The sequence below is a fragment of the Muscardinus avellanarius genome, assembly GCF_963383645.1.
Source record: "Muscardinus avellanarius genome assembly, chromosome: 9".
NCBI classification, from domain to species: domain Eukaryota; kingdom Metazoa; phylum Chordata; class Mammalia; order Rodentia; family Gliridae; genus Muscardinus; species Muscardinus avellanarius.
In genome coordinates, this window is record NC_137795.1 from 102,329,686 (window position 1) to 102,473,257 (window position 143,572).

Sequence of the window (143,572 nt, forward strand, 5' to 3'; positions counted from 1 at the left end):
GGCAAAGTTAATTATACCCCACCTACCACCTTGCATTTCTGCCTCCTACAGTAACCAATTTTAATGACCCAATAAATCTCTGTCATACCTTTTTCCAAGCTGATTTGACTTACTTTGTTTAATCTTTTTAGATCCACTTTGTGGATTGAGGTGCATAAACTCTGCTAGGTATGCTGGGATTGTTCATGAAAGGATCATATGTAGCATTTGATTTGAGCACAGTCGATTTTTAAAAAAGCTTTTGTAGGTTTACTAATTTAGCTTACTTTTTAAGTCTTTCATTTTCATAGAGAACAGACTTCATAAGCTCTGCGTTATAAGCTAAGATTCTATAGATCTCTAATTTTTGCCAGTTTCTGAAAACTTCATAAGACTCTGTCTTATTTTTGTAAGCCAAAGACATATGGATCTAATATTCGCATTGTATCAAAAAGAGAGAGTGATAATATACTAAAAAGGATCTGAGGAAAAATATGAAATGGTAGAATGCAATTTTTGTCATGGGAAACTGTCTAATCAGTCCCATTTTCTTAGTTTTCATTTAACATCCACATTTCTGCTGCTTCGAGAGTTTTATATTTTTAAAATCTTATGTGCATGTGAAATTTGAATGTTTTCCTGATTGAAATCAGTTTTTTTGGTACTTTCTTGTATGAGAGGATTTCTATGTGTGTGTGTGTGTGTGTGTGTGTGTGTGTGTGTGTGTGTGTGTGTTATTGAGGATTGAATCCAGGAGCATTCTACCTCCAAGTTATACCCCCCTCCCTATTTTAATTTTTTGTTTTGAAGCACAGTCTTGCCGGAGTGCTGAGTCTCACTACTTTGTTGAGGCTGTCCTCCAACCTTCTATCCTCCCTGTCTTAGCCTCCCAGGCACTGGGGTTACAGGTGTGTATCGCCACACCCCGCTTGTGTGAAAGAATTTTTAAACACAGGCCAGTTCTTTTCATGAGCTGGAGGAGAGGTCCCTCATGCAAGCTGGGCGGATTGGTAGCAAGGGACCAGGCTTGCAGAGACCCACTGTGGCAGCAGCGGGGCGCCTGGCTGGCCTGGGATGCTCTCCTGGACCAAATGTAGAAGATGTTCCCTGTTCTCAGCACGGAGGGCACCTTTGACAGTCAGGTTCCGAGCCCTGCTTGCTTAGTATTCCAAGCATGTGGAGCAGAGTCATGTTCTTGTCACTTGTTTTTCTACCTTTGAAACTTGCTTCAGAAGACTCTGCAGTGATATGAATTAGTTGACAGCAATTTATTCCCTATCCTAACATTTCCTCTTTCCTTCTTTTTATTCTTGCAATAGAGATACACCCAGATTCTTTTTATATATTACAAAGTAAAAGACTTGAATTTATCTCATTTGTTAGATAAGCAAGAACTGACATAACTTCCTCGTCTGACTCAGCAACATTTTTTTTCTTCCTAAAGAAACTTGGTTTTAGTATTTGGTATTCTAGGTTTAAATCTGAAAAGAGGTTCTTATCAACCATCAGTCTGTACTAATGGATAGTTTAGAATCTTCAACTGTTTCTTTTTAATAAATGTTCTTAGTGAAATTTCAAAAAATTATTCAAGTGGCAATCTACAATGTCCCATTTAACCCTCTTCTTTCTGATTCTTTTTATGGCAGAAGCCAGGTGGATTTCACATACTTTATAATTGCTTTTGCTCTGTCTTGCTCTGGAGAGGCCAGCTTTCTGTTGCCATTAAGATGTGTGCTAAGAATGTGCTACACAAGAATGCCCCATTGTGGCTATAAGCCACTGTGTGGAGATTCTTCTCTGGGACTTGGGAGGGAGAGACCTGAAATGAAGGCATGGACAATTGTCTCTTGGCAACTGACAACTTTATTCTCTAGAACTAAGTTTTTATACCTTTTTTCCCCTGCACCAAAACCACAACTTCAAAAGAAAGAAAAACATCAAAGTACAATCTCAAACACAATACAGAATGATTGATATAAAACATACGTCATGTGCTTGCAGAATACAATCATGGAGGGAAAATTAAAAAACAATAAGAAACAAAGAGGCCTGGTTAAAGATTATTAAGAGCATGATTGCAGCCAGTTCCCCCTCTCACCGGTGGGTTGGGGGTGAGAAATTCTGGAAAGACCAGAAGTCACCCAGAGTCTCAGAAAGCTTGACCTTTCGCCAAACTGCCTTAACTCTTTCAGAACCTTTCGTTCCTCAGGCTTCTTCTACGTCCTCCATCACCACTGCGTTGCTTATGTTGTGGGTCAACAAAGTAAAAATCATGCCATTTTTCATCTTCTAGAATGTTTCATGTGATACAGGAGACACTATCTGTAATGCATCTTTTCTTTCTTATTTTGCTGTCTTTCAAACAAAAAAAGTTCATTAAGATGTTACCAAAATATTTATTATTCTTTCTCCACGATTGTGGTTGGCAAGTTTAAGAAGGCACAGTGCTTATTGTTTCTTCTTTGTACAGATCACAGAACCCATTCATATTCTTCTTGAAAGAGACTATTTTAAAGAGTATCTTCTGGGCAAATAGTAAAATAAAATAGCCTTCATTGTTTGAAAGCTTGCCTCTGGCATTTTTCTCTTCTTGATAGCAGTGTTTCTAGAGACTGTGGCTCTGGATGGAATCTGGTTTGCTTTGCTTTGGTGTGTCAAACATGTCCTCAGATGGAGGCACCAAGTGCATAGGGGTTGCACCTACAGAATGAGTTGCTTGAGGAGGTTTATTAAACAGGTGTTGGTGATACGGTGTTAGAGAAGTTAGGAGAGCTTTGTATGCCCTCTGTTTCATGATCTGTCTGTTCTCTGGGACATTTAATCTGTGAATGGTCCTTGAAGCATCCAGGACAGTATTTTCAAAGAATCTGTTTCTTAGAAACATATTTGCCATAGGGAAATATGCCTCACAAGGTTGTATGTTGAGTGCTGTCTTACACACACACCCAGTGGTAGAGAGTGAGGGGTAGACTTCAGTGGCGAGAGGGAGGATGTCCATTACCCGTTAGCCCATCTGTATGCAGAAAAAGAACCTCTCCATGATAACTCATTGGAGATGACACTGAAGGCTTCATCATATGACATGGCCAGCATTACTAAAAACAAAATACATGAGTGGAAATCAAATTACGACTTTCTTCTTGACCACAGTTAAATATAGTTTCATGATTTCAGTTTCACTGAGAAGTGTGTTGGATCACAAGGACAAATGTCTCCAGGTTGCAACTTCCCTTCCAGTTGGCTTAATTTTTTCTCTCTGTCAATCCTCTCTGAGCTGTGGGCAGCATGCCTCTGTTTTTTCTCCTTAACAGAAATAAATGGATTCTGTCCGTGCAACACATGGAGTTTTGAGATTCAGTCAAGAGGAGAAAGGGTGCCATCAGCCTCTGGATCAGTCAGCAAAGGAGGTGCCCAGATAGATGGTCCTCACTGTGGCACTAGAGGTGACCGTGCCTCTGTTTGTAGGCTCTGGGCATAGTGCTCTGCCTTTGAAGGCTCCGGAAGGTTTCCTGTAAGAGGTATCCATTTCATGCTTTCAAGAAAGCATTCTTCATTTTACTAAACAGTTATCTACAATTTTAAAGGAACTTTACCAATTTAGTTGAGAAGATGCATATGCAAGATTTTTTAAATGTAAAAAACAATTAGAGTACAATGAAAGCGAGTCTCTTTGGCTCTGGCCCTTTTTCTTTCTTCATAAGTTTCATATACTCCTCCATAAAAGTCCTTCCATACATATGTATAAGTTTGTTCTTCTTAAGTTAACACATGGGAATTCACATTATCCTGTTCTACACATTCTACTTTCACTTGGAAATTATTTTCACATCTGAATATAAACAGTCACTCATATTCCTTGTTAAGATTATGCCTTAATTTCCTAACCATCTTCCTATTGATAAACAATTAATTTATGATCCTTCTCTTACAAACAGTTGGTAAGAACATTCTTGTTCAAACATCTTGCAAACTGATCCAAGCATACAAGGCCTGAAGGGATTCTTAGGAATGAAGCCACTAGACAGATGTTGCCAGTTGTGCTCCACACGATCTGAACGCTTCAGCATGGTGTGTTGAAGAGACCCTATGACTCACACTGTTCAACACAGTGCAGTGTGTCATCAATCTCATAGGTGGAAAACTATGTCTTAATTGATTCAGGCTAAAATAACAAAGTACCACACCTTAGCTGGCTTATAAGTAATAGGAATTCATTCCTCAGCATGATGGCGGCCGCCTTGAATTCAGAGTGCCAGCACGGTTGGGTTCTAGTGAGGGTCCTCTTCCAGGTTGCACACTGGCCTCTCTACTTCGTGTCCCCACAGATAGAAAGAGGACTGCTCTTTGGGGTATCTTTTATAAGCGCACTAGTCATTCACCTTCACAACCTAGTTACCTCCTCAAGGCCCAACTCTAAAAACCATTATACTAGAATGGATTTCAACTCCTGTGTTAGGGGCAGGGGCGCCAACTTTCAGCCTGTAACAAATGGTGTGTCACGGTTGTTTTAATATACTCCCTTTTAAGTGTGAGCAAACCAGGAGCATTTTTTTATATGTTAGAGCCATGCACTTGTTTTTCTGTTAACCACTGTAAAAATGTGCCCCTTGGGGGAGAAAACCTTTGTTCACAGAGCGTGTGCAAGGCCTCCACAGCCGTATCCTCATTTTATCTTTCAGAATCTTTACGCCTGCGTTCTTTTTACATCTGTTCTCCTACCTTCCCTCCCTCCATACCCCACAGTCATCTTTCTGTGTCCCTCTCGCTTCGCTGCCTCTATGAAATGTCGAGAGTATCCAGGGCAGAGCTGCTGGCGTGCGGGGAGAATTCATGCATCCCTAAGGACAGAGTGGCTTCTTTCCCACCTGTCTTTAATGGGAAAAAAATCTTCTAATTTCCAATACAGGGTGACCGTTGGAGGAAGGAAGGAGAGTAAATGAAGAGAAAGAACTGGAATAACTCCTTCCAGAAGAAAAGGGTAAGACCTAGTTAGAACTGTTCCATGCTTCTGCAAGAAGGAGGACCATGAGAAATGAGCGCACAGACACAAGGTCACGCAGCGGGTAGGAGTAAGCCATCTGGCCCATGGCCCTCCAAGGTGGTTGAATTTGCACAAGTGACTCTTGAGAGAGTCAACACCCTGATGGCACCCACGGTGTGATTGGTGCTGGGCAGTTTGAGGACTGCAGGAGGAGACACAAAGTCAGGTTTGGGCACTTGGGCTGTCTATGAAAATGCAATTCACCCAGTCCTGTGTTTCTCCCTAGGAAGCAGGCTTGGCCGTGGACCTCCAGTCTTGCCAAAGGCACAGCCCCACCTGGGAGCAGGGTGGTGGCTGGAGCGATGGTGGGAGCTCTGGAGATGCCCCATGGCTACTGAGGGGGCTGCCCGGTCAGGGAGCAGAGTGGCGGGCATGGTGTGCAGCCTGTGGGTCCTGGTCCTGGGACCCTCAGTTCTGGCTCTGGAAGGTAAGAAGAAGGGGAGACCAGTGTAGATGGGACACGGGAAGGACCCAAAAAAGGCAGAAACATCAAAAGAGGGAAAGACACAGGGAAGGAGACCAGAGCCTGTATCCAGTGTTTCAGGACAGGATTCTGACTGACAGCTGAGCTCCTGAGGGCAAATTCAACACACTGTATGTGTATGGGGGGGGGAGGTATTCTTTCTCTCCCCCTGAGAGCAGCGTGGGGATGGTAGTGCTTCCCAGAGGACTGGCACTGTGTGCCCTTTATCTCTGTGCAGAGGTGTTGCTGGACACCACAGGAGAGACGTCTGAGATTGGCTGGCTCACCTACCCGCCAGGGGGGGTGAGTACCACTCTTCATTCCTAACCCATTCTCTGTCCCTCCCTGTTCCCTAGAGAGGGGAGTTCAGGAAGGAACCCTGGGTAGAGGGGTGGGGTATGACTTCCTCCCTCTAGAGGAACAAGATTTCAGGGTACCCTTCTCCTTGCTTTGCTTGTCATTGATGTTTAAGGCTCAGCAGATGGGAACAGATAGGTCCCCTTCCTTGATCCTCCCCAAGCCCCAAGAGCTTAAGGCTTCTGCTGCCCCCGCAGTGGGATGAGGTGAGCGTCCTGGACGACCAGCGCCGCCTGACCCGGACCTTCGAAGCATGCCACGTGGCAGGGGTTCCTCCGGGCACCACACAGGACAATTGGCTACAGACACACTTTGTGGAGCGGCGAGGGGCCCAGAGGGCACACATCCGGCTTCACTTCTCTGTGCGGGCGTGCTCCAGCCTGGGCGTGAGCGGGGGTGCCTGCAGGGAGACCTTCACCCTCTACTACCGCCAGGCTGAGGAGCCCGACAGCCCGGACAGTGTTTCTGCCTGGCACCTCAAACGATGGACCAAGGTGGACACCATTGCAGCCGATGAGAGCTTCCCCGCCTCTTCCTCCTCCTCCTCTTCCGCCTCCTCCTGGGCACTGGGGCCTCAAGGGACTGGTCAGCGGTCCGGGCTGCAGCTGAACGTCAAAGAGCGCAGCTTCGGCCCGCTCACCCAGCGTGGCTTCTACGTGGCCTTCCAGGACACGGGGGCCTGCCTGGCCCTCGTAGCGATCAAGCTCTTCTCTTACACGTGCCCCAGTGTGCTCCGGGCCTTCGCCTCCTTTCCGGAGACGCAGGCCAGTGGGGCCGGGGGGGCCTCCCTGGTGGCAGCTGTGGGCACCTGCGTGGCTCACGCAGAGCCAGAGGAGGATGGAGTGGGGGGCCAGGCAGGGGGCAGCCCCCCCAGGCTGCACTGCAATGGGGAGGGCAAGTGGATGGTAGCTGTCGGGGGCTGCCGCTGCCAGTCTGGACACCAGCCCGCCCGTGGTGACAAGGCCTGCCAAGGTGAGAGTCCACACCTGGCACACCCAGCACCTCCACCTGCCCCATCTTAGTCTCCCAAGCATCCCAAATGTCAAGGTGTCCCCACAAGGTCAGGAGACAGGCCATCTTAGAACAGGTCCCATTTTCCCCAATTTGCTTCTGCCCCCTCATCTGAAATTGCTGGAACCTCAGGACCATCTGCAGCAATTGCTAAGTTTTGGGGGGCTACATTGGAATGGGGTCCTTCATCCCCTTCTGTCTTCTGGTTGGGGAAGGCTCATTGCAGGGCCCGTGTGGCTGGGAAGCCCTAGATACAGGGAAGGAGAGGAACAGAAACATTATATTGTTCGGGGGGCCAGGAACCCTGACCTCTGACCTTGCCTCACGTTTAATCAGGGGAAATGCAGTCTGTGCCAGTGAGGGGCAGGATACATCTGTGCCACAGGGAGGAGAGAGTGGGGCTTAGGTCTCAGGAGGAAAGGAGAGCCAGCTCCGGAACAGAGGGCCGTACTGGCGCCTGAGTCCAGGTGCATTGGAGCTGAGGGTGGGTGGATGGAGGGGGTGATGCCCCACTCAGCATCACTGATGCCTCCTCAGCCTGCCCTGTGGGCTCCTACAAGGCCTTGGCGGGGAACACGCACTGCTCACCTTGCCCTGCGCGCAGCCACACCCCAGACCCTGCAGCCTCCATCTGCCCCTGCCTCCAAGGCTTCTACCGGGCTAGCTCCGACCCACCAGAGGCCCCCTGTACAGGTGAGTCCACCTCCCGGCCCAGCATAGAAAACAGCCAGGAAGTGGGAGCTGCTGCAACCCAGGGGGTGGGGGCTTTGCGTTTGGAGTGACGTTTTTTCCCTTTCCTTGGTTTCCTGTCCTCCATACCCACACCTCCCTCGTTTGCTTTCTGGCTCCCTCTGGGCCATCCACGTTCCCCATCTCCTCCCTTCCCCTGCCACTCGCAGGCCCTCCGTCCGCTCCTCGGGAACTCTGGTTCGAGGTCCAAGGCTCGGTGCTGATGCTGCACTGGCGCCTGCCGCAGGAACTGGGGGGACGAGGAGACCTGCTCTTCAACGTCGTGTGCAAGGAGTGTGGAGGCCACCAGGAGCCCGGCAGCGGGGTCACATGTCGCCGCTGCAGGGACGAGGTGCATTTCGACCCCCGCCAGAGGGGCCTGACAGAGAGTCGCGTGTTAGTCGGGGGACTTCGAGCCCACGTGCCCTACATCCTGGAGGTGCAGGCTGTCAATGGGGTGTCTGAGCTCAGCCCTGACCCTCCCCATGCTGCAGCCATCAATGTCAGCACCAGCCATGAAGGTGAGCCCTCGCCATCCCCCTTAGTTCACCTCGCTACGGTTCCTTAGAGTTGCCTTCCCCGCACCCGCCCTCTGGCCAGCCTGCCTCGCTCCATGACCTCGGTACCCCGGGAATGCTCCCGCTCCGAGACCCTCCTATCCACCTAAAAGCCCCTGCAATTCAGTTCCCTCCGCAGTCCCGGTGGTGCACCAGGTGAGCCGGGCAGCCAACAGCATCACTGTATCCTGGCCACAGCCAGATCAAACCAACGGGAACATCCTCGACTATCAGCTTCGTTACTATGACCAGGTGGGCCGGCAGCGTGGGCGCCCCCTGCAGGGCGGGTGAGAGTATGCAGCGAGGGGTAAGGTAGGGGAAGGAGGAACCATTGAGGACAGACCTGGGAGAGCCCTGAGGCCTGAGGAGGGCTTGGGGGACTGGGGGTCAGAGCAGGGGCAACCGGGGCCAGGCCATGCAGGGAGTGAGTGGCTATTGCCCCCAGGCAGAAGACGAATCCCACTCCTTCACCCTGACCAGCGAGACCAACACTGCCACCGTGACGCGCCTGAGCCCCGGCCACATCTATGGCTTCCAGGTGCGGGCGCGGACCGCTGCTGGTCACGGCCCCTATGGGGGCAAGGTCTACTTCCAGACTCTGCCTCAAGGTGAGGGGTGTGTGTGTGTAGGCAGGGGAGGCCTGAGAAGACAGTGAGGAGAGGCCCAGTGTCCTCCATGTCAGAGGCTCTGAGACAGGAGGAGGCGGGGAGAGTCTGTGACCACTGACCACAGGGGCTATCTGGAGAGGGTATATGGGGGTTGGACATGTGCAGGGCTGTAGGTGTGGACATGTGTGTTGTGTGTGCACCGTGTAGGGCTCTGGGGTTGTAGGTGCGTGTGATGTGTTGGGGTGTATACATGCTTGTTAAGTTTGCACACAAGGTGTGCATGTGGGTGCCCCGGGGGAGCGTGATGCATGCACATAATCATGTATGTGCGCCCCCCCACCCGTGACCATGGCTCTGGTCCCCCAGGTGAACTGCCCTCCCAGCTCCCAGAGAAGCTGTCCTTGGTGATCGGCTCCATCCTGGGGGCCCTGGCCTTCCTACTGCTAGCAGCCATCACTGTGCTGGCGGTCATCTTCCAGCGGTGAGGCCCTGCCCCTGCCTAGCCTGTTCCATGCCAGTCAAAACACTGGAGCCCCTCCAGGATCCCCAACCTGCCCTTCTCCCACCACCCCAGCCCTGCCCTCTACACAGAAGTGGCAGCATACTCAACCCCATGACCAAGGGCAGCCTGCCCAGGGGGTAGCCGAGGGCAGGCAGGCAGCAAAGGGGAGGCAGTGGGGGCATTGTTCCAGGTCGCTGGTTTGCCCTCCAGGAAGCGGCGTGGGACAGGCTACACAGAGCAGCTGCAGCAGTACAGCAGCCCAGGTAAGGGCAGGAGGAGGGCACGGGCTGGGTTTGGGGACTTGGGCCTGGGTCATACCTGGAGGGCTTCCAGAAGCCAGAGCGCACATACAGGTGTTGTGTCAACTAACTTTGAGCCACGCCCTCACAGTACACCCCACCTGCAGGGCTGGGGGTCAAGTATTACATCGACCCCTCCACTTACGAGGACCCCTGCCATGCCATCCGAGAACTTGCTCGGGAGGTGGACCCTGCATATATCAAGATTGAGGAGGTCATCGGGGCAGGTACTGTGGGAAACGGAGGAGCTGGGGGTCCCTGGCAGCCACCCTTGGCCCCAGGTTTCCCTGTAAACACACAGGGTACTGCCGGCCCCTGGTCCTTCCTGATGCCCGTGCCCACCTGCCCCGTTCTCTCAGGCTCCTTCGGAGAAGTGCGCCGGGGCCGACTGCAGCCCCGGGGGCGCCGGGAGCAGGCTGTGGCCATCCAGGCCCTCTGGGCTGGGGGTGCTGAGAGCCTGCAGATGACCTTCCTGGGCCGTGCCGCGCTGTTGGGCCAGTTCCAGCACCCCAACATACTGCGGCTGGAGGGCGTGGTCACCAAGAGCAGGCCCCTCATGGTGCTCACAGAATTCATGGAGCTGGGGCCCCTGGACAGCTTCCTCAGGGTCAGTCCGGCTTGGATGGGGGAGGAGAGCCAGTGTGGGGTCATCACCTCTTTTGGGAGACACAACCCTGTACCTCCATTCACCCCTCTCTACCCCAGGGTGGGTCCTCATCTTCGGTTCCTTGGCCATTTGCCGATTCCAAATCCACCCCATTGCCCTCTCGTGCCAATGTCTGCCAGGGTGTGGGGTCCCCTGCCCTGTCGCTGACCTCTGCCCCCTGCCCCTCAGCAGCGGGAGGGTCAATTCAGCAGCCTGCAGCTGGTGGCCATGCAGAGGGGAGTGGCCGCCGCCATGCAGTACCTGTCCAGCTTTGCCTTCGTGCACCGTGCGCTCTCTGCCCGGAGTGTGCTGGTGAATAGCCACCTGGTGTGCAAGGTGGCCCGTCTTGGCCACGGTACTCAGGTGAGCCTAGAAGCTTGGAGACTTGGGAGCCCTCAGCAGGTGCTGGAGGGTCAGCTGGAATCTGGGGTGGGGGCCTCAGGTGGGGTACCGCAGCATCTGGGAGTCAGAGGCTCGTATGATGGGCAGAGAGGAGTCTCGGCAAGGGAGTGACTGGGAAACTTCAGGGACTGTGGCCAGGAGAGGACAGTGACCTGCAAAGCCCCAGAGGCAGTGTAGCTTGGCACAGTTCCCAAGCACCCACTCTCCGGCTGTGTGTGTATGCGTGTGTGTGTGTGTGTGTGTGTGTGTGTGTGTGTGTATCTGGATTGAACCCAGAGGCATTCTACCTCTGAGCTATACCCCCAGTCCTATTTTAGTTTTTCTTTGGAAACAGGGCCTCACTAAGTTGCCGAGGGCCTCGCCACGTTGCCGAGACTAGCCAGGAACCTGTGATCCTCCTGTCTCTCCCAAGTACTAGGATTACAGGCATGTGCCACCACGCCTGGCTCCCTCCAGCTGTCTGCCCTTGGGAAAAAAATTATATTTTTTAGCCCCCAGCTTCTATATCCCAAACCTCACACATCCTATAGGAGCTATTAAGGGGATTAAGGTAGATGTTTGCTATGAAGCCTACACAGCTGGCCACACGGTAGCTGCTCAATGATCCCGACTCTTGCTGTGGTTATGACTTGTCCTCCTTCTTACTCTGTGCCCAGGGCCCAGGTTGCCTGCTTCGCTGGGCAGCCCCAGAGGTTGTTGCGCACGGAAAGCATACGACAGCCAGTGACGTCTGGAGCTTCGGGATACTTATGTGGGAAGTGATGAGCTATGGGGAACGGCCCTATTGGGACATGAGCGAGCAGGAGGTGAGTCCTCCACCTGGAGGTGATCATCCCCACCCCAACGCGGCCCACACGCCTAGGACCTCCCTTCTCTGAACCATTGCCATTCTAAGGTCACGTGACCAGTATGTTCCACATTTTCCAGTTCCCTCTCCACTCCAGCCTCAGGCAGCACCTGATTCCAGCCAACCTGCCTTTCCTAATGTTTCCCTCCTGCTGGCGATAGCTTCCCGTCATCACCCTTTCCCCCTGACCTCCAGGTGCTAAATGCAATAGAGCAGGAATTCCGGCTGCCCCCGCCTCCAGGCTGCCCTCCTGGGCTACACCTACTGATGCTGGACACTTGGCAGAAGGACCGAGCCCGGCGGCCCCACTTTGACCAGCTGGTGGCTGCGTTTGACAAGATGATCCGCAAGCCGGACACCCTGCAGGCTGATGGGGCCGTGGGGGAGAGGTCTGGAGCTTGGGGCTGGAGCCCGGGAAAGCAAGGGAGGGTAGATGCAAATCAGAGATGAAGAGGAGACCTTGACCTGCTTGCCCCTCCTCACCTTAGACCTTCCCAGGCCCTCCTGAACCCTGTGGCCCTGGACTTCCCTTGTCTGGACTCGCCCCGGGCCTGGCTCTCAGCCATTGGTCTAGAGTGTTACCAGGACAACTTCGCTAAGTTTGGCCTCTGCACCTTCAGTGATGTGGCTCAGCTCAGCCTGGAGTAAGCTGGGACAGGTGGGCGGGGCACCTGGGTCCCCAGGCGGCAATGCTGCCTGGGATCTTGGAGAAGCAGGCCCAGATCTGATCCCCTCCCTCCCCACCAGAGACATGCCTGCACTAGGCGTCACCCTGGCTGGCCACCAGAAGAAACTTCTGCACAATATCCAGCTCCTGCAGCAGCATCTGAGGCAGCCAGGCTCGGTGGAGGTGTGAGCAAGGCGGGATGCTGGGAGCTGACGATGCCCAGGAGGGACACATGAGACGGGAGCCGGGCTCCATCTTGGCCTCTGCACCTGCCGCACTGCACCCAACCCTCCCTCCTCCAGGACTCAGCGTTTCCCCAGCCCACCGCCCCTCTGCCGCCCCTACCACCCCCCACCCATTAAAGGGAAAAAAGGGAATTTGCAAGTTCAGGCGTGTCCAGCCTCGGTGTGCAAGGCAGGGCCGGGGAGGCCTTGGAGGAGGGCCAGAGTTGTGATGGGGGGTGTGCGGGGATGCAGGTGAATGCAGGTGGCAGAGGGGAAGCAGAAGGGGGAGGGACAGAGAGCAGGAAATGACTTTATTGGAAGGTGGCCAGGCTCAGCCCAGCTCCCACAGCCCTTAGTGTTTCCTGCTTGCCTCCCTCCCTAGCACACCCTTCCACAAGCCCAGTGCTTCCATCAACTGGGACACCCCAGGATGGGCGCTTTCCCTTTCTGTGTATTACACAGGGGTGCAGGCGGGTGCCTGAGAAGGCACACCTGCCCATAAAGTGCTGTGATGTGCAATGGGCCTTCCACAAGAGGAGGAAGGTCGGAGGCCGAGGGAGGACCACAGCCTCCACCTCCCTTCGCCCAGCTGAAGCAGTCCTGGAGACATCTGGAGCCCATACTCCCAGCCTGCATTCCTTCGCGCTCATGCTGCGCCCCATTCCCGCATGGGACCTGGGAGATGAGATCTCTAGGTTGTCACTGGTCTTTGTTTGTCTCGCTGCCGACAGCACTCAGATCTGGTACTCCCAGCCCTCCCCATCTTCCAGGCCCCGGTTGACCACCCCGCACAGGTCCCTCCGTAAGGTCCCTTGCCGAAGCCTTTCCCAGTTACTGCTGCTTCGGGAGGTACTTCGAGACACAGAGGGCGTAGGAAAAGACAGATGGGCGCCCATGGAGTAGCCCAGCTCCAGTTTTTCCCCTGAGTCTTTGTCCAGGTCCTCAGAGAGGGCTTCCTGTTGTTGGAAGGCCTGTGCGTAGCGTAGCATCCGTTGCCGGTTGAGGTCCTGCCTGTCTTCCACCCTGAGAAGTGGGAGGAAGATTTGAGAGAGGGCAGGAATTGAAGAACAGATTCAAGACTAACACATGGTTCCTCTCCACCCAGCCTTGCCCCAGCTCTACCACTACTGGTCCTTTTCCTTCTCTGCCTGGTAGGGGTATAGGATACCTGCCTCTCAGCAGCCAAACCTCAGCAAGCTGCAGGCTCCAGTCTACCACTCGCAGGATGCTTTGAGGGGTCCCAGCTCCCAGTGGGACCACAGCCCAGTCAAAGGACCTGGGGCCTACAGAATGCACAGGCCTCTATGGGCACCCCGGGAGCATGAGGTGGTCTGAGCAAATGGATACCATACGAAAGTGTAAAAGTTCAGGGACGTAAAGGCACCATCACTTACCGCAGGAACCAGCGGTTCCCCAGCCCATACTCGCTCCCACAGATCCCAGATCGAGGCCACAGGCAGCGAGGCAGCTTCCGTTCCAGCATCACCGTGGTAGCTACCACCTGTGTATGGGGACAAGAGGGGGAGTGAGAGAGGAGTCTGGGTGTTGACTTAGGAGAGGGGTGAAGGAAGGAGAGGAGGCTGGGCAGACAGCTCGTTTTTGTAACAGCAAGGAATCTTGGGAACTCATGGCTTCCCAAAGTTGAGTCACACCCCTGACCTGGGATGGTGGTTTGAGTTTTATCCAGCTTCTCCCGTTGAAGAGTTGAGGGGACTTGAGCCCCACAATTCTTTATGCCATGACTTGACATCATGGCAAAGCCAGGTGGGATACAGAGGAGGAAGAGTGCTGTCTTGGGATGAGAGAGCTTATTCCAGAAAAGACAGGAAAAACAGCAATGCAAGTAAAGAGGGGTCTTAAGAGCCTCTGAATGTTTTGTCCTTACATAAAAGCCACTTAGAAATGTAAATACTTGGAAATATAATGTCAACATATTTTTCACGGAGAACATAGTTCCCAAAGCAAACCCCATTTAGCCAGTGTAGGTTCTACTCTGTTCTTTCCAAACCATAGTTCAATGCCTTCCGGTGTTTGGAATTTCCATTTTTATGTTGCTGGAATTATTTTTGTTGCGATCTATCCTTTACTAAGTATATTTTAAAAGGAGGATTTGATTCATCTAATTGTCTCTTAGGCCCATCGTGATGATCTGACTGAAGATAGCTTCTGCTAATACAGGAAATTTTTTATGGCATTATTTTTAACACTCCCAATTTTTCTGGGTCAAATTTTGCAGACTTCAATATTGTCAAGGAGACTCGGTACTTCCATGCTCTCTTGGGAGCAAAATTTACTGAGTGCAATTTTGGCCACCGTTGGCTTTATTTCCTGTTCATTACGCTAGAAAAGACTGTTTTAATTGCCAAGGAAACTATGAGGGATTCTTTGCAGAGGTTCCAGCGTGGCTCAGTTGTATTGCTAATCCAATTCTTCTGTGCACTTGACATTATTTGGCAGACTTTGCGGCAACTAGCCGAGCATCTGTAGGTTCAAAATACCTGCTTCTATCTGGTCATGGCCAAGTCCTGGGCAAGAAGGGGATGGCTGTCACTCCCCCTCCCAGCCACCAGGAGCTTACCTGGGCCCTCCAGAGCTCATCCCGCTCGTGAGCCACTCGCCAGTGAGTGTCACCCATCATGGCGATGAGGAGGTTGAGCATGAGCAGGGTGGCGATGATGGCGAAGGCAGCGTAGGTGATGCTGTACATGAAGGGCAGATCCACATCGTAGTTGGCAGGGCCATCGATGATGGTGAGGAACAGCTCAAAGGTGCTGAACAGTGCCATAGGGTAATCGTAGAAATGGCCCAGCTCATCAGGATCCTCTGTCTGGAAGATGATATAGAAGGCTGCTCCACCCAAGGGGGTGAGAGTTGCCATGGAGCTCACATCATGGCTAGCCCACAACCAGCTCTTTGCTGCCCATTTTCTCCCTATCCTCCCAGCTCCAGGATCACCTCATCCCTGCAACACTCCATGTTTTAAGTCTTTATGTTTTCAAATTTTCTATAAGACTCATCCTAATCCCAAGAGCCACCTCTGAAATTTCTGGTTTCAGGAATGTCTGGAACTTGGACAGGAGTTAGGAAGACTTCTGAGGGACATCCACATCCTCAGACATCATACAGCCTCCTCTGACCTCTGCCTTTCCTCTTCATTTCCTGCTCCCTCAAGTTTAGCCTGAAGCATTCTGTATCCCATAGGTTCCCGCAACCCCTCCCTCCCATGGCTGCCAGCCTAGAAAGGAGATTTACCTGAAGCAAAGCCCAGGATGACCACAGCCATTAGCCAGCAGAATCGCATCAGGTCACCAAAAATCATCTAAAGGGAAGAGGAGGCACGGAGAACACACCTTCTCTGAGAAATTGCTCCATCCAGAGCTCACAGGTCTCACCCGGGGAAGTCTAACAGCTCCACCCCCGCAAGAAAAGGGTTTAGCAAAAGGATGGCTTGCAGGCCAAATAGACCTGGCCTGTTTTGGGTGTGGAACTTGAACTAAGAATGTTTTTTAACATTTTTTATAGTATTGTTTGAAAAAAGAAAAGGGCAATATGCAAAACGGACTATGTATGGCTCACAAAACCTGAAATATTTACTCTTTGGCCCGCTACAGAGGTGTTTGCTGACCCTTGTCTGGGACCTTAATCTGGGAAGCAGAGGGGAGGCACTAACCTTCTGGATCATGATAGTGAAGGGGCCCAGCATCTGGAATCCTCGAGCAAAATACATGACATTGCACCAGCCCAGCACCAGGGCAAAGGACATGGGTACCACCTCTCCATCCGTGTTGGTGAGCCGCATCACCATGGTTACCAGCACCATTAAGGCATGGGTGATACTGATGGGAGAGCAGGAAGGGGGCCATGAGAAGAGGTCTGGGACTATGCTGGGGACCCGACAGCAAGAGTGTAACCAGGATAGTTCCCACACATTCAGATCCGGCCTTCCCACACTCAGTGCACAGGGAGACACACAGGGCTGGGGAAGGATCTCTGGAGGTCAGGTTCTTTGGAAGTCAGGAATTCAGGGAGGGAAACTGGAACCCTGGTGAATGAAGGGAGGGGGAGGGGACTCACATGATGACATGAAATGGTCCCCCAAGGATGGTACGTCCAAAAAATCGAGTGACCCCCAGCCTGAAGATGTCTGGAACCTAGATAGAAGTTAGGAAGACACAAGGATGCTTGTAGATTGAAACTCAGGCTGGGTCCCCAGGGCAGACAGCCTCACTCTGGAGCCACCCCTCACCTCTACCAGCAGGATGATCACAGCCCCGATGACGGTCACCAGCTCCCCCACCAGCCGGAGGTTATCCTGGGGGGTCACATAGGCCTCCTGAGGGGCAAGAGCATTGTCAGAGTGCACAGAGCTTTTGTGGGCTTGTGCTGCCTTTCCTGGAGCCTCGGGCCAGCAACCCTGTCAAGACTTTCTAACCTCTTAGATGCAGTTGGTCTCAAACACTGCTCCTACCAGAGTAAGTGTATGTGTGTTTCTGTGTATGCATTTTGAGCTCTGCCTGGGTATCAGAGCTCCTGGGTGTGGGGAGAAATGGAGATAGGAGGACAGGAAAGTGAAACCAAACCCAGAAAAGAATAGAAAGGGACCTGCCCTGTGAGTCTACCACCCTGAGGATGTCACCTGAAGGAGCTTCTGCTGCAGGAGGGTGTTGTCCCGGGGACTGGTGCGGTTAGTGGTCCTGGGCTTGAGGGGGCGGTAGACGCAGCACATGGTGAAGCAGATGATGTAGAGGAGGTAGATGGCCCCCAGCACGCAGAAGTAGGGCCGCCCATACCTCTTCCACTTGAGGCTCACCAGCTCCTTCACTGGAGTCTGGTCCAGGATCTGGCGAGCCTGCAGTAGAAAGAAAGAGATCAGGCAGCCCGAGACACCCCCAGAAGCCCATGCTAGCCACTCTGCTGTGAAGACCTCGTACCTCCCTCTTCTTGGTGGTGACGATAAGTTCCAGCAGGGACTGGTCATCCCCGGAGGAATCGATCTCCGTGAGGTCGTAGAGGGTGGACGTCAGGGGCCCGTATGTCCACTGGATGTGCTTCCGCTTCTGCATCAGGTATTGGAACATCTGAGAAAGAGTGGAGGGCGTCAGGGTCGGCAAGAAGAGGGGACGCCGTGCAGGGTGGAGGGACTGAGAGTGGCGGAGGATGTCAGCAATGGAGGGGGTGGAAGCCCTTCCCTTAATGCCCTTGGTCTTTGGAGAAAGAGACATGTTCATTCTAACTTTAGGCCCATCTTCCTCCCGTGTGACTCTCTCTAGAGCTTGGGAGGGAGAATGAGAGAGGCCAGGGGGATGCTGGTGTTACAGACAGTTCAAGCTTGGATCAAGACCGTGTATGTGTCCAACACTCAGGTCAGAGAAAAAAGGCAGAAGAGAGGGACAAGAGAGATAGGGGTTTAGAAATAAATCTCATTTTGACTGAGAATGGGAGCCAAGCAATAAAGATCTGTCCTGATGCCTATTTCCTGCCAGGGCTAGCAGGTAGGATGTGGGTCATTAGGGAGACGGTGTAGACCCTGGAGCCCTCACCACAGTGTTCCCCTCCACTCCAGCCAGCTTGAAGGGGGTGAGGCCCTGATGGTTGGGCACGAGCTCCAGAGGCTGCAGGTGGTCCCCTCCATCATAGGACAGCAGCAGGTTGTACATCTGGCAGGCAAAGGTTTTGTTGGGCTGCAGGATGAGGATATGCAGCACTGTGTTTCCTGGGGAGGACATGCAAGTCAGGTGGCCACAGGACTAATGTCCCTGAGGGTCCCAGCCACACCCAGGGGGCAGCCTGTCCCAGCTCCTCCCTCCTGTCCCCTACTGCATCCCAGGGCCTGGTCCTGGCCCCAGCTCTCACCCAGGGAGTCCTGGGCCCGGATGTCAGCTCCATGCTCGATGAGCAGCCGCACAAGCTCCTCGTTGCCCACACAGGCAGCAAAGGACAAAGGGTGCTCCCCTGAGAACACAGGAGACATGGCAGGTGAGAGCAGGTCCAGGCTGAGAGGGCAACAGCTCCTGGAGGCCTGCCTCCTCCTTCTGCATCTCAGCTTGGGGCTGGGGACACTTGTGCAGTAGAACCAGAGGAAAGGATAGTGAAGGGGGTCATAGGAACTGGCTTTGGGAGCTGAGGGTAAGACCCTCCTGTGCCCTCCTCCACAGGCCCTGCCAGCTCTGCACCTCCCCTTCCCCAGCCTGGCTGAGCCCTCACCATAGTAGATGAGGTTGTGGTGGCTGTACTGGAAGGCGGTGCCTGTAGCTCTGGCAGAGACACTGGCCCCACGGGCGAGCAGGGCGCGCACCAGGTTCATGTTCTGGTTCATGACAGCGATGTGCAGTGCAGTCTGACCTGGTCCAGAGACAGCTGTCAGTCAGGAGTGCCCCCAGGACCCTAAAGAGATCCCTCTTATTTGCACCCACAGTCTCTTCCCTGGGATGAGAGGATGGGATGGAGAATGGGAATCCGTGGGTTTTTAGGTTCCCAGGGGATCTGGCTGCCCCCTCTCCACCTCTTTCCCACTTCAGGGCTCTGGCATTTCAGAGGCCAGATGTTCCAGTGATGTGCAAAAGTAGCTGCAAAGACCCATGACACCACACCTTCGTCTTCATCCTGGGCCCTGGGGCCTCACCTTCATACAGCTCAGAGGTCATGGGCTCAAAGACCAGCTCTGGGGCAGCCTCCATCAGCACCACGGCGGCCTCCAGGTTGTCATAAAGGGCTGCTACGTGCAGCGCCGTCTCCCCCATGGCTCCTGGTGTTTGCAGAGGAAAGAGTCATATGGCCTCTCTGGGGCATGGGAATGGGGACCGTATAGACTCGAAGTCCTCGTTTCTCCTGGGAAGGCCCATGTGTGAGCTGACCCTGGAGATGGGTGCTGGGGTTCTGCTCCTCACCTCTCTGGTGCACCTCGCAGGCATCGTACTTAAGCAGCTTGCTCAGAACTTGGACATTGTTTTCCTTGGCCGCTAGAAGGAGAGGAGACTCCCAGATCCTACCGAGGAATGGGATGAGAGAGGCGGTGACTGAGCACACTCGGTGGTGGGACTCAGGATGGCTTGTTTCCTACAGATCCCGAGGTCCCTAACCCGGGCGGGTGGGGCCTTTGCAGTGTAAAGCTCACCCAGCCTCTCTCATGACCAGTCAGTCAACACGAGCCAATTCTTTCCTCATTTAGCCTGTGTGGAAGAGTGCAGTGACTGATCTGCTATTCTCCCTTGACCACAGTGCTGAAGTCAGAATGTAGTGTGTGTGTGTGTGTGTGTGTGTGTGTGTCTTGTATCTTGAGTGAGGAGGGGAGGAGTTTTACCTAAGTACACATTCCCTTCCTGACCTGTTTACCTCTGGAATAGTCCTGCATTAGCCACTGCCAGTGCCCTGAGACTGTCCTCCAGGATTAGCCTGTTTTGCATGAACTAGAGGCTCAGGGAGCTCCTCTCCTGTATTTGTGGAGGAAGTCAACACTAGGGGGCCAGCAGATCCTCTCCTGTCATGTGATATGTGATGCTCTGCCTACTAGACCTTTTTTGTGTGTGGATGGAACCCAGGGGTAGTCTACCTCTGACCTATACCCTCAGCCCTATTTTTTATTCCTTATTTTGAAACAAGGTCTCACTGGGTTGCAAAGGCTCTCACTAAGTAGTTGAGGCTGGCCGTGAACCTGGATCTTCTTGTCTCAGCCTCCCGAATGCTGGGAACCATGCGCCACCATGCCCGGCTCTACTAGACCTTCTTGACAGAACCCTTAGATTTCTGCACATTCCTCCTCTCTATGACAGTAGTGGTAGCCCTGGAAAAGGCCCAGTTCTAGGCTTCCTTTCCTCCTGGATGGCCACTGATATATTCTCATACATTCTCATTCTCTCTCTCTCTCTCTCTCTCTCTCTCTCTCTCTCTCTCTTTCTCTCTCCTGTCTTCTCACATCTTAATCCTTACAGTTTAAGGCGAATCTTTGGATCATCGTCACATTAAGAGCACTTATGAGAACTGTCAACTTTCAGGCCCACCCTTCCAACTGGAAAATCAGAGTCTGTAGCTTAAGAAAACCCTCAATCATCTATAAGTCTGCATGCTTGTATACCTATAATCCCAGTATTTGGGAGGCTGAGATAGGAGGATTATAGGTTTGAGGGCAGCCTCAGCAATTTAGCAATACCCTATTTTAAAATAAAAAATAAAATAGGGTTGAGAGTATAGCTCAGAGGCAGAACACCCTGGATTTGATCCCTAGTATGAGAGAGGGGGCGGGGAGGGAGAGAGAATATGCACCCCATTCCTGGTGCACATCCTCAAGCCAGCAGTTCTTTGAGCATGGCCCCTGCATGTGAAACATCCGAGGTAAAAAATGCAGGCAGGCTCAGAAATCTCCATTTTCGAACAGCACAAATTAAAGCTGAGGAAGCAGTGGGTCCATCACTCTCACACCTGCTACCTACAGGGCCTTAGGTGCTATTTTATTTCTACCATTAGCACCTGTGAAGATATAAACTGCAGCCAACAATGAGAGCTGCTGAGAAACGCGGAGAATCCAATTTGGAGGATTCATTCGATGCCTGTCATGTGGATGCGGATGTCCTTATTTTCCCCTTTTATCCTTCTTGGGCTTACCGAATTTAAGATTCATAGGTTCTTTTCTCCCCCTGGTCCTTAGTCCTTTCTTATTTATTATCTGCTTTTCACTTGTTTTAGGCAAAATTGTCTTCTATGAATCCCTGGATCATTTCTCTAGGCATATTCCAAACGTTGAGCTAAAAATCTCTCATAAAATGAAAACTCACCCCAACTAAGATACATGGATCTTTCTTATTCAATTTTCTCTTTCAGCCTAGAGCCATTTGGTCTTCCTAAGGGAGTGAATGAAATGACCTTATTTATCCGTAGATGGCCAATTATGTGATACACAACGGGACGTTGACAGGAGCTCGTGACCTGAAGCGCCGGTGGCAGCAAGAAATCTACTGTGAGGCCGGAGCAGATGGGCAACCAGGAGACGGGAAATGGCTCACATCTCCCCGCTCTGAGCCCCCATCGTCCCCTGCAGGTCACATGGGCCACCACAAGGTCCCATCAAGACAACATCTAAAGTTCAGTCTCCGTGCGCTCCTTTCGTGTCTTCACGAAGCCTCATTAATCCATGTCCTCCTTCCGTAGCCCAAGATCAGCAAAACATTCTAACTGGTTTCCCTGCACCCTCTCTTACCTCTACTCCATCCTTCTGGATGCTGTCAAGACCAGTTTTCCCAGTGGCAACTGCAATCGCAGCTTACAAAAGCCCCATGGGTCCTTCGGTGCCCAGGGATCGGCAATACAGAGGTCCTTTAAGGTCTTTGTGCAACTCTCTTCCACCCGCTGCTCCTCCCACTCCTGACACCAGCACCCGGGTCTCCCCACACACCTCAGCTGCACACAGCACCCGTTCTCCCTGTGCCCGCGCCCACAGGGCTCCTTCCTAGAATCCACTCCCCCGGCCCTCCATTGTTTATTGTCTATTCTGCATGCTGGTGCCGGAGCAAATGCCGAGTGTGCAGCGGGTGCTCGCTGACGCTAGCTCGCTGCAGAACGAATGACTCAGTAGCGGTGCCAAAGTGTGGTTTGGCTTCACTGCCCCGCCTTATTATCCATCTGCCACCCCCTAAGCCAACCCTAAGCAAACATATAATCTACGTGAAAAACAGTAAGCTTGGTATGCAAACATAGCTGCAAAACAAGTTTTCAACATCTCCTTCATCAGCACTAACCCCTTCCCTTCCCTTTCCCTATAGATTTTTTTTTTTTTTTGGTATTGGGAATTAATCTCCTTATTTAACTTTTTTTTGAAACAAAGTCTAGCTCAGTTGCTGAGAATCTTACTAAGTTGCTGAGGCTGGCCTCGAACCTGCAATCCTCCTGTTTCAGTCTCCTAAATTCTGGGATTATAGGCACTGTGCCACCATGTCTGGCTCCCTATAGATATTCAAGAACTAGCACATAGAAAACAAAGGCTTTCCCCTTCCCCATCACATACTCCACACATACACTGTCTGCAGGACTGTTCCTATTCTCTCCTTTGAACTTAATTTTATTCTAGAATCTTGCACTGTGTGTTGTAATAATTACTATCTGCCTCTTCCTCTATACTAGGAGCCCAAAGATTTCTCTGTTGGCCCCTACACATCTCTGAAGCCTGCAGATGACCCTCACAAACTTGTATTTCCGGTGTACTCCTTTTCTTTTCCCTGCTGATAGCCACATGGGCCTGAGAAGGAACTAAGGTTTCCAGATTTACCAAGCAAACATGCAGGAAGCTCAGTTAAATTTGAATTTCAAATATGCTGCTTTTTAAAATGTAAGTCAGTTCCATGCAATAATGGGATGTGCTTATACGAACAACTTCATCTTTAATTCAAATTGGAGTGTCTTGTATCTCATCTGGTAAGCCAGCCCCCATACCCTGGAGAACGACACAGCTTACAACCCTACTCACCAAGGTTTGGAGAGAAATGGCCTCCTCTGGTTGTAAATTCCAGAATCCAGGGGGGGAAAAAAGGGGATTTTTTTTTTTTTGGGGGGGGGGCAGTTCTAATGATACTGAGCAGAGCCATTACTTGCAATGACACAATCAGGCCACGAGGGGACAGCAGAGAAAACCTTAGGTCTAGTTCTTGGCAGTAAGGAGACTGACCCCAAAACATCTAACTACCCATAAAGGAAGGGTAGGGAGTACCAAGCCCCCAATAGTAGACCATCACAGGGTTTTTAATCATAACCAAGGGACAGGGGTGTGCTACTGTCACCACCTGATGGGTTGAGGGAGAGGACACCGTTAAATATTCTGCAAAAGACAGCCTCCGACTACAGAGTTATCTTGCCTCAAATGTTAACCATGCCCAGGTAGGAAAATCCTGACTCAGAGGTGCAATTATTCTTAATCCAGTAAAGAAAAATGATTCTTCACACAAAAAAAGAATTAGAAATTCCATATACATACAAAATACTTTGTAACAGATCATTAAATACTCAACTAGAAAAGAAACAAAAAAGGTGAAGCCATTTAAGTTCCCACTGATTAAGTAGCAAAAAGAAGTCATAGAGCATATCTTAAATTATCACAGCATGACATGTATTTTCAGGTTCTTGGATGTTTTGTTTTACTGGGTAATTAATTATGAACTGAATTAAATATTGGTTTAGTCGAAAACCAGCTATGGAACTCGGGGCACATTTTTATAGAGTAAATAAATCAATGATCTCCCACTCAGAGCCACCTTTGGGCCACCACCTGAGGGTCCTCAACTTCCTTCGCAGTGGAGAGGAAGAAACAGGTGCTAACGCCACGGTTCTCATTCTTAGGCGCGTGTCCATCTGTGTGTACCATGTAAACGAGTCAAGCTGTGTTTTTGGTGCTAGAAAATAAGGCAGGATCTTGGAGAGTCTCAAGGAAAGTTCTCACCAAAAGTGTTGGGCTAGAAAGTGCTCAGAAATCGAGTCTAATCTGTTCAAGTAAGAGATGAAAAGAGAGGCCTGGAGCTCTGATGTGATTTTTCCGGACAAGGCAGAGGCAGGCCTGGGACTGATGCCCCATTAGCCATGCTCTGTTCTTTGTTCTGATCAGCATTGGAAGAGACTTAGAGACCACAGAAGGTGCTGTGTGGAGAAAGGTGGGTCCTTGGGTTCCTGAAGTCCCTCTCAGATAACTGTGCCCTTGGGTGGGGTTGGTAGAGTTACACAGCGCTTGTCCGTAGAATCTTTCTGTTAGGAGAAAGTTCACAGCCCCTCTGTCTCATCCCATCATTGGGAGGTGTCTTTCTTCTGCTACCTCTCTCTCTCTCCCTTTGTGTGTGTGTGTGTGTGTGTGTGTGTGTGTGTGTGTGTGTGTGTGTGTGTGTATGGAACCAGGAATGGAACCCAGGGGCATTCTACCTCCAAGCCACACACACCCAGCTCTATTTTTTATCCTTTATTTTGAAACAGGGTCTCACTGAGTTGCAAGGGCCTCACTAAGTAGCTGAGGACAGCCACAAACCCTCATCCTCCTCCCAAATGCTAGGACTACAAGCATGTACCACCACGCCCCTGGCTTCTATCTATTTTTAATTAACAATAATCCCATTTGTTACACACACCTTTCAGTTTCCAAAAAAAAAAAAAAAAATCTCCCTTAACTTCACTTTTGCTCCCTGCAACCCTTGACATGGGTTGAGTGATTCTCCCATTTTTCAGAAAAGAGAACTCAGGCGGTATGACAAAAGACTGCCAGGAGATCCCATGGGGTTAAAAAGCAGAAAGCTCGGCCAAGAACATAGCCCGGGGCTCACAGGACTAAATTATGTGGTTCTTCTAGTTTTATGGCTCCTCCTGATTTTTCCTGGGAGGTGGGGGGCAGGCCTGGAGCAGTGGCCAGAGGAAGGACGGAGCAGTCATGTGTACGGAGGTGGTGTACACTAGGCCTTTGTGGGCCGTCTCCCTCCAGCTGAGGCTCCTGGCAATGGGATAAGAAAGACCCGCTCCGGGGAAAGTAGAGATTGGGAGACATTGAGCCGGACCTTCCTTTAACTGCCCCAACCAACACCTTTATACACGTAAGTAGACACACATGAATGCAAGTGTGTGTGTGTGCTGTATTTACCAAGGCAGCAGTATGCAGTATGCTGGAGAGTCCCTGGGCTTAATTTCCAGACACTTCTATCACTTACTCCTACAGGTACTCCTTAACTCGAGAAGGACCTCCAACATGCCTTTCTGCTTGTCCTCCTGGGGAGAAACAGGTGCCAGCCTTGAAGGGGGTGGGGAAGTCACATCAGGTAATCTCTGTGACCTCCCAGCACACCCCATACCAGCCGAAATCAGATCCTGCAGCTTCCTTCTCTGTGTTCCCTTAAGATTTGTTTATACCCTTCTTGTGACCCTCACCAAAGCTCACCTTTGCCTCAGGTAGAGTCATCCCTCCAGCATCTGAAGGTATTGATTCCAGGACTCCATACATACCAAAACTTGAGGAACATTTAAGTCCTTTCTATACAGTGGTGTGGTACTGGCACTAGTTTTCACATACCCTCTTGTATACTTTAAAGTCATCTCTAGATGATTTATAATGCCCAATTCAATGTGAGTACTGTGTAAATAGTTGTTAAATTATATGGTTTAGGGAATACTGATAAGAAAAAAAAAGTCTGTGTATGTTCACTACAGACACAACCATCACGGTACATGCATGTCAGCAACAACTTTTTTTTTTTTTTTTGCGGCACTAGGGATGGAACCCAAGGGCATTCTACCTCCAAGCTATACCCTCAGCCCTAATTTTTATTCTTTATTTTGAAACAGGATCTCACTAAGTTGTGGAGGGCCTCACTAAGTAGCTGAGGCTGTCTAAGAACCGCAATCCTCCTGTCTCAGCCTCCCAAGTACTGGGATTACAAGCATGCGCCACCCTGCCCAGCTACAACATAACTTTTTCAGAATTGCTTTCTCTCTAAAGTTGGTTGACTCTGCAGATGCGAGGGCTGGGGAGTGTAGCTCAGTGGTAGAGTGCTTATCTACCATGATCAAGGTCCTGGGTTCAATCCCTAGCACTGGCAAAAGAACAATCAAACAAAAAAAGAGAGATTGAATCTGCAGATGAGGAAGGTCAACTGTATATGCATATCTGTGTGTGCACACTGGTACATCTTGCCCATTAGAATGGGAGCTCTCTGAGAACAAAGAATGTGTTGTACCCACATCCCAGACCTAGTGGAGTTTGTCATATGCAATACATGTTTAGTGCATTGGATTGAAGATCAGGAAAAGGGAAAACTCAAGCCAGAGGGAGAAGTGATCTGGAAGAAATGGGAGTTTCAACCCAGACCCTAGGTTGGATTTAAGTAGGCGGGTTGCAGAACTGAGACTCAAGAGAGGAAGGTTGTGTTGCGGTCATCCCGCAGAGACCTTACAGCCTTCCTGCTTCACTGCAGCTCCTCCAAGAAATCCCACCTGACCCCACCGCAAACTTTCACTCCGAGTCCCGCTTGGCACACATTCTGACTCCCCTCTTCCTCCCTCTGGGGCGCTGGGCTTGCCTCATTCATATGGGGATAGCAGGACCTACCTCCACAGCCCTTGGTCGGGGTTATGTGAGACAAGGTAGAGGACGGTCACTAGTACACTGCCAGGTTCTCGATACTGTTACTTCTTTCTCTCCCCAGCTCGCCCTTTACCTGTCCACAGCATTCTTACTTACGTGGTCATCCCATGCTACCTGGTAACCAGCATGCCCTCCTTTTAAAGTCTCATTGACTACATAGACTAGGAAACTCCCTTTTCAGACAATTGCAGCTTCTTCTGGGAAGTACCCACCCCCAAAAGAGCCAATATTATACATACTTGGGGTCCAAGAAGAAACTAGCCAAGGAACTGTGGAAATCGATGAGGAGATCAGGGAATGGAGGAGACATCCTCCTCCGTCCACTCCCACACAACCGGTGGCATTAGGCTTTCCTAGCCCAAGGTTGCAGCAGAGGCCCACCAGATGTTCTTTAGGAAAAAGGGGGGCAGGCGAGTTTAGTGAAAACGGCCTGTTTTCATCCAGGCCGTCTGCTCCAGCCCAAGTTCTTCCCTGTGTGTTGCTCAAAGGTCCCGGCCTTCCTGTGCTCTTGTGCCTGGTGCCCCCGGCCCCAGGGTCCTCAGAGTGGGAAGAGGATGAGTGGAACCAATGACACCTGTGCTCTAACAACGATGCCATTCTGTTGCTCCAATATGTCATCAGCCAGACATGTGCCCCAGCACCCACTTTCCCAGCCCCAGGGGGGAGAAAGGTGGGTGGCTGATGTGAGAGACAGGAAGCTACAGCTCAAAGAAAGAGCCCATCCCCAGCCCAGAATCCCTGAGCAAAAGAAGAAGAAACAAATCCCAGCAGTCTTCTGGTCTGCTAACAGGCCCCTGATTGTAGAGATGGAGAAAAACTCTAAGAACCTAAACTTGAGGTTTTCCTCTATGAACAGAGGTATTATCTGCCTCCTTAGGGGCCCAGGGAAAGCCCTAGAAGGCGGACTTCCTTCTAGTATGCCAGTAACTGGGGGCAGCCAGTAAAAAGGAAAACACACACACACACACACACACACACACACACACACACACACACACACACACAGGATGGCCCCACGATCCCACGGAATTCCCTCCGCTCTTCTGTTCCCCGCTCCAAGTCCAAGCTCGCCCCTGGGGGTAGTGATGGGGGTCAAGTGAGCTTGAGGGAGTTGTTCAGAAGCAGCAGGTTCCTTGGGCTCAAACCCTAGAGCCTCTCAGCACCACCCCTCGCCCTCCAGCCTGATGTCCGTGGGCACTGGTCCCCAGCACATCTGGCATTTTGGGCCAGGGAACCTGCCACTTCTCACCAGTAGAGAGAAATGCAAGCCGGGGTTGGGTCTGAACTGTGTGGGTCTTTGTGCTCCACCCTGCCCCAGTGCCGGAATCTAGTGTGGCCTTGGTCAAGGTCTGATTGAGCTAAATACACAGGAATGATAACTATTTTCACATTTTGTCTTATTTGCTGTTTCTAGTGGCTACGCTCCCCTCTCTGCCTTATTCATTCAGGCATTCCCTCATGCATACCTGTAGACACTCTGTGTTTCTGCCAGAGAGACCATTCTAGGGGTATGGGAGAGAGAAATTATAATGAGGCCTTTTCCTGACCTGCCAGCGCCTTTTGGGTGGAGGGGCTGTGATGCCATAATCCTTACAAGGCCCAGGGAGGTACTCACAAGAGGCTTGTGGAATTGGATGGGATCTTAAAGATAAGAAACACCTGTGCACCCAGCAGCCCCTCCTCTCCCACCGGATCCTGGGCAGCTACCCTGCACCCCACCAAGACTCTTGAGACAGTGTTTTCCCAAGGAAGCTGAACTGAGGAAGGAGCTCCAGCTGTCCAGCTGTCCAGCCAGGGGTACCCAGTGAAGACAGGAGGTGAGGGCCCTGGGACTGGGAAGCTGGAGTAGACCGTGAGACTTACCTCTTCTGTTGCAGCAGGTTCTGCTCATCTCGGCTCTGAGCCCAGGATTCCTGTCTCTGCAACCATCTGCAGAACTTGTTCCATAGGCAGAGAATTAAGCCCTTCTCCTTGGGCAGCGACAACCCCATGGGGTGAAAGTCCGGGTCCTTGGGGTGCTGAGCCCAGACCCCGCTTGGGCTCGGCCTTGGGGCCACATTTGCAACCCCAAGGGCCGGCCTGCCCTCTCTCTGTAGAGGTCCCGTCTCCTGGCTCCTGTTTCTCCTGTGAGGCCCCGGGAGGCGCCCCGTGGCCCCCTGGCCTGCCGTCTGCAGAGGACTCAGAGTTTGTTCTACTTGGCAGAGCTGGGAATCCGAGGCCCGGTTGTCTGTTGGGAGCTCCCGCCACTGCTGCCGGGAGTGAGCAGGAGAGGCTGTGCACACACACCCTCCCGCCTCCCAAATTACCTGAGATTTAAAGAGACAGGCCAGGTGGCTGCCGCAGACCTGCCTACTGGGGGGCCTGGCGTCACCTCCAACTCTTTCTCCACCCTGAGACTCTCTCCCTGCCCCCAGGCCAGTCACTGCAGGGGAGGCCTTCAAAGAGATTAGAGAGCTCTCCCCTGGACTTTGGGACACCAAGTGGCCTCTTCTGGGAAGGCCTGGACTGCCAGGCTCACCTGAGAGACTGGAGGTCGTGGAGGAGGGAAAAGCAAGCCCAGCATTGCCAGGCCAGAGGAAGGACCCACTTTTCTCACTGGGCTTTTTTGGCCAGTCCCCCTTTTCTGTGCCTCCGCTTGTCTTTTCCAGGACAATTAGGTTTTCTTGACCGTTCACGTTAAACCTCTTGCCTGGCCCAGGAGAGGTATCAGAGGAGCCAAGACTCCAAGTTTCTACCAATTTTGGATTAGCAAACTATTTCTATAAAGGGTCAGATAGTAACTGGAAATATTTTAGGCTTTGCAAGTCTGATACAGCTTCTCATGTACATCTTTCTTTTCTTTCCTTTCCTTTCCTTTCCTTTTCTTTTCTTCCTTTTTTTTTGGGGGGGGGGGTTGGATGTGGTCATATAGCAGGTGTGGTACTAGATACAATACAGAATGCCCCAGGTCAGTTTTAATTTCAGATAGACAACGAAGAAAACAAAAATTAGTATGAATATGCCTGACTTTGCAAATATTTTAGCCAGCAACCGGTAACCTTCAGGTAAAGGCAGCTGCATTTGCTCACCGCTACTGGGGCTGGGCCCTTTAATTGAGCGTTCCCACATACACTCACAAGGAACCTGTGAGGCAGGTATTATTATCTGTATTTTGCCCATGGGAAAAAAAAAATGAAACTCAATGTGGTAAAGTCACCCAAGGTCCTAGCAGGGGCAGAGGCCAGCCCAACTCCTGGGGCTCCAGGCCCATCTCCTTCCTGCTCTGGGGGTGCCGCACGCTCCCTGGCTAGCTGACACCTGGAGAGACGACCGGCATGGCCGCACAGGAGGATGCTGGGAAAGCACAGCCTACCCACCCATAGACCTCCACAGGAGCCAGGGGAGTTGTCCTGAGGCTGCCCCGGTGGCAGAAACCAGGGGGCCCTGGCTTATCCAAAGTCCCAGGGCTGCCAGGGGCCTGATGGCCTGGGGGGCATCGGGGCTGGACGTTGCGGGTGTGCAGGGCCAGGCTCCAGCTTCAGGCTTTGCTTTCTGTCTCTGATGCAGAGAGTGGGAAGTTGCTGTGAAGGGAGTATGTAAGTGTGTGTCAGTGTGTGTGTGAGAGGTGGGTGTGATGTGTGTGTGTGAGAGATGTGGGTGGCATGTGTGTTATGTCTGTCTGATGGCATGTATGTATACTCACATGTGTACGTATGTGGACTGTGTGGTGTGTATATTATGTCTATGGTGTGTTTGGGGTATGTTTGGTGACTGCACATGTGGCGTGATGTGTGTGGTTGTTATGTATGTGTATGACATGGTGTAGTTGTATATTTTGTGTATGTCTATACAGACCATGCATTTTGTATTCATGTATATGGGATGTGTTTGATACAACATGTGCATGCTGTGTGTAGCACAGCTGTACATGTTGTATTTGGTGTGTATACTAATGGTGTGTGTGGTGTGTATATTGTGTGTCCATAGTGAGTTTGGGGTGTGTGTGGAATGTATATATAATGACTAATGGCATCTGTGTGTATGTTATATGTGCATACATATGTGTATGGCATGGTGGTAGTTGTGTGTTCTGTATATGTCTACACACCATGTATTGTGCATATATGGCATGCAGGCATGCATGATGTATGTGGTGTGTGTTTGATATCATGTGTGCATGCTGTGTGTAGCACAGGTGTACATGTTGTATTTGGTGTGTGTACTACTGGTGAGTGTGGTGTGTATATTATGTGTCCATAGTATGTTTGGGATGTGTGTGGATTGTGTATGTGGTGACTGATGGCACATGTGATGTGTGTGGATGTTATATATATGTGTGCATGGCATGATGTCTATACAGGCCATGTGTTGTGTATTTATGGCATGCAGGAATGCATGAAGTATGTGATGTGTGTTTGTTATCATGTGCGCACGCTGTGTGTATCACAGTGTAAATGTCGTGTTTGGTGTGTGTGTTGTGTCCCCGTGGAGCCTGTGTTAGGTACTGTGGTGTGGTGTGTGTTTTGTATGCTGATTGTTACATATAATGTATGGGGTTGTGGGGTGGGTATATCTGCACATGTACCAATACACGTGTAGGGAGAAGGAGCTTGAAGGTGCAGGGTGGGGTTTCTGTGGGTGGGTTATGGAAGGGTCACCTTAAAATGGAAAGCTCCTCTGTGCGCTCCTGCTGTTGGGCCTCAGGCCAGCCATCCAGCCCTGAGCAAACAATGCAGTTCGATTAGCTGCCTCCCCACCCACACAGGGTCAGTGGGTTCAGGCTGGGTGGGGGGAGGCTCTAGAATCCAAACCTTGAACGCAGGACCTTTGTGCCCATTAAGCCAAGTGTTTGTCTGTGTGTGACCTACCCCGCCTCTCTGTGCTATTCAGCTCCAGGAAAAGACCCCAGTTTAGTCTCAGCTGGGGGCGGGGAGAAGAAAATGAGGTGTGTGTCATGCTGGGGAGGGAGGTGGCAGGAGGCAGGAGGGAGAAGTAGGTTCCAGTTTCCTTTAGCTTCCTCAGGCTCCTCCACCTGAGGTTGCTCTGTGGGTCAGCTACAGCAGCTAGAGGAGGCAGAACGCGAGAAGGGACTGAGAAAGGGTGGAAGACTCAGGACTTCTGAGGGCGCCATCCTCTCAGCCCTGAAACCCCACAGCATGCACCTGAGAAGTGTGGGGGGTGGGCCATGGCATAATGGCGCTACCCAAGGGCTAGCCTAGTAAGGGCATCCCCATTCACACCCAGTCTCACATCTGAAGGCTGTATTCCCTGGACAGCGGCTTCCCCAGGACAGGAAGGATCCTGAGAATAGCCACATGAGAGGCCCACATTTCCACTCCACCACTGGGGCAGCGCCTGGAAGGGTCCCCATGCAGGAGGCTGTCGGTGTTGGGGGGGTGGAGTTCATATCAGGGCTGTCTCAGGGGCTGGCCCCAGCTCATCAGACTTGCCATCCTGTTCCCTCCAAGGCCCTCCTCGCCCACACTGCAAATCTGAGAAGACCTGTGATGCTGAGTAAGTGCCCACATCCCTCCCGATGGTCCCATCTGCAAGGATGATAGGTGGAGTAGTGTGATAACATCCAATCTGCCCCTGACTTCATGATGGTTTCTGGTCAGGCCTCAGGGAGGACGGAAGGGGTCAGGACTCAGTGAGGAGGGAGGCTCTGAGAAGCCACCTGGACCATCTCCAGCATGCCGAGATGCACTGGAGGGGCTTGATCTAGCCTGTTCTTCCTGCCTCAGGCTGAGCCTCAAACTCTAAGCAACAGAGAGGTCTTCGGGAGCTGACCCAAGTATCCAGGGATAGCAGGCAGGCAGACCTTCCTGGTGAGATGCAGTGTGTGTGTGTGTGTGTGTGCGCACGCATGCGTGCGCGTGCGCAAGTGCACACATGTGCTCCTTACTGCTTCTGGGAATGGCTGGGACACAGCCCAGTTGAGGGCTGTGGGGCTGTGGGGCGCTGCTTTCTGCCTATTTTCATGGTTGCTGGACCTGGACACTGTTGATCCCGGAATAATTCTTTTCTGTTGGGTCTGTAGTTGACATCTTCGGATGCTCAGCCGCATGGAACCTTCTTTACTATGTGACAGTTGGCTCTCCCTCCCCTCATCCCGGACAACCAGAAATTTCTTTAGATAATGCCCAGTGATCTCTGGGTGGCAAAGCCATGCCCCTGCCCAGTGATCTCTGGGTGGCAAAGCCATCGCCCACTAAGAATCACTGGTATCAGGGGGAGGTAGTCGTGCCCATGCTTCTGCTCTGGCTGCGGGAGTCTTTACTTGCTCTGTCTTTCTGCCTTTCCCTGGGTTTCCCCCTCTCATTCATCCTCTCCTCACTCCACAACAGCGTCTGTGCCCAGGGTCTTAGTCTCTATGCTCGTGTGTGTGTGTGTGTGTGTGTGTGTGTGTGTGTGTGTGCACGCGTGCGTGTGCACATGTTTGGGTGGTGTGTTGTGGTGTTTGGTCTTTATATGTTTTATGTATGTCTGTGGTCTATGTTATGTGGGTCTGTGCATGTGTATTGCGTGTTATGGAAGATGAGGTATTTGCATGAAGGAAAGACGAGGTATGTGTGTGGTGTAGATGTGTGTGCTGTGTAATACGCAGTTTGTGGTGTGTAGTGGGGTGTGTATGTTGTGTGGAGGGGTGTGTTGTGTGGTATGTATATATGTAGTGGACGTGTTGCTGTGTAATGTGTGTCTGTATGTGTTATATATTGTGGCAGTGGTGTGTGTACATGTGTGTGATTTGTATAATGTATATTTTGTGTGGTATATGCTATATGCATGTTGTGTGTATTCTATAGTGTTATTGATAAATGTGTGTTGTATATAGTACATGTATGGGCGTGTTTGAGTGTGTTGTGCATGTGTTGTGTATGCAGTGTTGTGTAAGGTGCATGGTATATTGTATATGTGTGGTGTGTTACTGTATCTGTGGTATGTTCATGTGTATGTATATATGGCATGTGTATTGTGTATGTGCATGCGAGATGTGTATATTATCTATACATGGTGTGTAGTGTGCATATGTGTGCCATGTGTATACGTGATGTGCACATGCACATATGTGGCGATGTGTGACATGCACATGTGTGCATGGTGGCACGTGGCATGTGGCACGAAACATGCACACGTGTATGATGTGTAGTATAGATATATGTGTGGTGGTGTGTGGTATGTGTTGTGTGCATGCATGCATTGCATAGTGGCATGTGGTGTGTGTCTTGCACATGCATGTATTATGTGGTCGCATGTGGTATGCACATGTGTGTGTGGTGTGCATATGTACATGTGTGTGATGTGTGTGGTGCATGTACTGTGTGTGTGATATTGTATATGCATGGGGTGTGTGTGTGTGTGTGCAGCTATGTCTTGGACTCCGAGTGGTCTCTGGAGCCCTGAATTTCTGGCTTCCTCTTTCTGGCTCCTTCTCGCTGTCTCCAGCATGCCTCTCTGCCCTGGTGCTCTCAGGGTGTCTCTCATGGGTGTCCATCAGCTCTGTGGTCAGGAGCAGGACCAGCCAGGCCAGCCGTGTGTCGCAAGGATACAGCCAGGGCAGGGTGGCGAGGTCAAGACCAGTGCTCGCTCCCCGTGGAGTTTGCTCCAGTCACTGGGTTCAGGAGCTGAGTGCCAGCTCATAAAGCCTGCAGAGGAGCCGCCAGGTCATCAGGGAGCCTGTGGGCCGCCAGCTCCACCCAGGGCGGTGAGGTCTGAGCACTTCTGACAGGAGCGGGGCACTACAGTCAGCTGCTGCTCCCGGTTTGCGTCTGTGTGACGCTTGGTGCTGAAACCCTTCCAGGTCCTTTTCATTTCAAACTTCTTGTGATTCTGAAGACATAGGAATCACATGTGGTTTTGTGTGTACACAAAGCCACTTTAGCTTTTGAAGGCCAGGCTCCTAGACTAGGGTTGTGGCAAAACCATCATGCATTTCCCTCCAAGTTTCCCCAAATTGGGACTTCTGTTCCTGCTCTCCCTTCTCATCCCGGGCCTCTGTGGCTCCATCCCTTCATCCCAGTCCTCATTCCTTTCTCTTGGGCCCACTAAGTCCTCGCAGCATGGGGGATGCAGTGGAGGTCAGCTCTGGAGGAAGCTCTGGGGAAGGGCCAACAAGGAGAAGATTGACTGAGCAAGTTGAGGGTGGAAACGGGAAACGGGGTATGTGGGAGGTGAGGCTACATCAGTACGTCAGTGGTGTGTAGCTGGTTCTGCTCCCCAGATATGCACGCCACTTGACCTGAGTTTGGCATGTGGTATATTTCATCTTCAAATGAATCAACGTGCATTGGAAATGTTTGAGAAGATTGTATTTGTGCATGTGTCTGATTTTGATTTTTTTTTCTTTCTCCCACTAGTTTGTAGATCTCAAAGCTCAAGGGCATTTAGTCTCCCTGGGGCTGAGCCCTCTGTAGGATGTCCCCAGAGGTCATATATGGCCGTATGCATGGGAACCTCTTCCTCATCTTGTCCATCTCCACGCACTGTCTGAGCCATCACACTCCCCTCTCTTCACACCCACCCCTGCAGTGGAAGGCTGCTCCTACCCTGAGAATACCAGGTGGATGGTGGCACCTCCCCCCACCCAACAATACGTCTTAGTGCCCCATTCTGAAGATGTCAGGAGAAGGCAGGAGCTCTGGTTTGAAAGAATGGCACTCCTGGGCTTGTGAGTGGAGGCTCCCTGAGTGCCGGAGACACCACCTGCTCCGGCCTGACCCACCCAGCCCCAGGCCAGAGCCGTGTCTTCTGCTCCTGTGTGGGGCTCCCTGGAGATACGGCAAGAGAAGGCAGGAGCCAAAGTCCACAGCATGCTGCTGGGAGAGCCACTGGGCCTTGTTTTCCTCGGGCCTCTATTTGCCGATTCCCTCTTTGTCTCTCTTCCTTACCAAATCCTGAGGTCTTCTCTCTTCCAAAAGTGCATCCCAGGTGCCTTAACTCCACTGGCTTCAACTCCCACCTTGGTTTCCTCCTCCTTTTTGAGGCACTGGGGATTGGACCCAGGGCATTCCTCTGTAGTTCCAAAAGCCAGCCAGGAAGATGGGCTGTAGAAGTGCACACAGCCCATCAATGGGCTGTCTGAGCCTGGTGATGTGCTAAGGTCCTGGGTGGTTTAAAATCAGGACAGCTCCCTTCCAACCTCACTCAAGCCAACAGTCACTTGCTTGGCCTTGGCCAAATGTCTTTCCCTGTGCTTTCCTGATCTGCAAAAGGCAAGGCTCCACAGCTAATGTCCCTCGGTTCCTTTCCCCACTTTCTACCCCTGCCTCACCCACCCCCAGCTCCAGACAGCCCTCCTCCGCTTCTGGGGGTAGGAAGGCAGGATCTGGGTGCAGCCCCGCATCAGCAAGGGATCTCATTGTTTTCAGTTTAAGTCTGGATGGCTTTGGGTCTGAAGGACACTGGCAGGTGCTCTATTGGACAAAGAGGAGAAAGGAAAAGTGGTAGGCAGAACCCGGGCCCACAAGCGAGGCTTCTGAGCACCCCTACCTCTGGGTGGGCAAAGGGCGAAGCTCTCCAGCCTTGGTGATTATCAGTGTCCCGGGGAGCCACAGAGAAGGGAAGGGAAAAGGGATGTAGCCCCTCTGAATAGGCCAGAATGGGCCAGCTCTCTATGCCAGGGTAGAGTCCCCAGACTCCAATCTCTACACTATTAGTGGTTTCTACTCAGCCAGAACCATGTAGCCTCTCAGCCTGTTGGGAAGAAAGGGGCATGGTGTCTGGAATAAATAACAATGGTGGATTTCAGAAGATAAGACCTAACCATTATCCCAAATCTCATCATGGCTATGTGTGGTACTGGTGATTGAACCCAGGGGCATTCTACCTCTGAGCTACATCCCTGACCCTTTTTCTTTATTTATTTTTATTCTAAAATAGGCTCTTGCTGAACTTTCTGAAGCTGACCTGTGATCCTCTTGTCTCAGGGTCTCAAGTCCTGGAATTACAGGTGTGGCCCCAAATCCAAAACTAAAGCCAAGCTCTTCTCCAAAAGCATACATTCAATCCAGAAAGCCACAGCCTTTCCTAGGATCAGTTTGGCAGAGGCAATATTTTACTTACCCCTGATCTTTCCTCTGATTTGTCCCTATCTGCACTTCTTTTCCTTTTTCTCTCCCCACCCCAACAGACTCAGCAAAAGGGCAACAGGTGATAAGAACTCTTTCAAATTCTATTTATTTAATGCAAGCACTTGCCCAGAGCCCCACCACCTCCGTCATAAAAACCGAGTCAAATGCCAGACTTGTTTAAGAGTGGGGGAAATTGTTTAATGTGTGCAGACACAGGAGCACGCAGAAGTGGTTCTTCCTGAAGGCACCGGTCCAAGGAGTCCAGGGCAAGAGACCAAGCAGTAGGGAAAAGGCAGACTGGAGAAGGAAACGCTGCAGGGGAGACAGGAACACATCCGAGAACCGAGGGGCTGGAGGCCGGCCCTGAGCCTGGGAGTCTGGCTTGCCCCTTTCCTACAGCTGGGACTCAGGGCTCCCATAGGAAGGAGCAGGAACAGGGCCCTCCATGTGCATTCCCTGGAATCCAAGTCAGCCCCAAGCCAGAGCATGAGGGGCTGGCAGATACCTGAGCGGGGTGTGTTGGGAGGCTGAGAGGAGAGCAGGAGCCAAGGGGGCCAGGAGGAGGTGACCCAGCTGGGGACAGGGAGGACTGGAGCCAAGTAGTACATTCTCCAGGTGGATGTTGGGCAATTCTAGATTCTAGATCTACCGAGGTGTCAAGCGAGGGAGGCCCCTCATCGGCCACTACAGTAACAGGAACTAGGAAATTAAAAAAAGAAAAATGATCTTGGCTACTCTGAAACTGGCCTGTCTGCACCTCCCCTTGCCCCACAACACGCAATTGCAGGATGAAGGACACGTTGCCTTCCCGAGTGTAGGTCCCCGTGCACATGGACACACGGGTGGATGTCAGAATGTGCCTCCTGGATCTATCCATTATGGAACATGCATTGGGCAGGGGATGGTGGGGGAGTCTGAGGCAGGTACTTTCTGGAGTAGACAGTGATCTCTAGATAGGATCTGTGGACCCAATCATCATATTATCACAAAGCTGCACATGTGCCCTGGGGGGCATTTCTCTGGCCCTGGCTCCCATCTGGCCTCCCGCTTCTTCTTGATTTGTTTAAGTTCCCAGCTCCAAGAGCTGACTCCAAGGAACCCAGGACCTCATGAGATATTTGTCCATGAACAATTTTATACTCCGGACTGAGCTTAAAATCCTCGCACGCGGCTGGTGTAGGGAAGGAAACCGTCAGGGCGCAGGGCTATCTAGTAGAGTTAACATTGAAGGTGGTGGTGTGTGACTCGGTGGCCAAGGTTGTGGGCCCATTACCGAGGGCAATTTATTAAAGCGTTTTTATTGTCAGAGATATGCAAGTGCTTGTGAGCTTATCCTGGCACCGAGACATCTCTGGGTTCATTCTGTGTGTGTACCCTTTTTAAAGAGAAAGTAGTGTCCCGCATTTCATGTTTGGATTTGCCCGTCTGTCCATAAGGATCCGGGAGACTGATCTCTTAGTGCCCTGAAGGTTCTGAGTTCTTGTACTGCTGAACTGGTGAGGTCCATGACCTTCATTAGACACTCTTTCTGGGAATAGACTTCCTTGTCTATAAAATGGGGACACTCAGGCTGCTCTGTTAACTTTATAGGGTAGTTGTTAGGATTAAAGACAAGAATGGCACGAAAACATTTTATACATTATAAAGTGTCAAAGGAGTGTAAGCCATCTGTTTTATCTTTGCTCAGGTAGACATATCTGAAAGTGAAGACTTTAGTGGAAACCTTTGTGGTGGAGGCATTCAAATTGTCTTAGAGGGAGACTATGAACCTCTTAGGGGAAGAAGCGCAGGCTTCAGGACCAGTACATTTGGGTTTGAAGTAAGACTGTGCTCATTACCAGCGGAGGCATCTTGGGGAAATTAGCCTACCTCTTTGGGCCCCAGTTTCCTTGTCTACAAAATGAGCGATTGATAGTCACTTGACCTTGGGCAAGTAATTCACCCTTCTCTGGCCCTTCCTTGCCTTTCTGTAAAACAAGGATAATGACAGTGAACTTGCGGACATGCAAGAATTAGAGGAGACAGGTGTACGAGGCACCTGGCCCATGATCAATGCACAGTGGTGTTCTCTGTTCTTATTCCCTCATCCTTCCTTCTGCAGCTTGCTTCTTTCTCAGAGACCTTTCAGTAACTAGCTTACTTTCCCATAAACAAGTCCTCCCTCCCTCTCCATGGGCCCAGAGCACATCCCATCTTGGACTGTTTGCACCTGCACAGGGTAAGTTTTTATGTCATCCATCTCCTATGCTTCAACCCCTATCCCTCCTGAAGAGACTGGTTAAATCTTAATCTCTTCTTCACTGTTGTTTTAAGTAGGGGTCACACAGGGTCCATGACATTTCCCCACCCCAGGCTCTATAGCCAGGTCAAAGGTGCCGCAGATGACCTGGCTCACAAGCTCCAGATCCCACTCAGATGCCATGTTCTCCCTTTCTTTTCTCTGCAACTAATCCCATCCAGCTGGGGCTCACCCCTGCCTCTGTGTGTCCCCACCTCTTACTTCTCTGTTCCCATCGCAAGGTGACCCCGGGAAGTAACAGCCTCCCTTCACTTGCCCATTTCCCTCACTTGGAGGGACTCCAAGGAGGAGGCTTGGCCACACCAAATTCTTCTTTCTACTTATCTGAGGGCTAAACAGAGTTTATGTCAAATAGTGGTTCATGAAGAACGAGCTGTGCCCAGAAAATTGCAAGTCACTGAGTAGATCTATTTCCTTTCTGAGCACCCCCCCGCTACCAAGGGCAAAGGTAGGCCAGTGTTTAAGAAAGGGGCCCAGAAGATGATAAGGCAGGGTGGTAGGGAAGTGTGTGTGTGTGTGTGTGTGTGTGTGTGTGTGTGTGTGTGTAGGGATTGGGGTTGTGGGTCAGTTCTCAACCCACACATAGAGAAATGCCTGGCCATCTGCTCTTGAAAGATTTATTGTCCTGCAAAAGGTGTCCTAGGGGGAAGCAGCTGGAATGGAGGGGAGGGAGGGGCATGCGTGGCCAAGGCACCTGTGTCCCTCCCTAGCAAGCACCACACTCCTGAACCAAGCTTCTCCATCCCAGGGGTTGTGACCTAGGTTGTGATCACTAGCTGAGATACGGGAGTGGCTGGAACAGTGGCCACAGAGCCTAAGAATCCCCTTCTGCCTGTCCCCCGAGTTAGCCCATGCAGGGAGGAGAAGGAGAAGAGAGAGACTTGTGTGGGGAGAAAGAAAGAGCAATGGGTACCAACCCTCCCTTTGCCACTGATCTCTCTGTACATGATTTGCACGAGGACAGGAGGGTAAAAGTGAGAGCTCAGGAGAACAGCTGGAGGTCTGAGAGTCCCTGGGAGGAAGAACTAGCCATTTCTGGCAGTTTATGCACACTGACCAGGAGCTTGTGAGCGGTTATGGGGACATGTCCAGGGTCACCTTCATGAAGCCCCAGCCTTGATGCTGCAGTCTCTTCCTTTTACCTTTTTATCCCCGAATTGGAAAGCAGTGCTTGGAAAGAGCTGAGAAAAGTAGAAGGAATGTGAACACAGAAAGGGCGTCAAAGGCAGACTAAGACGTTGCAATAATCCCTCACTTCAGTCAAACTCCAGGCACCTGCATGCTTTTACATGCATGGTGCTATTTTGCTGTCACAACCGTGCCAGGTAGACAAGTCCAAACTATCATCCGTCTGATGTCCAAGTTCCCTCTGCTGCAGAGCTGGGGATTGAAGTTGAGTTTGTGCAAGCTCACAACATGTCCTGAGGACTCTCTGAGGCCTCTGCCCTGGGGTGAGCATGGAGAAAGCTGCTAACCAAGCTGGCCTTAGGCTAGCCAGGAATGGCAGATGGTGGCTGGCCAGAGAAGCCCACGTAGGCAGTGGCTGGGAGGTGGGGAGGCAGTTTTGCTGCTATGGTGGAGCAGAACGAAGTGCCGCCCCCCTTAGTTGACGCCATAGTCAACTAAGTTGGTTGGGGAGGAGTTGGGAAAGCAGCGCCAGTAGAAGAAAGAACAGGAGAGACAGCTTTGCCAAAAAGAGAGCAGCGCTCAGGAACCACTGATCAGACACCCGGTGTGGTGTGGGGAAGAGGGACCTGCAAGCTCAGTTTTCCCAGCTGCAGCCCAACCTTGCACAAGCCCAGCTCCCTCAGGCCCTACTGGCCCTAATTGCCGCCTCCTCAATCCCAGGGTTGACAAAGGAGAGGAACAGAGTGAAGGAGGCAGGTCCAGCCCTTCCCCAGGTGGCTCTTGCCTGGAGGCCATCCCAGGTGGAGAGAGAAGGCCTCCCCCCCCTTCCCCAGCCAGCCTCTCCCTCAGCGTGACACCTCTGTGTTACCTGGTCAAAGTATTTCTTTCCTTGTACATTTCTCATCTTTTCCTCATTAGCCTTTCAGAAGGCAGCAGGCCTGGCTCAGAGACGTAAATGATCCTTGACCCCCTGCCCCCACGAATCGAGGTGTTTCCCCAGCTTCTCACTGAGGACTCTTAGTGGGTAAGGGTCCCCGTTTGCCCTTATTTCTCCAATTCCTTTTCTCTGCCTGGCTGGGCTGAGCCCCGCTGCTGGCCAAAGACCCTGAGAAAAAAAGTCCTTCCATCTCCTGGCCTCTCCTTCCTTCTCTTCTCCCCCTCCCTCAGCTCCTGCACCCCAGACCTTATCAGACACGTCTTCAGGTCCAAGGCCAGCTGGGAGGGACGCTGACCTCTAGCCTTCTTTCTAGATCCTGCAAAGAGAGCCGGTCACAGGCAGCTCAACTTCTCCAGAACCCAGAATCTCATAGATAACATTCTTCAGAAACACCTGGGAGGGGAAAGCTGCTCAAGGGCAGTGACACCTGTGAGGAGGAACCCTCCCCATCTCTTCCCTGTGCGTGGCCTGGGAGGTGCTGGAGCTTGAATTCACTGCATTCTATTCTAGTCCAAAATAACCAGGGAATGGGGGGCAGTAGGGGAGAATGGTACTCATTCTCGGTACCAGAGGAATTCCCGAGACAGGAACAGCAGTATTTCTTTTGCTTTGCTCCTTGCCTCTGATTCAGGAACCCCCTGAAGCAGCCTGGCTGCAGCCTAACAAGTCAAGAACATCTGGTATACAGCTTCAGCACATGGTTTGCTTAGTACATCTGACCTGGCAGGGATGTCTGCACATCTGCATTTCTTTTTTCTTCTGCTTTCATTGGGAATCCTAAAGGCAGATGTAAAATCTTGTCAGTCTCCTTTGTGTCTCTTTCAGAGGATATCGCACACCAGAGGGTTTAGGGAGGTCACAGAGCTCCGCTACTGGGTTCTCTATCCCTTTACCTCTAGCTTCAAATAATCTTCATCTTTCTTCTTCCTCTTCCTCCTCCTCCTCCTCTTCTTCTTGATCTTCTCTCTCTCTCTCTCTCTCTCTCTCTCTCTCTCTCCTTCACACACACACACACACACACACACACACACACACACACACAAAACCAAAAAACCCCATTAATGTCATTTGCATTGGATTTTTATCCTTCCAAAATTGTCACATTATGTGCTTATCTGTAATTATTGCAACTCTACTCAAAAGCAGGTAGATTTACCACCTTCAAGAATGAGGGGGGGGGCAACCTAAAGTGCATGTGTGGCTAGTGGGAGAACTTAAACTAAAATCAAGTCAATCATTCATAGATTTAGTTAACGAATATTTATTTCACAATACACTGCACCAGGAATTATCCCAAGTTCTGGGAATACAATAGTAAATAAAATGGGCACCATCTTTGCCTGTGTGGTACTTTTAGTCTACTAAGGAAATCAAAGATTTATAAATTTATAAAATGCAGGTATATAATATAAAAGGGAACATTAGTAGACTTGGAAGCATAGGACAGGAGGTCTCTAACCTAGCCTCGGTGGTCAGGCACTACCCCTTTTCCATCGGCATTAGAACAGAGACATACATGCATCTGATGTTTAAGTTGAGACCAATAGGATGAATAGAGAGTTATAAAGATGAAAGGGGAAATGAGTGCAGAGAGGTATGGAAGTCCACAAATCATGAAGATCCAGAGGAAGGAGAATCAATATCCAGGAGCTAAAATGAATTCATCTTGGTGGAATAAAAAGAAGGTTGGAGAGCTTGCAGGGGTCAGCTCAGGGGAGGGATTCCCAAAGGATGGAGTTGAAGGCAGGATCATTCTGGATGGAGTATGCAGAAGGCCGAGGATGTCTCTAGTGGAAGCAATTAGGTATGCACTCCAGTATTGCAGGAGGGAGATGCTGGTAGCCCATTTTGAGAAGAAAGGCAACCGAGGTGGAGAGGCAGAAACAAATGGAAATTATTTTTATTGTTGTATTGACATAAAAAGCCTTTAAAATGCACTTAAAAAAGCAAGACCTTTTCTGATACACATCATATATGATGTGTATGGAGCAGTGTAGGAGTAGTAGGGATTGAACGAACCCAGGGGCATTTGGCTTCTGAGCTATACCCCCATCTCTTTTTTTTTTTTTTTTTTGGTTTGTTTTGAAACAGCGTCCCACTAGATTTTTGAGAATCTTGATAAATTGCTGAGGCCAGCCTTGAACCTGTGTCCTCCTGTCTCAGCTTCCCAAGTACTGGGATTATAGGTGTAAGCCACCATAACCAGCCTTATGTGATATTTTTAATGAAACATATATACATATATATGCTTGAATTCATTGAGAGTATTTTTGGAAGGACAAATAACAAATAGATATATTTTTTGCAGTACTAGGGGTTGAACCAAAGACATTCTACTTCCAAGCTATGCCCCCAGCCCTACTTTTTATTCTTCATTTTGAAATAGGGTCTTACTATTGTGAGAGAGTTGTGGAGGGCTTTACTATAGCTGTGGATGGCCATGAACCTGCGATTGTCCTGTCTCAGTTTCCCAAGTACTGGGATTGCAAGCATGTGCCACCACACCTGGCCAAATAACAAATCTTTAATAGTGAATATCTCTGGGAAAAATTTCTGAGGGCAGAGGTAGGAAAGCTTACTTTTCTTTCTAATCAAAATTACTTTTTATTTTCCCCAAAGAAGATGTTTCAGGTTATAGAATATCCACGAGACTCAAGATTTACTGGGTATGAGAGCTGAGACAGAAATGTAGAGGCTGACGCCTAAGATCCTGGCTTAGGCAACTTTGCCAACTGCGTTGTCACTTATTTGGTAGAGGACGCTGGCGGAGGAGCAGGTTTGGTGAGGAAGAGAAGCTGTTCAGTGTGGGACATGTTGCATTTGAAATGTCTATAAACTATCCCAGGAGAGCTGTCCAATAGACACCCAAACTGTTCATGCCCCAAGCATCGGAGACAGATCTAAACTGAAGATAGGCACTTGAGAAGCAGGAGCTTCTGTGTGGTAATCTATGGAATTGGGTAGAACACAAGTTTTGGGGATCCCAAATAGTTAAGTGGAGGACAAAAAGCAGCCAGAGAGGTGGGGATGTAGGGAGTGGCATAATCCAAATTCTACTCAGGCAGCACAAGATGGGTCAGTGAGTTTAATTTCAGGTAGAAAACCTGAAAAAGACTGGAGTCAGTGGCACAAAGAAGACCGGGTTAGATGACAAAGGGTCAAGGAACCAGTAGAGGGACAGTAGACAAGAAATGGAATCCATCCCAATGACGTTAAGCTTTGAACAGGGAACAAAAAAGAAAGAGTAATTTCTGAAAGTAGAGGTGAGGTTGAGAGAGGGTGTTGAAGCCAGGTGTGGTGCCGCACACCCATAATTCCAGTGCTTGGGAGGCTGTGACAGGAGGATCAAAGTGTCAAGGCCAGCCCTCAGTAACTTAGTGAGACCTTGTTAAAAAATAAATTAATTAAAAGGGTTGACTGGCAGTATGGCTCAGAGGTAGCATCTCCCAGTCTCAATTTCTACTACCATAAAAAAAATATGTGCAGCTTATTTGTTTCCTAGTGGAGTTTGTTGAAAAGAAGTTGAAGAGACACACGTGAGAGGGGTGAGAGGAGGCAGTGATGGGTAGAGGTGTCTGGAAATGCACAGAGAACTAGACGGGATATGAGCTTCACACGGGCGTGAAAGAGAATAGAGGAATCACAATGACTCAACCTTTAAGCACTCTAACTGCCAAGGTTGTCAGTGTGTGTGTGTGTGTGTGTGTGTGTGTGTGTGTGTGGTGTGTGCACATCTGTGTTATCCCTCACTGTCTAGTATACAGCTCCACATTTATGCATATGAATGAATTTGTCTGTGGTTTCATAAATCCCACGTCTCTCTTTGCTACTCCAGACTAAATTCCTCTTTAAGTTATTTATTTATTTGGTTTTGGTGCAGGTAATGATAGGAGTGAGATGAGATGTGAGGACTGGAAGAAGGCTAGACTGGAGCCCTTGTTGCAGGTGCCCCATACCTGGTTCCCAATTCCTCTCCAGGCAGGGATGCTCAGTCCTTTATTGTTCACAACTCAGCATAGGTGCAAAGGGAGATGGGTGTGGAATATGGCAGTTTCAGGATACAAAACAAGAAAGAGCCCTTGCCTCCAGGCTCAAGGATGATTAGCTGCAAATGAGCCACCTGGAGGATAGAGCAGGGAGGGTTCTATAGAAGCAATGTTTGGGCCATTCAAATACAGAAAGGCATAATTCCCCACCCATACTTGAAAGCAGACCAGGATATAAACAAGATGCAAACACTTCATCCTCTGAGCCTCAAAAAAAAAAACAAGGCTAAGGCAACGCAACACTAACCACAGCAATAAAGCAACCCAATTCAAAATGAGGCAAGGAGCATGCATAGACATTTTTTTCAAAGATACACAATGTCCCATAAACGCATGACAGTATGCTCAGCATCCTTAGTCTTTAGCGTCAAGCAAATCAATACCACCAGATACCATTTCACACTCAGTAGGAGGAACTGTAAAATGGTGAAGGCCACTGTGGGAAACAGGATGGCAGTGCCTCAAAAATTAGACATAGAATTGCCAAATAATTCAGAAAAGTCCATCTCTGGATATACGCCTCAGAGCATTGAATTCAAAGCTGGCCATTGAACAGATATCTGTACATTCACCTTCATACCAGCAACATTCACAATAGCCAAGAAGTGGGGGAAAAACAAAATATCCACTGATGAATAAATGAATAAGCAAAATGTGGTGTGTGTGTGCGTGTGTGTGTGCGCGCGCACGCGAGCACGCACGTGTGATGAAATAGCATTCAACCTTAAGCGGAAATAAAATTCTAATACCTTCAACAACATGGAGAAACCTTGAGAATACTATGCTAAGTGCATATGATAGAAACAATAGGACTAAAACTGCATAGTTCCATTTATGTAAGGTGCCTAGGGTAGTCAAATTCATAGACAAAAAGTAAAATATTGGTTGTTGAGAACTGGGGGGAGGGATAGTGAGAAGTTACTGTTTAATGGGCACAAGTTTCAGTTTGTGAGAATAAAAAATTTCTGTAGATGGTTAATGATGGTTTTATAACAATGTCTTTCTTGCCACTGAATTGCATACCCCAAAACTGCTAAAGTGGTAAGTTTTATATTGCATGTGTTCAGCCACAGTAAAAGAAATGTTAAAGAAAGCAAGAATAAGGAAGCCGTTTCCTGCAGTTTTGTAGTTGTAACTTGGTTGTTAGGCAGGGAGAGAGCCCTACAGAGAGTAGGAGAAGAGGGAAGGTCACAAGCTCTGAACCAAGCCTGGCTCTTCTTACGCTTTGCCCCATGGAACCAGGCCTGCATAGGGCAGAAGAGAGTTGCTCCAGACATTAACCTAGCATCTCTGCATCAAGTCTTTGGTTTCCAAGTCCAGCTGCTCAAAAATATATTGCTTTTCTCTAGATGTGAGACTTCCAAGAGCCCACAAGATGCACGGGAGAGTAGATGACCATTGCTCATCTCTACATGCTGATACGAAGATTGAGCCATGACCCCTTTGGAATTATTCTATCTACACCATCCCATGGTTAACAGGCATGGAAGCTGGGTACTTGCAGAAGCAAACATCTCCCAGTCTTCCCTCACCCTAGTCACAGGGATTCTCATCAGAAATGGTAGACCTCCTCTCCATCTCCTTCACCCAGGTCCAGTCCGAGATTCAAGTGTCCCAGGGTGTTCCGACGAAGGATCTCCCAGGCCCTGTGACTGCTGCTGCTTTGGGATGTAGTCCTGGACAGGGAGGGAGTTTGCAGGACCAGAGAGGCTCTGGCCAGGGTTCCACTCTCAGCTACCGAAGGTGGTTTCTCAGAGAGTTGCTCTTGTCCATCCTCCTTGTCTGAGCATTTGAAAGCTTCCACATAGCGAAGCACTCGCAAAGGATTCTGGTCTTGGTGGTTCTCAACCCTGCCGAGGGGAAAGGGACTCCACTGAGGTGGGGAGAGATGGCCCGTGAGGGGAAGCAGAGGTGGACATAGGAAAAATGGGATCACAGTTGGGGCAAGAACAGCATCTAGGATGGGGTGAGGGAAAAGGATTACAGTGGACTCCCCTGAGATGGAAGAGGCTGAGGCTGAGCCATCGGCACTTGGAGGGGAGCAGGATGAGTGTGTGGTGCTAATACATGGGAATATGAAAGAGAAAATGGAACCAATTAAGAAGTACCAGTTTTACAGGATCAAGGAGATGCAATTCTGGAAATCCACATGAGGAGAGAGGAGAGCCAGGTGAGAAGAGAAAGGGCGGATTATGAAAGAGAAAGTGAGAATATTGGAAATGGAGGTTAGGTAGAAATAAGACCAGAATGAGTGGGAACCCATGCTCACATCTGGGCATGGTCACACACATAAAACCTTTCACACCATAGTTCAGCATCACGATCAGCCTTCTCTTTAATCCCTGTACTCCAGCTCCATCGCCCTTCCAAGGCAGGATAAGTAGCCTCAGGATGTCTTCTGTTGGCCCCCAGTTCCCGGGATTCACACATCTGCAGGTTACAGGCACACGCTGTCACTCACCGTAAGAACCAGCGGTCCCCCAGGCCATACTCGCACCCACAGATCCCTGAGCGAGGCCACAGGAAGCGGGGCATCTTTCTCTCCAACATCACTGTGGTGGCTACGACCTGGAAGGAGGTGAGAGGCAGAGAAAGAACTCAGAAGGGGCCAGGAGGTTCTGAGAGACACAGAGACCACCAGTATCTTGTGAAATGAGGACCCCAAAGACCAGCAAGAAGAGTTCCCTCTTATCTACCACTAGCCGGCAACAGGATCACACTAACCTGCTCTTCTCATCAGAATAAGAGGGAAGATATTTCATGTTTTGAATGAAATGGTGACTCCTGCATTATTATAATTCAGATTCATGGAAAATGAGTCATTCCAAACTAATCTTATTTCCTTTTCCGTAGGAAAGCCATAAACCAATGATCTTGATTGAAATAAAATGATTCAGTAGATTCTCTATGATCTCAGAGATGAAAGGATGCTGCTGCAGTTCAGGGAACTTGCAGCAAATTAAAAAGTCCATAATTTAGGATGGAAGAGGGTTGACTAATAGTTGTATACTTGGCAGGGAAATGTCCAGAAGTATGTCCCGTGTTCTGTCCTTTGCCCAGCCCTCATTAACTACCTAGGTGAAACACAAAAGACGAGCTTATCAAATACACCTGTGACACAAAACTGGGAGGGATAAGCAAATGTGAGTTGACAAAAGTAAAATGAAGTGATCTCACCAACCCGAATGCAGCTCTCAAACCAATAACCTGAAATTTCAGCAAAACCCAATGTGAGGCCCTACGTTTACATTTAAGATGCTTAGTAGGTAAGTAAGTCATGTGACAAAAAGTCAGGGGATCTAGCTGCTCATTGGCCTAGAGAGGGCTACCTGTGCATTTGCTAAAAGATCTGACTCAATTCTAGGTGCTATTTATCGCCGTTAGTGTTATGTTCAAAGTAAGGAAAGGCATGGCCTCTCTTTGTGATGCATAGCTGCAATCATATCAGAGACCGGTCTGATTTCAAAAGGACCATGATCTATTAGCACATGAACAGAGTGTGCAGCCTGGATGGGCGGAGCCAGGAAGCATTATTGATTGTAGGAGCTAGCAGTCCCGAAGACCGCCATTCTCAGCATCATGTTCAGTTCCCTGTCTTTCTCATTACTCCACACTACTCTCAGTTTCTCCGTTGCACCAAGTTCCTCCCTCCCACCTCAGGACTCCCAATGCTCAGTTCCCTTTTCTGAATAGCTCTTCTTCTTTTCTATTAAAAAGGACATTTATTGTTCTGCTGTCATTCAGCCTCCTTTTGTTTCTGATAATAGAATCCTCCTCTCGTTTAGAGGATCACTCCTACACCACTCAGCCCATTGGTTAGAGGAGATCGGGTTGCAAAACTCCTGGTTTGTTAGTCTCTCCTCCCTAATTGACTGGAGGGGAGGAGACCTCATTTCTGCTACCAGTGCCACCCCCACGATCCAGGCCTTGGTTTCATCTTAAATTAAGAGATGAGTCTATGACCCAAACTGGTTGCAAAGACATGGATCTTAGACATGGATTTTTCTGGATTCAAAGATGCTCTCCAAAAGCCTCTAGTATGGCGCAGCACCAGGAGACTCACAGAATGCCATGTGAGTGAGGTCCTTGATATTGCGCAATGCAGGGTGCTGCTCCTTCCTTTGGGAGCTGAGAGATAGCAAAACGGATAGAGACTGGCTGGCCAGACATCTCTAAAGCGAGTTTAATTCTTTAAATGTTCTACTTAGGAGGATCGTCACATCTTCCTACCCTTGCTTAAAAACAAGTCTGTTTGGCTTTGGTTTCTGGTCCCTGTAGTCAGGAGTCCTCATTGCTATAAACTCTGACCTCTGTCCTTCTCCATCATTTTTCTCAGTTGACTCTTATCCATCATTAGAGTTCATCTTAAGTGTCATTCCCTCAGCAAAGCATCTCCTGACTTTCCAGTTAGTTTCCTTCATTGCACTCTCTTCTGGGCACCTTAGATGTCTCGGTGACACTTTTATTAACGTCAGTTTGTGGCTTTCTCTGAAGCCACTTAATAATGTCTGTTTTTCTGACTACACTGGCAGCCCTATGAGGATACGAGTGATAGCTGTTATGTTTCTGCTTCTGCCATGAGCTCCTAGTCATTCCCCACCATATAAAGGCCCTTGAAGATGTTTGTTTTTTTTTTTTAACATGAGTGAAAACTCTGAGAAGCAAATGAGGCTACATTCAAATATTTGCACACATATGGAAGAATGCATTCTCTATTATATGAGGGGAAAATGAAATGATGAGAAGATAGAGTTCAAATCAATGGAACATGGGCAATTCTAACAAAAGCTTTCAAGATGTGGAAAATTCTCTTCCTTCTAACCCCCATCCAAACATACAAGATAATAAAATCTGAAAGAAGTAAAGAAGATGTCAAATGACTCTCTGTCCAGCAAATGATTGTATTGTGGTAGGTCATCTACTTTCCTGAGGGTAACTTCTACCTCTCTACCTCTAATTTATTTTAATAACCCATGGTGGCACAAAAATCAAGGAGAAATAGGAATTTATAGAATCACAGAAAACAAAGTCCAATTAAAAAAAAAAACTAGACTAAACAAGAACAGAACAATTCAGAAAAGACTCCCGGGTCTATTTTTCACATATTATCCATGGCCCCACTTCTAGCCTCGCCTCTCCATTCTGTTCTGCTTCCATCCCTGACATCTATCCACATAAACCTCAGGTTTATAGGAATCTCCCTGAGATGGCAGTGCCCTTGGGTTGTTCTGAGACTCTTCCTAAGAGTGGTCCACCATACACATATTCCAATTTGATTTCTCTCTCTAGCCTCTGTCCCTTTGCAAGACTTACAATGACACCCTCACCTGGGCCCTCCAGAGCTCATCCCGCTCCTGGGCCACTCGCCAGTGAGTGTCGCCCATCATGGCGATGAACAGGTTGAGCATGAGCAGGGTGGCGATGATGGCAAAGGCAGCATAGGCGACGCTGTACATGACAGGCAGATCAATGCTGTAGTTGGCTGGGCCATCGATGATGGTGAGGAACAGCTCAAAGGTGCTGAACAGCGCTGTGGAATAGTCAGCGAATTCCCCCAGATTGGCTGGGTCTTCTGTCTGGAAAATGATGCAGAACGCTGTCCCGCCCAAGAAGAGGGCATAGAGATAAGGAAATAGAATTATCACAATAAACATGAGCTCGGTCAACATTCATTCTACATCTGATAAATGCATCTACCTATACTTACATTTATACTCAGTTGCACATCCAGATTCAATGACCTATGGAACTGGCCGGACCTAAGATCTTCTATAACTAAATTCACTATCCTAGCTGGGTTTAGTATCACATACCTATCATTTCAGTACTTGGAGGCTGAGACAAGAAGCTGGGAAGTTTGGGGTCAGGCTCAGCAACTAAGTGATACCCTCAGCAACCTTGTTTCAAAATCAGAAATAAATGGAGTGTGGGGGGTGTGACTTGAAGGTAGAATACCCCTGGGCAAAATCCCTAGTACTTAAACCCACTATGTTAAATAATAATAATAGTTATTAAAAAAAAAACTACTAGTGTATTTATATGCGCAAGTCACCTATTTCTTACCTTTTAGAAAGACAAATATTTAAATGATAAGTTGTCAAAAGAATATATCAAATCAACAACTTAAAAAAGGCTAAAAGAGCAACTCCTTTTAAAATTTCATCTTGATGGACTCTGGATAACCACTCATCACTCTCAGATTCCCCAGGTGAACTTGGACCATCATGAAAAGCTATTCATGCTCAGCGTGTAGCCTACTGGATGCTAGCAGGTATCCTGGGACCTTATGGTAACATTAGACCCCGTAAATGGCTTCTCTCTGTATGGGGAACAGAAACATCAACAAGGTGATGTTTCAAGAGTATAAATAGGGTCTACATCAAAGAACTACTTTTTTATGAAAAAATAAAGTATCATGGCCAGAGGTGATCATTTAGAAGATTCTAGGTGCAGGCCATCTGCAGAAAACACCTCTGTTGCCATTGCCCTCTTTCATGATCTATTTTACAATCTGTATTTTATTTTATTTTTTAGGTACTGGGGACAGAACCCCAGGAATCCAGGGACATTATACCTCCGAGCTATACCCCCAGCCCTATTTGTTTTTTAGAAACAGGGTCTCACTGAGTTGCAAAGGGCCTCATTAAGTAGCTGAGGCTGTCTGTGAACTGTGTTCTTCCTGTCTCAGCCTCTCAAATGCTGGGACTATAAGCATGCACCACCACGCCCAGCTTTGCCATCTGTATTTTAATAGGTGCAGATGGGGCAGGGAGAGAGGAGAAAGGGTACAAGAGGGCTCTGGGGAGTGGGGAGCCCATAGTTTTACCCTTTCATACTTTAGATCTTGGTATGTATATATATAATATCTACTGTTTTGCAGGAACCCCTATTGAACAGGGGAGTTTCTAGATATAGCAGTAGAGTTCTCTGTAGCAAGTCATGGTGTTTTAAAATTGGGGGTGTCTTCACAGCTCACCTGGCACTCCCCCTTGCCTAGCTGATGACCAGTTGCAGACTCTGAGGACTAAGAGTTGCTGGTTTTTCACTCTTCAGACCTGGTTTTCCTTTTCCAGCCTCTAAGCACTCGTGTATCCTCATTCATGTTCCCTTCCCCTCCCTCTTCCTCTTTCTCTGCCATTTCCCCTTCCTCTGCTCCTCTTCCCTGACTGCCTGGCCCTCCCCACTGTGCCCTGGCTGCCTGTTCCTTCCAGTTCTCGCTCAGTCTCTCTCCACCAGTCTTCTTTTTCTGTTGCCTCTGTCATGCTTCAGATTCTCCACGCTCTATTTCTGTACCTCTTTGTTCTAATTTTTTCCCTTTTTTCTCAACTTTAAATGACCACCTAGATAGAGAGAAAATGTTCTGTCTTACTGAAGTCTTAATGTTTCTTCCAAGCTATAAACAAAGACGAGTGAAACACAGCTTTTTTCTGTTTGCTCACACAGTTCTCCGAGACCCACGACTGGCCAGTCTTTCCTGTTTAATGTCCCTTTCTTGCCAAAGACCTTTCTCTCCCTTTTAAAGGTCTCGAAGGGTGGTTAGCCAAATATTATTATTTAAATATTGTTGAATATTCAATAATATAATTTGAATATTAATAAAATAATTTTTATCATTTGAATATTATTGGCCCAGAACACCTGGGTCTACCTTCTAGGCCAAACTGCATGGTCCTAATCCTATGGATAAAGAAGTGCTTCTAGGCTCACTTTCCAACATTAAACAACAAAATGAAGTCAAAGAAGCAGAGAGCAAGAATGAGGATGAGCTCTCTGAAGGTCTAGACCTGATGATCTACTGTAAGAAGGAGTGGTGCTCTTACCTGATGCAAATCCCAGGATGACCATTGCCATCAGCCAACAGAAACGCATCAGATCTCCAAAAATCATCTGCAACAAACAGAGAAGAGGAAGAAGAGTAGATGATTCTTTCTCCATTGTCTCTGAACTGCTACTGCTGACAGATCTGGAGGTACCCCCACCCAGTTCCACTACCTTCATGCTGAGTAGCAGTTTCTTTTGTACCTTACCCATCCCTCTGTCTGAGCACATTCTGTGGCTGAGCCCCAGGAAGGCTTTAGAAACCACTGACCTTCTGGATCATGATGGTGAAGGGACCCAGCATCTGGAATCCTCGCGCAAAGTACATGACGCTGCACCAGCCCAGCACCAGGGCCAAGGACAGGGGCACGGCCTCCCCGTTGACATTGGTGAGTCGCATCACCATGGTCACTAGCACAAGGGTGGCATAGGTGATGCTGGGGGCAGAGAGAAGAGTGAGGAGGGGTGGGCTGGGTATATTTTAGCTCCTCTGTAGCACGGTGGTGACTTGGGTGGTATTCACACACTCGGGCTTTGTCTTAACACTAAAACACAGCTCGAGATACATGTCCACAGGAGAGAAGCCTCTGGAGTGGGGGGCCACCCGAGATCTATGTCCCAGAGAGTGATATCAATACCTGAAATCATTCTGGTAAGTAAAGGCAGGGGCTGGAAGGAGGAGTCACTCACATGATGACATGAAACGGCCCCCCGAGGACTGTCTGTCCAAAATAGCGAGAGGCACCGACTCTGAAAATGTCTGGAATCTAAGAGAGGCCAGTAAAACAAAAAGACAGTGTATACTGCAGTGCGGTGTGGAGTCTCAGGTGGACTCTTCAGCCTAGAACCCCCCCACCCCCCCGTACCTCACCTCTAGGAGCAGAATAATCACAGCCCCGATGACAGTCACCAGCTCCCCCACCAGCCGGATATTGTCCTGGTAAGTCACATAGGCCTCCTGTGGGGAGAAATTCAGGAGAAGAAATGTTTTCTGATGGGTGGAGAGTCAGCTCCTTTGGGGCAAGTGGTCTAAAGCTGCCAGGGTTTATCCAAGATGAAGAAAAGCTCCCCTTACCACCACCACATCACCACCACCCTCACTGTAGTAACCATTGGGGCTAACTCTGTGACCAGAACATGAGTCTGTGTGTGTCCAACGTTTATTATAAGTTTCTAGGCTAATGGCAACATTGCTTTCTCTCTATTTACAATGTGTGTGCTAAGCAGCTAAGAACACATTGCAGACACCAAGAAGGCTGAATAAACAAGAAGAAATATTAATAGCTTGAAATGTTTTTAGCTATGGAGGAAGTTCAGCTTTTCCAATTTCAATGTGACTTGTTCTAGATGTCAGAATATACTATAAACCGGTTTCAGAATTCAGGTTCCAGTAGCGGGCCTAAAACCTACTAGCTTCAATGACATGTTGAACCAGACATTGACGATCTCTGAGGGACTTCACTTGTAAAATAGAGACTAAAGCTGAACTCCCAGAGTCATTGTGAAAGTCACATTAGATGAAGTATTTTGATAGAACTTAGAAACCATAATAAGCCAAAGATATAGTCCTTGTTATTTTATTGATTTGGCAATATAGAATAGGGTATAAACCTGGTGAGAGATGCTGTAAGGACTTTAGCTCTCAGGAAGGTTTCCTGCATAGAAGATATAGTTTTGGGATCAAGGTGGTTTGAAGAGCATCCTACATCAGTGCATGTTACCTTAAAGTGAAAGTTTTGTAGCATTTCACAGATATAATGATAGAATCCTACATTAATTATCTTTAACGCATCTGAAGTCATGATCCCAGCTGAAAATAGAAAATAAACCGTGGACTTACTTTCTAGAAAATACATTAATGGGCAGGCAATTCCTACATAAAATTGTGCAGATAATTTCAACACATTGAGACAGCTTTTAGGCTGTTTCAGAGTTTGTTGTTTGTTTTCTTGTTGTGTCCTCAGCCCTAGCAACTATCTTTGAACTCTCTCCTCTCCCAAAATTTAGTTCATGGACTATATATTTTATCTTAATGTTCCCATGGCATTCTCTTTCTTTATTTTAATGCTTCTATACCATCTTTTCCTTTGTCTTAATGTTCCTAGAGCATCTGTCTTTTATTGTAAAACATGCCAACTCCTTTTTAGATTCACAGTAGGAGAATACATAATACATCTATTAACTTTAGAAACAACATTAAATATAGAAAAAAGATAACTGCATCTATGCCATATATGTGTCTGTATAAAATTGTCGGATTCTTTTTAAAACTTTGTATCTCGGTTGTGTGTGTCAGGAAAAATGCCACCAACCATTTTTGGTCTCAGCTAAGAAGAGGAACTGCACAGAGAATGGCCAGGAGAGCTCTGAAGACCAGAGCGCCCCTAGGGGCCAGTGAGGGAATGGCACCAGCTCTGAAAAAACCTGACACCTGAAGTAACCAATGTTGGGGGAAGAATGGGTGGCCAAACTCTTGGGGGTGGGGGGGCTTCCATTCACCAGCTCCTCTTTGCTTGTTCAACAAAAGCCTTTGCATGGGGGCATTTCTCTCCACAAACTCAACAATGATTGAAGCATTCTGAAGCTGCAAGCTTGTGCCTCTCTGCCTGAGACCCCCTGCCCTGAGGCTTGCTGATCCAACTCCCTGTCCTCATGATCCCTCCCCTACCCCTTACGCCAGGCTGTAGAGTGTAGGGTCTCCCCAGAGCCCCTTCCTTGCTGCTTTTCAAGATCAGTACAAAGACTCTTATGTAGATTATTGTTTTGTTTTGTTTTTTTAACGATTCTTTCCAGGGGAAAAATATTATGTGTGTGAAAGTTGCCAAAAATATTAATATTGGGCCTTTAAAACATTTGGCTTTTGTTTTGATTTTAAGGAAAATTCTGGTGGTTGTCTCTTGGTTTCGAATAGCTAATCTTTGTGTAATTAAAAAAAATTAATGTCTTTTATTGTTTGGTTGGTTTTATTTCTCTCTCTTTTTAATTTTTGACAGTACTGGGGATTGAACCCAGAGCACTCTACCACTGAGCTAAATCCCCAGCTTTTGTGTGTGTGTGTGTGTGTGTGTGTGTGTGTGTGTGTGTACATTGGTGATTAAACCTAGGGGCATTCCACTTCTGCACCTATATCCTCACCCCTTTCTTATTTTTTCTTTGGAAACAGGGTCTCACTAAGTTGCTAAGGACCTTGCAAAGTTGCTAAGGCTGTCTTTGAACCCATGATCTTCCTGTCTCAGCCTCTCAAGTACTGGGATTACAGGCATCTACCACCACACTTGGCTCTATCCTTTTATTTTGAGACAGGGTCTTGCTAATTTTCTCATGCCAGCCTCAAACTTGTGATCCCCCTCTCTTTGCCTCCTAAATTGCTAGGATCAAAGGTGTGCACCATTGCACCCCATTTGTATTTTAGAAATGAAAGGGGCACTGAATTTTAATGATTGATTTGCTATCGCTTGTGATGATAAGGATTTCCACCTAGGTACCTGTAGAATTAAATGACTTTTTTCCTTTTAATTTTTAGAATTTTGTTCTTTGGATATTGTATTCAAGATTTTCTGAAAAAAAAATTGAGAGAGTAATCCAGAGCAGTCTAGATTGGTGATTCTTACTAAAGGTTTTAAGGCCAAGACCAAGGTGCCTTTAGAAAAATAAATTTTCAGGTACACTTATTTTTCAAGTCCCAATTCAGTCTCTCAACTCCCTCTGAAGTACTTCACTTTCTGTCAGTTCATAGGACTAATAGCTTGAGGCCAACCCATGAATCTGTAATCTTGTTTATCCTTTACCTTCTCTCCCTTCTTTTTTTTTTTTTTTTTTTTTTTTTGGTGGTACTGGGGTTCCTGGAAGCCCTTCTTCCTCTGGGCTACACTCCCAGACCTATTTTATATTTTTGAAACAGGGTCTCTTACGCCAGCGCGGCTGGCTTCGAACCTGCGCGATCCTCCTGTCTCCGCCTCCCAAGTGCGGGGATTACAAGCGTGCGCCACCATGCCCGGCTTTCTCTCCCTTCTTTCAACGAACTCCCTCCCAAGCTTCTGGACTGATCTTTCTAAAATTAAATATCTTCACGTGGCTTCCCTTTTGAAAGCCTTTTTTAGCTGCTCAATGTCGTCAGAATATAAGTGCAGGGTAGATAGCACTGGGGAGCGTCCTCTGATCCCTTAAAAATATCAGAGACTCACTAGATATTGTCTTGATTGCTAAACAGTGATAGGCACATGCTATTCCAAGAATGCCAAAGTCATCACAGTGATGGAGGACGAGAACAAGTGAAACCTGGCCGTCCCCAGGAATAAGCCGTGGTGGGGAGGAGGAGCAGTTCAAGACATGGTGCCCTTCATCAGATCTCCCATTTGATTTTAAAATCATGTGATGTATTCTTTAAATTAAACATGTTCTTTGTAGGATAAAAGTAAGGAACACTCAGGTTATCAAATGTGATGTACGAAACCCTAGCTGCTCTGACCTCTGCTTCGTGTCCTCATATTCTGTACGAGCTGTTACTGCATGGAGCCATTGAGGTAGTAGGTATTGAGTCAGGCCTTCCAACAGAATACCTTTGCCACCAGGTCTGCCTGAATTACCCTTCCTTGTGCCTCAGGACTCAGGGCAGGCCAATGTTCTTCTGCCCTTCCGTTTCCAGGTCAGGTGTCTCTCCTGGGGGCACCTGGTGCTGTTCTGTATTTACGATCCCCATCCAACACTCTGAGAGTATCTGGGTACCCCCCGTCTCCCTAAGGGCAAGGGCACCTCTCTTCTACTTTTTATCCACAATGCATGATATGGTGGCAGGTACTTGGTAAGAAAGAAAAGAAAGAAGGAGGGAAAAGAGATTGAGGTAGCAGGCTCAAGCTGAGCATTATCTGAGAGTTGCAGAAGAGAGGCAAAGAAAGAATCAAGAAATGGAAATGAGAAAACTTATTTGGGGGCAAAAGGAGAAAAGTTGGACAATTGGGCTTATCTAAGATTTCCAGATTCCTAGTTCAAGGTCATTATTTAGCAGGGCTGGCTAATAATGCACTAAGAAAATATCCACCTACCTCTTTTAAAAATAAGTATCTCCAACAATGTCTGGAATTTTTTTATATCACTACATGGCCTGGAATTTTAGGAGTTGTGAATAATCAAATCCCCTGCTGAGGCTGGCCATTTATACCTCATGGAGAAACTGCCCTAATGAGATTTTTCTAACTTACTGGCTGTCTGAGCTCATTGCCTTGAAAGAAATTCCCTGAGGAGGCAGGCATCGTAGAGCCTGGGGAACAACTGGTTTGAGGGAGCTGGGTGTGCATCATGCAGGGAAGGGAGGGAAAGATAGTTCACCCCTATAGCAAGTGGGGATCATGAGAAGCCATTTTCAATCCCAATCGAGACCTTCTCTTTTCTTCCCCAAATGCCAGACTTACAAAGCAGTGAATTTGCCAGAGAAGGCTCCAGTGGTTCTTGATAAATGTTGCTCTGATTCTCCACATGGGGCCAGGGGTTCTAAACAGGGCTGCTCATCAGAATTTATGACAAGTCTTTGTCATCACGCACATGTGAAGGTCATCCCTGGGTAAGTTGGGGTCAATTTGTTTTTGGTTTTTCTCAAAAAGAAATCTCTAGGCATTTATAATATGTGGCCCAAGGTGAGGAATATCTGGTCCTCTAAAAGACTTAACTTCTCAGGGTTTACTTTATGTCCTAGGCTCTGCATTTTCTCAGGAAGATTAACATGGGGAATTTTCATTCTCTTCAGAACAGTGATTATGTAACAGTGGTGCTCCTTACTTTGCCCTTTGCAAGGTTCAGTCATCTCTCTCTGCCTGGAATTCTAAATTCTAAAGAGACATTATACTTCAACTATTAAAATGTTAACTGTGCAATTTTTGTTTTTTAGATTTATAGAATCCAGAGCATCTGGTGACCTTCAGATTACATCAGAATGTGTAACACTCCTTATTCTTTAATTCTGCGTACCAACTAACGCAAAATGTGTAAACCATTGTGAGATTTGACTTGTAAGAAAGTAATATGTCTATCTAAAGAAATACGGAAACCAGCCCCAATAGTTAAGGCCTATTGCAATGTTTGGACAGAGAAGAAGAAAAAAGGAGGTGTACCATCCAGTATGTGGTCTTTCTGCACACTGTCCCTGGCACCTCATTACCCCTTTCATGTGCCTGAGTTCCCAAAGATAGAGCTTTGAGGATGACAAAACCTCTATCTTCTCAGGATGCTGACCCTTGAATAAAACTCATTTTCTTCCCCCCAACCCTTGTCTCCTGAGGAATGGCTTTTTAGCAGTGAGCAGCCAGACCTGGTCCTAACAACAATTACCCATTCCCACAGAAATGTGACTTACTCTATGTGCCAATAAGAAAACAACTACTAAAAAGTAGTACTGATTACCAAAACTAGAGAAGAGACATCAGCTCAGTAGCTGGGAGTAGGAGATAGAATATATCTGATCTGCCCATAGTTCTAGGGCCCTCCCATTTTAACAGGGAAAGATTAGCTGGGCTACATAAAGGCTAGTTCAAAGCCTGGAGACAGGAATTTATCATAGATGCCTAAGAAAGAAGCCTGGAATCTAGCACATCACTGTTAAGAGAGAAGTGGCTCATGTTGCAATGTGGAGGTGTACGTCCTAAGGTAGAGCCTATGTATACTTCAAACCCAGCATAGTCTTTGCTAGCTGAATGTCTTTGCCAAAGTGCTGAATCTCTCTTGACCTTACAGCCACCATTGTTGAAGTGATGATCATTTTATTTTCTAATAGAATATCTATGAGGATGAAATGACACAATGCTTTGCCATCTAAAATGTGGTCTACCAAATCACCACATAAGCCTCACCAGGCAGCTTGCTGGAAACGCAATGTCTCAGGTCCCACCCCAAACTTGCTAACAGAATGTGCAGTTTATCAAGATCTCCAAAGTGCTGATAAATGCACGTGAAGTACACACAGTACAAACTCGGCAGAAGCTATTTTTACCTACGGGGCTCCTCGGTTCTCCTCAATCCTTTCCCTTCCTTTAATGTCTGGCCCTTATTTCACAGGCAATTGGTTAGGATTCCTGAACAAAGCTGTACAGCATGGAAGATCACTTGGGTCCTCAAATAGCAATGGTGCTTGAGTTGTCCAGAGTTCTTGAGGAATAGTGATGTGTAGACAAATTCTTCTATCAGAGGTAGAGAATATTTTAAATGGATCCCATGTCATGTCTGGTGCTGTAAACTACATCTTAATCTTCTTTCTCACTCTCTGGATCTAATCCATCACCCAGAAGTGATGATTCCACCTTTGATAAATCTCCCGATGCTGGTTCCCTCCCCCAATCTCCCCATCACATTTGTCAGTCTCCCACTGTCTCATGCTTGCTGGACTGTAATAGTTGCCCGACTGGTCTCTCCACATTCTCTCTAATACTCTCAAATCAGTTCTCTGCCATGAAAGTAGAGTTGATTAAAAAAAAAAAAATAGGTCAAGTTTAAGATCTGTGTAAGATCTTCAATAGGGCCAGCAATGCTCTGCATGGTTTGGGATGGATCTGCCTGGACAACTTCATCTGGAGGCACCTAACCCAGTTCCCTGTGTTCTAGTTAATCTCCCTTTAGTTACTAGACCTTGAGAAGGGTCTCTCTGTCTCAGGGACTTTGAATCTGCGTTCCCTCTGCTTAATGTCCTCCTTTCACCTACAACCCACTCAGATCTCAGCTCAGAGACCAGACTTCCCTAGAAGCCGCCTCTGCCTCCCAGAGGGACCAGTCTCCTGTCACAGTACTCTGCCCTGTTCCTTGCCATGGGGAAAAATAATGCTAATCAACTTGTAATGAAATAACTACTCATATCCTCATTTAATTAATGTAAATCAGTCTCTGAACCATTAGACCTGAACACTACTGTCTCTGTGCTTCACTCAGATCATGGTGGCTGCGTTTCTAACACCTAGGACAGTGTTTAGTATTAATTATCTGTTTAATGAATGGATCGGTGAAATGCTTCTAAGAAAGAAAAGGGTAAAGAAGGGCTTGAGGAATTCATTTCTCAGAGATGAAGATGAGACATGAAGTTTGGAGATAAATATGCTCCTGCTGAATGGCCAGAGTAGTAGACTAGTCTAGCAGAAGACTAGAAAACTGGACGTGAAGAAATCTCAAACACAGAAGGTGGTAGTTCTCAATCCTGGCTGAACATAAGAGCTCTACAAAGACTTTCTTAAAAATTCAAAGGCCAAGTCAGTTGCAGTGGCTCACACCTGTAATCCCAGTACTTGGGAGGCTGAGACAGGAGGATCAAAGGTTTGAGGCCAGCCTCAGCAACTTAGATCCTGTTTCAAAACAAAAATAAACAAATAAAAAAGGGCCAGGGTGTATCTTGAAGGTATAATTCCCCTATGTTCAGTTTCCAACACCAAAAACAAAAACAAAAGCAAAAGCAAGCAAATAAACAAAAAATCCAAGGCCAAGGCCTCAGCTTCAAACATTCCAATGTACTAGGCTTAGGTTATAGCATAGGAGCTGATTTTTTTTTAACAGTGTCTCAGGTTTCTAATAAGCAGTCTTAGTTAAAAACCACAGATCTCTCAGGTGGTAGGATCTGCTCAAGATCTAACAGCTATTTAAGTTCAGAGTCAGAACTAAAATCTAAACCATCTGACTCTCAGACTTTAATTTCTACCTACCTGAGAACCTATAAGAGGTAGTACTATAGTGCCTGTTGCTCTGCCTAAGCCAGGTAGACATTGAATGAAAGAGGTAATTAACTCCTACTCATAGAATTATTGGAAAACCTCAGGAAAGCATGACTTTCATGGCTGAGCAATAAGGCATCTCAGGGTCATTCAAATATCCCCAATTTTTTATTGAGTTGAACTAGCTCCATCCTTATGTGATTTGACCTTTCTATAGTATGTGTACCTTGTGAATAGAGGAGTCTTTTTCCCTTAATTTTGAATATCCTGACATGGTGCCGCTAGGCTGTTCTCACAAAATCTCAGAAGATAAATAGAAGGAATGTATAGGATCAGGGAGCCCAGTGATTTACTCAGATCCTAAAAGATCCACAGAGGAAATCCTAGACTGACTGAGAGCCAAGTGCTGTCAGACTTATTAATATAATCAGCTATTAAAGTATTTATTTATCTAAGCAAAAGCTCTGCAAGCTAATTAATTAGGTGACAACTGAATTTATCAAAACAACACATTTTGTATTTTTATGATTTTAAGACTTCCAAGTAACAGAAACACAGAAAAAAATAATTTCTTATCTTTTGGTAAATTTGGTGCATTGTGAAAGCACAGTCTTTAAAATCTTGGTGACAGGTTTGGGAGCCTGTGAGCTAATCAAAATTGACATACTAGCAAGTAAGAGCAACAAAAATGTTCCATCAATTCAGGGCCAAGACTCAAGGGCTAACATCAAAGAATAGGTGCTGTTCGTTGATGTTCTTTTCTAGCTAACCCCTTTACAGCTATATCTTTATTCTCCCCTTTCCTCGATCGAGATAGAATATTTAATGGTCAAGAGTCTTCTCTTTGGGCAAAGTGACTTTGACCTTAGGAAAAATAAATAAATAAAATGGCAAAAATGCTAAAGAGGAAGAAAGAAAAAATAAAAGAGAAAAAAGAAAGATGGGTGGGGGTACTTAGCTAGAATTAAATTTTTTCTAGTCCTGAGGCAAAGGTAGAAGTGTGTGTGTGTGTGTGTGTGTGTGTGTGTGTGTGTGTGTGATACTTGAGATTGAACCCAGGGGCATTGCTACATTGCTAAGGCTGTCGTTGAACCTCTGATCCTCCTGTCTCAGTCTCCCAAGTACTGGGATTATAGGTGCACACCACCACGCCCAACTTGGTAGGAATGTTTCAAATAGCACTTAGACTATCTGGGTTGTCAGACCATGTTTATACACAGTTAGTCCTGCCCAGAAGAGCAAATGACACACAGAGATTAGTAGATTTAATTGCTTAGCACCACCCACCTGACCTCTTAGGCCAGAACACTATCTATGTTGAAAATACATAAAATCTCCAAGTAAGTTTGAGAAAAAAGAAGGTTGAAAAAGAGCACGTTTGAAGAATGTCCAGCCACCCTCAGTTTGTTCATGTTCTTACATTTTCTCCACTTCTAGTAAATCCCCATCTTACCTGACTACCTCCTAAATGTCTTTCTGGTCTTTATATGGTTCCCTCATCATGGTCAGCCTTCATGCTCAGACTGAGCATCATGAGGCAGAAACTCCCCCTGTGCACCCCAAGCCTGCCTCTAACACACTCACACTGTTTCCCAGACAGCAAACCCTACTGTGTGGGGACATGGACTCTTGATACAGGAGAAAACTGAATCTATCTATCTATCATCTTGCTCTTTTTCTTTGTCTTTTTTTTCCTGGAAAAGCATAACTTTTATGCATGAACAATGAATCATTTTAGAGTCAATATATTCTTAGTACTGCATAGAGAGAAAACTAATCCCATCTTTGTGTGTTAGCTTTATATAGTTTGAGCTACCTCATCTAAATACAAAATTATAGAAATGAGAGAGAGATGAAGTGTCCCTACCTAGGCTGGAGTTCTTTTTCCTGTTCTTTTTCTGTGTATACCACAGTCTTTGGTATAGCTCAACTTTCTGACCCAAACTACTCATATTACTTTCTTTGGTATAATCCAATTTTCTGACTCAAACTACCCCTTTTCCTAGTACATGCTGAGCTACTCCTATCCTGATCTATTGTGCATAGAGTACAAATCTCCGGTAACCCAGTTCTTACTTGCCATGCAAAATTCTTCTTTTGCTGTTTCTTTTATCCCCATATGTATTCAACCTCTTTTGGCTATTTTTAGCTCACCAGGACAAAATTTTAATAATCCATGAATCACCAAAATTTTAATCATCCATGTAGCTATACTGGTTGAATATATGTGCTCAAAGTACTCATTCTGTTGCACATAAAGGAGAATTTGATCCCCTCCCCCCATGGGAGACTTTTATGTCTACTGCATACTTCTAACAGTCTACCTTACCACTCCAGGTCTCTGAAGGACACCAGAGAATGGAAGAACCCTGGCCTAAGTAGGTTTACTGAAATTTGCCACATCCTGCTACATCCCAAACATCCTTCCACAAGGTCCCCAATAAAAAGTCAGGCAACTGACCCATTATTTCCAATGAACTTATATTGACACTACACAAAAGAGAATCGTAAAAGGACCCAGAGATAGACTCAGAGTACAGAGGCTTCTCTTGAACATCCCCATTATGAAGAGCAGGTACTTTATATAAATTACCAGAGATTTTACAAATGTACAAGGTTCCTGATATCAAGAACTCCTTCAACATTTTTGTGAAAAAAAATCCACAGTTCTCTGGAAAATTGCTCTTTTTTTCATCACACTTCATCTCTGACCCCCTGATCCCATGCTTAATTCCTACCCTGGCAATTAGGAGCCTGCAACTTTTGGAACCTGTAGGTCATGTATTTCTTGGATAGCCTCAGTGTGGTCTCCAGCACCATCAGCCCAGGCTACTCTTCCTTCTCTTTAATCCCTTCCAAGAAGAATCACCTGTAGCAGTTTCTGTTGGAGGATGGTGTTATCACGAGCATTTGTACGGTTCCCAACACGAAGCTTGAGGGGGCGGTAGACACAACACATGGTGAAGCAGATCATGTAGAGGATGTACAAGGCACCCAGGATGCAGAAGTACGGCCGCCCATATTTCTTCCACTTGAAGCTCACCAACTCCTTCACTGGCGTCTGTTCTAGAATTTGGCGAGCCTGCCATAGAAGGAGAGTATAGCTTGGAGTGACCAGCATGGCAGGAGTGTTGAGCTTCCCACTGGGTCCCAGAGAAGCAAAGTAGTAATTGTCATCACTATTATTCAATTAGTCATTTCCTTGACAAAAAACGTATTCCATTTTTGCTATATGCTAATCTTTGTACTAGTACCACAGATAAAGTTTGATGGAAACAAACTCAAGGCACCTTAGGACGACTACAGTTCTAGGAGATAAGAAGTAGTTGGTCAAGGGAAGAGAGTTAGGAAAGATCATTCCATGAAGTAGCAGCAGTCTCCAGGCAAAGGAGAATATGAGAAGTCATTCTTCATTTGCAGATGAGGTGTGGTTGGGACTATGAAAGAATCTTTTGGGACTGATGAACAGAAGTAATAATAGGGAAAAGTAAATAAAAGCCAGGTCATAGTTAACCAAGAATGCCAATGTCAAAAGTCCAAATTTATTTTATTTTTTTCTGACTGTAATGGAAAGCAATTGGGAAGTCCAAGCAAGGAAACAATCCAGTTTGCTCTAGAAGTACTGTTAGACTGGAGAAAAGCAGTATAGCAGGCGTTAGAATATGGAAAGAATATAAGCCAGCTGGGATGGTGATCTGATATAAGTAGAGAAATGTTGATGGATGGGACGGGTACTTGTGAAATTTTGAAAAGCAGATTGAAGGCAAAGCTGAAAGGTTTGATTAACCATTAGCAGAAAAAATAATTGTCCACTGAGGCTCAAGGGAAGGAGAGAGACAATGGACAGTTTCCAGAGATGCTTGGCAGTTCAAGGAAGGAAGTTGAAGAGGACCCAGCCAGGGAGACTACTTTTTGCTATAACTTAGAAGTCTGATTGTTCTGATGGAACTAAGGGTACAGGTACCAAGGAGTCTAAAAGAAAAAAGGCTAGATGGGAAGGGTTAGAAAAGGGGAAAATAGCTGACACAGATTATATATATATGTGTGTGTGTGTGTGTGTGTGTGTGTGTGTGTGTATCACATGAGAATACTGAGAACTAACTAACTGATATCAAAGACCAAGAAAGCGTGGTGGCAAAATCTGTACAGAGGGAGTGGAATGAGGTTTTAATTCCTACAAAAACTTGCTCAAGATTTATCTTCTCCCAGGGTTGTTTTCTGATGAGGATCACACAAACTGGCTACTCAGCTTGTTTTCTGTTTGTTAATATTCTTTTTTTCTCATATCATTCAGCCCAGTACTGTTAGAAATATGTATTGTCTGGAAAGCTCTTTTTACTACTCTTGACAGTGACTCTAAACTTTGTGTGTGTGTGTGTTTTACTGGGAATTGAACCCAGGGGGATTCTACCTCAAGCTATTCTGCCAGCCCCTATTTATTTTTTAAACAGAGTCTCACCAGGTTGATGAGAGTCTCACTACTTGCTGAGACTGTCCTGCAATCCCCCTGTCTCAGCCTCCCAACTACTGGAATTACAGTCATGCACCACCATACTCTGCTCCAACCTCTTTTTGAAGATCCAGTGGGAGAGTGTCTTTGCTGACAACTTCTCTGGTCCATTCAAATCGGATTGACCTCATCTCCATTTTGCTGTTCCTGTGCATGCTTCACATCCCTCTAATGGTACAAGCTGTACTCTATTAATTATTTAGAACAGGGACCAGAAATTGAGGAAGTTGACTGAAAGTTATCTATTTCTGCATATTTAGTTCCGTGCACAGGGTCTGGGACACAGCAGGTTCTCAATACATGGAGGAGAAAACAAAAGAAAGAAAGGGAGGGAGAGAACAAGGGAGAGAAGGAACTCCTGTTTGGAGAATTCCTCATCAGAAGTTACCATGGGGAAAGTAAAAAGGGACCAGAGCTAAATAGATGGAGAATGGCATCAGGAGATGAGTGTTGACTGTTTTTTTCCCCACAAGTCCTGAAAGATCATGCTCAGCTCCACCTTTTGGAAGGTTAGAAAGTGTCTGGGGCTCAAGATTTCGGCAAATGGAGAGGTGCTGTGTGGACACTAGGGCTCTCACACAATGGTCCCCAACCTTCTCTGATGTTCATACCTCCCGCTTCTTGGAGGACACCACGAGTTCTAGAAAGGACAGCTCCTCTCCCCAGGAATCGATCTCCGTGAGGTCATAGAGGGTGGATATCAGGGGCCCGTATGTCCACTGGATGTGCTTCCTCTTCTGCATCAGGTGCTGGAACATCTGAGAGAGCGTGGGGGCGAATCAGAAGCCAGCCTGGGAGATGCAGGTCTGGGAGGACGGTGCCTGTGGGTCAGGCCAGCTGCTCACTTCTTGGACCAACAGATAGTGGGGAATCAGTCACCTTCTGTTTACATTGACTGTTAGACCGTCGTCTTTGTTTCCCACAAACCTGTAAAGCTCTGAAAGAGGAAAACAGGTGATGGGAGCAAGACTTGGGGTTACCATGGTGCATATGCTAAGGTGAGAAAGCTTCAAATTCTCCTGATGGGAGAACCCAAGGCTGAATATTATAGTTATGGGGTAGGAGGTAAGGGACACTCTCATTTTGGGGTCGTTTGAAAGGGGTCATTAGCAAGATGATGTAGACCCGGGAGCCCTCACCACAGTGTTCCCCTCCACTCCAGCCAGTTTGAAGGGGGTGAGGCCCTGATGGTTGGGCACGAGCTCCAGAGGCTGCAGGTGGTCCCCTCCATCATAGGACAGCAGCAGGTTGTACATCTGGCAGGCAAAGGTTTTGTTGGGCTGCAGGATGAGGATATGCAGCACTGTGTTTCCTGGGGAGGACATGCAAGTCAGGTGGCCACAGGACTAATGTCCCTGAGGGTCCCAGCCACACCCTGGGGTCAGCCTGTCCCAGCTCCTCCCTCCTGTCCCCTACTGCATCCCAGGGCCTGGTCCTGGTCTCAGCTCTCACCCAGGGAGTCCTGGGCCCGGATGTCAGCTCCATGCTCAATGAGCAGCCGCACAAGCTCCTCGTTGCCCACACAGGCAGCAAAGGACAAAGGGTGCTCCCCTGAGAACACAGGAGACATGGCAGGTGAGGGCAGGTCCAGGCTGAGAGGGCAGCATCTCCCGGAGGGCTGCCTCCTCCTCCCACATCTCAGCTCAGGGCTGGGGATACTTGTCCAGCAGAACCAGAGGAAAGGACAGTGAAGGGGGTCATGGGAACTGGCTTTGGCCTAAGTCCTAAAGGGCTGTCCCCAGCTCCCTAGTGACCCTCTTGGTTCCTCCCGGCTCTGCACCTCCCCTTCCCCAGCATGGCCGGGCCCTCACCATAGTAGATGAGGTTGTGGTGGCTGTGTTGGAAGGCGGTGCCTGTAGCTCTGGCAGAGACGCTGGCCCCACGCGCGAGCAGGGCACGCACCAGGTTCATGTTCTGGTTCATGACAGCGATGTGCAGTGCAGTCTGACCTGGTCCAGAGACAGCTGTCAGTCACTCTTCTGTCTCTTCCTCTTTTGTTGCAGGGACACAGCATGCCCAAGAACTCCTTGCAGGAGTTCTCTGACAAGTCCTCATCTAGCCCTTGACCTGGGCTCCCCAGAGTAGAGTAGCTAGGAACTGAGAACAACTAGTTTCCAGGCTGCCCAGGTCTTTGTCCCTACCCCTTGGCTATTGGGCACAGGTAAGGGAGGGGATTACTACAAACATAATTTCTCTAATGTTGCTAGGAGAGAAAGAGGTAAAGATATGTCCTCAAGTGTTATGAGAGGGTCAAGGGCATGGTGCCTCAGGCCTATAATACCAGAGCTTGGAAGGATCACAGGTTTGAGGCTATCCTCAGCAACTTAAACTCAGCAATTTAGCGAGACCCTGTTTCAAAATAAAAAATAAAAAGGGCTGGGAGTAGGCTCAGGGGCAGAATACCCCTGAGTTCAATCCCTAGTACACACCAAAAAAAAAAATTACCCATGGATAATATAGGACTCTTGAATTTCTCCCAGCTCATGAGACTCCTTCTTTCAGACCCTTCATTTTTCCCCCAAGCCCACCCTTCATAACCTTGGTTTTAAGAAACAGTGGAAGGCCATCCTTTACTCGTTACCACCTCCTCACCTACAAATGGCTCGCACACAATGGGCTCCCGGATCAGGTTTGGGGCAGCCTCCATCAACACCATGGCGGCCTCCAGGTTGTCATAGAGGGCTGCCACATGCAGCGCCGTCTCCCCTAGGGCTCCTGGAGAGGAATAAGACAGCAATGCCAAACACTTCCCATAGTCCCTCTAGGAAGGAATGCTGGATCCAGACACACCTCCAAGCCCCCCTTTCAAAATCCCTCTGAGCCCTGAGCCAGCATGTCCTTCTGCCCCGCCAATCTCCCATTCAACTCTGATCTCACCTCTTTGTCGAAAGTCACAGTTTTGATCCAGCAGAATTCTCTTAAGTGTACACAGGTCATTTTCCTTGGCTGCCTGAAGCAGTGGAGAGTCCCAAATCCTGGACAAACAGGAAAAAAACTGTCACAGAGAGAGGCCATGTGCAGAGTGGACCGGAGGCATTCTCTAGGACAGACACAGCTATACTGTGTGCAGTAACGGGTGAGCTTTGTCACTCTGGCTGTTCTGCGGGACTGGAGGGACTGAGGGGAGACTTGGACAGGACTGTTCTCCACGCTTCCCTGGCTTCTCACGTGATTCCTGACAGGGAATCCCTTCTGTGCATGGCAGGCCTTGTGGCCCTTGCAGGGGTGAGGGAGTTAATGAAAAGGCTCAGTTCCTGCAGGAGGAGAGCCTGAGGTCTGTAATCAATGGTCATGGTGTCCATGAAAAGAGGTTCTTGGGCCTGGCCAGCTTCGTCTAAGCTGAGCAAATGTCTCTGATAACTGGAGCTTGTGGAGCAGGAGGTATTTCTATTGGGTTGTCCAGGCTCCCGGGCCTACTAAGCCTGTTTTCTGTAGCCAAGAGGGGGGAATTTGGAAACCAGAACAGCGGAGGCGGACTGGACCAGCTGTTAGACCTTAGGAAATCTGTGGGAATCGTGAGCTTCTGAAGTTCTGACTACTCCTTTGGGCTGTTTAGATACTCATCTCTGCTGCGGGGGGAGTTAGTGAGTTTGAGGTGGACTCTGGGATGCATATTCCTCTTGTACTTTCCCCTTCGATGCGAGACTGTAAACACATTGTTTATGACTGAGAAGTGGTGAGCACCGAGTGGCTCTGCACAGGAAGGGACCCCTGTGGGTTCATCTTTGCTCTTGCGTCTGCCTCTGTCTGTCTAGATCTGAACGGAACAGAAGATAAAGCTGGAGCTTGTCCTGCTAGACAAGGTAGTGTTGACTCCAAGGGCAAACAGAACCTGACAGGTGGAGGGTTATGAGAACACAAGAGACAGACAAACCGCTGAATGGTTCTTCCAAATCCTCTCTTCCAATGGCTCTTAGAGCCAGGAGGAAGAAGTTTCCTGGTTAAGGAGGGAGATTTTCATTCCAGGTTATGCATACACTTGCAGAGTGAGGGGTCAGCCCCTGCCTTTTATACCCAGGCCCTCGGTCCTGACCTACACAGAGTGGCTGGGGCTGGATTTCAAGATTGACTCTGTACGAAGGAACATCTGCCTCTCTCTTGGCCTTACCACTGCTCTGCTCAGAGACAGAAGACCACCTTAGTCCCTCAATAATGCAGGGGGTGGGGGGAAGGTCAAAGCTTCCATTGCAGAGCCTGGCGGGAGCTTGGTGCTTGAGCGGAGCACCTTACCAACAGGAGGGCTCAGCACAAACTGCAAATGCAGGAGCCCTTTTTCCTAAGTATTAATAATTTTAAGACAGGGACAGCAGAGAACTGAACCAAGTACAAGTAAGTCTCTTGGGACCCATGGCAGGGATGACGTGAAGGGGTGGCTGCATCAGACATGGCTGTCTGCTCGCCCCATCCCCAGATCTTAAGTGGGAGGCAAGCCCCCTGACACTTCGAGGCTGAGGCTGACCTGCAGGATGGGTCCTTGCCCCCTTCCCAGGCTGCTCTTGCCGGGTCTAGACCTCAGAGCTAAGCCATGGACTGTTCTCCACTAGATGGCCAGCCCACTCCAGGTAAGGCCCCAGGAGCAGCACAGCCCCACGCCTACCCCATGTCCTCAGTGCCACACACAGTACATTCAATAGCAGGCAGAAGCTAACACAGGGCTCCTCAACAGCATCCTGTTTGCCCTCCTCAGCTGATCACCTCCAGGCACTACATCAAACAATCTCTCCTCCTTTCTCCAGGATCCAACTGTCACTCAGACTGATGGCAACACCTCACTCTTCTACCAAGTCCTCTAAACAAACAAAGGCACTTCAAAACCTGTGGGCTCGGATGCCTTCCCCGGAAACCTACTTCTGCCTGCCCTTCTCTCCCCTGTGCCTAGCTTTTTCTCTCTGGTCTCTCTTGGTCCCCTTCCATGAGGCAGGCAGATTTCAGTCTGGACTGACATTCTGCCTCTGCCTTTACAGCTACATTCAAGGTCTCCCTGCAGGGGCCAACGCCACACCCCCTGCTACCAGCAAGAAAGGCCAGCTGGGATGTTGTAACGGGTGGGCTGGAAAGGAAGAGCATACCCAAGAGACAGGCACTGAATTCTAGGGTGCTCCATCAGGGAAGCAGCCCCAAGAGTCAGAGCTAGTGCATTACGGGCACCCTGGAAACCTACCTCTTTTGCTGCCGCATGTAGATCTGGTCCAGGTGTTGGTTCCAGTCTTGCTCTCCAACCAGCCATGAAGTGAGAAGCTTCTGGAGTTGGATCCAAGGCCCTTTTGCCCCCATGTCCTCTGGCAGGCACTGGCAGAGCATGAGCAAAAGGAACAGCTGGGGAGTGGGCAGGGGTCTCGTGTTGAGTGTGTTTGCAGTGTGCAGTGTGTGGTTGTGGATGTGAGTATGTGTATGTGTTCCAGAGGGACTGGCCATCCTGCCCTGGGAGAGGTACTTTCCCTAGAGGGGGAGGAGTTCTTTCAAGAGCTGAGCCTGGGGGCACAGAGCCACCTGGGAGCTGGGAGGGGGAAAGGGAGGGAATTTTTCAGCTCCTGGCAGTGTGTGGCTGAGACCAAAAGAGGCTGAGGAACTTGGAGAGGGAGCAAGGATAGACCCTGGAAGGCGGGTCCCCCTACCAAGCCGTGCAGGATACAGGGGAGTAGGAAGTAAACACTCCCATCTCAGCAATGTGACAGATCCTGACTAAAATCCTGCCTCTTACTACCTACAAAATGAGCCTCAATCTTACATCCAAAGTAGAGGTAACAAACTCTAACATGGGAGTATATGTATAGCATATGTCACAAGAGCTCACCCGCTGTTGATTTTCTTCCCAGAGATGGGCTCTAAAGCCCCCAGGGATGGCTTTGCTGAAACCCACCCATTTGGCCTTAGTCTTATGGGTTCTCAGCTCCGGAGCCCCCCATGGAACCCACTCAAAGGAGGTGGTGCACATCTGTAAGCTTAGTACTCAGGAGGCTGAGAACAGACAATCACAGGTTCGAGGCTGGCCTCATCAACTTAGCAAAATACTCAGCATTCTGTTGAAACCCTATTTCCACAGAAAAAGGGCCGGAAGTGTCACTAAGAGGTAGAATACCCCTGGGTTTGATCCTTGGTACTGAAAGCAAAAATAAAACAAACAACAAAACAACAACACAAAAGGTCAGAGTATTTCTCATGCTCTCCTTTCCAGGCTACCCTTCTTTGTGAGAACTCCCCTTCCTCTGCCAGTTTCTAAGCACAGGCTGAGCCCAAGTGTCAGGGATGTAGGGTTATGCATCACAAGAAACCACCAGGGGCCCTTTTGTTTCCAGAAGTGTGAACAGCAGGAGCCCAGCAGAAGTGAAGGACAAGAACATCATGGGACTCTTTCCAGGAATGAGACATCAGGAAGAATGAGTAATGATAAGACAGTGTTGTTTTATTGTCTAACAGCTTGTATTTATTGTCCTAAAGAGGCATATCAATGCTGTTGAATCGCAATCTCAGTCGTTGAATGGACCTGCGAGGTCAATGGGAAGGGGACAAGAGTTCTCTGTTTTCTCAATGAAAGGCAGTGCCCAGAGGAAGTCAGACACTCTGACACAGGGGACAGGGGCTTTTAAATAAAACTGGAATTGAAGTGTGGATCTCAGCTTCCAGTGGATCACTCTTCAGAACGTGTTACTTCTTGGGAACCTTCTGGCCATAAAGCTATGAGAGACTTGGTTGAGGGTATGCTGAGGACTCTCCCCTTGGGAGTCTTTGGGAGCCAGCGACTGTTCCCCTTCTCTTGCTGAAAGAAAGGACTCTACTCCAGAGATTGAAGGCTGCTCTTATAACCTTTGGAGAAGGACAAGAATTGAAAAAAAATTAAATAAGGAAAGGAAGAGTAGGTGCTTTAGACATGAGGAATCGGGTTCTCACTCAGGGAGTTGGGAGGGGTCACCTTGTGGGCATTTTTCTGCCTCACTGGGAGTTGGGGCGGTGTGGGTGGTAATAGTTTCTGAAGCCTGGGGACCTCCAGTCTAAGGAGATGGAGGGAGTGATAAGGTTGAGGTGGGGGTTGTAGATGCGCTGATAAGCGGGGGTCAGCCCAGAAAGGGAGCACTTGCCAAGGAAACCCATAAAGCTAGTCCTCCAGGGGGTGGGGGCAGGGAGGGGCTGGCAGCTGAGAAGGCTGGCCCGGTCACAGCCGCACAGAGCAGGTGTGCAGGGACTGGCCACCAAGGGCAGTGGCCATGGGTCGGGGAAGGAGGAGGGGGCAGTGTTCAAGTCTCTATCCCTGCATCTTCAGTCTCTGCCCTGCCTTTCTCTGCCTGCCTGTCCTCTTTGATGGGAGGGTCATGGACAAATAGCTAGGGTGGGGACCATGTTGTTTATCCACTCCAGCTGAAAGACGAGAGATTCAATGCTTCCTTCTCATCCCCTCTGACTCTCCTCCAAGTCTCCTGTGTCTTGGCAAGTCTATAATGCCTTCGGTCTCTTCTCTTTCTACTCAGTCCTCCCATGGCCTCCTGGGACAAGCACGCCTACAATTCAGAAAGTGTTCTTCCTAGCGGTGATGTCTCAAAGTCTAGGATGGCAGTAATGTGTCCCAGGTGCCCAGGAGAAGAACTAGGCTGGAAAAGCTCATTAGAGTGTCGGGGCTCTTTCACAACAAGCAGCCGGTAAGGAGGAGAAGGCATACCTGGATTTCAAGTTTTAGGAAATACATTGTCCCCCACCTACCCACAGCCATCTAGGAAAAGGATTAAAATACTCCATTTTGCTGGGCGTGGTGGCGCACGCTTGTAATCCCCGTGCTTGGGAGGCAGAGACAGGAGGATCGCGCAGGTTCGAAGCCAGCCACCCGTGCTGGCTTAGGAGACCCTGTTTCCAAATTTTAAAAAATGTAAAAATAGGTCTGGGAGTGTAGCCCAGAGGTAGAAGGGCTTCCAGGAACCCCAGTACCAAAAAAAAAAAAAAAAAAAAAAACCACTCCATTTTAAAATTTCAGTAATGAGTGTCATGGGGAGGCAGAATAATTAGTCATTTTTATACATTTTATATGTTTAGTTGTAAGACAAAGTTTTGAATTTTTTTATTGGTGTATTCTAATTGCATGTAATGGTGAGTTCGCAAGTTTTTAAGGGCTCGCTGATTTCCTGCAAGGATTTGCCTCTTTCAGCACTAAGAGTCAGGGAGAATGGAAGTCATGGTGGTCAGTATAACCCGGTTCTTTCCACTCCGCTCTGCCCCTCCTGCAGCTGACTTCCCCATTCATAGCTACAGAGCTGGAGATGGCTTCTCTTTGTGCCAAGGATCAAGAGGCCCCTCCCCGAAAATAGCCAGGAGGAGATTAGTGATTTTATTTGTTTCCATTCAAGCATGGTTCTCCTGATCCAAAGTTCAGCAGGTGCAGAGTAGAGGTGAACAGGGTCACCAGCTATCTGAATGATTCCTCCTCCCTCACCAGATGCCGTCGTGCACCACTCAGAGTCCTGCCACCTGGCTTGAATCACCAGGAAGTACGTAAGCAGTGAAATCTGCTGTATGTTGGACAGCCTCCTATGACGTGTCTGTTGGCATGGGTAACTTCCATAACATGGCATCTCTTCCTGATTTCCAATTTCTGCAAGTCGCTCTTGCAGAAGGGGGACACATGTTTCTGCATATGCTCTTGCACCTGCATTTTCACCTATCATTTGGGCAGAGCATGCATGGAGTGGTCATGCTGTCATGATAGCTCTGCCCCTTGCTTTTCATGGCTTATGTCTCTGTTTCTGGTTTTTCAGGAACAATCTTCACCTGTTTTGCTAGCCCACAACCCTCTAACCATCTCTACCAGGAAGCCAATAGGTCCATGTTCACCAGGTTTATGGGCAGGATGGCCACCGAGATGCCAAGAAAGATTTTATTCACTGATGAAATTATACATCTCCTGGCCCAAACATTTCTTAAAAGCCCACCTCTGGACAGTGCTGTACTGGGGTCACAGATTCAAATAATAGCATCCTGTTTCAATTTTTTTAAATGGGAACACTGAGGTTGTAGCTCAGTGCTAGAGTACTTGCCTAGAATGTCTGAGGACCTGGGTTTTATTCCCAGCAGAGAGAGAGGGAGAGAGGAGAGAGGAGAGGAGAAAGAGAGGAAGGGAGAGAGAGAGACAGACAGACAGAGACAGAGAGAGACAGAGAGAGAACGCCAGCCTTAGCTTTGAGGTACACAGAGAAAAATCAAGTAGGGGGGAATGAGGAGCTAATGGTTTCTTCTTGGGAATAAGACATCCTGCTTTGTCTCTATCTCTGTGTTCTCTGTGCACGAGTCTCTGTTTCTTTGTTTCTCTGTTTCTCTCTAATGCAAAACACAAAGAGTATGTGCTTTGGGGTACCCTCCCTATCTCCCATTCCATCCTCAGTTTTTGTTTTTATTTTGTGGTATTGGGGATTGAGCCCAGGGACAGTCTACCTCTAAGTTACACCCCCAGTCCTTTTTATGTTTTGCTTTAAAATAGTCTTTCTAGGTTGCAGAGAGTCTTGCTACATTAGTCTGTCCTTGAACCTGCAATCTTCCTGTCTCAGTCTCCAAGGTACTGGGATTATAGGCATGTACCACCATGCCTTTCTCCACCTTCAGTTTCTGACAGAGATGAGTTTCATACAGTGCACCAGGCACATGCTTAGGACTTGAGGATCTTTGTTGTCTGGTCTGGGCCTCATCTCTGTGAACCTTTCTCTTTAGAGAAAGACTGCATGGAATAATGGGAAGAGGTTACATTTAGACCAAGAAGAGCTCGTTGGGAGTCCTGCTCTGCCTGTTGGTAACTGTGTGATCTTAAGCAGGAGTGTTATTCCTTGTGAATCTGTTTTTTATCTGTAGAATGGGTAGGACAATATTATTACTTTGGAGTACCAGTGCTTATATGGATTCAGCGATGTAGTGAATGTGAAAGTCCTTTGCACCTCTTAAGTCCCTTTTGTTGCCATCTATAGGATAATCTATGATGGCCCTTCTAGAAACTTCTTCCATCCCTTGTTTGCTCCTCTCTGCTCTCCTGCCTGGCAATGGAATGTTCTAGTGAGTTGGAATAAGGGTTAGACCCATGACTGTGATGTCACAGAACACATGAAGTCAGAAGTTCTTTCTGTGGAGGAGAAAAGGCAGAAAACAGCACTGGAGAGGGAGAAAGGCTGGGACAGGGATGGGGAGGGGGCTGGGGGAAGCCCGCTTGGCCCTGGGGAGCAGGAGGGACCAGAGGCAGCAGGTGGGCAGGCCCATGACTCCCCTGGGCTCCCAGCTCTGCAGGGTGGCATTTTTGTCAGCCATCCTGCTGCTGCTGTGGGTGAAGGTGGTGAGATCTCAGAAGGGCAGCCCTGGCCCCAATGAGAGGCATCAGAAAGAGAAGACACCCTCCTCAGGTAGGTGGAAAAGAGGGAGACCATGTTTGGAGGTAAAGGTCAGGCTTGCCTGAGGTCAGACCCCAGGGAGCTGATCAGGTAAGGGTGAATCTGAGACGAGAGATAGCTGTGGCCCCTGTTGTCATAATGTAAAATAATAGTGTCATCTAGAAAGTTCTGGACCAGAGGTTTACTATTAACCATTTGCAATTGCATGGGACTTCCACATGGGTATGATATGGGTAAGCATGAGTATGTTTGCCAGGAAAAGGATTTTGGTTTTCTTCCTACTGGAAGGTGACCCTCACTTCCAAATAGTGTATGACTTTGAGTGGGAGGTACTAGCATTAGAAGGAAGGGGGAGTGTCTGTGTTCAAGTTGGGGGCCCTAGTGGAACCCAGACCTGAAACCACCTCTAGGTGAAGTACCACCTCTTTGGTCAAGGCCAAGGATGTGGAGATTGGGCCAAATGGCCCCAGCCCCCACTTCTCACTTAAGCCCTGACTCCTTCCTCATCCTGCTTCAGGCCAAGATTAAGGTGGGGGCAGGTCAGGGTCCAGGCTGCCCATCCCTGCCCCTCTTCCCTGTTGCAGACCAGGGCCAGCAGCAGTTTGAAGAGCATTTTGTGGCCTCCTCAGTGGGGGAGCAGTGGCAGCTGGTGGACATGGTTCAGCAAGAAGAGGACGTGAGCTCCGAGACAGCAGCCTTTGGGGAGCATCTCTTTGATCTAGCCTTCTGCATTAACCTGGCCAGCATCGTGTTTTTTTTATGAGGGACATTGAGGCAGAGGTGGTGGCATGGTTACTGGATGAGGACCTGGACGTCTACCTCCGCTTCATGATTGCTCACTGATCTCCTGTCCCTGATGAGGTTGAGGTCACCCCTACCCCAAAGGACTCACACACTGCTCTCTGCCCCATACTCGTGGCACCTAGCTTCAGGACAGCCTCCGAGACATCAGTTGTCACTGTCATTTCCTGATTGCCACCCCAACGTCAGAGCTCCATCTCCCAGGGCCAGAGACACCAGACCCACACCCTTCTCTGTCCTACGCCTCTCCTGGTTTTGTGCAAAACAGCAGACTAGAGGGAGAAGTGACAATAACAGAGCAATAAAACCCTGAAAACAATTGGGAGCAGCTTTCTGAGGCTTAACTCACACCCTGGGATCTCTAACTGGTCTGTGTAATTGCCTGGCCTTTGGCCCACCCACTGACCTTCAGACCCACCAGCTCACCACAATCGTTAGTTCTTTTCTACTATCCTTGGCACTTTTCCCTCTTATCATTTTCTTACTTCTAGGAACCAAACATAACAGAAAGAGTCATTAAGCCACAGGAAGAAGCCAAGTGCCTCTTTTTATTTGGAGAATGGAAGACAAAAGGGGGTGCTTCCCTGACTCCCTGGATGGAGCCAGAGGCTTGCTGAGCCATCTGTACGGCAGAGTCTTTGGTAGTCAAATTACCAGAGATGGCAGCGCCTGAAGGGGTTCATGAGGGCACCACGAGGACAGTGGAAATGTCTGGCAAAGGCTGGGGCACTGCTGAGGGATCCATGGACTCGAAGGCTGGGTGGGCTGGGAGTGTCTTGAGAGTCCTGGGTGCTGGGCTCCCTACACATCGCCTGAGGAGGAGGAAGGGTAAGGAGCAGAGAAGGTTCTTAACACAAGGTTGGAACTAAGGGGTCACCAAAGAGAGAAGACAAAGAGGGGAACAGGAATGGAATGCTCAGGGACATACAGCGCATGTGCCATTTGGAAGCCATTTCCTCCAGAAGTAGGAGCCTGGGCTGTGTAATAATACCATTCATAAGGGACCAGGAGGCAGAGTGTAATGGAGGAGCTCTGCAAAGGGAACCTTCACATGTATGGAGGAACTGAGGACCATGTCTATTGAGGAAGAACAAGGCAATCAAGGGTGTTAATGTCAAGTTGGAATCACCCCTCGGGGGCAAGGTCTCCGAGGAGGAATATTTCTTATGGTCAGCCCCTTGTATCTCATTTTGAAGTGGTTTGTATTTCAAGAGCACAAAAATGGGGAAAAGTTGAGCTCATGTCATGGAGGGGCCTGGGAGTAAAGGTCTACTTTTGTAGAAGGTTGCTGAATTCGGATTTGGTTGAAGAACATGTAATCTGGAGGGCGATTCCAAGGGGAAAAATAAGAAAGGACGACAGTGGGCACGTGTGAGGCAGTGGTGAGGGGTATTTGAGGAGGGTGAACCACAGGACTATTCCCTTGAGCATTGGTTACAGGGCCCGTTTCTGATATGAAGCAAGCTCTGGAAGGTGGTAGCAGTCACCTACCTGAGCATAGCTTCTGAAGAAGAGCTGATGGGGGCTGAGGTCCTGGTTGGGCAGAGTGGTCTCCCCACGGTACTGTAAGAGCCTCTTGCTGTATGCCTGGATGTGGGGATATCATGGAGAACCATCTTTATGTTCACCATGGCCGTTTGGAATCTGATGCCCCAAACAAACTCATGGGCCTTCTCCCCCAGTTCTGTACTGGGAAATTGGTTTGAGACAAAGAGTACTTTCTACAAGACCTATAGATGTCTTAGAAAGTAGGGGCATGAGGGGATCCCCAAGTTGTCATCTGTTCAGTGGGTATGTGAGGCATAAGAAGCTATGTAATTGCATTTGCATGAGGAATGGTGGAGGGAGAACTTGAGCCTGGGGTCTTTTAGTCTGCAGGTGACAATAGCTCACTGCCCTTGGGGTACCTGGAATGCAATGACCAGCCCCCCCACATCAGCAGCATTCTCCAGGAACGCATGGGAGCCATTGAAGGAAGTTGTGTCCGATGATGAGAGGTTATCATAATGACGTTCCAGGCATAGGCGGATCTCCTGTATGGCTCTGGTGTCACAGTCCGGGCAGCCCCCAGGTCGTACTGTTGAAAATAGCAAGAAAATAAACTGCTGAGGGATAGTGGTGACATGAGAAGTACCCTAGACTCATTTGACTCTCAGAAACATAGAAAGTTTCTGGGACTGTCCTGTCTGGAGCCTGAAGCCCTTGAATAATTTTCCTTCTGCCACCAGGCTTCCTTTGAGGTCTTCCTGAGGACGCCCTGTGGCCCCGCCTCCCAGTGGCCCCTGTTACCCACAGATCTGGTGGAAGATGCTCAGCAGTTCGCGGGCCATGATGCTGCCAGTGGCGCCAAAGTTCACAGCTCTAGGGAGACAAGGGCTTGTCTGAACTCCAGAATCCGTCAACATTTTGAGCCCCAATTCTCCAGCAAGTCTTCTCCATCATAACACCTGTTAGTCCCTCTTGGGAAACTCCCTGCCCACCCTCATAGAAGAGATCATACCTGGGATAGTCAGGGTGGAAGAGCGGAGGTTGAAAAAGTCCTGCCGGGAAGACCATCACATGGTCATATATTGAATAGTGAGCACTGTCCCCCCAGGGAGGAATCTTCCATCTGTGAAGAGAGCACATATACATACAGTGCCACCATTGATCCTGCCACCCCCAAGGTATGCACAGTCCCTCCCATCTGGCATTAGTCTTCCTGTTGAACCAAGGGCTTCCCTTCCTTCTAGTTGCAGTCAGGTTATCTCTGGAATTGAGTTATGTGTGTCTTGTCTGCTCTCATACCTGTGCTGGGGGGAAGGCTGCAGGGAGCTCCAGACATTCCTAGCCTGGAGGGAGCGAACACAGCTCAGGAAGGATTGCAGGAAGTTTGGTCCCAGTTGAATCTGAAGGGGATACAGGGAGTGACTTGGGCACATAGAGACAACTATAGTGGACACTGACATATACCAACAGGCACATTTAAACCCAGAAAGATATGTCCTGACACGCAAGCACCCATGAGTTTGTGGAAACCACCAACTTAACATTACTACCTATCATTACTGGCAGGCTTCTTACATCAGCACACAGATAAACATAGGCAAGTCACAGAATAAACACGTATATGTGGGAAGGAGGGCACACTGAATAATAGACCCCAACGTTTCCATGCTTCTGTGAAAGGAAGAAGTGGGTCAGAATCACCCATATAAAATAAAGTGTCAGGCAAAGATTTAGATGATCAGAAAGGTGAGAGGTCGATAATTAAAGGGAATCTGGAAAAAACAGGGACCCACGTCGCCGTAGTCTTCTTTGGCCAGCTCTGGCTTCAGGGCCCATTCAGGAGCTCCCATCTTCACCTGCAGCTGTGTGATCTGGGGAGAGAGAGAGAGAGGTGTTAAGAACCTTGCATTCCCTCTAAGCCCTTCAGAGCTTCTGGTGCTATTACCCAGATATGTGTGCAGCAGGATGTGTGCAGGTGCCAGTAGCACTTCTCATCATTGTCTCTTGGTCTCCACTCCACCCACTAAACAATCCCACAATGCCCTTCACTTGTGGCCTTACACTGTCATGGGCCTCTTTCCGGGTCTCCTCACTCATCCAGGGAAGCTTTTTGAGGCGTGTGATGAGGGCATCTTTGATCTCAGTGAATAATCTCATGGCCTATGAGGTGGAAGTAAGAGACAGGGAAACAGGGTCAGGATGGGCCTCAGCCGTGGCCCTGCCATAGCATGTGACCCTCTGGAGTTGAGGGAGCTGTTAGAGAAGGGGAAAGATCTCAGAAAGACAAAGGGACCATGAAACTTCAGGGAGCACAGAGCAGTGGATCAGGAAAGGCAGAGCCAAATACAGGAGGGCAGTGGGAGCTGTGTAGCCCAAGGCCAGCCAGGTCTCTCACCATGAGAGACCTCAGCTACATGGCTGCTTATTCCTAGAGCCAGGCAAACTGCTCAGAAAGCAGAGGCAGAGAAGGGCCACTATTCCCTCCTTTGCTCTCAAGACTCACATCCCCACACCTTCCACCATAAGGCAGGTATTTCCTTTCCCCATCTCCCTGAGCTGCTCAGCTTCCCAACAAACTGGAGTCTTGCTCACTTCACAGCCCAAGTGTATAGCCCCTGCCTTCCCACCCACCCATCATCTTGCATGTATCCTTCCCTGGGGAAAGAAAATGACCAATGGGATCGGAAGCCTGGCCTCTGGCACCAACTGCCTGCATTCAGAACTGACTCTGCTGATTGTTAGCAGAGTGGCCTTGAGCGAGTCATTTAACCTCTCAATGCCTCTCTCCTATAGAATTAGACTGATAACAGAAATTAAATAAAGTAGCTTGTGCAAAATGCTGATAGAAGGCTGGTAGCAAGCCCTAACCAACTGTTCAGTAGTTATTTATTTGCACTCCCTGAAATGACTTCATCCCATGTTCATGCCATATCATGTATTGCTCAAAAATCTTAGATAAACAAGGAGGAGCCTTAAAGGCCATGGAGTTTGATTTTCTCATTTTATGGCCGAAGAAACACGAGACCCAGAAAGTCGGGTGACGTGTTCCAATTAGCTATGGATACTCTGTCCTGTTACTGTACTCTGCTCGCTCGATGGATGGAGAGGTCTCTGAGTTCTCTTCTATGCATTACCATTGAGGAGACCACAGTCCAGAGAAAGAGGGCAGGTATGCAGGGAGGGAAGGGCAGAGGGACACAGGCAGGGGAAAGCCCTCACATACAGCACTTTGGGTACGCAGGTCAAAGGCATCACGAACAAACATGGCCGCCAGGGTAGGCTGGAAGAAGGCTCCTGTCTTCTCCACACACATCATCCATCGGGGGTGGGCTGGCTGCAGGGAGGAAGCTGGACTGAGTGGCTCCTGCTAAGGGCTCTTTCCTCTCTGCTTTCCCAGGACAGTCTTCTCTAGACCTTCACCCCAGAGGGAGTTCTCTTCGCTCAACTTCCTGGTTTACGTCCCTCTGTTATTCCCTCTGGTGATACACAGTGCTGCTCAGCACAAAGGGTCCTTCTCCAAGACTAGTCCTATGAACCTGATTGAGCAAATCATCCACGTTTATTGCCTGTTTATTTGAAAGCAAGTCCCCTGGAAAGCAGCCCTCTGGAGGACTAAAAGACTCATGAGAAAGGAGAACAAGAAGTCAAACCTCTCTGGTAGCTTCTGTACCTAACCTGGCCCCCATCACACATGGCTCTCAGCTTTAGAAATGGCTCATCCTCCCATCTTCTTTGTTTAAAATGGGATAACCATAATAGTTAACTTTCTCCACCATCACCCATGCCTACCTCTCCAAGTGTGCACATCATATTGTAAGATCTTGTAGAGAAGATAATCATTAGTAAAAGTGGGCTTTAGATTGCATACAGTTTGCTAGGAGAAGAGGACAAATATATATGCTCGTATGTGTATGTATTCAAGGAACCTAGGAAACTCAGGCAAACCAAGGAAAACAAATAGGATGAGAAATGGAAGGTTTTCACTTCAGAGGTGCAGCAGTATTAGAGAGCAGCTCATAAAAACCATTGACATGCTTTTTTGTTCTAGCAGGAGGACCCTGTTAGGGATAAAGAAAGAAAAAACCGAAAACAAAACAAAGGAGAGATGGAGAGATGTTGGGGGAGACTTTGAAACGAGGCCTTGCTAAGTTACCATGCTGGCCTACCATCCTCCAGTCTGTCTTTAAGTACTGGGATTACAGGTATGCCTGGCTCACACCTTCTGGCTCTTCACTTGTTTTATGATCACCTTTGCTGACACCTGACCATTTCTTCAACATCCTTTGCCATGGGACCTGGCAACTCAAGAATATAGATGTTACTCAAACTAATAATACAACTGTCTTTTAAACTGCAGAGTAAGCGAATGAGAATTTGAGGGGAAAATTTACAAAATATAAAGAAATTATTAAATACTTTAAATACAAATTAATAAAATTCAGTGAATTATTTTTAGGGCACTGCAAAACTTTCATATATCACCTCCAAGCCATGATAATAATATTTAAGAAATAAAATTGTGTCAGTGATGGTGGTACACATATAATCCCAGTACTTGGGAGGCTGAAACAGAAGAATTAAAGGTTCAAAACTAGCCTTAGCAATTTAGCAAGATACTCAGCAACCTAGCAAGAACCCTATTTTAAAATTAAAAAGGTCTGAAGGTGTAGTTGCGAGTAGAATGCCCTCAAGTTCTATCCCCAATAAATAACACACACACACACACACACACACACACACACACACACACATATAGAAGTCAGAAAATTTGGACAATCTTTGATACAAGTAAAGTATAATTTATAGATTACAAGAAGCTTTAATGTTAACTTATAAACAAAATTCTAGAATGAATTGTTAAGGGAGTGATATTTGAACACTCTGAAAATAATGTGTAACTATAAAAGACCAGTATGGGATCACTGAAGACAAGTAATAGCAAAATAATAAAAACTTCTCTGGTTAAAAAAAAAGCATTAACCTGGAGGATAGGACAGCCAGGATCCATAAATTTTAATAGAAGCCATTCAGTCACACAATTGATTGCAACAGTCCAATTGCAGAAGACAGGATGGAAGGATTATAGCAAACTGGAGAGAGTGCATCCAGCCAGACTGAGCTGCAACATTTAGGCAGAGACAAATACTGTCAGCCTGGCCCAATCCTGCTGAGCTATGTAACTCCTGCACCTAGACACACACACACACACACACACACACACACACACACAAACACACACACACAGAGGAAATCTGAAATAATGCTATGTCATCTCCTAATTTTTTAAAGCTGGCAATTGATTCAAAGTTTATAAATTACTCTAAAAGCCAGCAAAACATATCTACAAATAATTAAATTGATCCTCAAGGGACTGTACTACAATCGTACTTTGGAATTGAGTATCCACCATTTACCAAGTGAGGGTTATTAACTTAAACCTCTGTGCTTCAATTTCACCAGCTATAAAAAGAAAAATAATGCCTGTTTTGCCTTCTTCCCAGATTTGAGGATAAGGCAAAATAATACCTTGGAAGTACCATGTCTATTCTAAATTCCACTGGAATTCCATTAGCATTCGTCTCTATATTCTAATGTTACTCTGTTGGCATTATCTTGACTTTAGAAAGGCATCTGGTCAAACCACAAACTAAGCCCTGGTGAATTCGGTGAAGAAATCAATGTTAAATGATAGTGCAACTTGAGTGAACTCTTGTCTGGCTGAACCACAATTAAACATTAATGATGAATGACTTGGAGTTATTTTGACCTCTCTACTGAGAATTATGACTGCCCTCTATCTAGCTTGCCTTTCTCCAATTGCTCCTTTACTTTTCTCCTTACCACCCCCAATATGTTTCTTTTCTTTTCTTTCTTCCTGCACTAGAATATAAATGCCTAAAGGCAAGAATGCTTATCTGTTTTGTTTACCACTGTGTCCTAAGTGCCTAGAGCAGTGCCTGTCAGATACAAGGTACTCCATAAATATTTATGCCAAGAATAAAGGGATGAAGATATAGCTAAGTCAATAACCTGATCCAATGCCCTCCTCCCTTCAGGATCTTAGCAGTAGTCTGGGTGAAGCAACTCTGAATGCAATTGCAAATGGCCCACTGTTGAAAGAAAAAGTAATAGCATGGATTGTTGAAACAAAGACTCTATCTGATAAACTGGATGTGGGCTAAGTATAAATTGTTCACAATTAACAGGTGCAAATGTGAAATCCTGCTTTTACTTTCCTAAAGCTAACATTACCAGTTTCATAAAAGATGTAAAATTGCAATGTGCCAAGTAAAAAACGACTTAGCTTAACCATTTTCATTGACTATATATTCAAAAGTAACTATTAAGAGATTGGCAGATCATCATAACTAAAAGTCTTTTAGAATAAAGATACCATAAATTAAAATTCCTTTAGAATAACAAAGTCTATAATTGATGACCACTGGATAGAAACCAAAACTTTGGTCAAATGGAAGCCCAAATGTTGGCTTTGTCTTTGACTTCATTCAACTTCTTACATCATGTGAGTCCGGAAATTCCATTGCTTTCTTTAAAATATGTTCTTTTAAAAAAATAAATCAGAAAAATTCCTCTGCTCCTCTCCATTTCATGCGGAGAAAAGCAAAAGCCTTTATTGCAACCCACCAGATCCTGCATGGCTGTCTCCTTCCTCCCCTGATTTCTACTTGTCTCTTGTCCTGTTCACTTTATTCCAGTTACCTTGACCACCGGGCTAGTTCCAAAACACCCAGGACAACCCTCAGCTGTAACACTGGGCACAGCCTTGCATGCAACCCATCATCTCTTCCCAGCTAGAGCTACCATGAGGATTCCTTTATATTGTACCAAATTTTAGGCATCCTGCTGCATGCACTGTTCCTATCAGATGAGATTTCCTTCTTTACCAGAATAATCCTTTTTTTCCCCTCTAGATGCTTATTGCTTCAATTCTACCTGCTGCAAAGAGATTCTGTTAATCTTCAAACCTCTCCAGGTGGCAACCTCTTGGGAGCCCCCAGATTGTCTAATGCTCATGCCAGATTTCTCTAGGAATACAACTACTATATCCTTTGCACTACAAGGACCGAGTAGAACAGTGAAAACAGAACTCACGTAGAAACATAAAGCCTAAAATATTTACTATCTTGCCCTTAACAGAAAGATTTGCTAATTCATTGTTTGTAGCACTTCTCTTTCTCAATCTTGTACAGTGTGTGGTTAAAAACAGCCTCAGGAACCAAACAGATCTATTGTGCAGACTGCTCCTATACTTGTGAGCAATGTAGTCTTGGGGAAGTCACTTGGCCTTTCTGCACCTATTTTTGCATCTGCAAAACAGGGATTAAAAACCTCAGAGTGAAGCAGGCACTTGGCATATGCCTGTAATCACAGGACCTGGGAGGCTGAGACAGGATGATCACAAATTCAAAGCCAGCCTCTTTGGCTTAGCAAGACCTTTAGCAACTAAGCAGGACTCTCTTTCAAAATAAAAAATTAAAAGGGCTGGGGAGGAGCTAAATGGTAAAATGCTTCCTGGGCTCAATCCCTTGTACCACCAAACAAAAGCAAAAACAAAAACCCTCAGAGAATTCTGGAGAGATTAAGTAAACTAATTTATGCTAAGTGGTCAATCTATGTCCAGTGCTAGACAAACTAACTGCTAAATATATATCAACTATCATCATCATCATTATGTGTCACATTTCGGTGAAGTGGCTTCCCCAAGATGACATCACTGTTGGCAGAGCTTCATTCTGCTTTTCAGCCCAAGGACAATTATGTACCCTCGTGATTTCAGGATTTGTAAGCCTTCTACATTCTTTAAGCATGAGTCTGTGCTGGAGCTCTTATACCCTCCAAGACATGACATCAGGCTACAGTGCTGGAACTTACAGGAAGCTATTTATTTCCAGGAAGTTTGTAAGAGCACCCCCCCCCCGAATAGGAGCTGGAGGCTTGTGTTGCTTCCTCTACAACACAGTGAGTGAGGCTAGATGGGAACTTCTTGGGAACCTGCCCACCCTGAGTGAAAGTCCTCAGGAAGAGCAGTCTGTGGCACGAAGCATAAGCGCACAGATCCTGAAGCCGGGCTGCCGGAGTTCAAGCCCTTGCTCTAACAATTTGCTAGCTATATCCCCATGGTCACATTCTTTGGTAGTTGTGCATTCATTTCTCCATCTATAGAACAAAGATAAAATGATATCCATGGTACCGCGTGGAATTTTGAGGCTTAAACCAGCTACTCTAGGAGAGTAAATACAGGAATGACGAGCTCTCTACATTCCTTAAACATGAGTCAGACCCTAGACTAAAGGTTTTAGAAAATGTCTAACACATTATAACCATTCAATAAGCAATAACTGCATTCCTGTCTCTGTGAATACATTCCCCACTCTGAATTCCACAGATACTTCAGGTCTCTCCAAGGGAGAGAAATGGTCCACAATTATTAAATAAAAAAATGATTTCAAGACTAAACCGAGGTCTTAACTAAGCTGGGATGTAACCGATATACTAAATGTCTCCATTTGCATTTGGATGTCTTTGACCTAGGGCTTCAAGGTTCTCAACAAAAGAGTATCTCTACATCTTTGGTAATGCGGTAGACTCTGATCAGTGAAGCACATTTCTCACACAGCCCTCTCAGACATAATAGTTTCCCTAACATGACCCAAGCAAATTCCAGGCTTCGTCTTCTCACCATGGGTGGTCTCTCTGTCAGCTCCCACAGTTTCTGGTTCAGCTCTCTGTGCGCCTCTCGGAACCTACTGTCCAGGGCTGGAGAAAGCGTCCCCACCAGTCCCAAGATCATGTGACTCTGTAAAAAATCCCTATGGAGGCAAAAGAGACCCAGCATCAACCCCAGGGTTCTGAGGATATCTCACAAAAGTACTCCCCTTGTGCAAAGTACCTCGTCACTCCTGGGGACACCTCTTTCTCCTCTGTATTTATGAAGAAGAGCTGTCATGACATAAAAAGAAGTCCAAAAGAGACTTTCTGGGTGTAGGTTAGGACATTACAGAAGGAACTGGATAAAGAGACAGCCTTCTCAAGTCACAGGGGGAAGAGAAACCGGGCTAGACGAAGGCAGGACTCAGAGTTAACAAAACAAATTCATCCGTTTTTATAACCAGGTAACCTCAGCTCATCTGAGGATATATCTCCTGAGGACAGTAAAGCTGAGCTTTGTGACTTGCCGCAGTTGGCAGCTCTTGTTAGGTCTCCTCTGTACACCTGCTCGTGCTCCCCATGGACGTGTGCTTGCCCCTCCTCAAAAAATATTCCTAGATGTTGCCACCACTGGGTAACTCCAGAGAAGAGCCCTGCATTCAAGCTGCTGGAAGGAATCTGCTGCCTTTAGAGGGTAGCCACACAGGCATCGGGGGAGGCAGAGAGCCCAAGGTAGAAGCACCTGCCCATGAACCCCATCCTCACTGAATTCCTAATCACAGAAGAAATGGTCTCAAAAATTTTTTCCCACCAGAGCTCCAGAACTCTCCTGCCATGGCTGTGAAATGGCCTCTTTCCAGCCTTCTTCCTCCAGAGAATCCCAGGCTTTGCCCCCCAGCTCCTAGTCTCTTGGACCTATTTCTCCTACCCGCAGCTCTCAGACCCTGAAAAGACACATATAGTCTAAGCTGTCACCACCCCAGGGCCTCCCAGCATCTCCTACAGAGCAGAGGCTCCATACAGACTAATGTTCTCAAGGCTGACCCTGTGTCTTGTTGAACCCTTTGTCCTTCATTCCTTGTGGCATTCCTTCTTCATGCTCCCAAAATTTATTTCATGTTTCCTCTGTTTTCCCTGGTGCCATCCACTCTACCCCCTCTCTGCCCCACCTGTAGCAAGTCCTTTTCACCCAAGGTGTTCTTGATCCTGGAGCCCGCTGGGTCCTCAGACTCTTTCCATTCCAATCCCACATGGAGCAAACCTGTACATCAGCAGCTGTCCTTCCAGCAGTTGCGACATGTTTCTCAAATAGTCCAGGTCATAGACCACCAGGAGGTGGGTGGGGCTCAGAGACATAGGTGTGAACATCGCTTGCAAGCAGGACAACCAGTCGATTGCAGGGGCCATTTCCTTGGAGGAAGAACACAAAGCTGAGGGGGAAAAGGCAAGGAGGAGAGACAGAAGGGGAAAAGGCTTCTCCATGGGTTTGAGAGGGAGTATGGAAGGAGAGTGGTGATGCAGAACTGGAGTCTGAGAAAATTAGGAATAGAAAAAAAATAAGGGTACCAGAAGGAAGAAAATAAAGTAACAACAACAGAAACAACAACAACAAAGTATTGGAAAGAGACTGTCCTGCCCATAGTCTGTGGGACCCCAGTTCCAGGCACCTGTAGTTGGTCAATAGTGATGTTATGGAAGGGCTTGTCCCGAGCTCTCCGCTGCTCCAGGGGCCTCAGAAACTGGAATAGCTGCGAGGTAATGGAGATGGACATGGAAGCGTGTTGTTGTGCCGTGAGTGGGTCACCTCCCAGCAAGATCCCCAGCTGATTTAGGTAAGCCAGGTAGTTCCGCACCATCTGGAGGAAGGTAATGGAGGTCACAGGTGCCCAGAGCTCCTGATCTTCGAGGGGCGGAGCTTTGTCCCCACACAGGCTTACCTGGGCATAGATTTTCTGTTCCTGTTCTTGCTTGAGGGGAACATCAAGCTCTGGCTGGTCTATCTGGACACAAGAGAGACTGGAGAGAAGCGGGGAGCGTGGGGGGTGGAGAGGGCAGGTGTGGGCAGTACTATGGAAGGTGGCCTGGGGAGACGGGAATAAAGAGCTGGCAGAGAATGAGAAAGATTATGAAGGAACAAAAAAATAGGAGTGAGGAGAAGGAGAGAAAGAGTCTAGACATGGAAATGTGAAAAATGATGGGCATTTTCACAACTTTGGCAACGTTCAGCAAGCGAGAAGCTTAAGAACTGATGTCTTAGAGGGATCCCTTCCTCGTGTCAAGGTTAGGTCTGGTGAAAGGCAGAGACACCCAGCTCAAGTGCTGCAGTGAAGAGGTACCCACAACTCAGTAAACCAGACACATGTTTCCATAAATATTTTAAAGTGTCAAAATTAATGCAAAATCTATGGATGCCTAAAACATCAAAACTTTGCTTATCATGATTTCCCCCATAAGTGCCACCATGCACTTTTTAAAATATAAGGGTTTTCCAAAAGGTCCATAATAAAGTTTTGTTCCATTTGAAGAGGAAGAGCTTTTTTTTTTAATCCACAATAGACAAAAACTTGAAATTTTGGTCATCATAAGTTTTTACATTGACTTTGATTTTTTTTTTTAAATGGTAAGATATTATTTATCTTGATAATGAGTTTGGGGCTCTTTTAAAGTTCACACCCCACCCAGGTGCGCCACGTGATTTCCGGAAGTTCCTCCCTTTTCCTTTGTTGCTTCACACTGGTTCGACTCCCACCTCCCTGATTGTCCTCATCCTTCACTGACTCCCTTACACCCCTCACACCACTCTCCTCTGCAGCCTAGTCCTCAACTGTTCTTCCTTAAGAGCCCTTAAGAGCCCATACAAACTCAAGCCGATGATAAGCATTTTTCTCCCAGTTCCACCAAATCAAACCTAGGGAGTCCTTTAATGATTCCTTTATCTATATTCAGTCATAAGACCCTCAGCAACTCATGTACTGAGGCAAAATGGCCTTTCTCCTCATGCCTGGTTTTTCCTTTCCATTTCTACCACTATTTCAGGATCCCAAATACTCTCATTTTGATTCCTGAACACTTTTGGGTTGATCTTCAAAATTTCTGCCTCTGCTTAAACTCAACATGCAGCCATCATGCTATTTCAAAGTTCTCAGTAGCTCTTTTATTTATTTTTGTTCTTAGTATATCAATAATCATTACCTCTGCCTGGATTTCTAGACCAGTAATCAGATTCAATCTCATATCTTTAGGCTCCTTTTTCCTTGCACTGTTAGCTCATCCTACCCATAGACAAGTCTTCGCACCGACCCCATAGAGGACACAGAGTGTTTTAAGTTCTTCTCTTGCCTCAGAATCTCTCCATAGCCTTTAATTTGTTAATTAAATTATTTTAATTTAATTAATAATTAATTAATTAATAATAAATAATAATTAATTAATTATTTTAGTACTGGCGATTAAAACCAATGGAATTTTACCTCCAAGTTATACCCTAGCTCTTTTAATTTTTATTTTGAAACGGTCTCTCACTCAGTTGCTGAGGGTGCTCTGTAAGGAGCCGAGACTGGCCTTGAACCGGTAATCCTCCTCTCTCAGCTTCCCAAAGACCGAGGATTACAGGTATGGACCACCATGTCCAGCTTTCCCATCACCCCTTTAATGCTTTTTATTTTTAACTTCACCTTCATCTAGGTAGGTTAACCATACTTTAAGACTCAGCTCATATGTACCTCTCTGAGCCTTTCCTTAGCCAGCTCAGACCTTAACTAATCTCCAATGACCATACCATTTGAACTCCAGAGCACACACTTTAAAAATGTACTTTAGAATACTAAAAATGCTGATTCTCAGATTTTGAATATCTATCCTTTTAAAATAGAGTAGATTTTTTGAAAACAGGAGCCAAATATATAACCCTGCGTTGCCTACCAAGATAGTGATGTCTCCACTATGTTTTTACTTACTTGCTCTACAAACACCTGATGACTGAGGAGGAAGAGGTCCACAGTCTTCAGTTTAGTGTTTAGTGCTGAGAGTATGAGGAAATGAGGCAGAAGAGGCAGGAAAAGCTTCACCTAAGTCAGAGCTAGGATGTCAGTAAAGACATCTTGGAAGAGATACTCAAAACCAACCCTTGAAAAACATGTAAGAGTTTTCTAGGCCAAGTGTGGGGGATTGCTACAGGCAGAGGAAGCAGTGTATGTAGAGAAAGAAGGAACATTTTGGGAGCTGCACGTGAGTCAGCAGAGCCGAGGGTGTAAGGGGCAGAGGGAATGTGCCAGGAGATAAGGCTGGAGAGGTGTGTAGGGGGTCAGATCACAAAACTTGCAAGCTTTGCTAAGCCACGATGGACCAGTTCTTGACCCAATGATCCATGAAGGTGGGAGGCATTGGAACAGAGACAATAGCACAGTTAGGTCTTGGTTTGGAAAGGTCCCCCTGGCAAAAATGAAGAGTATATAAGAGGAAGCCAACCTTGGAGATGGGAAAACTAGTTAAGAAGTCTGGGAGAACTCCAGATTAGCAACAAGGGAGTCCGGACCTACTCCAGTCCTTTTCCCACCCAACCTAAGATCCCAAGACCTCATAGCAATAATTTTCTCTTAATACAGGGCTGCTTGCTATTTTGCACATTTGTCTTGTCTCCCCAGCTTGCAATCTTCCTCTATGAGATAATAGCCTAGAGTCACAGCAAGCCCAGGTCCTGCTGTGTCTTTTTCAGTGCATCTCTCACCTGGATGAATGGTGTGTGTGGAGAGGAAGGATGGGGCCCCAGATAGGCCCTGAAGAATGGGAAGTAGCCATACTGACTCATCAGAAGCTTCAGAGTTCGGTTAAAGTCAAAGGAAGTTTGATTGCCAGAGACGTGCCACCCTCCAAGCTGGGAAAAAGAGAAACAGGGCTAAGCAGAGGGATCTGTACGGTGAGACACCACCGTCTTGATTTTCCCTTCTGCTCCTATCTCCTATCTCCTCACCTCTGAGCTCTTTGGTCCCTCCAGGGCTCTACTTCTATCCTTCTTTTTCTACTCTCACCCTAGGTCCTGATTCTTTATAGGACTTGCCATTTCTGTCTCTATCTTTCTTCTAGAACTAAGGGATCTCTAGAATAGAGATTCAAGTTCCAGGAAGAAAAACAGCAGCCCTAACCATGTTATGTTGTTCTAAATGCATAACAAAGTTGATGTCCTAACTTTACTCACCTCCTCGATAACTTGTGTGAGGGGACCAGCCCCTGCAGCTTCAATGGCATCCGTGTCCATGCAGGCATTATAGAATTGGAAAGCTTTCTCCTCCCCAGAGCCTAAGTTCCAGGGCCCTGGGGCCTCTAGAAAGGAAGCGTGGGAGAATTAAAGGAGTGGAGTCTGATGTGGACAAACCGAGAAAGTGTGAGACAGGCAGCTTATTGGAAAAAATGGGATTACATAGAAAACAAACAAACTAATAAACAAAACCCATGGAAAGGTTTGAAAAAAGAAGCATAAAAGAACTTCCTGAGTCCAGATCCTCCTCACCCTTGATCTCAGGGAACAAATGAACACATTACAACAACCCAAAAGTACACCTATCTGAACAATCTACCTACGAGTGTCATGTTCTCCCTCGGTCTTAATATCTTTGTGTTTCATTGTGGGCAACAGAATTAATCCTGAGCATATTATTTCTTTTCATTTCTGTGCCTTGACTAAAAAGCATCACTCTACCAAAAGAAAGCCTACCTCCCACTCTTTTCTCATAAAAAGGGGGTCAGGTTCCGATTTATACTGTCAATATGTTCCAGGAGAGAAGCAAGACGTCATTGTGAGAGAGAGATGATTTGGGAAGTGGGGGGAAGGAAAAGATAATGTCGACAAGGACATATCGGAGGGCCAGGTTTGAAGGCCTGAGAGTGACAGAGAAGAGGCTTAAAATATAGAATGTGTTGAAAAGGGGCTGGTGGGGGAAGATCCTCTGCCTGGGTTAGAAATAGAATATTTGGAGGAAATAACGAAGATGAGGCTTGTGCAAAAGGAGAACTTGAAGGAATGGAGCACTAGACAAGCGGAAGGGCAAAGAAGATGGGGATGAGATAAAGAAACGATGGTGAGAGGGACCAGAAGAGATGGAAGAGGGGCGGCATCTGAGGTGAGGAGGAAGAGTGTGAAGACGCAGACCCAGTCAGGTTGTTGGGGAGTCCACTAAGGATGGACTCCTTATGCAGCGGTCTGGGAAGTCCCGATGGGGTCAGCCAGCTTCAGTCATCTGCTGTTCTTACCTAGCAGCTTCTTCAGGCGGCTCTTGTTCTCCTCTGCAAGAGCCGGAAGGTCTTTGGCTTTTTCGCAGGCAAAGCTGTAGAAGTCAGTGCAGGGGGCCACTCTGGTGTTCCTAGAAGCCAGGAAACGGGCCAGGAGATCCAAACAGGCGGGTGTCTCACAGGGGGCTGCAGGGAACAGCTCAGAACTAGGAGAGAAGAGGGAAAGGGACGAGGGCTCCCCCAAGGGGCTGGCTAAGGAAAGTCCTGGTGAGGACCCAAAGAGACAGAGTGGGAAGGGATGGTCTGACTGGGGGCAGAGTGTGGGGGTTCCGGAAGGAAAAGGCAGGATGTACAAGATTTGAGGGCCAAGCGATGTCAGAGGGCAGGAGCCTCAGGATAGATGGGGCCCAGGATGGGGGAAGGACTTCCTAGGTTGGGAGGTTCCAGAATCTTCCTTACGAGGGCCACAGTTCCGGAAGATGTAGAACCAAAGCACAGAAGAACCGATGAGCAGGCCAAAAAGCAAGGCAGCCACCAGCAGCCACCTGGTCAGTGACCACTGTCTTCTCCACTCAGTGGGCGGTCCAGCCTCTGGAGGGCTCTGTAAGGGAAAGGGGAAAGATACAAGATGGGGGAGTTGAAAAGGGGCAGTGGGGCAAGAGGAGGGGAGGAGAGAGAATCAACAAGTTAGAGCAAAGGCCCCTTTCTGCAGAGGTCATTCTGTTGGTCCTCCCTAAACTCAGCCCTCTTCGTAGCCCTGGGGGATGAGAAAGCAAGGGGTGTCACCTGCCTTGGGTAAGGATCAAGCAGGGAACATCTGAAGGCTTTAGAAGTGTAAGGAGGAGGCCCCTTACCTCTGGGCTCTGGGGAGGCTCCATGCCACCCGCCTGGATCTGTCCTCTCAGCTCCTGTCCACTTTCGTCTCCACCCTCCTGAAGTGAGTGGAGGAGGAAGGAGGAGGAGAGAGATGCTGGTTCAGAAAGGGGTGCACATTAAAGACAGTTTTATCAGACCATGCCAACACTCCTGCCTACCTTTCCCCATACACATGTTTGCTTCAGTCATCAGTGGTCCTCAGAATGAACCTCTCCCCTGGAGATCCATCTCCTCCCATCACCTCCCTTGTTCTTCCCCCTTTCTATTCTGGAAGCGTCATATTCCCTCCTCTCCAGGAGGGGCAGGGCATCCCCACAGAGCACCCGAGACCCCACCCCCGGTGGCTGGCTATGGAAGGAGATGTTTCTCCAAGGCACTTGCCATCTGTCTGTCCTCCTCTCTGGCTCCCAGAGTCCTTCCTGGTTTTGCTCTACGTGGCGAATCCGAGGATGGAGATTCAGGAACTGGCCTCCCTCATGCCCCTGCCCAGTTGCGTGGTTCTGGAGAAAAGGGCACTTCTTCCATTCTACCCGCTCTGTCCCCAAACACTGTTGGCCTCTGGGTGGAGCCTGTTTATCAGCAGGGAGACACTCAGACCTCTCCTCCTCCTTTATCTCAGTTTCTCAGGGGAGTTGAGGGAGGAGTCTCCTTCGCTCAGCAAGAAATCTTGCCCTTGGTCTGCTCCTCTTATCCTGCTCTGTGACTTTGTTCATAAAGTTCTTGTATTTCTAGAATATTCTTTCCCCTTTCTTTTCTTCTTCTCTGATTGAAATCCCTTGGATTCTTTAATTCCCAGGTGAAATGCCACTTTTCCGGGGAGGTCTCACAGTTCTACGCCCGTTCATACTGTTCCCAAGCATGCTTAATTGCTTTTCTAGGTGTTTCATGGCCCTGCTGGTTGAAGGCAGAGTTGTGCATTAAAATAGATCATCGAACAAGGAGACCCTAACCTGCTAATTATTAGCTCTGTGACAGTAAACAAGCTGCTTAAACTCTCAGGCAGGTAACCGAGTTTCGTCATCTGGAAAATGAAGGTAATGTTTTCCGATGCCTACCTCACAAAGTCTCATGCTTGCTTACAAGGGAATAGGGCTCTACTGAGCCTTTTTCTTTATTCTACATTTTATTACAGCAGTGTCTTGCATCTTCACCTTCCTACCGATTGAAAACTCTTTTGTGGCAGGTATGCTATCTCTTTCTCCTTTACATCCACCCAAGGTGCTTTGCAAATGTTAAGAGGAATGAATTGAATTTCATGCCAGAAGATTTTCATTCTCCCTTACTTCATACTGAGCCCTTGGCCTGGTGAACAGGTTCCCTATTCCTCAGACTAGGTAGAATGGAACTCATTAGCATGATCGTTAATGACAACCTGGCCCTACTTCCTGATTGCTAAGGCCAGGATGCATTATGTGGGATGGAGATGGGCGTCAAAGGATGCCTCCATGGTTGGAGAAGTAGAGTAATGCTACCTTTTCAACTGGGGCCCTATGATGAAGCACCAAGTCAGAATGTCATGCAATAGAAAAAAAGCCATTGGGGAAAATAAGGCTATTTTGAGACAGGATGTCACACACACACACACACACACACACACACACACACACACATCGAATAAAGCCTGATGTGGTACTAGGGATCTGGACTAAGTGAATAAAAGACAAAAAACAGTGGCTACTTGGTGTTGCAGAAATGAAATGAGGACCTGGCCCAGGATGATGGTAAAGAGGAGGTAAGTCTACAGAAAGAAGCATTTTATGCAAAATAAATAAATAAAGTCATAAGGTCACAGAAACTGATTAATGGGAGAGGGGTCATTAATAGTCACAGATGAGCTCCAAGTTTTATTTCTGGGTGTTGAGAAAAGTGATGCCCCCGATTGAGACAGTGGAATCTTGGCTAAGGATGAGAGTAGGGGTCAGCCTGAGAAAACACCATGCTTCAGAGTTTCAGGAGGGTTTGGTCTGCTGGGCTACACGCCAATGGTGTCTTGCCTTCCCAGAAAGTAGAGGGCTCAAGCCACAAACACATCTCACTTCCTTCATCCCCTTCCCTTCCTCACTCTTTTTCTATAAATTAATTCCCTGAGTTGATGTGGGAAAAATACTACAGACAATTCAGATTAGGTAAGTGGCCAGCTCAGTGGGTTATAGTAGTACTGATACGTAAGAGTAAGTCAAGTCTCTGTGTGACATGAACCCCGGGAACAGCCAGCACAGTCCAAACTTGGGTTTTCACCTTGTTGGAGAAGCTGAGGAAACTAGGGATGGTAACAGAGCCTCCTGGTTTATCCATTCCTACCCAGCTGCCTCCCGAAGGAAAGGAAGCTCTGTTCTGGGAGCTGCCTCTGCAGCGTGGCTCCCCCTTATCTCGCGTGTCTTAGTCTGGGTGTCAGGCCCACCACAGCAGCCGTGCCCAATCCACCACTCAGAGCTGGGGATTGAAGAGGGGTGAACTGAGCTACGGCTTATCTTTATAGACACCGCTTCCTGGCTGCCTTAACTGCTTCATCTCATCTATTCTAATTCCAAGAGTTTTTGTTTGATGCCATAACAATATCAAAATAATAGAAATCATAATAACAGCACACACGTTATTGTGCCAAGAATGTATGTAAAGGTTTGCATATATATGCATTTCTTTCCTTCAGTCTCCTCAGCATTTCTATGAAGGAGGTAAGACATGTTATTATCTTCATTGTATGAATGAGAAAGTCAAGGTACATGGAAGTACAGTAAACTTGCCCAAAATTATAAGATCAATAATTATCAGAAATGATACAGATGAGCCTGTCAAACATTAAGCCTCTGTTTACTGAGAATTTCTCCTTCTCCTTCTCTTCCTCCTCCTCCTCCTCCTCCTCCTCCTCCTCCTCCTCCTCCTCCTTCTTCTTCTTCTTCTTCTTCTTCTTCTCCTTCTCCTTCTCTATCTCCTCCTCCTCCTCCTCTTCCTCCTCCTCCTCCTCCTTTTTCTTCTTCTTCTTCTTCTTCTTCTTCTTCTTCTTCTTCTTCTTCTTCTTCTTCTTCTTCTTCTTCTCCTTCCTCCTCCTCCTCCTCTTCCTCCTCCTCCTCCTCCTCCCCTTCTTCTTCTTCTTCTTCTTCTTCTTCTTCTTCTTCTTCTTCTTCTTCTTCTTCTTCTTCTTCTTCTTCTTCTTCTTCTTCTTCTTCTTCTTCTTCATGGTACTGGGATTCCTGGAAGCCTTTCTACCTCCGGGCCACACTCCCAGACCAATTTTATACTTTTTATTTGGAAACAGGGTCTCCTAAGCCAGCACAGCTGACTTCGAACCTACACAAGCCTCCTGTCTCCACCTCCCAAGCATGGGGATTACAAGTGTGTGCCACCACGCCCGGCTACTGGGAATTTCTTTATAATCAGAATTTTTATTTGTCTGACTCTCCTTTATAAACTTTTGCTGTTTTGCCTTGTTATGTGACAGCTTTGGAGCTGTCCTCCAAATTCCTGAGGGTTCAACTTTGCTTTATTTTATAGACTGTTTACAATCGGCTGCCATCTGTGGTGTTTAAGGATTAAAATAAAGGACAAAACATTTATCTGCTTGCTGTGGCAATTGGGTGTGTACACTGGTGGCAATTTACTTTTAGATCATTTGATTACAGTAATGGGAACTAGGAAGCCACCTTGTAAGCAATAATCGACCCAACTCTGAATGAATCATGCAAATCACTCATGTCACGTGGGATTGTGAGGGCTTTTAACAAGAAGATGTGGAAACAGGGACCAATCCATGGAGGCAAGTTTTTTGGGGGGTTCTAATTGCTTTTTCAAAAGAAGACATACTTAAAAATTGGAGATCATGTTTGGAAAAGAGAAATTATAACTTCAGTATTCCACAAAGTGGTTTTAGAAATCATTTAAGTAGCAAGTTGATAGAATTTTTTAATATTTTAATTTTTATGTGCATTTTTCTTTTATAGGTAAATTATGACTATAGCATGATTTGAATACAAAAATCCATGTTTAATTAAAGAAGTCAGCTAGAACATATTAAACAGATAAGAATTGGAATATGGCAAAACTTGAAGGAAATGCCCCAAAAACTGAAGTTCAAAATACATGCACTAAGCCAGGTGTGGTGGCATACACCTGTAATCTCAATGCTTAGGAGGCTGAGACAGGCTTAAAGCCAGCCTCAGCAACTTAGCAATACCCTCATCCTTCATTATTGATAATATTTTATTCATGACAATACTTTCTTCTTACCAATCCAGTAGATATCCAAGGCAGGACTCTAGATACAGGTATTAATAAAACATGTCAATTCAATATATGTTTCCTTAAAAATTTGCATAAGATCTTGCCAAACCCACTGTCTCAGTCAACCACTGGCATATTAATAATTGGTAATCATCACCTAAAATTCAGTGGTTACAAAACCAAGCATTTAATCTCAAAGATGTGTGTGTTGACTGCATGCAGTTGGGCTGATGTAGGATGTGTTCATCCATGCTCTGGGTTACATTTGAAGGGCTTTGAATCCAGGATACATGTTTTTGCATATTTGCCTCATCTGTATTTGTCTGGGGCCCAGGCTAACAGGCAGAGGCCAACCAGGTCATGCATTACCAATAAAGTAGCACCAGAGTACAAGACTTAAGCTAAAACATGTGAGAGATTTTATGGCTTTTAAAAAAAAAATCATGTTTGCTAGCATTCCATTTGTAAACATAAGTCACGTGTCCAAGTTCAAGGTTAAAAAAAAACAAAACAAAAACAGAAGTGAAGTGCCTTTTGCCCAGAACAAGAGGGGAAGGTTAGTGAGTATTTGCCAACTAAGAAATCCAAACTACCATACACACTTTATTGAAAGCCCCACATTCTCTCTAGCTGGGGTGAGCGATTTGGTCATCATGTAACAGAAGAAAATTTGGCCCCTACGGGTGATCATCAGAAATCTACACAGAAATTAAATGGGGGAAACCCAACTGGGCAAGCCTTCAGGGTGAGAAATATCCCCAAATTCTTATAATACCACAAGCATGGCGGGTCTTGTTTCATGTACCCTTAAGCTTCATAGTGTATCTCAGGCCACTTGGCAGCATAAGATTCCCTCATCTATGAACCTTTAAACAAGCTTACCTGCTCATGCAAATTGACAAAAAAAAACCCTTAGCTCCCTTATCTCTCTCTCTCTCTCTCTCTCTCTCTCTCTCTCTCTCTCTCTCTCTCTCTCTCACACACACACACACACACACACACACACACACACACAACTCTCATCATTTTAATATTGACCTTGACCATTCTCTTTCTGGTTCTGTTTCTTTCTGGTTCTACTTCTGATTCTTGACTGTCTTCTCTTTTATACATAACACCTCTCTTTTATTTATGTTTTTTTTTTAAATTGGGAAATTTTTCTTTTTAAAATTTTTATAGTTGGTGCATTGTAGTCATATATCTTAATGGAGTACAAGATAGTAGAGGCATACATGCACACATCACTCAATTAACCCTTACCAAATTCCCACCCCATTCCCTCCCCCAGCCCTCCTTTCAGCACCTCTCTTTTGGACTTTGATGCTTGGGTTTAATTATGTAGATTTAAGTGTTAAAACACTCTAAGGATTTGGGTTTAAACTCATGCCTTAGGTCTTCAGCTCCTGCAAGAATCAGCTAAAGTCCAATAACACTTCCACCTAAACAATCTTTTTTATTGTCTTTAAGTAATAAAAAATATTTAATTACCAAATAGAAATTATGTATTACATGCTGTTTTGAAATATGGACACATTGTGAAATAATTAAATCAAGCCAGCCAATTAACATATGTATTACCTCATATACTTTTTGTGGTGAGAATACTTAAACTCTTGTTGCTTAGCAATTTTTAAAAATATAATACATTGCTGTTAACTAGAATCACTTTGTTGTGCAATAGATCTCCTGGAATTATTTCTTCTAATTGAAATTTTGTATCCTTTGATCAAAATCTCTCCACTTCTCACTCATCCTCTGGTAACCGCCGTTTTATTCTCTATTTGTCTGACTCCAACTTTTCACAAGCCACCTAAGTGAGATGCTGTGATATCTGTTTTTCTATGCCTAGCCTATTTTACTTAACATAATATCCTCCAGGTTCATCCATGTTGTCCCAAATGCCATAGTTTCCTTCCTTTCAAGACTGAGTAGTATTTCATTGTGTATTTAGATTTAATTGTCTATATTCGTTCATCCATTAATGAGTTCCTAAGTTGATTTCATTTCTTGCCATTCTGAACAGAGCTGCAGTAGGGAGTGCACATGTCTCTTCAACATTCTGATTTCATTTTTTTTGTATACACCCAGCAATGGGATCGCTGTATCATGTGGCAGTTCTCTTTTAATTTTTTGAGAATCCTCTAAATGTATTTCCATAGTGGCCATTCTAATTTACAATCTCACCAACTATGTGCAAGGGTGTTTGCACATTTTCTCCAACATTTACTTTCTATCTTTCATCTTTTTGATACTGGACATCCTAACAGGTATGAAGTAATATCTCATCCTGGTGTTAATCTAAATTTCTCTGATGATTATTAATGTTGAGCAATTTTCCCTGTACTTGTTGGCCATTTGTATACCTTATTTTGAGAAATGTCTCTTCAGATCCTTGCCCATTTCTTAACTGGGTTATCTGTCTTGTTACTATTGAGTTCCTCATATATTTTGGATATAACCCCTTATCAGATATATGACTTGTAAATATTTTTCTCCTATTTCATAGCTTGTCTCTTCACTCTTGATTGTTTTCTTGGCTGTGCAGAAGCTTTTTAGTTTGATATATTCCATTTGCTATTTTTGGTTTTGTTGCCTGTGCCTTGGGTTTCATATCCCAAACACACCCACAAACTGTTACTGGTAATCCCCAACATTGGCTAGCTAATCCAACAAATGGGCTCTGAATCGAGGTTGAAAGAGATAGAGATCCCTTGGGCAGCATGAATAGAAAAATAGAAAAATCAAGGCTGAGATTAGATCCTAAGGCATCGCCAAAATGTGTCAAGTTCAAGAAATAGAAATCAAGGAAAGCTAGCAGGGGTTGGCAAAGAAGTAAAGCCCAATAAGAAAGTATCTAATTTAGCACATAAAGAAATGTGTATAGAAAACTATCAGATATGTCTAGTCTTTTGGCAGTCCAAAGACTCGTACCTGTGCCTAACTTGATTCCTTGTTTCTTAAGTTAGAGCATCTGCTACTGGCAGTATTTATTAGTTACTGACTTGAGTGTGTTGGCACAGAACAGATAATTCTTATTCTGTATTGGAAGGAAGAACTGAAAATGAATATACCTAAATTTTTACTATAAGGATAACAGTTACAGTTAAAGTGCTATTTATAATTTCTCAAAAATATAAGCCCAATATTGTATGTACTGCAGCAGAGAAATGGATGAATGATAGTAGATGCAAACATTTTTATATAAAACTTAGTATAAATAAATATCAAGAGTAAGTAAAAGAATCCAGTCACAAAAAGACAAATACTGTTTGAGAGTCCACTTAGCGCACTTAGCGTAATCAAATTCATAGAGGTAAAAAGTAAAATGTTAACCAAGCATAGTGTTATATACCTATAATCCCAGCTACTGTGGAGACTGAGACAGGAGAAGCCTGGACAACTTAGCAAGATCCTGTCTCAAAACAAAAATAGAATGGGTGAGGATGTAGCTCAGTGGTAGAACACACCTGGGTTCAACTCCCAGTACTGTAAAAAGCAAAAGGAAAAACAAAAAAAAAAGTAGAATGTTGGTTTCAAGGGTTAGAGGAAAGGTAAAATGGGGATTTAACGTTGAATGGGTCAGAGTTTCAGTTTGGGCAGAGGAACAAGTTCTGGAGAGGAATGGTAGTGATGGTTGCACAGCTGTGTGACCTAACACCACTGAATCGTAACACTTAAAAAATGGTTAAAATGAGTGCTCTCTTTGGCACCACATATACTAAAATTGGAACGATACAGAGAAGATTAGCATGGCCCGTGCACAAGAATGACATGCAAATCCGTGAAGCGTTCCAAAAAAATGGTTAAAATGAAAAATTTTATGTTATCTATACTTCACTACAACTAAACATTTTTAAAAAACAGGTTGAGAACTAGTTATATCCCAACCCTGAAGCTATCACCTTTATTCTTTCTCTCTACCTCCTCCCAATTCCATTTTTTAGCCTGCTCTAGAAACACAAAGTCCACAGTCTCATTTACAAAAGATTATCTCCTGGTTTATCACTTTCTACTGGGATTTTACAGTTTTCACCATTTCACTCTTAGGAGAGGCTGCTTTGAGGTTCTCTCTCTGCCCCTGAAGCGGGACAGGTCAGAGGCCCCTTTGCATCTCTACTGGTCACATCTTTTGTAATCTAACCTACAGGCTGCAGGCCACTGTGTTCATCTTAGGTCTCCCATTTTTCACCCAGATAGATGACAGATAGATAAATAGGTAACTGATAGACCGATTGATCCAGTAAGTATATTCAGTTGATTTCTTAGCAGTGGTATGATCTAGTATAAAGAGCAGGGATTTTAGATTTAATTAGCCCTGAGCGGGTTGAACACGAGTCCTACCAGTTACTGATAATGTGATTTGAGGAAAGTCTCTTAATCTATGTCTTTAATATCTTAATCTGTAAAACAATCATGTCCTCTTTGACATGATTGGTGCAGGAGTTAAATAGTATTTTTATAGTGCTTTGCATATTATAGGCAAAACAAATGCTAGCTATTTATTTATTTATGTTGTTTCAGGGTTTCCAAGAGAAATAGCAATACAACAATTTCATACAAGCTACTCAGCAAAGGATCAGAGATCGTGAACCTGAAGTGTGTGTGTGTGTGTGTGTGTGTGTGTGTGTGTGTGTGTGTGTGTGAGTGTGTGTAAGCTGAGGACTCACTGAAAGGTTGAAGCCATTAGATAATGTGGACTTCTTTTAAAAGATCTTTGGGATACTGTGACTTCTCTCTTTCCCACCATGAATCCGGTTTGCCTTTCACTTCAAGCCAAATGAAAAGATTCAAAGTATCATTTAGAGAACTTGGCCTGAGGAAGAAGCACATGACTCATGCCTGGAAACTGTAAGCATGAGACTCTTAGTACCTCACTGAGGCCACAACAAGAACACCATATTGTCTAGAGGTGATGGCACACGCCTGTAAACGCAGCACTTGGGAGACTGAGACAGGAGGATTGCAGATTTGAGGATAGCCTCAGCAACATAATGATACTCTCAACTACCTACTGAGATCTTATTTCTAAACCAAAAAAAAAAAAAAAAGGAATTAGAGGTGTATCTTACTGGTAGAATACATGTAGGTTCAATCCCCAGTATGACAAAAAAGAAAAAATACCACAAGCATATTGAATATGAGATGTACCTCCCCAGATATGCATTTTCTGGGCAGTTTTTGATCTCTGTGAGTAGTCCTCTGGAAAAGCGCTGGCTGTGTGCCATATTGAAATGTACATACTAGAGAGCTTTGTTCTGGGAGAAAGACTACCCGGTGGGAAGAAGCCAATATACTCTTGGATGGAAACACCTAACGCCAGATAAAGAACAGTAAGTCAGCGAAACGTGATACAATTCAGACTTTAGTTATATATTCCTATAGGGAATAAGTCTGAAGAGCCCATAAGAATTCTGACCACAGTGGCGCCATATGCTGGGCATTGTGGCACACTCCTCTAGAGATCATTTTGGACATTGGTCCCAGTCAGAGGGCTCTGGTTCCAGATTAAGAGTAAAACCTGTTCCATCCCATACTTTTCCCTTCCCAAATTCCACACTGGAAGGAACCAAAACACCTGTTGCAAGTTAGAAAGGAGGCAGGTACAGAGAGATGAGTCGTGCGTGTTGGTTCACACCTATAATCCTAGTACTTGGGGGGCTGAGATAGAAGGATTACAGGTTCAAGGCCAGCCTCAGAAACTTAGTGAAATCCTGATTTTAAAAATATTAAAACAATAAAAAGAGGCTGAGGGTGTAGCCTGGCGATAAAATGCCCCTGGGTTCAATCCCCAGTGCCAGAAAAAGGGGGTGGGGGAGAAGGCAGTAACTTGTATTTTCCACTGTAGTATTCAATCCTGAGACGAGTGCAAACTAGGGCTGGAAAGAAATTTTGAAAGAGATAATGATCCAGCATTCTGGTAGTAGTGCAGATTGCTTTTTTATTCCACATAAACAACTCGAGGATGTTTTCTTACTTAAAGTACCTGGAAAACCCACTGGACTTGCCTAGGATTTCATCAGAGGTGACAGACCAGCTGATGGAGCAGGTTTTGCAGGAATCCTTGAGAGAAAGAACGAAGCCAAAGCTGCTTGCATCCTGCTGCATCTAGCGACGGTTATTAAACCAGTCGCATTAACCACATGACCAAGGACAGAGAACTCCATTTCTTTGTTTCATCATGTGAAAAATTAGAGAATTATCCTTGGGCGTTATATCAATTAAATCTCTTATTAATACCAATATCATAAAATATTTAGCACTGCCTGATTCTATTTAATGTTCAGCAACTATGCTGTGTTGTATAAAGGATTGATGACAATAATTTTCTGACTTGGAACAATGAGAACCAAAATAATGGGACAACTTGTATGGACTCCCTCTGTGAAGCCTTTAAAGAACACAAGAAATATGATTAGGGAATTAGGGAGTGTTCCAGTTATTTATTGCTCAATAATAAACAACGCCAAAACTCGGTGCAATGCCTCCTCAAAACTTCACGATGCATTGGCTCTCCATTCTGTGGGACTGGCATATTAAGTACAGCTCCTTTAATGTGCTTGGTTCCACATGGCAGACCTGCTAAGGGCTGCCTAGTCTAGGATGGTCCTGCTCACATATTTGGTAATTGGCTGGAGCTCCTGGCCAAGGTGACTCAGGTCTCCTTTGTGCAGCCCCTCCTGCAGGCCAGCTGGGCTAGTTTCCTTGGCAACTGGATTCCAAGAGAACAAGAGTGGAAGCTTCAACGCTCTGGAGACCTAGGCTTGGAAGGCATGCACGGCATCGTGTCTGCCATAGTCTCTTGGTGAAGGCACGTTTCAAGTAAGGCCAATATCAAAGGAGTTGGGAAATAAACTTCTCTGCTTGAGGGAAGGACTGAAAAACATGTTCAATTGTCTGTATTCATATTTAATGTGCTATAAGAAGAAAGGCAACTTTCCCTGTGAAGCATATCACAATGAGATCACTGAAGTAGGAGTTGGAAAACCTGGCTTTGTGCCCTACATTTTTCAGGAACCAGCTGGGTGGTTTTTCCTAGTTTTCTATCTGAGTATAATCTAGCATTGAAGGTCTTCATTTCCAGGTGTTTGGTTGGTTTCTACTGCTTTCTTTGCAGTCTCTGTAATTTTAAGATCGGAACACTAGCCTCAACCTATGGGAATTGGTATTCTTTTTTCTTTAATGATAACCATAGACCGAAAACAGAGCAACCTAGCCCAATACCTCCACTCCTGAAAGTTCATAGCCAAAGAGATGTAAGCAGAGTGTCACGTAGCAGCATTTGGAATCTTTTTTAGGTGATATTTGCCATTTCCTCATGGCCTCTGGATATTGTATTTGTTTGGGTTTTTTCTTTTGTTGTTATTGTCTTGTGGTTCCTTACAGCATTCTATGGCCTGGAGGCAGATGCTTTCATGAATGATAAGAATGAGATTCACATTTGAGAGCTAACATGCTCCTGAGCTAGAAGTAATCCATTTCTGGAGGTCTGTGGACTTTGTGGAGAAAGGCAGCCATACCAACTCTGGAATGCATCCCCATATACTTTTTTTTTTTTTTTTTTTTTTTTGGTGGTACTGGGAATGGAACCCAGGGGCCTTCTACCTCCGGGCTACACTCCCAGACCTGTTTTATATTTTATTTGGAAACAGGGTCTCTTAAACCAGCTGAGGCTGGCTTTGAACCTGCGTGATCCTCCCGTCTCAACCTCCCAAGCGCTGGGATTACGAGCGTGCGCCACCACACCCGGCTCCCATATACTTTTACATGTAAAAAATCACTTATTTATACTACCATAGTTTCTTTCTATCACTCAGGGTTTATTCCCACAGAAACTACCTAATAGAAACTACTACCTAAGGAAAATGAGATTTGGACAATGTCTATCTCCCCCGGTTTGTTAGTCATAGGTAATCAGACTGCGAAGTGCACAACTCTAAGTGCTGCCTAGTGCAGGAACGAGGGTGTGTGTGGTTCTCTAGGTCTGGGTCATGTGGCACCATTGTACCTACCAAGTAGCATGATGTAAAAAAGAAGCTGAATTTATTCACACTGCTGTGTTGTTTCTATACTCTTGCTGGTTCACTCAGAGACCTGGATGTTCTTGCTCAAGCTGTTCCACTTGGCATTATTCGGATGTGTGGGACAACTGGAGTCCTCCCAAGAAGCCAAAAATCAGTGTAGGTATTTCAGAGGAAACCTGATACATGTAATTGGATACACAGGTGATAGAAGGATTGAGAAGCCAAATGGTTAGGAGAAAAATGAGGCAGCCCTAAAAATTAACAACAAAAAGAAGAGACTACAGATCTTAAGAGAGGAACAAAAGAGGAGTGGGTATTAATGGAACTCTGGAGCTGGGACCACTCAGCAGAAGATGAAATGGTATTGGACCTGCGGAGACCTTAGAACAAAAAGAAAGAAGAACCACAGACGATAGGACGGTAGTAATCTGCCACTGAAAATACTACTTGGAGCAGAGAAAGAGAGAGGGAGAGAGAGAGAGAGAGGCAGACAGACAGACAGACAGACAGACCCTGCTTTAATGTCTGCTTTTTCCTTCTACACTTGACTGTTTCTATGCAGAAGACAGCAGGGAAGATGAGCTTTGATAAATTCTGTAGTTTGAATAAGCATTTCCCCAGAGCTCATGTGTTAAAGGCTTGATCTCCCTCCTATAGCATTATTGGAATGTGATGGAAACTTTCAGAGATGAGGCTTTCTTGGAAGTCTTCTGGGTGTATAAATCATGCCCTTGATGGAGATATTGGGACCATGGCTCCACGTCTTCCTTTTTATTTTACTTCCCAGCTGTCATGAGATGAGCAGCTTGCTCTGCTCTGTACTCTCCATGATGTACTGCCTCACTGTTTGCCCAAAAGCAATGGGACCAACTGAGAACAGACTGTGACCTCCAAAACTATGAGCCCAAAGAGAACTTTTCTATTTTTATCTTTATTATCTCAGGTATTTTGCTACAGCATCAGAAAGCTGACAAACATAGGAAACATAGTTCCTTGTGATATGAAACATGACAGAAGAGATCAGGGACTGGATCTAGTTTGAGGTCCAGGGACCAGAATAGAGAATTTGTAAGAGTATCTGGCTCATTTTTAAAGCTCTTGGCACAGACAGTACTGCTTTACAGCCTAAGTTACTAAACGTAGCTCAGAGCTGAGCAGAAAGCACTTCCGGCTTCTGTGCAGAACTCCTCAAAACCTTAAGAATTATGTTTTTATCATCTGGTAATAATGTCCTTGGAATATAAATTACTTTTTTCAGGATAGCAGACAATAGCACTGACAATATTGACTCCTGAAAATATCTCTGTAGAGAATAGGCATCACCTCAGGGAAATAAGAGGAGAACAAGGACACAGTAGATAGTAGATACTGAATGGTGACTACACTGACTGATTACTTTATTTCCCCTGAAAACTCCTTTGGGGGGGAATAAAAATGATCCTTGAAGTGAAATTATAAGAAAGGTAAGAACAGAAAATCTGAGTTATTGATGTTCACATGACATCATATGTATCCACAGGCTGCGATGCAGTACACAACATTTGAATTCCACAAATATTTAAGATAATTGTCTGTGTAGCCAGGTGTAGTGACTGGTACATGGCTATAATTCTAGTACTCAAGGAGGCTAAGACATGAGGATCATAAGTTTGCTGACAACCTTAGCAATTTAGCAAAGCCCCGCACAACTTAGTGAGGCCCCTTTTTCAGAATAAAAAATAAATAAAATAAAATAGGGCTGGAGTATAGCTCAGAGATAAAATTCTGCTGGGTCCAATCCCTAGTAAAGAACACACATGTACACGTGTACACACACAAACATCTGGGTGAATAAGTAAAAATGACTTATGTTTTTTTTTTTTTACAACATCACCTGTACAACTAAAACTCTTGGAAATTTCATATAAAACAAGCAGAAGAAGCTCTTAAAGATGAAGAGAAGACAAAACAGCAATGGCATTGAATTTGAGGGAAAAAATGGTGATGGATTCTTTAGATTTTCTTTTGAGCTCATATGGATCAGACATGGGGCTGAATAACTCAAATACCTGGAAATCCAAAGATGCAGACAATAAAGCCCCTCTTTAAAAGTAAAGAAAGGCCCTCTTTGGCTAAAGCCTTTCCTCTTTAGCCAAACGGCTAAGAAAGGGGAAGCCTAGCAAGACACAGAAACTTAAAATATTCACTTTGCTCAAACTAACAACTACAGACGACACTGTACTCCTCTCCCATGCGAACCAGCAAAGGCTAAGTGAGGAGCCTGTACTTCCTTTGAAAAATTACAACGAAGCACTTGACCTTGCCCCCAACCCTGCGCACACAGGTTTTATCAGAAAAGGCCAAGTAAGAATTCAAGATTTTCATCCTCACTGGAAATCCCAAGAAGCCCTTTCTGTACAAGGAAGACTAGTATGGTGTCAAAACTTTCCTTGTTAATCCCTGGTAACAAGAGCAACCTCCTTCTGTGGTCCTCCTGTCATTAGAGAACAGGTGGGGAGCAGCAATGAGGCACCCTACTCCTTTTTGACTTGTATGTGGTACTGGAGATGGAACCCAGGGACCTTTTAGCTCCAAAAAGTTTTTATTTTTTATTTGGAAAAAGGGTTTCATTAAGTTTCTGAAAGCCTCAGTAAGTTGCAGAGGCTGGCTTCGAATCTTCAATCCTCCTCTCTCAGCCTCCCAGGTACTGGGATTACAGTCATGTACACTCTTATAGACAGGAAGGTATCAGCAGAGATCAAGTGGGGGACTTGAAATCCTATCTTTGCCCAATAACAGTAAAGGGCCCTAAACTGTAATGTTTATATGTCTATAAAGGTTGATTGTAGAATATGAATGTCTCTCCTTACCTGGCAATAAAAAGTATATTGCTAGCCGGGCGTGGTGGCGCACGCTTGTAATCCCTGCGCTTGGGAGGCAGAGACAGGAGGATCACGCAGGTTCGAAACCAGTTGTGCTGGCGAAAGAGACCCTGTTTCAAAAAAAAAAAAAAAATAGGTCTGGAAGTATAACCCAGAGGTAGAAGGGCTTCCAGAAACCCCAGTACCACCAAAAAAAAAAAAAAAAAAAAAAAAAAAAAAGGATATTGCTTTCTCCTTTAATCTGCTAGGAAAATGTCAGAAGAGGCCAATTAAATAACAGATTTAGATATTATCTAAATCCTTATGATAATATATAGCTTTCAATGAAAATTACTATATACAAACAATGTTGGACAACTGAAACTAAAAGATAAAAAGAATAATCAATATACATTAATACAGAAAAGATATAAATGTTACAAATAACTGACAATGATTTTAAAGGAGCTATTATAAAAATGCTTAAATGAGAAATTATGGTCATACTAAAATAAGTCAAGAATGAAAAGTCTCAGAAGTAAAGGATGTAAGGAAGAAGCAAATGAAAAATTTGGAACTAAAAACTAAAAAAAAAAAACTTAGCTTAATTAACCAAAATGAAAAGTTCAATAAATTGACTTAGCAAAGGACGGAGGAAAAATTTATTTTTTCTAAAGAAAATTCTAGAAGCTAGAACAATAGAAATTATTCAATCTGAACAACAAAAAATAGACTGGAAAAATTTAAGCAAATCCTTAGAAACCTGTGGGACTACAATGAAAAAAATGCAACATTCATGTCATCAAAAGAGGGCAGGCTAAAAAAATGCTCAGGAAAATGATAACTGGAAACTCAACAAATTTAGAGTTTTACAGCAAGAATCCAAAGAGCTGAGAAAAGCCCAGAAAGATGTGTTTCTAAAAAGCCACACTAATACATATCATTGTTAAACTTCTGGAAACTAAACACAACCACATATACATGTGCACATACCAAAAATATCTTAAAAGAAAGAAAAGATAATCAACAGCTATGGAAGCAAAACAATTCAGATCACAGTGGTTTCTCATCAGAAACCATGGAGTACAAAAGGAAGTGTCATCATATTTTTCAAAATCTGAAAGAAAAAAACTTTAACCTAGAATTCTATACACAAAAAAGTATGCTTCGGAAATGAAGGGAATGTCCAGACATTTCAGATGAAGGAAAACCAAAAGAATTAATCATTTGTTAACCTACCTTAAAGAAACAGAAAATAAAGATAAAAGAATAAACCCTGTAAAGAAAAAAGAAGACAAAAAAACAGAAAGAAAAAATAGGTAAATACAATAGACCTTCACTTTTGTAAATTTTTAAAGTCATATTTGATGGTTGAAGCAAAAAAGAAAACTTCTGATATGATTTAAATGTATGTAGAGAAATTCAATGCCATTATTTTATAAATCAAAGGTAATAGTGTTATTGTCATTAGTTATGTTTGTGTAGTATAATACTAAACCAATCACTAAAAAATGATACAAGACACATTAAAAAAAGTATAGATAAGTCAAAATAAGAATTTTTTTTTTTTTTTTTTTTTTTTTGCGGGTCTGGAGATGGAACCTAGGGCCATTCGACCTCCGAGCTACACCCCCTGCCCTGTTTTTTATTATTTATTTTGAAACAGGGTCTCACTAAGTTGCAAAGGGCCTAAGTAGCTGAAGCTGTCCACGAACTGCGATCCTCCCGTCACACCCTCCCTCCCGAATGCTGGGATTACAAGCGTGCGCCATCACACCCGGATCAAAATGAGATTTTAAATATCTTCAATCAATCCACAGGAAACCATGAAAAATCCCAGATACATAAAAGAGAAAGCAAATATACACCAAAATAAAATATTACACTTTAATGTATCAATTAATTATATTAAATATAAATGACCTAATATGCCAAATAAAAGACAGAGACTAGTAGAATGGATTAAAAACTCACCTAATACATGCTATCCATACAAAATTTACTTCAAATGTAATGATTTAGGAAGCTTAAAAGCAAAATATCAGACAAATATGTGTCATAAAAACATAAACCAAAATAAAACAGAAACAGTTATATTAATATCAGATAAAGTAGACTTCGGTGTAAAAAAGAGTATTGGACAGAAAAAGGATATTGTATGATAAAAAGATCAGTCTTGCCGGGCGTGGATAACTATCTACAAATGGATAACTAGTTCTCCCAGCACCATTTGTTGAAAAGGCTGTCTTTTCTTCAGCATATGAATGTGGCCCCTTTGTCAAAGATCAATTGACTGTAAGTGTGTGGGTTGGTTTCTGTATCTTCTATTCTGTTTCATTTGTCTGTGTACCTGTTATTGTGCCAATACCAGGCTGTTTTAACTACTATTGCTCTGTAGTATAATTTGAGGTCAGGGATTATGATGCTTCCTGCATGGTTCTGATTGCTGAGAATTGCTTTGGCTATTCTTGGTCTTTTTTTTTTTCTCCACATGAAGTTAATGACTGATTTTTCTAGGTCTAAGAAGAATGTCATTGATATTTTTATAGGAATTTCATTGAATCTGTAGATAACTTTTGGCAGAATGAACATTTTAATGATATTTATTCTGCCTATCCATGAGCAAGGGAGATCTTTTCATCTTCCAAGGTCTTCTTTATTTCTTTAATATTTTATAGTTTTCATTGTAGAGGTCTTTTATGTCTTTGTTTAGGTTAACTCCTAGGTATTTTATTCACTTTGAGGTTACTGTGAATGGAATTGTTTACTCTATTCCTTTCTTCATGGATTTATTATTGGCATATAGAAAAGCAACTAATTTCTTTAGGTTGATTTTTTATCTTGCCACTTTGCTGAATTGGTTAATAAGCACCAGTAGTCTTTTGGTTGAGGTGTTTTTTTGTTGGGTTTTTTTTTTTGTCTTCTAGATAGAGGATAATGTCATCTGCAAACAAGGATAATTTAATTTCTCTCTTTCTATTTGAATTCCTTTGATATTCTTCTCTTGTCTTATTGCTGTGGAAAGAGTCTTAAGGACTATACTGAAAAGGTGATAGTGGGCATCCTTGTCTTGTTCCTGATTTTAGAGGGAATTTTTGCATTTTTCCCCATTTAATATGATGTTGGCTTTGGATTTATTGTATATTGCCTTAATGATGTTGAGATACAGTCTTTCTATTCCAATTTCCTGCAGTGTTTTTGGCTGTTGGATTTTGTCAAATGCTTTTTCAGCATCTATTGATATGATCATGTAATTGTGCTCTCCGTTCTATTTATGTGGTGAATAACATGTATTGATTTGCATGTGTTGAACTAGCCTTGCTTTTCTGGAATGAAACCAACTTGGTCATGGTCTACAATTCTCTTGATATGGTGTTGAATGTGTATAGCTAGTATTTTGTTTAGAATTTTTGCATCTAATCAAATATATTGGTCTGTAATTTTCTTTTCCTGAGGTTTCTTTTGGTTTACTTGCCCACTTTTTTGGTTTACTTGCCCACTTTTAATTGGATTATTTTTATAATACTCATTAAATTATCAAGGTCATTCTTTAAAGACATAAAAAACAGTCCTTAAATTCATTTGAAATAAGAAAAAAAAAACCAGAATAATCGAAGTATTTCTCAGCAACAAGAACCATGAAGGAGACATCACAATATTTGACTTCAAACTATACTACAGAGCTTTAATACTAAAAACAGCATGGTATTAGCACTAAATAGACATCTAGACCTGTGGAGCAGAATAGAAACTCAGAAACAAATTTATATATTTACAACTAATTGATCTTTGACAAAGGGACCAAAAACACACTGGAAAAAAAGATAGCCTCTTCAACAAATTATATTCACAAAACTGGTTATCTACATGCAGAAAAAATGGAAATAAATCTCATTTTCTCACTCTGCAGAAGAGTCAATTCAAGATGAATAAAAGACCTGGAAATTACACCAGAGACTTGAAGAGGGCATAGGACCAACACACCAACACATCGGCATGGATAAATCTTTCTCAACAAGACCCCAAAGGCATGAAGAATTAAAATAAGGATTAATATGTGGGATTGCATTAAACTGAAGAGCTTCTGTGCAGCAAAGGATACTATCAAGAACCTCAACAGAGAGGCAACATAAAGGAAATCAGCTAGTCCTCTGGTAGAGGACTATATGTATATGTATATTCTACAATGCATATTCTAACATGTATATTCTATATAGCTAGAATATACAGAGAAAATTTATATATTTGAATGTGATTTTACATTAAGAAAATTAAATATGAAAGCTAAAAACCCTGAAAAATGAAATATCCAGCTTCTAATGGTTTCATGGAGGAAAAACTACCAAAGATTTGAAGAATTAATCTACACAATCTCTTCCAGAAAATTTAAGAAGTAGAAACACTTTGTAATTTCTTTGATGAATCTACACACTCTGATATAAAAATCTCACAAAGAAAAAAACTGCAGACCAATAGCCCTCACAAGTAAAGATAAAAAAAAAATCTCTTAACTGGGCACGGTGGAGCACGCCTATAATCCCTGCACTTGGGAGGTGGACAGAGGAGGATCACGCAGGTTCGAAGCCAGCCTTGCTGGCTTAAGAAACCCTGTTTCCAAATAAAAAATATAAAATAGTATTGGGAGTATAGCCTGGAGGTAGAAGGGTTTCCAGGAAACCCAGTGCCACCAAAAAAAAAAAAAAACTCTTAAGAAAATGTTATAGAATAAGATCCAGCAATACATTGCAAAATGTTTCATGACCAAGTAGAATTTATTTGAACATTTTTATCAATATAACCTCTCATATCAATAGTCTAAAGAAGAAAAATCACATACTTATTTCAATTGATTCAGAAGAAACAAAATCCAACATCTGTACCTATCAGGAAAATATAAATAGAGGGAAAGGAACTCCTTAACTTGAAAAGTACATTTATGAAAATCCTATAACTGATGTGGTATTTGATGACAGCCTCAGTGCTTTCCTCCATACAATCAGAAATAAAGCAAGCATGTCTGGTCTACTCTCACCACTCTTATTTAACACAGCGCTGAAAGTTCTGATCAGTGCAATGAAGCAAGAAAAAGAAATAACACTATCAGAAAAGAATTAAAATGTTCTCTATCTTCAAATAAAATAATTGTCTACATAGAAATTTCTAAACAAATTCTATAAAAATAATTTAGAATGAAGAAGCGAGTTCATCAAGGTCCCAGGATGCAAAAAATACACAAAAATTAATTGTACTATTGTATACTAGCTATATGCACATGGTCCCTGTAAGTAAGAACATAATGTCATTTACAAGCAATCAAAAATACTTAGCAAACCTAACAAAACATATACTAGAATTCTACAGAAAAACAGAACCAGTAGAATATGCTGTACATATGCATGTGATTTTTTGCAGACATAGACAAGATTAATCTAAAATCTATATGAAAAGACAAAGGAACAAGAATTAATTTTTGAGAACAATTAAAAAAATCCAAGTAGAAGGTATTAGTCTACCTGTTGCCAGGCATCATTGTGCAGCTACAACAAGTAAGCTTATACAGTAATTAAGAAATAGAGATAAATAAAATAGAACGGAGAAACCAAAAATATATCCACAGAAACACACCCGACCAATTTTTGACAAAGTGAAAGAGCAGTTTATTGGAAGAAAAATAGCCTTTTCAAAGTCATCAAAAGCTTGGTATCAGACAAATGAAACTGTTATGTGAGATTATCATTTTTAATTTTAGATAAATTGCCATAATACTAGATGTCAACTACTAAGCCAAGCATGGGAGGGAGGGATAGGGAGAGAATGGGGTGGGGATTGGGTGGGGGCTGACTGGGAAAAGTGTGCACGTATGTCTACAAAGGTATGTATCCTACTATGATGTATGAATACAGTGCACCAATAAAAAAAAATAGTGCAGGGCACAAAAAATTCAAACAAACAAACAAAAAAAAAAGAAGAATAGCCTTTTCAAAAAATTATGTGGGAGCAAAGAAACATCTATGGGCAAATAAATGGACCTTCCTCTAAATCCCACACAAATATTTCTTCCCCTAAATATTCCACACAGGGCAAATTTCAACCCAACCATAAACTTCAATGTAAAAGTACAAGTCATATAGGAAAAAACACAAAGGAAAATCTTTGCACCACAGGGCTAGGCAAAGATTTCCTAGACTTGACATCTGAAGCATACAGTCCATGAAAGAAAGGACTGATAAATTAGAATTGATCAAAATTAAAAATATTTTGCTCCACAATCAACCATGTTAAGAGAGTTAAAAGCCAGATGACAGACTGGGAGAAATGCAGAGCACATGTTTGATAAGGCATTAGTATCTGTAAAAACTCCTTATATTCAGCATTGGAAGAACAAAATTTCCAATTAAAAAGAGGTCGTAAACATGAAGAGCTATTGCTCCGAGGAGGATATAAATACGGCAGTTAAGCATATTGAGAAAGGTGTAAGAGTATTAGCTATTCGAGGGATGCAGATTAAAACTGTAAGGAGACAGCACTTCAAGCCAAGCAGAATGGCTAAAGTCAATAGTAGCAATCAAATGCTAGAAAATGAAGAAAGCTTATCACTCGTACACTGTTGACAGGGGTGGACAACGGCTTAGTTTTATAGAGATATAAAACCATACATTCACACAAATGCTTGTAGCACCTTTATTCATAGTAGATGAACTAGAAAAAAAAACTCAGATCATCTTCAGTGAGCAAATGGTTAAACAAACTATGACGATTCATACCATGGAATATTAGTGATCAAAAAGACGTGAACTATCAGTGCACACAAAGTGGGTAAATCTCAAGAGAATTATCCTGAGAAAAACAAGTCTCAAAAGGTGACACTATATATATATATATATGAGATTCGATTTATACATCATCCTTATATGCCCAAGTGCAGAGAAATGGAGAACAAATTAGTAGTTGCCAGGGAGTAAGGCAGGGGTGCAGTTGAGTGGAAACGGCTTTGGTTGTGAAAGAGCAATTTGAGGGATCTTTTACAGAGGTAGAGCTTTTCTGGATCTTGACTGAATCCATGTCAATATCCCGGTTGTGAAACTGCACTGTAGTTTTGCATGAAGTTACCATCTTGTAATTGGGGAAACTGAGCAAACGGCATATGGACCTCTCTGTATTATTTATCACAACTGTCTGAAAATCGAGTGTCCCAAATCTTTCAATTTGATAAAAAATTCATTTCCAAGTTGCAAGATCAGTGCTATAATTATCCCATAAAATGAACTAGATAATGTCTCAATCTGATATTTATGGCGAACAACAGAATCTATTCTAGTAGTTTACTTATAAAAGGAGTCCATTGATATATGAATTTTCACGATATCTGGGAAAGTCAGAGAGACAGATCCAGGGTCTATGGAGCAAACACACCAGAACCCCACTATGCTCCAGCCAAGGTACCCACAATGCCCCGACACTGCGGCTCTCTTAGGGGTCCTGGGCAGCAGCCATCAGAGGCCCTGCGCCACATTCCAGAAGGTTAGTCCCTCTAAATATTCTCCCTCCCATTTTCATTTTGCAGTTGAAGTCTGATGGAAGTGCCTCTGAGTGCAGCTGTCCAGGAGATTATCTGTGCCTGACCTGCAGGGAGAAGTGTCTGGCTTCTACCTTGGAGAAGAAATATCTATAATATGGGAAATTCTCCAAGCAGGAAGAAGATTTGTCAGTCACAAACATAACAAAACCCACTGAAGCCAGAATGTTATACTTTGCAACTGATTATTTATTATTTTTGGAGATCTAAATAAAATTTTCAAATTTGGACATGTGGGGTAGGTATAAGAAGGGCACTTTTTTGATAACCGATTAATTCTCCTCTTCAGTTCTTGGTGTTCTCTGTCTACTAACGTAATACTGATGTGCTATGTTTTATAAGAAGTTACTGATTTCATGTATTTTTACAATCACATTAGCATATAAATGTGCCTAATATTATCTTCGTTTTAATGTTCTTCTCCATTGCTATGTATCCTCTTTATTTGTAACTTTATTTTATTTTGTATTTTCTTTTTTATTATAAAATACATGTATATTAAGGCACACTTGAAAAATCATAAAAGTACACAAAAGAAAAAATAATATGAAATACAGGACCTGAGCAAGCACTGTAATGAACTCCCTAATACCCATTTCACTCATCTCAATGTAAGGCAGACATGAAATTTAGGTGAGATTCACCCTACCACTATATCTGGTGTGGGCCCAATTGCTCTGCTAGCTGGAGTGAATTTATTCCCTGGAGAGTGTGATTCGTTCAATGTTCTTAGCTCAGGGAGAGTCCTATCTAAGACGATCTGTGGCTAGCCTCCTCCTGGCCATTGCAATCTGCTCAGAAGTGGGCCCCTGACCCATCTTGGTCTACTTTTAAAGAAGCCTAAAATTTCTCTTTGCCAAGAGAAGAGAGAGCAGCTCTCTTTCTTCCACCATAGTTCAGGCCTAACTAGCACAAAGGAGAAGGCACTGAGCCATAGAGGAGTTAGAAAACGATCTGGAAGTAAGTCATATACTCAGGAGATGGAGTTAAAATAGGAAGAGAGAAGCTATGTCCTCATCCTATCCTCAAGAGTCCCTTACACCAGAGGCTCAGAAGTCCAGTGCCAATTGTTTTCATGATTTTTTATTTTTTCCAATTTTATTATTTTATAGTAATAACATTGAACTCCGGGGCACCCTGAACTACATCTCCAGCACCCATCCCTATCATTTTTTGAGACAGTCACCCTACGTTGCCCAAACAGTCTTCACACTTGCGATCCTCCTGCTGCAGCCTCCAAGGTAACTGGGATTATAGGGGTGTACAACCCCAGCTTTATTTCCACTTAATTAGAAAAGATAAGATTTTCCCAGACTTATCATTGAACAAACAAACAAAAAAAATGTGTCTTTTGCCTCTAATCATTTTCTAGATCTATTTGTGTAGCTGTTTTGGCAATGAATCTCCAGGATAACTGTCATTTGAAGACAATTGATTGAATTCTTGAATACTTCAATACTTGAAGCCTCCCCAAGCAAGCTCTATTTTGAAGAGAAATTCTCTTACTTTGCTTTCCAGATTGTCCTCTTAATTTCCTAAAGCCTGTGGCCCATAAATATAGAACTGGCGGATGCAGCTTGATTTCAGTACAGCAGTCTGAGTTTTGATGCCAAGGCTATGTTGAAATGTAAGATGTTATCAGATTTGTACTATCTATATTTAAAAAACTGGTGGGTTACTTGAGCCTGGAATGCCTAACCACTTATGATAAGAATCAGAACCACACTCTGTTAACCCTAAGAAGAAGACCCAGAGGCTGCCTGTCTGTGGATGTCTGAATCAACCAGACATGCACCCTGCCCAGGGTACCACCACTGATCTTACTGCAAAACACTTAGCAGAGTTGTTTCTCCCCTTACTGAGCCTGAGGGCATCCAGCCCTCCTGAGGGCCCACTGGCTGGAATGAAGACTCTCAGCTTCTCTCCCAACACTTCCGTGCACACTGCTCCTGGAGAATGAGAAGCCATACGGCGAGCCCTTCATCCTATTTTTTTAGTGTGAGGTCTCCTCGATGAGGAGAGGTAGATTCAAGCGAGCAATGCTCCCTTTATGCCTGGAGAAGCCAGCTAAGGTCTGGGTTCTCAGATCCTCTTACTTGTGTGAGAAACACCACCTATGGGGGCCTCCAGAGCCCTCAGATAATGTTTGACCTTCTCCAGGGCTCCACTCCACTTTCTTGTCTAGGTAGTTTGGGGAATTGAAAGAAAGGTGGTGAGATAGAGTAGGTCAAGGGTGCATGTAGCATTCTGGCACCCAGAGGGAGAGAGCTTGGCAAACAAGAAACAACTATACCAAGAGACACTATCATTCCAGGCAGGGATGATTGCTATGGTGCAAGAGCAAGCAGGAATAGAGGATGCTGGTGACCAGGTGCCATTTTTGATGAGGAGTCTGGCACATGAGTGGCAGAAATGCAGAAATCAGCATGTGATGATCTGGTGGAAGACTTTGAACTGTTTTACGTGCAGTGGGAAGTCACTGGACAGTCTATAAAGGCTTTCCCAGGCTCCCAGAGAGGTTGGTTATTCAATGGAAGCAGAAATCATTGCAAGATCCAGGCAAGAAATGATGAAGATATGGGTGAGTGCAAAATTAATGGAGGAAGCAAGAAGCAGCTGAAATCAAAATATTTAGATACCTCTCAAAAGGTAGCAGCAGTAGGGCTAGCTGGTGGGTTCCAGGTGAGATGAGATGAGTGCTAAGATCTGGGGATTCAACAGGTGATTGAATGATGGTGCAATTTTCTGAAAGAAAGAAAATTAAGAGAGGAGGGATTGGTGAGTGGGTGCTTTGTGGAGAGCTTCACTTTAAATGTTTAAACGCAGGGCTGCTTTTTAGAGATTGAAATAGAGATGTTTAGTAGAAACTTAGATAAAAATGTCTCAAGTTTGCAAGAGGTCAAGGCTGGAGATGATAACTTGGAAATCTAAATGTTAAGTATGTTATTTTTAAAGGCAAGAGACCGGAGATGAGATCAGAATGTTGGGCCTTACAAACATTTGATGGCCAAAGGAGAAGCCAGCCAAGAAGATTAATCCTGGGCATGTTAGTATTTTTATCTCTATGTGTATGTTTGTGTGTGTGCACATAGGTGTACACTGGCGTTTCTTAATTGGGAAATGTCATGTTGGGGTATCCACATAGATGTCTATATGAATTAAATTATTCTATGTCTAAGTTATAGCTCTCAGAAGTTTATTTTCTTCTCTTGTCAAGTAACCAGCTCTTAGTTTTGTGTATGATTATGCCATTTATTCTTCAGGTTATTATCTTATGCTTATATATTTAGATTGATACTTTGTTTTATTCAAGAATTTTACAGTATATTGGCTTTTTCATGAATAGCTCTCTTTTTTTCCTTCCTCCTAAAGACCTTTAAATGAGTACATTTTCTTCTAACACTGTTTTGGCCACATCCCATTACATTTTGATATGCAGAGCGGTGTTTATTATAATTACTTTAAAATAGATTTTTATTGCATTCCTAATTTCTTTCCCAAGCCAATTTTACTTATAAAAAGCATTTTTAATATTGCAGGAAATTAAGCAATTTGTTAATATTTTCATTATTCATTTCTCTTTTAAATGTGTGATGGTTAAAACATGTGTTGGGCAAAATTCTCACTATTAGGAGGGTGGTGACTGGTATTTTAAAAATACTTTTATAACCTATTTTGGATTTTTTTGGTGACACACAGTTATAGATATATTTTCTCAGTTAATTTCACAACAATTTATTGTAATTGCCTTAGTAATTGAATTGTCCAAGTTTTCAATATTTTCAGTAATTAGTTTTGTCATCTTCATATTGTCAATCCCCTTTCCACTCCTAAAAATCACCATTCCTATTGGGCTCATCCAAAACAACAATATAATTACATCAAGGGTCTGATTTACTAATTATTGCTAAAGTACAAGGAATTCAGGATGAGTTCTATTACTCCTCATGGGTTACTGTGGTGTATGGGTGGGTAAGCCTGCAGAGTTACTGCTTTCTCACCACACGTTCTTTGTCCACTACGGCCATAGAACTTCTGCCACCATTTCTGGTTGGAATCTCACTAGGGAGGGATCCCAGGTCACCTTGACCTTGCCGCTTGATTCTGCACCCTGACCTATCTGTACCTGAACAAAGACCTGCATTACCGACAACTAATACCTTGACTATTTGGATTCTCTACAAACATTGAATTGTACCAAAAAAAAAAAAAAAAAAGAAAAGAAATCCAAGGATGTCACTGGAGTGGGAAGTCATTATATAGTGAGGTCTAAGTCCGACTTCTGACAAACCTGAAATGTTGCAGTTCCAATGCAGGTGCTACCAGAAGCTGAGGAATTTGCACACATTCTAATAGCATGCAGCTAAATAGCTCACTACACAAAGGTGTGGTTTTACCACTCTCTGTGCAAGTCCAGGTTCTCAAAACCAGATTAACCATGCAAGTGTTTATTAGGGAAAATGTCTGTGAAAGAATAGGAGCAGGAAGCTTTGGAGGGCTGGGAAGAAGCCTGACCTAGTGAAGGGCTAGAACTGCAGATTTCTAGTTTGTGTCAGGCTGAAGTCAGGGAGAATCCGTGAGAAGCCCCCAAGTTGGAGTTGCAGTCAGAGGACAACCTTGTCTCTAGGAATGGCTTGTTCTTCAGAGCCCGTGCGAGCAAAGGGGTGGCCTTGCCTCCCACAGGATGGATTTCGAAGCTAGCAGGAGTGCTCCTGCAAGAGCTCATCTATTTGGTGGTCTGTAACAAGAGCCTGGTTACAGGCCTCCGTGTCTTTCTCCATTTTAACACTTTCTCATTAATTTGTTTTATTGATTCCTTGTTTGGTTGAATGTAAAGTTGTTAAATGTTCTTTTTTATTCTGCTTTTTCATTATATTAAGTAGTCACCATTATGCTTAATGATTAATGAAATTACTTACTCTTTTGAATACCATTTAGACTTTGTGATTTCATAGTTCTCTCTCTCTCTCTTCTCTTCTCTCTCTCCTCTTCTCTTCTCTTCTCTTTTCTTCTTCTTCTTCTTCTTCTTCTTCTTCTTCTTCTTCTTCTTCTTCTTCTTCTTCTTCCTCTCTCTCTCTCTCTCTCTCTTTCTCTTCTCTCTCTCTCTCTCTCTCTCTCTCTCTCTCTCTCTCTCTCTCTCCCTCTCTCTCTCTCGCTCTCTCGCTCTCTCTCGCTCTCTCTCTCCTTAGAGAACATGTTTTCTTTAAGAATGTACAAATATTGTCCTATTCCAGGATTTTATGATTTAGGTTCTAAAAGTTGTAGTCTTCCCAAGCTGTAATTTTTTTAAAAATAGTATCCATTCAATTTTAGATTCACATATTGTCATGACATTTCCATTGAAAAGAAAGTGGAAATAGATAAGTATGTTACCTTGTCCACCTGTTCTTTCTGTTGTTAGCCAGTGTGTTTCTGGTTGTGAAAGACAGATATCCACATGAACTAGTTTAATCAAAGAGAGAACGGTTTCTCGTGTAACCATAAGGAGGGAAGGGGCAGTGGACAGCTGGACCACTGTGCTATACATCTCCCACAGCTTCTTCTATGGCTTCCTTGTCTTGTGCCATCTGTTCTCCTTGGGGACAAGGACAGCTTCACTCATGCACCTTTGAGTCCCACCATCAAAGAAGGAATGATGCTCTTTCTCCAAGTCCAGTTTGGAAAATGCTGACAAAGAGCTGTGATGGGTCTTGCTTGGATACACACATCACCACTTCTGTGGGAACCAGGTATTATTTCTATGACTGGCTCAGTTTTGGGTAGGCACTTCCCGTTAGCCCTATCATTTGGTCAGGAGTGTAGACTTTGAAGGTCAGGCACATGTTCTCTCTGGAGGGCAGAGGTAGCCCACCCCAAGGGAAGGGGGTGCTGCCCCCAGATCAAGAAAGAACAGATACTTGGAAGAACAACCTCTATTCATTATGACATGTACTCAGTATACCACGTATTCAGGAATTCCCTTTAAACTTGAGATATACTATACACCATTCTCAAGTTCTGTCATTTTTATTGCTTTATTTTAACCCAATTATAGCTTAAATGTGATTCATTGGGCCATCCTCTCAAATAACTTTTTAGGATTAACAATAATATTCATTATTTTTAACAATTAAACAATAGTTTAAAAAAACCAAATAATACAGATATGTATAATATGAAAATTTCTGACCTGTTGTCCATTTTTTCTATGTCACCAGTCAAGATATATATATATATATATAGATAGATAGATAGATAGATAGATATAGATAGATATAGATAGATATAGATATATAGATAGATAGATATTTAAAAACATATATAGATAGATTTTTAAAAACATCAAGTAATACAACTATGCATAATATAAAAATTTCTGATCTGTTGTTCATTTTTTCTAAGTCCCCAGTCAACTTATACAACAGCTTGGTTTGTATCTTCTTAATCTTAACAGACACATGGGTATGCACACACATGTACATATGCACACATGGAATTTAAGAAACATTAAAAACAATATAATCCTTTGTATGATGTTCTGCAACTCTGTTTTTTAATCAAGTCAACTTTGTATATATACATATATATATGTATGTATGTGTGTATATATAGATATATATACAAATTATGTATACCTGTATATTTATATACAACAGTAAATATATGTTTCCCCTTTCTACTTTATGGTTACATAGTATTCTGTTTTATGGATATAATAAGGGAACTGATTAGTTCCATTTTATTGGTTACTTAAGTTGTTTCTAATTTTGTTATTTATTTATTTATTTATTTATTTATTTATTTATTTATTTTTGCAGGGCTGGGGCTGGAACCCAGGGACATTTGACCTCTGTGCTACACCCCCTGCCCTATTTTTATTCTTTATTTTGAAACAGGGTCTCATTGAGTTGCAAAGGACCTCATTAGGTAGATGAGGCTGGCTGAGAACCGAGATCCTCCTGTCTCAGCCTCCCAAATGCTGGGATTACAAGCGGGAGCTACCATGACCCGCATAGCTTCATTATTTAAAAGCAAAGGACATGTATGTTTCCAATAGGGGAATATTTGTCATTATGTCTAAATAGATCTCTGTACCCTTGTGTATGTAATATCTGGAAGAATAATTCCTAGAAATGGATAGTCGGGTCAAAGAGTATGTCAGCAATATTTTAATTACTCTATTGAGGTTAATTATTAAATTACTCTATCTCTTATTCTAACCTATCCTGCTTTAATCACTGTTATAATTCCTCTCATTTCTTTGCTACCAGATATTATCCACTCTTTATAGTTTTATTGTGATTTTTTGGAGTCATGCCATTGCAGAGAAATTAGAAGTTCCTTTTGGGCTCTTATGTACGCTGCAATTGTTTTCCTGTGTAAGAAGAGCTTTCTTGCTGATTGTATTTTTGGCGTATCTGCCACCAATTTTCAGCACTGACATTTTCATTTGTTGAGCCTTCGTGTTGACATTTTATTGTGTTCAACAGAGAAAGAAATCTCTGACCAGTTATTCTGGCATCTCCAGTGAGGTCTTTAGGGAAACATTTTAAAAATAGACTCTCAATCACCAGAAATCTGAAATGTATCATTGTTCTCTACAGAAAATCTAAACTTTAACCATCAAAAGTTTTTCTGTATCAGTTTGGGGGTATGGCTCAGTGGTATGGTGTTTGCTTAGCTTGTGTGGGAGGCCCTGGGTTCAACCTCCAGCACTACAAAAGAAAAAATCTCTATTTCATTTAAATATTAAGCATGAAAAGCTATCTCATCAGGTTCTACTGAGCAGGCCTGGGTCCTCAAGGTAACTGTTACGATGTCCCAGTCATACAGAGATGGCCTCAAAAGAGGCTTGCTCCTGCACTGGGCTCAAAGTCTGGAGACCTGGATTAGCTCTGTGGAGGTGTGTTACCCCCAACATATTCTTCAGTGTAAGAGAACACATTACTCACTGCTTTCAGGAGGTATTGCCCTTTCTTATTGAGTTTCTATGAGTAAATTATTTTTATCAAACTTGATATAATTGTCACTAATTAATTAATTAATTAATGGAAGTCTAAGTCTTCTGGTGAGCCAAGTCCCTTACTTCACGTAGTTCATGGACTATGGGGTATCTATTTTTATCTCCTTGCTGGTGTATCTTGCTCTTCTTTGATTTTAGCTCTGTTCTCAAAAGGTTGTGGAAGTCTAGCTACACATGTGTAGTATATACAGAGGCTTATATGTTTATGTTTATTATGATGCCTAGAAATTTAGGATCATTGTACATCTTGAAAACAGGCATTTTTAAGTGCCAGGATATCAAAGGAATATAAAATTATACTCAATCATTAAAGCACCAAACTATAATATATTCACCAAGCTGTAATAAGTTAAAAAAGTCGTTTGAAACACTTTTTCCCCCGTTTGTGTACATGATTCTTTGCTCCCCCATTTAATCAATCTTATCAATCTCTTATGTCTCCACAGAGGTATTTTAAGCATATTTAAGAAAATGCATGCGAACACATTTTTTTTCTTTCTGTGCATATGGTAGTACATTAAATAAATGTCCTACACTTTGCAGATCATTATGTATTCAGGCATAAGATATTCTTCATTTTCCTTTTTTAATGGCTCCAGATTATCCTAACCATATGAATGTGCCATCATTTATTTTAGTGTTCCCCACTGGTCAATATTTAAGTCGTTTTCAAGCTGTTGCTTCTACAACCATTGATGCATTTAATAATGAAATATGTTCTCTCCCTGCTCCATACTCTCCGAATGACAAGTAGAAGAGGACACACTAGGTCAGGGCTATAGGCATTTGTGACTTTGACAAAGAGTATGAGCTTGCTCCTTTTGCAGGTCATTGTATTCTATTCTATTTTTTTCCTTAGTGTAGCATAAAACTTGTCCACGTTTGCCAACTTAGTGAGTGAAAAATAGCATCTGAGTAGAGTTTTAATTGCATTGCTCTCCTTAGGAGTGAGGATAAAGACATTTCCATGCATTTTAATTTTTTGGCCTATTTTCCCATTCAGTTGTTATATTTTTTTCTTATTGCTTTGGAGGATCTTTTCAAAGATAAAGCAAATGAAACCTTTGTGATATGGTTTGCAGATATGTTCTCCAGTGTGTGTTTCTTTTTTTAATTTGTATTTTCACTTTCTTTAAAAAAGAAATTCTTCATGAGGTCTGATTTGTCAATTTTTTTTTCACGACTTCTATTTTTTGTTGTTATTTTTGGAGACACCCTACCCATTCTGATATACATTCTTTTCTTTTTTTTTTTAAGAATAAACCACAAAAAAGAATAAACCACACTGACTGGCATTGTCCACTTATGAACAAGACAGCTTTTTCCCCCACCGTGCAGTGAGATCGATTTTCACCTGTCATAACAGTGCCCACACATCTCCTTGAAAATGTAGCATTTCAAGCTTGAGTCAGGGTCGATTGTGCCTTTTTTTTTTTTTTTTTTTTACTTTTGTAATTTCCATCCTGCTGCCAGAAGTCGTCTTGGCATTTGCTTTGAATTCTTTCTTCAGTGTATCCTTCACCACTTCTGTGCCAATCTGGGAGACCAGATGTAGCCGAGCCCAGCCTGCAGTCAGTATGCCACCACCACATCCTTTATCCCTTATACTAAACTATGATTTATCTCTTACATGTACACCTTTGATCCATTTGAAATTTATCCCAGCGTGATATATGCAGTAGTGGATTTAAATTAATTCTTTCAGAGTAATTATCTAGTTTCTTCCATCATTAATTGAATAATCCATTTTCCCCCAATGATAGTTCCTGAGTGTTGGAATCATGGCTATAGTGTCTGTCTTACAGCTCTACTGCTTTCTTATAATGCTTCTCTTTCAAAATATTTTAGCTATTTTTACTTGTCTGTTTTTCTATATAAAAACAAAATTTCCTTGCCTAAAATTAACCATTGATATTTCATTATTATTGTGTGATATTTATGGATGAATTTAGGGGAGAACTGAACTCTTTGTATTTTAAAGCCCGCTTTTCCATTTGCCCAAGTTTCTCTGGCGTTTCCTAAGAACATTTTGAAGCTTTCTTTAGGTCAACCTTTTACTTAAGTCTACTCTTAATAATGTTATATTTCTTCATTGTTGCTTTTGTAAATGAGATTTCTCCCCACCGTTATATACTATAATTGGATTTATATAAATATATTTTTTAAAAAATGTTTTTGGTGCATTGTAGTCATACATCTTAATGGGTTGCAAGATGGTGGACACATACATGCGCACATCACCCAATTAGCCCTTACCTAATTCCCACTCCATTCCACTCCCCTCCATCCTTCTCATGTTTGGCTTGGTGATTGACTTTGATATGTTTGCTAAGTATATCATGTGCAGTAGAGAATTTCCCCCTTCCCCTCCCATCCCCTCAGTTAGGTCACCTTTTTTGCTCATCTCTAGTATCTCCCTCTTCTTTAGAGTTCTTCCTATGACCCATTTTCTCCCTAGTTTCCACATATTAGGAAGAGCATCTGATCTCTTAGTTTTTGTTACTGACCCACTTATGATAATGTCCTCCATTTTCATCTGTTTTCCTGTAAATGATGTAATTGTGTTGCATTCAAAACCACATCAAGAAAATCATACCCCATGACCAGGTAGCGCCCATCCCATGTACTACTTATATATGTGAATATATTTGATTCTGAATATAAATTCCTTGCCCAGGTAGGCTACTGAGTTGTTTTACTATTTTTGGTTTCTTTTCTTGTTTTTATTTTCAGACATACACATCATTTAAAGCTAAGAGAGCCGGGTGTGGTGGCTCATGCTTGTAATCCCCACACTTGAGAGGCAGAGACAGGAGGATTTCACAGGTTCGAAGCCAGCCTCAGCTACTCAGTGAGACCCTATTTCCAAATAAAGTATAAAATAGGTCTGGGAGTATAGCCCAGAGGTAGAAAGCCCCTGGGTCCCATCCCTAGTACTACCAATAAATAAATAAATAAATAAATAAATAAATAAATAAGAGAAATTTTATCTTCTCCTTCTCAGTGTCTTATACCTACATTTTTTCCCCTTGTTTAATTGCGTTGTCTAACATGCCGGAAAGTTTAGCTCATTTACTCAGAGAGAAATTGGATAAATTTAATTTGGAGGTCTGACACCTGTCCTTGATGACTCATTTTAGGTTGCTCCATCTTCTTCCCTGCACAGGCAGCTGCTGAGCTCTGAGGAGAGAGCCTGAGAAAAAAGCCTGAGTAGAAGAAATCCTCCACAAACTCTAAGGGACGAGGCAGAAGTCTCTCCCTCAGTACTGAGCCTCTGGAAAGAGGAACCACTGATGTCAACGTCTTTGCTGACCTCTTCGGGCAAATCTTAAGTCAGCCGAAAGATGACAGATGTGACGTTTTTACCTTTCAATTTATAGGAGTCCATGAAGCCCTGGGATCCTTCCGGACTGTGTGTCTGAAAAGACTTTTCAATATCCCAGAAGTCATTTTTCAATTCTGCCTGTTTTTTTAACATTTTTTTTATCTCTTTTCTCTCTTTTTCTTTACTAAAATGTTCACATGTTTATCTCTTCCTCTCCCTCAGGTTCTTGGTTGTTCACACACCCCTGTATTTACTACTATCTTCCCAGATTGACTTTAACTTTACTTCTCTTCCTTCCTTCCTTCCTTCCTTCCTTTCTTTCTTTCCCTGTTTTTTTTTTTTTTTGTCTTTTGATGCTAGGGATTGAACCCAGGGGCATTCTACATCTAAGCTACATCCCTGCCCTATTTTATTTTATTTTGAAACAAGGTCTAAGCTTCTGAGGGTCTCGCTAAGTTCCTAAGGCTGGCCTTGAACCTCCAATCTTCTTGTCTCAGTCTCCCAAGTATTGGAATTACAAGAAAGTGCCACCACACCTGAGTCAGCTGACTGTTTCTAACCCCCAGACTCATGTAGTCTTTGGAAATAGACCACTAGTATGTGACCTGTGGCTGTGGTTGGAGCAGTATCAGTGGTAATGGGAGGAAAGACCATTTTGCTATGGGCAAAGAAATAAATGGAAAGCATAAAAATAAGTTCAGTGGCTATGTACTTTTATTTTAGGAGAGTTGTAATGGAATGAAAGATGAGATTGTATGGTAACATAATTGGTAAGCAAGGTTTTAGAAAGGGCCTTCATTTATGTAAAGAGTGGCCATGCAAATTCACCTGTCAGATCTCTAGCAGCAGGAGTGTGATTGACGGCAGTGTTGTGGGCTTACATTCCGATCCTTCACTTGTCTTTGTTGGGGCCACACTTTCCATGGGCTGCTCCAAGCCGATGACTGTGGGTCACAGGCTGAAGAACAATTTGATGGCCTTACTGATCATTTTTAGAACTTCCTTGCAGCCTTTAACTCTGAAAGAACTGCCCCCAACTTTTCCTCTCTCCTTCACACTGCTCACACCTGCACTCCAATCTGAGAGCTCTGCCTGCATCCAGGACCCCAGGCTTCTTCTTTCTCTTGCCACATTTTTCCTAAGAAATGTCTTGGACTTCCAGTCCCACTTGGTGTCAGCGTGTTTTAGGACCTAGCCTTACAGGGTGGAACCACCTGGAGCAGGTTTGCAAAATAAGGGCAGAAATGGGAGAGGAGTGCTCCGCCTCACGTCTCTGCTACAGATCCCTTTCCAAACTTCCTAGGTTGTGTCTGTCTGCCAGTCACAGGTCCCACTGTCTGGCCACACCTTCCTCTCTGCACATTCCCCTGATATAACCCTTGACCTCGTCCAAGCTCTGAGCTTCCCATTCTGCTTTCACCTGAAGTAAACAAAGGCACATGAGTGAAATAGGTGGCCTTCAAAATGGGCAGCTGTCGCAACCTAGGATTCTGCTTCTGGTTCTTTTGGTTTGTTTGTTTGTTTTTTTTTTTTTTTTTTTTTTTTTGCAGGGAGGAAGTTACTCAGAATTGAACCCAGGAGTGTTCTACCTCCAAGCTATACACAAGCCCTTTTAATATATTTTTGAAATGAGGTGTTAGTAAATTGCTGAGAATCCCACTAATTTGCTGGGGCTGGCCTTGAACCTTCAATTTCTCCTGTCTTAGCCCTAGGATTCTATTGCAAGTACTGAAAACTGCTCATTTTGTGGATGCCCCCACAATGATATATTTAAATGAATGTTTTTACTGTCATAGAATTGCAAAGGCCAAAGCTCAGGAAATAGGTGTTTAATACTAGTCAATTCTAAGGAAAAAGTACCAGAGACGACTCAGCAAAATGGCACGACCATCCTTTGACCTTCATTTTTCTCTCCCATCTAGGATGAAGGTCAAAGATCTATATTCACTGAAGAGAGAAAATTCATAAAAGTCAATTCCATAGCTCTCTTTCCCACATGTGGCAGGCAACAGAAGGTCGTAGCCAAGAGGCTTATGTGTGTTACATATCCCACAGAGGCTACTCTTCATCTGTGTCACTTCTTGTTGAATGCAAAACCCCACAGACCCTCCCTGGTGCTCCCAGAGCAGCAGCACAGAAAGAGGACTGGGAAGTCATGAATAGCCATCCTTAGAGTGCTTCTTTCTCATCGATGGGGGAGGACAGCAAGCCTGCACTCACACCTTCTATCCAGCAAAGGAGTAAGACAGTACCATGGAAGGTATGAGTCATCTTGACGACCCTTCACCAAGAGGGCCACCTACTCAGATAAGGAGACCCTGGTACCCGATGTATGTTGAGCAACCAGTGCAGGAAGATAATTACAAAGCAATGTGAAATGTAGGTATCCTTCCAGGGTATCTAGAGAGTCCACAAATCTGCCTAATGATAATGAAACCATTTGGATGCCTGTCCCACAAAGGACATCAGTAGCCAAGGAATGGACAAACAGTTCAAGACAAGTAGATATACTCTGGCCCCCTTTCTCCCTAATCTCCTCTTCCCTGTCCTGATGTCAGAAGAGCCAGGGCAGAGTTGGGGGATTGCAGTAGATCAGTCAGAAGTAGAAGAGCAAACTGTTTCTGCTCTCCACCTGAAGGCTTCCAAGCTGCTGGTCAGAAATGATTAGGAGGATAAGACATCCTTTAAATTAGATGTGCTATAAAAGTTTTTAGATAGATAGGATCCACCCTGAATGCCACACAGGGGAAGAGAAGGAAGATATGATACAGTATGTTAGAGACATTGGTTGATGAAAAATTAAAGCCATTTTCTATTTCTATTCTATGACATTTAGCTCATTTAATAAATTGGCTAAACACCAATTTGTTGGTTTATTTGAAATGTCCTTCTATAACAAAATATCAGTTAAAATGGACCAGCCTAACAAGATTAATGAGTTATTCAAGGAAACCCTATGTCTTATTCTTAGTTTATGTCACTCTTCTTTAAGGATGAGGATCTTAAGTTTCCTGGGATTGCTTCAATTTTTGTGACTATTGAATTGTGTAACCCCACAGATCCCTGTGCTCCCCAAATCAGGGAATAGACAGATTCCTTCTTAATCTGAAGGAGTATTCCTTTTCAAAAAAATATTACAAGACCACCCTATTCGTTATGGTCTGGCCCAAATTGTGTACAATTTAGGAGCATGAAAAGCAAATTGTTATAGTTAACTATCACATATAATTCCAAAACTAGTTGACATAAATTAATCGTAGCTTAGCAACCAAAGAGCTGAGGTTTGGAAAGAAAGTATTCCATTACTGAATCAGAAAAGCAAGCTTTGTTGAAATATTCTTGAGTTCTGTTGAATTTGTTATGATGAAACCAAATCCTGCGGTAGGCAAGGGAACACTCACATTTTACAGCTCAGTTAATTTTAGGGGAGTGGAGAGGAAGTAAATTGCATCTCATCTCCTAGCTTGGGTTAGAACTGCCCAATTTAAGAACAAGTACTAATTAGCTGAAAGTAAAGCTCAGCTGTGACTTGGCTAAAAATGGGACCTCTTGCAAAAAATGTACTTAAAATCGAGTATGATGGAGCTGATTCACTTTGCATGTGAAAACTGGACTCTTACTGGCAAAACAACATGTGGGGAAAGAGTTTGGGAGGATTTTAAAAACTTCAAGGCATTTTGTTAAAGAAATGTCCATCTTGCTTGCCCATAACATAACTAGGAATAAAATCCAGACTGGCACTTTGGGCTGAGACTTTTTGGAAGAGAGTATCTCCAGTCAAATTAGTTTGGTTGGCTAAGAGTCTAATAACCAAGAAGATGGTCTGGGAATAAGGACAACATTTTTAGTTAAGGAAGGGGAAGGGAGACAGGTTCTGGATAATTTGGAGAATTCTAACAGCATTCAGAGAATGCATATAAGCTTTGGAGAAAATGTATGCAGTCATTTTAAAACCTCACTTTAGTAGTGACTTCAAACTATTCAAATGACTGAACAGTGGATTAACATATTTTATTTTGAAAATCCTCTATGCTTAGCTTTTGATTAAATTTAAAATTTTGTTGAAGCAAGCAAAGTCATTTTGATTTCGATATTTAAATTAATTAACCTCTTTTACCTTTCTGCCTTAGTTATAAAAATAAATTTCTTGTAATGATGGTGATGCAATCCTTTTTATGTTGGCATTTCTTAATCATATATGTGGATCATATACTCTGCAAAGATAAACAAGGTATTCATAATAGAAGACTGTCTCAAGGCAGGAAAACTGGAAGCCTAGAGTTAGAAGGGAGATTGCCTTTGTACATTTTGAGCTTCTTAATCATATACATGTAAAATAATTAAACAGATGAGCACACTTCTGAGTAAACATTAAAATTAAGTTTTAAATGCAATTATTTTAAATAAAAGCAACACGATATGATGGGAAAAAGAGTATATGAAATCACAGATAAGAATTTGGATTCCCTCTTGGCCTTTTTGAATTTAGGAGATCTTGGAAATGTTATTTGGAATCTCTGAATCTGTTTTCTTTAATCTTGACATAGAACAAAATACCATTATCCCTCAGTATCTCTGGGCCATTAGTTCCAGCACCCTCATGGCACCAAAACAGACATGCTTAAGTTCTTTGTATAAAGAGGCATTGTATTTGCATAGAACTTATGCACTTCTTTTCATATACTTTAAATCATCTTTTAATTACTTATAATACTTTATACAATATAAATACGATGCAAATAGTTATATTGGATTCTTTAAGGAATAATGACCCAAAAAAAGTGTACAGATTTAGAATAAACACACCTTTTCTTGTTTCAGATCTCTCCCATCCATGGATTTAACCATGGTTGGTTAAACTCACAGACTGGAACCCTTGGATAGGGAGGGCTGAGTGTACCCAATTTACATGGTCGTGGTGGTGATGAGGCAGGTAAAGTCCTTGCAGCAGACCTACAATAGACCAAGTGCTCTCTATACTATGGCTATTATTAGAAGCATCCAGTATATTCAGTAAAAACAATATAATGCCATCACAATCCCCTAGGCATAATAAACATGTTTGTAATATCTCAGTTCAACACTTAACTGGGAATATAGTTTTCTCTGACACAACACCCGGAGTTCTACATATTTAATTATTTCACCAACATTTGCTCTAACTCCCCAGCCCTTCTGAAGGGTGTCAACACAGTATCAAGTCCCCTCTGATGACTTGTCTTTTTTTTTAATAGATGCACTGTAGTCACACATCTTGATGGAGTACAGATGGCAGAGGCATACATGAACACATCACTCATTTATCTTCTCACCCCATTCCCTCCCCTCCCTGACTTGTCTTTCTTAAGACCATGGTTCTATCCCACCTTTAAAATTTAGCTAATTTGTATTTTCCAGGGTGTTGCTCAGTAGTAGAGCGCTTACCTAGTGTGTACAAGGCCCTAGGTTCCATCGCAGCATTATAAAAAATTAAATTAAAATTGTATTTTCCCATTCATGGAAACAACTGCTATTATTGAAAAAAAGAAGAAGAAGAAGAAGAAGAAGAAGAAGAAGAAGAAGAAGAAGAAGAAGAAGAAGAAGAAGAAGAAGAAGAAGAATCTCTGTGTGGGTCTCTCTTCAATAACTCCTGGAAACAAGATTTGCTTCAGAAATATCTCCTACTTCCCAGGTTTCACAGATTTGTCCCCAAGACTTAAAAACTTCCTTTTTTCCCTCGTTACTCCACATCGACTTCAGAAATGAGCATCTGCCCTGGTTCTCTTTTACCTCTGACATCAACCCTGAACAGGCTTCCAGCAGCTGCCCAAGAGCTACCAGGCATGTCTGCTGCATTACTTGGAAAAGCCACTAGGTGGGGGTAAAGACACATCTCTACCAAGGCACAGGCTGCGGATAGGCTGCTTGACCTCTGTAGGTTCTGGTTTGGATGGTGAGCAGTAATAATTGTTTGTTTGTTTGTTTGTTTGTTTTATTTTTAAACACAATTAACTCAGAAAACTAAGGTAAATACAGTAATATCTGGAACTCTCTCCAGAAAGTCTTTTCATATTTCTGCTGGTCACTGTAGTCGGCAGAAATGGAGGGCTTGCTCTCTCAGATTCTGGTTTAAGAGGCTCCGCCCATTCGTGTCTCTCCTTCCTTCTGAAATACATTCACCTGTGCATCGCATCTTCACATATCTGGATAAAGCGTACAATGGCTCTTTGCACACTGCAGAGTCCTGGGGGTGTAATCTGTGAATGTCGATGTCACTCAGCTTATGCACACGCTGAGCTAATAGGATGCAGAACACGGCTGGCCAAGGAGAGGCAGAGTGCAGTGGCTACCAAACACCTTCAGTGCAGGACTCCTTTTTAAATACAAACAAACTCTGAGGACCCCTCTCCTTGACCCCTCAGTTATAAAGAAGATTGTTTTTACTATTCCTTCATTGAGAAAATTCACACAATACAAAACTACTATAGCTCAACAATATTTCCAGTGGGTGGGCATCTCACTTATCGGAGCTAGTCATTTAAACTCAGCTCCTGTTATTTTTTTTAGCATATGTGCAATGCTTGATGTGCACACGTGCTCATGAATATCTTGCAACAGCAATGGTTGGGCAGCATCACCGTGCTTTGGCTAGATCTGAGTTGAAATTCAGCTTCTGAATAGGGTGCTTATTACCTTTGTGGCCCTCACAGTCTTCACCTAGGTGGTGAGAAGAATCTTTTCTTAGTGGGGTCATTGTATCAGAAATAATGTCTGCAGCATTTTGAACATGATGTGCTAGGATCCACTCCGAAACAGCTTCAGAGTGGTATTTAGAGAACCACGCATCCCTTCCCTCTTGGAGCCCTGTTTTCTGTCCTGTTGCCAGCCAGCGGAGTTGGTGATCCCCAGCTTTTGCATGAGTGAACCCTTCCTACCCACCCAGGCCCAGCCCTGCTCTTCCTCGCACAGTCTGTGAATCTTCCCTTCACTTCCCCAGGTCTTTTCTACTAGTGTTTTGAATGGAGTCAATTCTTCCTAATAACAATTCCAGGTGTTTCTGGACTTTAGGGTAGAATTATGTGCTATAAGACCATCCTAAATTGAAACTATCATAAGCTGAAAATGCAGTTAATATATTTAATCTTGTGACCATCATAGCTTAGCCTACACCACCTTAAATATGTCCAGAACATTTACATTAGCCTAGAGTGGAGAAAAGTCATCTAGCCCAAAGCTGATTTTGTAACAAAGTATTTGATATCTCATGTAAACACATATTGGCATTTTATAGATAAAAAGTGATGAAAAATCCATAATATCCTAAGAAAGCCAACAACACAGCACACTGTAGCATACCCATCATTTACTTCCATGATCCCATGTCCGTCTGGGAGCCGTGGCTCACTACTGCTGCCAGCATCATGAGAGAGTATTATACATATACTACCAGCCTGGGAAATCAGAAGTACAGTTTCTACTGAGTACATATTACTCTCACACTATGCTAAACTTGGAGTTATCGGACCAAAAGACATCCTAAGTCAAAACATTACAAGTATTTCAGTCAGCATTCTCAGTGCCATGACCCCAATACTTAGTGACTACAAGTTAGAGTAAGAAAGATTAATTTGCTCACAGTCTGGGGATTTCAGAGGATTCGGTCTATGTTAGGCTGGGTCAGGTCTGTAGATAAGGGTATGCATGGCAGCAAAAAAGAGACAAAGAGCCAGGGAGGGGATAGAAGAAAGAAAGAAATACAAATATTTGTTTATATTTCTATATGTAGATATGGAAATATAAATATATATTCTCCCAAGGCCACATACTCTCTGACCTACCTCCCCCAGCCACATCCTACTTGCCTACCTTATTTAGCACCCAATAAACTCAAATTACTAATTCATCAATAAATTTACCCACTGATTAAAGACTATGACTCAGTTACTTCACCTCTGAACATTTTAAATTGCCAATACATGACTTTTCAAGGGGACGTTCCTTTTACAATACATCACAAGTCAGAGACTGAATACTTTCTTCTTTTCCTGGTCACCAAGTCCTCCGCACCTCTTCCTCTACATGTTTCGTGATCTTATTTTGTCTTGATATCACTTCACCGTCTACTCTCTCCATTGTCTCATCTCCCCAGTTTGGTACTCAAATGGACACCAACATCAGATACATTTAATTTGAGGAAAATAATTGTAAATATAATTCATATATGTATACAGGAGAGACAATATCGGCATGCTGAGAGGACTAGAACTACGGTCTCCAGTTGTGCTCAGCGAGACGTCCTTCTCACAGTCTGGTTTCTATCACAACCGACCTGTCCGACAAGAGAAGCCTTTCATCTTGCTTTGAGCCTACGGTCTTGTTTATAGATTAATCAATAGGCCTCCATTATCAGTTATCTGTTGTTCTTTCTTTTATGTTTTAGTTATAATTCTGTTCCATGGAAAATTCTTTCTAGCATTTCATTATGAATCTTCCCTGCTTTCTTGGGTTCCCATGAATTTCCCACTTTGGAATATTTATTGCCATTACATTGTGTATTACATAGACATGCTCTCTGCCCTGCACATTTTCCTCCCTGGTCCACCTTCTTTTCGCTGTTCAGCAGGCCCCTGTCTTACTCTCCAACACGTGTACTGATTAACCATGTGAATTTGGGCAACAATTTATATACAGGGAAGAGTGGGTGATTTCAGGTGTTTATTGCATTTTGGAAACTTATCCAGGACCAGACATGCACCTGTGGGGTTTTTTTTTTATATATTTTTGTATTTTTTATTTCCTCCAACTCAGAAAAAGTGGGTTCTATAGTGACTTAAAGAGGTTGGATATGTGATCTAAGGTCACACCACTTCGAACTGGCAGCACAGAGCTCCGGAGCTTAAGCTAGTTGTAAATTTCACATTTTTTCCACTTTCAGAAAGCAAGATGAAATCTAGGGCAAAGATTCTGGGCCCTTGGGAAAGCTACTCTTGCACACAAACAGCTCCTCCAACCAGAGCGGGTTTCTGCACAAATTTTAGAGAGTTTTCTGGGGCCTCAAAAAGGTCACTCATCCATGAGAGAGAAATAAAATAACCTGGCAGACAGAAGCCAGTTAGCTCTCTTCTGGATTCCAAATTCCTGAGGGGAAAGTTTCTGCTTATAAGATAGCTTTCCGAATGTTCTCATGGTTGGTTTAACACCAGCTGGGTCTTCTGTCAAATGAGTACTTAACATGACTAGAAATACAAGCCAAGAAATTAACCTTGAAGGAAGCCAAGGCCCAGGTGAGCATGCGTATAAGGGCAGAGGAGAGTCCCTATTTTCTGCCTGATCACATTTCCTTTTCTTTAAAACACCATAGTCAAACATTGCTAACTTTGAAACGCTGTCCTCTACCCTGTTCCTACTCTGTGATGCCATAGCCCCGCTCACACTCTGTGAGGACCCTCATTACAATGTGCAGTTCACTAACCTGCTCCTCTCCTTCACTGGGCTGAGCTCTTTGATGGATGGGTGAGCCTGGATTTCATTTCTGAATTCTCAGTGCCTATCTCAGTGCCTGACGTTCAAAGTGTGTGTGTGTGTGTGTGTGTGTGTGTGTGTGTGTGTGTGTGTGTGTGAGAGAGAGAGAGAGAGGGGGGGGGAGGAGACAGCAGAAACAGAGAGAGAAAGAGAAAAGAAAAAAAGAAGAAAGTGGAAGATAGAGGATACAGTGGAACTACTGAGTGACAACTTTAGATCAGAATTATTTTTTATTTTTTTATTTTTTGGCACTGGGGACTGGACCTAGAAATGTTCTACCTCTGAGCTGTATCCTTAGCCCTTTTGATTTTTTTAATTTTGAAACTGAGACTTGCTAAGTTGCTGAAGATGCCCCTGAACCTATGATCTTCCAGTCTCAGCCTTCCAAGTACTGGAATTATAGGCATGTGCCACCATGCCCAGACAGAACTTTATTGATAAGTGACTTCCATGTGTTCTTTAATAAGGAATCAATTGATGCTCCTTTGGGTCCCTGGGTATTAGTTTTGATTCATGGTTTTCTATAGCCTAAAACCCTCAAGATATCTGAGTGTTTCTTTTCTCCAGGGATGGATATGCACAAAAATGTGTGTTGGCCTTTTGGGCAAAACTGTGGAATTACTACTGGAATGTGTGTGTGTGTGTGTGTGTGTGTGTGTGTGTGTGTGTGTGTATTACTGAGGATTTAATCCAGGGGCATTCTACTTCTTATCTTCACCCTTGGCCTCTCTTTTTTGGATACAGGGTCTGGCTAGGTTGCTGAAGGACTCACTAAATTCCTAAGACTGGCTTCGAATCTGTGATTTTTCTGTCTCAGCCTCCTAAGCACTGGGATTAGAGGTGTGCACCGCCATATCTGGCTAATACTGGATATACTTCTATTGAAGTCAGAGTCCTACTTCTGGTACCTCAGGTTCCTGTCCATGTCATAGATGCTGAATTTGAGAACTGGCTCAAGTCTGGAGGCTGGCAAAAAAATCACAGCTTCTCAGAGTTAGGGACTTATCCTTTTTTCATTCCTTCTTGATGTATTTTGACTCATTGTATTTAGTGGTACTCTTGTGGGTGGTCCAGATATCTTACCCCATGAACATCTCCAAAGACCATGCTATTCAAATTCATTCTATTTCCAATCTTTCTGCCAACAAGGGAGAGTGTGCGAACTTCACATTGACAGTTAAGTGCTGCTTCTTGGACTCTGCTGTTTTGTTTCTTTGTGTCCCCTTGCTACTAGGGAGCTCAGTTTTGTAACAGCTGTCTTTAATGTGAGCCATCTCAGCTGATATTCTCTTTAACAGCACTTAAAAGAATCACCTTGCTAGATGATGTCTTCCGGGCATCTGAGGAATATGATCAGCTGGTAGAGTTTTCTGTCTTATATAGTAGACCAATTACAGCATTACAATTTTTCTAAGCCTTCTGATCACTGCTTTTATAGTCTTCAAAGGCAATTTTTGGCATCTATGCTTACTTTAATAAAGGCTGTTACTTTTTCTAAATCTTCATGAATCAGCAAATAGCATACATTAGACTCATTTTCTAGGCTCCTTGCCAAAGTGTTCAATTCTGCATGATGGAAAAGTGGTTCCGTATTGACAAACTATCTTTTATCCAACTTTATACTCCAACTACTCTTCCGATCCACCACCCTCTAGGTCTACCGCACCCTGCCCCTAGGTACACGTTCCCAGAGAAGTAGGGTAGTGCTCCCTGGAGCCTCAGTGCATAAAATCTCCATCCTGTTAGAGCCTCAGCTTTCCCCCTGTTTAAGATGATGCTTAACTCTAATAAAACTGGTATAAAGAAAAGAGATGAAGGCAGATTCTGAGGAAGGTAAGTATCACCCTGTAAGGTACCTTTTTTGAGCACCCTGAATGTTCTTAAAGTAAGAGAGAGGACCATGTCTTTGAGAATGGGGGTGGGCTATTACTTTAAGCTAAAGGAGTCAAGCGGAATCTAGGTGTTGAAGGTTCTCAACTACTTCAACCCAGACATTTCTACACTAAGGCTGAGGGTAATTAATTAGGTCATGGGCACCACCTTCAGAAAGGATCAGTGCTGGTCTCCTGGAGTAGATTGCTTCCCATTGTTATAAAGCAAGTCATCTTGGCCATCTTGGTTTTCTCTATTTTTTTCCTGTCTTGTCATGCAACCTATTTTGTGCATACTTCTGCCATTCTGATACCAGTTACCATGAAGCCCTCACTAGAGCTAAGCAGATGCAGTACAACTCTCTTGAACCTTCAGGACTATGAGCTACTCATATCTTTATAAAGTACTCAGCCTCAACATTTTGTCATAGCAACAGAAAGTGGACTAATACCTTCTCTAATTTTCAGGCTTTGCTACAAATAAAGATAATCCTATTATTTTCTCTGAACAGCCATAATACTTAGCAACTTCTACAGAGTTCCATGGTCCTTATAGTTACTATTTTCCTTGAACCATTCAAATATTAGTTCCATCAGAGGGAAACATCTTAACAATTGCAATTGCTTCACCATCTTGTCATTGACATCGGGCCTGGTAATCTGGATCCACCTCCTGGTTCCTTGCTTTTAATATAAACTAATTTGGATCAAGGGTTCTATAAACACTTAGAGATAGCAGTTCCTATATAAGTGATATACTGGGATGGGAGACTCTCTGGAAAAGGAGAATGAGAGAATCAGCCTAAGTCAAAGGAATAAAGTTAGCCAAGGCTGTCATCTTAGTTGAAGGCCAGACTGTCTCAGCATACTGGAAATAATGACCTAGAGACTGGGGGATTATTCCTGTGGGTCTTCAAAAAAAAAAAAAAAAAAGGAATGGCTCCACAGAGTTTTTCTCATGCTTAAAATAAATGACTGTGTATCTCTCTGTAAATCATTCTGTTTTGGGCAGTGGGCTTTCCTTGGGAAGGGGTAGATGATAGCCTCCCATGTGAGGTTGGCTTCTATTCAGCAAAGTGCAAATCTCTGAAGAAGGTGAGGCTGTGAGCAGCTGAGGGCTGTGTATAAGAGCCTGGGAGAGGAAATGTACCAGGAGCCCCCAAGCTTCACAATTTTCAAAAAGACATCAAGAAAAGACAGATTTATATTTGATATCCAGTGTGAGACAAGTCTGGTATACAAACGGGGTTGGGTTAAGTGATTAGACAGAAGATTTCAACAACAAACACATTTCAAAGATGCTATAAATAAATTATTGAGCTACTTGCATCTGTAGGTTTAAGACCCTGATTAATCTTTATAACACTAGTCTTTAGTACTGCTGTTGACTGTACTGAATTCTAAAAAAGTGATGGAGAAGTGAAAGCAAAAGTTAAAAGAGCAGGATTTGTCTCTTCTGCCTTCTATTTCTAAAAATGCTCCCAAATCCTGTGTGTGTGTGTGTGTGTGTGTGTCCGTGTGTGTGTGCGTGTGGTGAAAATAGATGTAAAATTTGATCACTTCTCTAATAATGGTTTCTAGTGTTAGCCATATGCAAAAAAAAAAAAAAGGATTACTTGTAAGTCTAGGTAAATTAAGAGAGCATTTTTATTTATGGGTGATTTTGTAGAAAACTGTTCAAAACACTTTTGAACTGCGCATATTTGTGGCTTTAAGAATAATAGAAAATATATTCAGGAGAAAAGGTAGTGAGCATATTGTCCCACCAAAGCTAAACTATCATATTCCTCTGAGGTATGGTTTCCCAGTCCTTCTTCTTCTTTTTTTTTTTTTTTTTTTTTCAGTATGCCGAGATAGTTTAGCAAGAGATAGTTTAGAAGAAGAAGGACTGGGAAACCATACCTCAGAGGAATATCTATCTGGCTAGCTAGGTCAAGGAATAATTCATATCAAAGGTGCCTGTAATTACATTGTGCATATTAAAAAAAAACTAAACAGATAGTAAGGTATTAAGGTGGTTGATAATTTTATGTAAAAGTAAATGCTAAATTCTTCAAGCACAAGACAGTAACAGCCTTTAACTAAAGGAATTTGAATTGTATGGTTCACTAAGCACAACAAAAGAACCCAACACAAGTTCAACTTTCTGACCAGATTAATTAAAGCCCTCAGATCTACAAATAGCTCAGATAAAAAGTTTGTGGTAAAGATGTTCTACCTTAAACTTGACCATTCTACATATAATGTGTGAGATTTAGTTGCTAAAAAAAAGTATGAGTCAGAAAAGGGGAAGAAGGAGGAAGAAGAGAAGGAAGAGGAAACACTGTTAACCCATTTTCAAGAAAAATAAATGATGCCATAAAACTAAATGTAGAGCTGCTCCAGATATTAGAAATATCAGAGTAACTTTTAAACAGCTACAATTGAGAGAAGGAGCCCTGTAGACTGATTGGCAAGTTAAAGATGAATAATTATTAAAAATTATAATTTAATAAAAACATATGGGGTTTCTTGGAATTGTACTGAGAACATACAGCAAGTGAAGAAACATTTAAGAAAATCTACTACTGTCAGCCAGGTGTGGTGGCACACGCTTGTAATCCCAGCATTTAGGAGGATCATGGTTCAATGACAGCCTCAGCTATTTAGTGAGGCTCTTTGCAACTCAGTGAGACCCTGCTTCCAAATAAAGAATAAAAATATAGGGCTGGGATGTGGCTTGGAGGTAGATTGCCCCTGGGTTCCATACTCAGTATCAAAAAAAAAAAAAAAGAAAGAAAGAAAAAGAAAATTCTGGGTATGGTGGGTGTGTGCCTGTGATCCTAGTACTTGGGAGGCTAACATAGGAGGATTGCAGGTTCAAGGTTAGCCAAAACAACTTAGCAAGGTCCCCAGCAACCTAGGGAAACTCTGCTTCAAAAGTAAGAGGGCAGAAGAGGTGTAGCCTAGAATGTTCCTTTGGGTTCAATTCTCAGTATGACAAAAAGAGAGAGAAAGAAGAAAAGAAAGAAGGAAGGAAGGAAGGAAGGAAGGAAGGAAGGAAGGAAGGAAGGAAGGAAAGAAAGAAAATAAAATTACTAAAACTGAATAGGCACAGTGAAAGTCTGACAATCAGACATGACCCATTGTCTTCCTCCATCCTCCCCACGCCCCACCTTGTTGGGATAGAGAGTACACCCCAGGCATGTGCAACTCAAAACACTGAGCTTCTTTCCCCAGCTCCCAGGTGAGAGTTCTGGTATCTTCTCACAAGCTACAGGCACCAGCATTTCTCACCTCCTGTCCCCGGCTACATGTTGTAGAAGCTAATTTCCAGGAGAGGGAAAACATGAGGTCAGAGGCCCCCTGCTTCTTCCCACTTGTCACTCATGGATCTGAGGCTCTATCTCAGGAACAGCACATTGAGCAGATAGGTCCCCAATCATGCTCACCAACAGGGTGGAGGTTCTCCAGAAGCAAAGATAATCAACAAGTTCAAAAGCCACACCCCTGCCTAACGCCTGCAGCTAAAGCAGCAGAGTCTTTAAGAGAGACTGGCACGGAGAGACCCGTCCCAGGTCCTGAGCCATCACTCCAATGTGCTTCCCAGTGGGAGAACCAAGTGATAAATCAGTAAGTTCTGAAGAAGGTGATAAAGCAGAAAGTGTTGAAACAAATGTGGAGAAGTTCAAGTTAAGAGCACTCTCAAAGGCTAGTAAATTCATAAGGGATAAGGAACGTGTTAGGTCAAATGCTGAGAGGAACTAAGCTGGTCAAGGACCAGGAAGCAAAAATTTATCACTACATCTGCCAGCACATAGGCTGCGGCCATACTGGTGTCAGCGCCCATGAAAATCTGCAAAGCTAAAACCAGAAGGGTCAGTTTCAGTGGAACCAGGTGAAGTCAGCTACTGAAACCAGGTAAGGAAGCTTGTCTTGGC

At 44.8% G+C, this 143,572-nt stretch overlaps 5 protein-coding genes across 5 annotated transcripts; 2 read left to right on the forward strand and 3 right to left on the reverse strand.

Moving 5' to 3' along the window:
• Positions 1-5,344: 5,344 nt before the first annotated feature.
• Positions 5,345-12,297, forward strand: EPHB6 (EPH receptor B6; the record flags this gene model as incomplete). The annotated part of the gene is made up of 16 exons (XM_080701357.1): positions 5,345-5,447; positions 5,722-5,786; positions 6,038-6,812; positions 7,389-7,544; positions 7,751-8,101; positions 8,265-8,389; positions 8,583-8,745; positions 9,112-9,226; positions 9,458-9,510; positions 9,654-9,773; positions 9,906-10,153; positions 10,382-10,555; positions 11,251-11,400; positions 11,637-11,830; positions 11,930-12,085; positions 12,189-12,297. Exons 1-16 carry the CDS (start codon positions 5,348-5,350, stop codon positions 12,295-12,297), a joined length of 3,054 nt encoding a protein of 1,017 aa, XP_080557483.1. The 5' UTR covers positions 5,345-5,347.
• A 769-nt stretch (positions 12,298-13,066) lies between these two features.
• Positions 13,067-28,520, reverse strand: TRPV6 (transient receptor potential cation channel subfamily V member 6; the record flags this gene model as incomplete). The annotated part of the gene is made up of 15 exons (XM_080701510.1): positions 28,288-28,520; positions 19,220-19,317; positions 18,955-19,077; positions 18,537-18,674; positions 18,186-18,284; positions 17,873-18,045; positions 17,264-17,410; positions 16,969-17,181; positions 16,579-16,665; positions 16,407-16,483; positions 16,003-16,168; positions 15,585-15,651; positions 14,911-15,179; positions 13,727-13,833; positions 13,067-13,355 (listed from the first exon to the last, which is right to left on the reverse strand). Exons 1-15 carry the CDS (start codon positions 28,413-28,415, stop codon positions 13,067-13,069), a joined length of 2,181 nt encoding a protein of 726 aa, XP_080557636.1. The 5' UTR covers positions 28,416-28,520.
• A 17,915-nt stretch (positions 28,521-46,435) lies between these two features.
• On the reverse strand, positions 46,436-71,163 carry TRPV5 (transient receptor potential cation channel subfamily V member 5; the record flags this gene model as incomplete). Its single annotated transcript, XM_080701962.1, has 15 exons — positions 46,436-46,733; positions 47,345-47,451; positions 50,211-50,479; positions 52,704-52,770; positions 52,973-53,138; positions 53,392-53,468; positions 53,573-53,659; positions 64,249-64,461; positions 66,501-66,647; positions 67,029-67,201; positions 67,342-67,440; positions 67,701-67,838; positions 68,482-68,604; positions 68,767-68,864; positions 71,051-71,163. The coding sequence occupies 15 exons, from the start codon at positions 71,161-71,163 to the stop codon at positions 46,436-46,438; spliced, it is 2,175 nt and encodes a 724-aa protein (XP_080558088.1).
• A 4,945-nt stretch (positions 71,164-76,108) lies between these two features.
• Positions 76,109-77,001, forward strand: LLCFC1 (LLLL and CFNLAS motif containing 1; the record flags this gene model as incomplete). Its single annotated transcript, XM_080701262.1, has 2 exons — positions 76,109-76,250; positions 76,823-77,001. 2 exons carry the CDS (start codon positions 76,109-76,111, stop codon positions 76,999-77,001), a joined length of 321 nt encoding a protein of 106 aa, XP_080557388.1.
• A 688-nt stretch (positions 77,002-77,689) lies between these two features.
• Positions 77,690-94,472, reverse strand: KEL (Kell metallo-endopeptidase (Kell blood group); the record flags this gene model as incomplete). Its single annotated transcript, XM_080701263.1, has 19 exons — positions 77,690-77,851; positions 78,531-78,626; positions 78,947-79,116; positions 79,333-79,400; positions 79,540-79,650; positions 79,827-79,927; positions 80,321-80,398; positions 80,589-80,687; positions 81,751-81,861; positions 87,229-87,358; positions 88,459-88,607; positions 88,865-89,053; positions 89,135-89,197; positions 91,924-92,070; positions 92,392-92,516; positions 93,444-93,608; positions 93,882-94,023; positions 94,277-94,392; positions 94,457-94,472. The coding sequence occupies 19 exons, from the start codon at positions 94,470-94,472 to the stop codon at positions 77,690-77,692; spliced, it is 2,238 nt and encodes a 745-aa protein (XP_080557389.1).
• Positions 94,473-143,572: the final 49,100 nt, after the last annotated feature.